Source organism: Podarcis pityusensis (assembly GCF_964106645.2).
Source record: "Podarcis pityusensis genome assembly, chromosome: 7".
Taxonomy (NCBI): Eukaryota; Metazoa; Chordata; class Lepidosauria; order Squamata; family Lacertidae; genus Podarcis; species Podarcis pityusensis.
Genome location: NC_138031.1, coordinates 44,732,732 through 44,876,910, shown reverse-complemented (window position 1 = coordinate 44,876,910; position 144,179 = coordinate 44,732,732). Strand labels below are relative to the sequence as shown.

The following is a 144,179-nucleotide window of genomic DNA, read 5'->3' as shown; positions in this document are numbered from 1 at the left end:
CAAAAATGAGATGGCAAGAATAAATATTGACATCCTGGGCATCAGTGAACTAAAATGGACGGGAATGGGCGAATTCAGTTCGGATGACCATCATATCTACTATGGTGGGCAAGAATCCCGTAAAAGAAATGGAGTGGCCCTCATAGTCAACAAAAGAGTGTCGAAAGCTGTACTGGGATGCAATCTCAAAAATGATAGAATGATCTCGATACGAATCCAAGGCAGACCTTTTAACATCACAGTAATCCAAGTTTATGCACCAACCACTGGTGCTGAAGAAACTGAAATTGACCAGTTCTATGAAGACTTACAATATCTTATAGAAACAACACCAAAGAAGGATGTTCTTCTCATTATAGGGGATTGGAATGCTAAAGTAGGGAGTCAAGAGATAAAAGGAACAACTGGCAAGTTTGGCCTTGGAGTTCAAAACGAAGCAGGGCAAAGGTTAATAGAGTTCTGCCAAGAGAACAAGCTGGTCATCACAAACACTCTTTTCCAAGAACACAAGAGACGACTCTACACATGGACATCACCAGATGGGCAGCATCGAAATCAGATTGATTATATTCTCTGCAGCCAAAGATGGAGAAGCTCTATACAGTCAGCAAAAACAAGACCTGGAGCTGACTGTGGCTCAGATCATCAGCTTCTTATAGCAAAATTCAAGCTTAAACTGAAGAAAGTAGGAAAAACCACTGGGCTGGTAAGATACAATCTAAGTCAAATCCCTTATGAATACACAGTGGAAGTGAGGGACAGGTTTAAGGATTTAGATTTGGTGGACAGAGTGCCTGAAGAACTATGGATGGAGGCTCGTAACATTATACAGGAGGCAGCAACTAAAACCATCCCAATGAAAAGGAAATGCAAGAAAGCAAAGTGGCTGTCCAACGAGGCATTACAAATAGTGGGGGAGAGAAGGCAAGCAAAATGCGAGGGAGATAGTGAAAGATACAGGAAATTGAATGCAGATTTCCAAAAAATAGCAAGGAGAGACAAGAAGGCCTTCTTAAACGAGCAATGCAAAGAAATAGAGGAAAACAATAGAATGCGGAAAACCAGAGATCTGTTCAAGAAAATTGGAGATATGAAAGGAACATTTTGTACAAAGATTTCCATAATAAAAGACAAAAGTGGAAAGGACCTAACAGAAGCAGAAGACATCAAAAAGAGGTGGCAAGAATACACAGAGGAACTATACCAGAAAGAAATGGATGTCTCGTATACCCCAGGTAGTGTGGTTGTTGACCTTGAGCCAGACATCCTGGAGAGTGAAGTCAAATGGGCCTTAGAAAGCACTGCTAATAACAAGGCCAGTGGAAGTGATGATATTCCAGCTGAACTATTTAAAATTTTAAAAGATGATGCTGTTAAGGTGCTACACTCAATATGCCAGCAAATTTGGAAAACTCAGCAGTGGCCAGAGGATTGGAGAAGATCAGTCTACATCCCAATCCCAAAGAAGGGCAGTGCCAAAGAATGCTCCAACTACCGCACAATTGCACTCATTTCACACGCTAGCAAGGTTATGCTTAAAATTCTACAAGGCAGGCTTAAGCAGTATGTGGACCGAGAACTCCCAGAAGCGCAAGCTGGATTTAGAAGAGGCAGAGGAACCAGAGACCAAATTGCAAACATGCGCTGGATTATGGAGAAAGCTAGAGAGTTCCAGAAAGACATCTACTTCTGCTTCATTGACTATGCAAAAGCCTTTGACTGTGTCGACCACAGCAAACTATGGCAAGTTCTTAAAGAAATGCGAGTGCCTGATCACCTCATCTGTCTCCTGAGAAACCTCTATGTGGGACAAGAAGCTACAGTTAGAAGTGGATATGGAACAACTGACTGGTTCAAAATTGGGAAAGGAGTACGGTAAGGCTGTATATTGTCTCCCTGCTTATTTAACTTATATGCAGAATTCATCATGCGAAAGGCTGGGTTGGATGAATCCCAAGCCGGAATTAAGATCGCTGGAAGAAATATCAACAACCTCAGATATGCAGATGATACAACCTTGATGGCAGAAAGTGAGGAGGAATTAAAGAACCTTTTAATGAGGGTGAAAGAGGAGAGCACAAAATATGGTCTGAAGCTCAACATCAAAAAAACGAAGATCATGGCCACTAGTCCCATCACCTCCTGGCAAATAGAAGGGGAAGAAATGGAGGCAGTGAGAGATTTTACTTTCTTGGGCTCCATGATCACTGCAGATGGCGACAGCAGTCACGAAATTAAAAGACGCCTGCTCCTTGGGAGAAAGGCGATGGCAAACCTAGACAGCATCTTAAAAAGCAGAGACATCACCTTGCCAACAAAGGTCCGTATTGTTAAAGCTATGGTTTTCCCAGTAGTGATGTATGGAAGTGAGAGCTGGACCATAAAGAAGGCTGATCGCCGAAGAATTGATGCTTTTGAACTATGGTGCTGGAGGAGACTCTTGAGAGTCCCATGGACTGCAAGAAGATCAAACGTATCCATTCTGAAGGAAATCAGCCCTGAGTGCTCACTGGAAGGACAGATCCTGAAGCTGAGGCTCCAGTACTTTGGCCACCTCATGAGAAGAGAAGACTCCCTGGAAAAGACCCTGATGTTGGGAAAGATTGAGGGCACAAGAAGAAGGGGACGACAGAGGACGAGATGGTTGGACAGTGTTCTCGAAGCTACAAACATGAGTCTGACCAAACTGCGGGAGGCAGTGGAAGACAGGAGTGCCTGGCGTGCTCTGGTCCATGGGGTCACGAAGAGTCGGACGCGACTAAACGACTAAGCAACAACAGCCACCAAAAGCCATGGGACGTGAGTGGCGCTGTGGGTTAAACCACAGAGCCTAGGACTTGCTGATCAGAAGGTCAGCGGTTCGAATCCCCGCGACGGGGTGAGCTCCCGTTGCTCGGTCCCAGCTCCTGCCCACCTAGCAGTTTGAAAGCACGTCAAAGTGCAAGTAGATAAATAGGTATTGCTCTGGCGGGAAGGTAAACGGTGTTTCCGTGCGCTGCTCTGGTTCTCCAGAAGTGGTTTAGTCATGCTGGCCACATGACCTGGTAGCTGTACGCCGGCTCCCTCAGCCAGTAAAGCGAGATGAGCGCTGCAACCCCAGAGTTGGCCACGACTGGACCTAACGGTCAGGGGTCCCTTTACTTTTACCTAGCCACCAAAAACCCAGCAAATGTAAAGCTCCTTCCTCACCCTCAAACAAGGCTTGTCTTTATTTATATTTGCTTAGGATTTCCTCAATACTGGATGAGAAAAGAAATATGAATCAAAATGTATTACAGGTCCAGTCCATTGTTCCACTGCAGTGTTTATGATTCTGAAATACCGAAGAATAAGCATATGACAATAGAATGAGTGGTGTGTGTTTGTGTGTGTGTGTGTGTGTGTGTGAGAGAGAGAGAGAGAGAGACAGACAGACAGACAGACAGACAGAGAGAGACCTACTTTTCACTTTAGGGCTTACAAAGGTTCTCTCCTTTCCTTTATATTTATGACTTTTAAAGGTTCCCTCTATATTATCCCCATGCCTCCAAAATGGCTAAAAACAAGCCAAAATAGTAATTCTTATTAACTGCAGTGACACCTGCACTGATATAGTCAAATCTGGCCAACAGCAGGTCCCCCTGCTGTTTTACTCAGCTGGCAGCCTGCTCCATCTGTGGCAGATGCTTCTGTTTTGTAATTCTTCCAGCAGACAGACACTTTATGGACTTTTTGAAATTCTCTTCAAGAACAGCACCCTTCTGTCTAACAAGGGCCATTACACCAGATGAAGCAATGAAACAATCATGCAAGGTAACCAGATGACAAAAAGCAATTTTGTGATGAATGCATTTTTAAAGATAAAATTTTGTTATTTCCACTCTCTGCTCCCACTACAAGACTGACTACGATTCAGCCCTGGTTCTAAAGATCAGGAGTTGTTGCTAGAGCAACTGCTATTAGCAAAGTTAGCTCACTTCCAGTACAACCCAATGAATGTCTACTCAGATTATTCCCAGGTACGGTAAGTGCGAAGAGGATTGCAGCCTGATGCTGCAATTCCGAAATCTCATGCTTCCAGAGAAATCTAAATTACGGTAAGTAAGTGAGATTATTAGCGAAAGTCAGAGAGAGGGCTTGCCTGATCTCAGCTGAGGGCCCTCAGAAACCTTCAGCCAGCCCTGTGGTCTGCACCATCCCAACCCTTCCTCAATGCACTGATTCTGTACACTAGTATGAACAGGTCGTTTGACCCCCATTTGTATTTAGGAAAGGAATGTGTTCTTTGCCATCACACTCCTGTTCACAGAGAAGTAAACTGCTTAGCTGTGAGTGTTATTAGGTGTAGACACAGCAAGGTACGCTAGAATTCACAATGGCAGAACTGGATGGTGTGGACCTGCCTTTAGGATCCATCATTGACAGGTTTCTGACCTGCAGCCAAGATATACCAAACCCATCCCAATGAATCCATGTAAAGATTAAGACACTATTTAACATGAGTTAGGAGTCTAGAATCCGGCTGTAAATTAGAGGAAAGAGCATGTCTCCTTGGCTGCTGCCAAGCACATTAGTGCTTCATTTCAAATAATTAGAAGTAATTTAGTAAAGGACATGAAAGTTGCCATTAAAGAAAAGCGAGGGGAGCGATGGCTCATCACGAGCTATTCACCACATTGTAAAAGCTATGAGAGAGTTGATGGAGTGGTGCGGTTGGGAATGCTTCCGTACCGTGTTACAGGCTTTTTGCCTTCCTACCTGCACCTTTTGAAAGACAATCACATTGTTGCGGGGGCAGGGGAGGGAGAATACTGGAGTCTAATCCAGATTCAGCAGAGGACACACTATGTTGGTAAATTGAAAGCACGTGGGGAAATTATTGGCCATGCAATTAAAAGCATTTCTAGAATTGTTAATTGCATGGTAATTGAAAGTCAAACAGTGTCTATTAAAAACAAATAAATGAAGATGTCAATTAGGAGTCCGCAGAACCAACTACGTATCAGCAAATATTCAAAAGGAAAGTCACATCTTCATTGTAAGTGGGATACATACTCTCATCCTTTTAATTTATTGCCGTTATTACCTTCACTGTAAGGTCCTAGGGCACGTTACAGAATTTTAAAATACAACATTAATTAAAACAGTTGAAAGCAAATTACAGTGACAAAAGTAGTGGTACAAAAAGAGCCCATCTTTGGTGTCAAAGTGTCTTCAGCATCCACCAAAAACTGCACAGTGAAGGTGTCAGATATGCCTCTGTGGGGAGGGAATTCCACAACCTAGGGGCTGACCTTATTTCCAAGTAAATTGAAGTCTGGGTAAGTTCATCTCAAATAACTTGAGCCTACGATGGAGGGGTTCACAGCAGTAACACCCCTAAAGGGTCTTGTTTCTCCCATAGCTGCAGCCTTGGATTCAAACCGAAATCAAACATGGCTCTGACTCTCTACAGCTTACTGTTTCCTCTGGCTCACATCACTGCCAAACTCTTCTTAGCTCTTCTTTTTTTCTGTTGAGGGAGGGTGCCCCACCCATTTGCTGTCTTGCACCAAGCCCCTTAACCTCCCATCACCTCACCACGAAGCTAGTTTACCTATTTCCTGGAATTAGAAGGCTTCATTAGATTTTAACACTTTCTGGATCCCGGGATTAGATGGGTCTGGCAGCCCTCCCCCCTCCAGAAAGACCCTCACAACAGTACTTTTAATATTTACAGCAGTTTGCTGGAGCGACCAAATGATACTGAATGAGATATTTAGATGATTGTGGGATCTCATTGTAAGCCTTCAAAAAATTGCTGAAATCAATGAAAGTAGACAGATGTTTGGGAAAGTGACACTTAAGCACAGTGTCTGCAAAATTTCAGAACCAACAAGGTAGGGCAGCCACCTTCCTAATGGATAAAACCGATTCTGTGTTCGTTGGCTATTGATTGGAACCCAGATATTTAGAGGAACCCATGAGTAGCAATGGGTTAATGCCTGCAGGCAGGTGTGCCCAAAATATGGGCACCAGTCACTTTTGGGGGAGGAATGGGAGCCTAATCTAAGCTGCCTAACAGGGAAGGGAAAAGGTGTGAGATGGCCACACATTTGTTCAGGGCTGACAAAGATGACCATTTAGCCCTGTATCTGTTGAATATGTACCTGTCACACAGCCGTTAGTGGGTGTATATAATGCTTTAAAACACTCTATAGCTTGTTTTCTACTTTTGAGGGTAAATGTCATGGATGCTGAGAAGGCTCTGTGTCAAAAAGGAGCCTGTCAATGTATGCTATTTCGAGTTCAGTAATAAAAAGAATAGTGTCCAAGTCAGAGCTAGGAAATATGCACGAAACCCCATTTGCTATTGGGGCTGCATGCCTATCATGCATTTAAAGCACATGACTTCCCCCAAATAATCCTGGGAACTATAGTTTACATCTCACAGAGTTATAATTCCCAGCATCCTTTGCAAACTACTGTTCCCAGGATTCTTTGGGGGAGAGAGGTTCTTCAAGATGGGTGTTTGTTGTGGGGTGGGTGCTTCTCATTCATGCAGTGTGTGTGTGTGTGTGTGTGTGTGTGTGTGTGTGTGTTTGCTTGCAACATCTACATGTCACTGGCATCAAAATGACAGGCCATATTTCTTTTCCATTTGATCTAGATAACCCTTCCCAGGGAAAATCTAGTAAGTGAAAAAGAAAAGAAAATGGGTTGTCAACAACCCATTTGCAATATCTCTTCAACCTCCGTACAAATTAAGCTCTCAAATGAAAACGCCCAATACATGCAGCAAATGTTTTCCTCAGGTCCCAGCCTATTATAGAAAATATACAGGATTGTAGCCATTGTTCTTAAAACATGACTTTCAAAAGTATAGACTGGGAGGAATCATTTTAGTGTGTGTGTGTGTGTGTGTGTGTGTGTGTGTGTGTCTTTTCAGAGTTTTCTTTCTGTGTGAAGCTATTTCACCGCCTCCAGACTTATCTAAAGAAGCATTCCCTCCCCCGACCCTGCCCAATGCATTGGGAAACCTGACACGTTGAACTAATCTTTAATTTATTGATGTACCACTTCACTATGAGATGCTGTTTATCAATAAATGGCTTCAGTTAAGAAGCTAAGGTCTAAGAAGTGGTAGAAGGAGCTTCCAAGAATATATCAAGCCTTGCGGAAAATGAAAATAAAAAGCTTGTGAAAGAAAAAATTGACGTTTAGGAAAGGAAAGAGTAAACAAACAGGACAAACTGACAATCTACAATAATGGTTTTCTACAGAAAAGCAACGTTAGGGATTTTAAATGCTTATCCCTTTTTTTTGCATTGTTGTGGATAATTGCGGGCACAATCCTGTACTGAAGATCCACCCGTCAGATGCTTTGCAGCATAGCAGACCACAAAATATGCTGCCACCATAAGACAGATGTGTCAGCAGAAATCCACCAGTATGCTGGTGAATCACTCTGTGTCTGAAATGGGGCAGAGTTGTGACCAAGGCATGACAGCACAGGGGAGGAACTCTACTTCTCATCCAGACAAGGGATGAGAAATCTGTGGCCCCACAAATGCTGCTTTACTTCAATGCCCATAATATCCAGCCATTGGCCCTTCTGGCAGGGGCTGATTGGCACTGGAGTCCAACAACATCTGGAAGACCACAAGTTCTCCATCCTCTTTTTGCTATCAGCAGATCTTAATATCCTGACAAGAAAAGCTACTTGTGGTATTGTGGGTTCTACATATTTCAGAATTTGGGATAAAGAGTTTTTGCTGTATTGGCTCCAGATAAAGAGAGAGACATTAGCTCCTAATCATTAGCTTTTTAAAAATAAATAAAAATAAATTCCTACTGGTGAAAGAATGTTCAAATGTTCATTCCAAAGAAAACTAACATGGGAGATAATAAATATTTCTCAAATAATGAATGGAAATGGAAAAGTGGAGAGAGAAAGAAAAAAAAATTCCCCATTCTTGCTCATAACACTAAATACTTGGGGTCACCCACTAAAATGGATTGGCACCATAATAGGTCTTTACATAATAATTATGGAATTCACTGTTTATAACTGCCAAAGTAAGGAGCATCAACTAGACCAAGGACTAGGAATCTCAGGTCCAGGGGCCAAATTCAGCCCCCACCCAGGCATCTTGATCTGGCCCATGGACTCTTCTAAAGCCACACCCATTCCCCAGCCACCACAACCCAGCCCATGCTCCCTGGAAAGTTACCCAGAAGGGAATGCATAGCTCAGACTGAAATATATTCTCCAACCTGAAATAGACAATTTCATGGAGATTACATGGCTATTAGCAATGATAACTGAGTACAAGCTCCATATGAATAGAACGATAGAGCTGGACAGGCCATCTTCTGCCACCTGGTCTAGCTTCCTCCCAAACCAGAGCTAAAACATCCTCAGCTGATGGCTCCCTTGCCTTTGCCTAGCTCTCCAGCCACTGACAGCAGCCCCTTCCTCTCCCTGGAGCTGGTTCCATTATCATATTGACCATACCATTAACAGCTTTTCCTAACTAGACAGGAGTTGCTGAAAGTCAAATCTTGAAGGTGGCCTGTTGCATACATACCTTGCTTGTGGGCTTCTGGAAACATCTGATTGGCTACTATTGATGCTACTGGACCATTTTAACCTCACCCAGCAGGCCTCTTTCTATGTTTTCCAACAGACATACTGCTGCCATTTTGCATGCCCCTACTTCTCCCAACCCAAGCTGACACAATAAGAGGCACCAGCATTCCTATTTTGACAGTAGCATATCAAACTACTGTGCTAGCTATTTGGAAAGCGTTTGCACCATCAGCGCCACAGCCATATTCGAAGAATGCAACAGTATTCTAAACAATCGAAATATTTCTCTCTTAAGATCATTTTAGAAACCTCTGCATTGTTCACTTCTCTCCACAAAAATCCTAACACGTTTGTTTCCCTGCCTCATCTGAACGAATGTCAGACATAAAGGGGATTTCATATTACACAGAACGTATTGCAACTGTTCAAATATTATGGGCGTCTGTGTGAAAAGTCCCTAATTGAAGAGTTCCTCAGCTACACCAGTGTTGTTCTGATTTGTGCCTGTCCCATTTTTGTCTCCCTGCCTTCACCAACAAAGTCCGTCTCCTTCCAACAGGCAGATTGCCTCTTCAGCCCATGCTTCTTGCGCTGTCAGTTTCTGTCCGATTGCACTCACAGCTAGCACTTGTTGGTCTTTGAAAATCTGACAGATTTCTTGGGGCAGCCTCAAAGATAGCAGAAGCTTTGGAACAGCGAGCAAAGGTGGCAACACGGGTGACTGGAGGAGAAGAAACACTCTGTGTGCTCCCAACATAACATGCATTTTTACTGAACTGCTAACAACAAGCAAGCCTTCTGTGCATTTGAGAGAATATAGGTGTGCCCCTTTTATTTATTTATTTACTAGCATCTTTGACATGTGCATTAATCATGAAATGTTTCGCTGTTCAGTTTGGGGGAGCTGCGAGTTTTAATGCTAGAAATTAGAGTTGTTTTACTTCTTTAAAAGACATTGTGGAAAACTTTCCTTTTTTAAAAATGCAATTATCATAAATAGCACAGGGATATTGGAGCAATTTAAGAGATGGGAAATGCTTTAGTGCTTTGATTTCTCATTTACTCTTCACCACGACTCAAGCTCCTGACAAGAGCCTGGCAAACAAAAGGCCTTTTCCTCCACTTCCAACTCTAGATTCCCACTGCTTCCTTCCAGCACTTACAGAACGAGATACGTCTACTGGTTCTCCCAAAAAACTAAATACCCAGTCTACAATGCAAAAATTCATGTATTAGTATTGTAGGTATTATTTGATTTTTTTGCCCACCCTCCACCAGACACACCTTTGTGGGAAGGGAATTCCACAACTTGGGGGCTGCCACAGAAAATTCCCTCTCCCAGGCTGGCACCCACTGAACTTCTGAGGGTTGTAGAACTACAAAGAGGATCCCCTCTGTTGATCCAAGGAACACCCAAGGAAGTGGTCTTACAGATATTTGGGGCCTAAGTTGCTTAGGGCTTTAAGCAGTAACATGAGCACCTCTAATTGAAATTTATATGAGTACTGCCCTGCAGTTATTTGTAGATCTCCACTGTACATTTTTTGGAATAAATGGTTTGCATGTTGGAGTTTTGTTATCTTAGCGGGTTGGATTCAGACTCAGGCTGGAATCCTAGCCTGACTGGAGGCAGTGTTGCACAGGCAGACAGTGTTGCATAGCCCAAGGGAACAGCCAGCAGTAGCAGTCAGGCCAGTTCCAATGGGAGGCAAGGAGGGAAAAGGGAATAGGGAGAAAATTTCTGTACATGTTTATGGCGCTGTGGGTTAAACCACAGAGCCTAGGACTTGCTGATCGAAAGGTCGGCGGTTCGAATCCCCGCGGTGGGGTGAGCTCCCGTCGTTCATTCCCAGCTCCTCCCCACCTAGCAGTTTGAAAGCACCCCTAAGTGCAAGTAGATAAATAGGGACCGCTTTCTAGCGGGAAGGAAAACGGCGTTTCCGTGTGCGGCGCTGGTGCTGGCTCACCAGATGCAGCTTCGTCACGCTGGCCACGTGACCCGGAAGTGCCTTCAGACGGCGCCGGCTCCTGGCCTCTTGCGCAAGATGAGCGCGCAACCCTAGAGTCGGTCACGACTGGCCCTGACGGGCAGGGGTACCTTTACCTTTATGTTTATTGTATGCATGTACATGAGGGAGAGTGAGCTAGTGAGCGACCAGAGGTTTGTGTCTCAACTTCTTATGTGTAAGTGTAAAATCTGTAAAATGGCTTCGCTCTAAAATCTAAGCCCCCCACAATTCCACATTATATAGCACAATTCAAAGTGTCGGTGTTCAGCTTTAAAGCCCTAAACAGCCTCAGCCCTGTACCTGAAGGAGTGTCTCCACCCCCATCTTTCAGCCTGCACACTGAGGTCCAGCTCTGAGGGCCTTTTGGTGATTCCCTCACTGCAAGAAGAGAAGGCAGAGGCCTTCTCGGCAGTGGTGCCCACCCTGTGGAACGTCCTCCCATCAGATGTCAAATAGATAAACAATTATTTGACTTTTAGAAGACATCCCTGTTCAGGGACGTTTTTAATGGTTGGTGTTTTATTGGGTTTTTAATATTTTGTTGGGAGCCGCCCAGAGTGGCTGGCATATCAATAATAAAATTAGTAGTAGTAGTAGTAAACTTTGCCCCATAGTTGTGTTTTGCCCCAGTTTCTTGAGTGACCTGCCCTGTCAAAGTTCCCTCTCCCTGCTCTATTGGCTGCCACTAGGGGAAGAGAAAAGAGACAAGCTTTCCCACCTATCTGCTTATTCTACAGCAGAAAGCAACCCCCGCCCCCCATAATTAGTTAAAAGAAAATAAGCTCCGTAGCAGGTTGCTGTGTGTTTAAGTGCAGAGCCTTGTTTGGCCTTAAGTGTGAATTGACCCTCATCTGGGAAATAAGAGGGTTCTTTGGCTTCATGTTTAATATGTATCCGCTGATCTCTCCTGAGTCCAGCTGCACTTACACTCTAAGGCTTATGTAGTTGGCAAAGCTGTCCATCCACTTAGGACCCGAGGAAAACTAAGCATAGACAAGCTCTTCCTGGGAGAAATTTATATGTCAACAGGTTTTAACGTATTGCACACTTCTTGCTGAAAGGGAAATGGAAGGGAAGCCAAGTTGGGTGAGAGTCTCCAGTGGCTTTTGTTTCCACCATCAGCATATTAGGGATTATTTGCTAAACTGTAACAACAGCAACAAAAAGGAAAGGGCGGGGAGACTCCCTTGGCTGCGTTTTTTAAAACCACTTGGCTCCAGAGAGCTCCATGAACAGTCTCAGAAGACTACTCTTGAGTAAGTAATTTGTAGATTTTCAGCTCATATTGTTAAAACAACAACAGCAAGGCCATTAAGCCATGCGCAAAGCACAGTGTTCATCCAACCATCACAGTTGCATGTTAGGCTCAGTTCCAGAACAGGGTAAGGGCTTGGCCTAGGAACATGGGAAATAATTTAAAAAATAAATAAATCCCTCTTCAGGTGCAATGGAAACACAGGAGAAGGGGCAGTGGGGAGGAGCTAGCTGGCCTCACCCCCTGGCACCATTCCCATCACCCTCCACCTCATGGATGGTGAACTTCTGAAGAAGACAGACTTCTGTACTCCTTGCATGTTTTAGAAGAACCCTGGAGAACAGGCCTCCCCTAACCAGAGCAGACATCCACACATTTCGGGCTGGGGTCAGGGATGACTAAACCAAATGGTACCTCAGGCAAAGAGCATCTTCAGCATCTCTCTTCCATTCGTGTAACTTTTTAAAAATACCTTATTAATACCTTGTTTCCTAACGTCGATGCACAATTTGCATGTGTAATTTATTCTGTTACGTAAAATAACACATCTTCACTCATGGATATATATTGCACTCACAATCACACACTTTCTCTCTTACACATACACACTGTTTAATGGGCACAGCTGCACGTTTCTAAGAAATAACACCAGCAACAACCATTTATTTTATTATTTTTTATTATTTATTTAACATACAGTGGCACCTCTGGTTAAGAACTTAATTCGTTCTGGAGGTCCGTTCTTAACCTGAAACTGTTCTTAACCTGAAGCACCACTTTAGCTAATGGGGCCTCCTGCTGCTGCCGTGCCGCCAGAGCCCGATTTCTGTTCTTATCCTGAAGCAAAGTTCTTAACCTGAAGCACTATTTCTGGGTTAGCGGAGTGTGTAACCTGAAGCGTATGTAACCTGAAGCGTATGTAACCCAAGGTACCACTGTATTTACATCTTGCCTTTCTCCCAAGTTGGGATTCAAAACATCTTAAAAGCATTGTTATAAAATACCAGGTACTGAAAACCAATTCATTAAAATACAATAAAACACAGTTAGAACTGGCATTAACATACCAATTGCCCTGATAGCAGCCCACTGGTCAACATCAGCTGCAACTAGTTTCCAAAGGACTGTCTGAATAGGAAGGTCTTAACCTTATATAATTAATAATTATAGAAGTAGTTTAATGTAATGCTGACTATGCAAATCTGCATTTCTATCTTTCAAGTTAAGATGAACTGCTTGTACTATTTGCTTCACCAGCTAGGTGGATAGTTGAGTAAAGGTAAATGACCCCTGGATGGTTAAGTACAGTCAAAGGTGACTATGGGGTTGCAGTGCTCATCTTGCTTCAGGCCTAGGGAGCCAGCGTTTGTCCACAGACAGCTTTCTGGGTCATGTGGCCAGCATGACTAAATTGCTTCAGGCACAATGGAACACTGTGACGGAAACCAGAGCGCATGGAAACATAGTTTACCTTCCTGCCACAGCGGTACCTATTCATCTACTTGCACTGGCATGTTTTCGAACTGCTAGGTTGGCAGGAGCTGGGACAGAGCAACGGGAGCTCACACCATTGCAGGTATTCAAACCACAGACCTGATCGGCAAGCCCAAGAGGCTAAGCGGTTTAGACCACAGCGCCACTGCCCATGACATGGCCCCCCCCCCAACTCTGGGGCATTTGTCTACCCTTAAATATGGCCCTGAGAAGGGAATATGTTTCCCAGAAAGCTTGAGCCTCAGTTTGCCCTATTTTAAAAATTTAGGCACTACTCCTGCTTAACATTTTTATCATGCTTTCAAGGATTCAAAGCACTTCAAATCAGTTAGGAACACAGGAAGCTTCCTTCAGACACATCCATTCATCTAACTTACTATCCATATTGACTGGCAGCAGCTCTCCAGGGTTTCAGATTTTACCAATCCTATTCAGAGATGCCAGGGATGACCTTTTGCATGCAAAGAACATGCTTTACCAATGAGCTACAGCCCTTCCCTTTAACTTTAGCTATTTCAGTAGGCTGTGTACACATGACAGTTTAAGATGGATTTGGTGCAGCCCATATCCACATGCATCCTCTACATGACATTTTCCTCATCCAAATGGCATCCCCCCCATCCCCATTTAATTCAGATTTTCTCAATCCCAATCTGCAAATGATGCAGTCAGGGGTGGGGGAATCCAACGTAAAATTGTATATTATCCAACTGTGGACATCCTGTGATGGATTTTGTGGGAAGGTGTGTGTGGTATTTTTATTTGTGTAGTGACAGGGGTGTGGGCTGCCGGTGGGCTTGGTGAAAGACACGTATTTGTGTTTTTGGGTGTTTTTTAACCCACTGTTCTGTGCAAATCTGGAACATCAAAAAACTTGGATCGCCAAAATAAATTTTAAAAATGTAAACAAAGACCTCTGACCACAACGGGCCACAGTTTTCTGAAACTCAGAGAAGATGACAAGCTACCAATTGAGGGGAGGGGGCAGCAGCAAACAGAGTGAATTCATTCACACTGTTGCCCACTGTTGTGGAGGGGGAAAATTGAGACAGAATTCAGTTGAAACTGCTCAAGTGTGCATGAACGTGCACAACATGGAAAAATCAGATCTGTGCCACTCATGTGTCCGTTAACACTCTTGTGAGTCCAAAAACCTGAAAGCTACATCAGTATAACTCCCCAACGGTATATGTGGGGCTGAGGATACAAAAATAGAAGGTTGCCTAAAGCCACTCAGTGAGTTCATTGCCGACATGAGATCTTACTTGGGGACTGCACAGTTCATTCACCTAGTCAATGCACTATACTCCCCAAAAGTCTTTCTAAATTTGGAACTGTATCTTCAAGTCAATTTGTTCCTTTTGCAGCTGGAGAGCAATATTCCATATATTTTGAAAACAGCCACATTTGAGAGTCTGAAGTTATTTTCACATTGTTACTCCCCCCCCATTTGCTCCAGATGAACACACATACAAACTTATGACTCCTGCTTTCGATAGCCAACAAAAAAAGATTATCAACGGGCTGAACTCACCAATGCCCAGGGAACAGTTTCTATAGCAACACTACTTAAAAATGCAACAAGTTTTCTCAGAATCATTAAAAAAAACACCTACGTATAAAGATAAATAAAACTTTATTTGTAGTTGTTTACTAACATTTATAGAAACCTAATGCTGTTGGATGCCAAATTGTTGCCCTTAAGACTGACAGTCTTAGGACACTGTTTTGCTTGTTACTAATTAACAGGCTGATTGAATACAATATCCTGCAACAAGTGGTGTTTTGAAGTCAAAGACTTTCATCCAAAGACCCTTGAGCAGGAGGGGAAAGCACAAGGTGGCCCTGTGATTCCCACTGAATCCATCTCTCTGCCCCCCCCATCCCTGTGTAGACCCTACATCACATTTCATACTGCTCTAGAGGGTCCCACAATCTTTTAGTCAAGTGTAAGTGACTTGGAGGAGGAGGCAGCCCCTGTGGGAAGCCATGGGAAGAAGAAAAGCCCAGAGCAAAACAGAGTTTTATTCACATTTCTATGGAATCAAACCAGTGTCTTTGGATTTACGATATGATACGATACGATAATCTTTATTGTCATTGTCCCATACAGAACGACGAAATTGAAAAAACCTACATCAGACATTCAAAAACCAACAAGCCTGCTATCCCAGCTATCCCAGCCTGGTTAGCCCCCTAAAAACTCCGATACCCCATAATTAAATACAATTTACTTCCATAGAGACTACCTTACACTGCGTTTAAAACCAAAATCGCATTTGGATAGAAACTGTTTCTCAGGCAGCTAGTTCTAGTCTTTATAACCCTGTACCTTCTTCCAGAAGGCAAAAGCTGAAAAAGATCATTTCCAGGGTGCGCACTATCCTGCACTATCTCTGCAGCTTTCTTATGACACCTGGAAGCGTAGATTTGATCCAAGGTGGGAAGAGTGCACCCAATTATTCTCTCCGCTGTCTTTACAACCCTCACCGTGCAGGTCCCAAACCACACACAGAGACCATAAGTTAATACACTCTCAACAGTACAATGGTACAATGCTATCAACAGGTCCTTTGAGTATACACATTTAAGTATACACATTGATTTCAACAAACCATTGAGGATCAGGAAAAATAATCTCAAATGCCCTGACTGAATCAGGAGACATTGCAAACAGATGGTTTACAGCAGTGCCGACATTCCTCAACACAAAGCATAAATAGTGACCCTGCCCACCCCAATGGCAAAAATATAGCAACACAGAAATTAATTGACTACTTCTGACCTGCTCTGTGGTGTAGAAAGGCTCTACCAGGGTGTCGGACACGACGGGGTTCAGGCTGGATGCAACAGGTGCTCTGGGAAGTACAGAGCTCTGAAGTTACTCCTGCAAAGGAACAAGGAATAGTAATAATAGGAGCAGCCTGATTGTTGGCACCACCTCTGCTGCAACAGGCTGCTCTACGTAAAGGGGCCCAGTCTTCTTTATCACTCTCCTATCATGATGGAGCTGGGACAGGGCTGGTTCGATGATGAATCAGAGCAAGGCATCTGCCTCAGGCAGCAGATGCTGAGCTGTGGAGAGTGAATACCATGTGGTCTGCCCTGTACCTGCTACACTAGCCGGAGGCCCTCAGGTACAGTGAAGATACTGGCTTTATACCAATATTGAAGTAAGATTCCTCTACCAGTCCAATACTTTGGGGGAGGGCACATGAGTTGTTGAAGCTCAGGCTTCTGATGACCTTGGAGTCAAAGGATGGTGATACCATATCCTTGGGCCAAGAAGTGGGGTGACACACTAGCCCCAGAAGTTCATCTGGTGCGTCTGGGGCTATTCCTGCATTCCCTTCCCTTCAGGTCTGGAGTCTTTGCTTCCACCACCTGATGAAGAGGAATCTGACTCCTGGTCCCTGACAATTTCTGCCATTTTATAATACTTTCCAATCTCCCTTCTGAGGTAGGCCATCTCACAGAATAACTTAATGGCTGGGCCACATTCAAATGTAATGAATAAATGAGACCAGCAGCTTTGGGACTTCAGGCCTAAAAAGTTTTTTTTTAATCCACAATATTATTCAGGTCTTAAGCAGCATACATTGGCCAACTGGAAGCTGTTGTTCCTTACCCACAACGGCAGTGGTTGTGGGAAGGATTTGGCCAGACATGTTCTCTCCCAGAAGCCAGAACCTTGTAGACTGAAAGGCAAGAATGGGCACTTGCCTCATATAATACTTTTAACCCTTGACAATATCATATATATATATATATATATATATATATATATATCCTTGCTGCATTGCTTCATCAACCTGCTAGCTCTAGTTTACACATGAGTAAAAAGAAAATAATACAGAAATTGGGATCTTATTATGCAGCATCCCTCTTCTGCCTCAATCTTGCAGATGTTTGGGTCCCAGTGTTACATCTTAGCGGATGGAGTTAGCAACTGCTATAATTAAGCAATACAGTACCATTAAGTCACTTGAGAGGGAATTAAGAACTAAACTATCGCTCTGTGCCAAGGAAACCAAGACACTGAGTTGATATCTTTATTCAGCATATGAAAAAAAGTTTGCTTTCAAGTTTAATTTTTTTTAAAAAACCACACACAACACTGTGGAATTTTATTTTGAAATAAAGTTATAATATAGGCTAAAGCCCAGAAGTAGGGGAACAGAGGTAGTTCAGGAAGACTGGAGGCTGAATGGAAAAATGGAAAGGCACAAGAAGTACCGGCCTGCTCCCTAGGCAGCTGATTCCTTTGAGCCAGCAGGAAGTCTTTGTGTGAGCATTAGGCTGCTCAGCAAAGCTATGGATGCTATAAAGGCAGGAAAAAGTTGATGCCACCATAGGGGGCGGCCAGGGTGACCCTGATCAAATACAGGACCTTCTTGGTGGTGGTTCCCCATTTGTGTGATGCCATCCCTGGTGAGGTGTGTCCGTCTCTCTCATTAACAACATTCAGGAACAATTTTTAATATATTCCTGTTGACCCAGACATTTGATGGCTGAAAGAGACTGTTCTGGACAACCTCAAAATTATTAGCTGTGAGGGTTTGTGGCTGTCCTTAAATGTTTTTAGATGTTCTTAATGGTTTAGATAGATGGATAGAAAAGGCCAATGAAGAACATGTTCTCTGGCTCCCTGTGATCAGGGAGGTAACTGGGGGGCTAAAGGTAGCAATTGTAGCAGGGCTGATTTTATGTGATAGTGAAGAGCAGGGGTCTGCAACCCGCGGCTCCAGAGCCGCATGTGGCTCTTTTACACCTTTGCCGCGGCTCCGGGGCAGATACTAGCGAGGGGAGGAGGCGCATTGTGCGCCCCGACACTCCCCACTGTGGCGGGCGCTGTACTGGCTGTGACGTCGCATGGGGGCGGTGCGTGCGTTAGTCACGCACCGTCCCGACATCACCTTCCCGCCTGCTGTCAGATCGGAGGGCAGCGGCGCGCATGCTTTAAATGTCGCAATGTTTTTTTTTTCTTCGGAAACGGGTCCAAGTGGCTCTTTTTGTCTTAAAGGTTGCAGACCCCTGGTGAAGAGCATAAGGAGGCTTAACTCTTTCCTACCTCACAGCAATCCTGATAAAAGTCACACACGCAGACTGCAATGGGGAAGAAAAGGTTAGCCCTGCATACAGACGTCCTGAAGACAATTGGGCCTTCCCATGCCTGCTATTGATTTTTTCTTTAAAAAACTGAAGTCATAGCTAGTTTGGCCCAAGAGCTACAGCAGAGAAAGAATGTAGAAACAACACCCTTTCACTTAACCAAGGCCAACCTCATGAGGGCAGGGAGCGTTTTTTAAAAGTTTATTTTCTGAACCACTATTTTAATGTGACTGTGAGTTTTAACGGGAGCAGAAAATATCTTGGAATGTGGCTGCACTCCTCTAAATCAGCCCATAATAAAGAAAAGACACCTCTACCCTCTCCCTTTAGAATAAGAATGGTACTAAAGTAATGCCACACGGCTGTATTTGTCTCTTTAAAAGATACACAGTTAGACTATTTGCAGTGACAGATGTGGAAAGGACACAATATGAACTCCCGGCAGTAAGCACGCCGCTTTTATTGTGAGCGTTGACATCAGTCAGTTTCTTCAGCAGGGCTCAAGTATACAACATTCACAAAGGTGGCAACTGATGGATCCAAAAATTGCTAACGCTAAATGATGCCCTGCGACAGGAATACGGATGAATTGTGCTGAAATTTACAAAGCGCAAAAGGCTGTTCAGGTTGCTTTTGCTACTCCATCCATAATAACTGAAGTGGGAGTATATAAGGATCTACCTTGCACTGAGATGGAACACGACTCCCCCGGCCACAATAGGACATGCTCTGGGGGCACTCACAGGCAGCAAGTGCTTGTTGTAGGATGGATGTTCCTTACGCATGTCCCTTCCCTTTCTTTGCAGCATCCACATAACCTTGTTGACATGAAAATGCCAATCCGAGCACAATTCAAAGTATTGGTCCTGACCTTTAAGCCCCTAAACAGCTTCACCCCTGTATACCTGAAGGAGCATCTCCAACCCCATCCTTCAGCCTGGACACTGAGGTCCAGCTCCGAGGGCCTTCTGGTGGTTCTCTCACTGCCAGAAGTGAGTTACAGGGAACAAGGCAGCACGGGCAGAAGAAGGGGGGTGCAGTGGGTGCGGGCCAGCCCAGGTGTCACCACTGAGGGGGTGACAAAATGCCAGGCAGCACTCACCACGGGGCCTGCAGCGCACCCGAGCCATGCGTCTCTCCTGGGAGAGATGCGGTGACTTGGGCGCATGCAGGCTCCACGTTGCCCAAACGGTCCGCCCGCTGCTTCCCTCTTTTCAGCCCACGTTTTGGTTTGTTTATAATTATCTCCAGAAGCTGGATCCATCCAGGTCCCCCTGCAAGAGTTTTGCAGACCTAACGCTGCCTTGCCCTTTGCAGCAAAGCCATTTCAGTTAAAAGGAACAAACATTCTGCCTGCACAGATATTCTCTTTGCAGCTTCCTGGATTCATGAGTAACCTGCATTTAACTTCACACAGACCTTTGTATATGCTCCCCTCTGATTTCCATCAACAGTTCAGCATCCCTTCTTGATGGCCATCCACCATGCTCTTAGCTGCCTGCATCTGCTTCACCATTTTTGCCGGTGGTGTGGTGTGATAATTTTTGACTGTTTGTCACTCACCTGCCAACTGAAATGTCGTAGAATCAAGTCTGCCCAGCAAATATCTTGCAGTATTTGGGCTTGCTGTAAGTCTCATCACAGCCCTTGCTAACTTAACATTATACTAATTAATGTTTGTTTTACCTGAGCCACCTTTGCCCTGATCCAAAATGCTAGCGAAACACTTGTTGCATTGTCCCAAAGTTTCCAATTGACTAATTACAATAGATTTGTGATGGCATTCAATGTATCTGGGTTGCTGTTTTCTTAAAGCAGCCACTGGATGGGATGTGTGTGACAAAGGCTGGGTGTGGAGGCAGAGAGGCGGGGAGGGAGTATAGGGAGGTATACAAATTTAATAAATAACAACAACAACCAAAATGGCACCAATTGTAGCTTTCTTCCCATGGTAAATAGCAGATTCAGGGAGGCAACTGTGAGAATGCTTACTGCCTCCTTCCCTTTAGTTTAAGACTTTTGGCTAGGCTTACTGACACTCCCCTCCCAGGGATTCTGGTGTGCCCTTTATTCTTCCTGGAGAAAGTACTGTACAGGACTCTTCTCACTACAGGGCACTTATATTTACTGTATTGTATATGCCTGCCCCTTTTTAGTTACAGAACGCTCACAGTTATGTCCTTTGTTCATGGGGTTAACTTCTCTCTGCTTATCAGTAAGTATCTCACTTGCCTGCGATCAGTTCCTCTTCAAGGTTGGTTCACGGCACTAATGTACCAACAGCATTCCCCTATTTATCTCCTTCGAGGGAAACTTGCTCTCAGTTGTGTGTTGAACCTTTATCTGCCTCCCTGCAGCTGCACCTACCCCTAGATATCAGGTCAAGGGGACAGAGCAAGTGCACACCTCAGCCCGTGCCACCTCAAAGCAGTTTTCTTTAGAACTATAGAATAAGGAAAGAGCTTAAAACCCTTACCATGTGCCACAGTTCCAATCCTCACTGGGCTCTCCAGCGATATATATATTTTAAATCAGTCCAGATACATTAAATTCTGCCGCACATTTAACATGTCATGGCTTTGGCCTTTAAATTGATCTTTCCACACCTGAAGCGATCTTTCTGCACCTGCACCTGAGCTAGATTGACTAACGGTCTGAGTCAGTATAAGGCAGCTTCTTATGTTCCTACACAGGTGGAGTGGATGGTCTTAAAAACAGGGCTGGCTGCTCTGCTTACCAGAAGGCATATTATGAAAACAGAAGAAGAAGAAAGCAGAGAGGACAAAGAGCTTACTTGATTCTAGGCAGAGTTACAGAGCTAAGGAGCCATAAATTAGCCTTGTTGAAACATAGACTGGGCTTCCACCTCTTGTCACAACATTGTGATGGCAAAAGTGGCTGTTCTGCCTCTGAACTCATTCATAGCCTTCTTTCAAGGCTCAGGTGAGTCTCTGACTGCTTTCAGTGTCTGGATTTGGATGCTTAAGAACCACCTGGTGTTGAGCTTAGAGCAGGGGTTGCTAACCTATGGACCTCCCAGTCTTGCTGGGATTGATCTCTCAGCATTGTCCCTGCTGGCTGGGGTTGATGGGAATTGTAGTACAGCTCCCCCCCCCCATAAATTTGACCAAGAAGGCCCAGATTCAAATCCTCCCTCAGTCATGAAGCTGACTGGGGGAACTTAGTGACTTGCCTGTCTTTCAGTCTAGCCTAACTCATGGGGACGTTGTAAGGCTAACATGGTTAGAATCATGTTTGATACCTTGAGCTCATTGGAAGAAAAGGTGAGATATGAATGTAATAAATTGAATGAATTAAGGAGGGGGGAGAGAGAAGAGAGATTAAATAAAATCTTGTACAGATTAGCTGCTTCTTTGGAGCAGAAGGGGGCAATGTATAACATTCTCCTCTGTTCTTGGGGATGCTAATATGAGTCGGCACTCACTGCATTAAAGGATATTTCTTTTGGTGCCCAAAGTGAAAGTGGTAGCTAATTGCTACAAATTTTGCCAGCGTGAACAGAAACCAAGGGAATCATCATTACAGTCTATTGCTGCTCTGAGGGAACTAATTGTTACATGTGAATTTGGAAATACGGCAGATGAGATGATTAGAGATCAGCGTATTGAGAAAACACAATGCCTCACATAAGGCTCGCCTTTAGAAGCAAACTGGAAAAAGCCAAAGCCAAACTGGGGTGGCTAGAGAAGAAGTAAAAAGAAAGAAAGTGGGGAGTAGTAAGGCTGGATAGAGGAGGTACAGTGCAAGTACTGGAATCTCTGCAGAAGTTTTGATGGCAACCCAGGCAAATACTTACAAAGGGAACCCCCGAGAAAGAAAGATTGCATGTCTATCTAGAAAAAACAACACATGCTTTTGTTGTGGACCTACGTTGCATATTGCAAGCTACATAAGGTATCTTGTAATGACGGTTCAGTGCAATCACTGTAATAAGGCTGAATATTCTCATAGTTAATAAAAGGGAAGGAAGTGGTCTTTCACATATTGGGGAACCAAGCTGTCTGGGGCTTTAAGCAGTAGTGCGAGTGTCTTGAATTGGGCCCAGAAACAAACAGCGAACATTGGAAGCTATGCTGTAGCAGCCAGTCCAGCTAGCGAGTGCATGTAGTTGTGGTGCCAGATGCTACTGCTTTAAGTTGGGAGAAAATTAGCTCCACAAATATAGCAGGAGCAACAAATTGTGTGCGCTGTTCATGTGTTTTGCCAAGCTTCAGGAAAAAGTTACAGCCTGTTAAACAAATGTTGGACACCGGCTCAGCTGTTTCTGAACTACTCTATCTCGTCTCCTTGCCGTATTTTAGAAACGTGTCACTGACTGAAGCAAAGCTACATGTCATGCTATTTGGAAATAACAGCTTACAACTAAATTTGTGTATGTGGCTGTAAATGTGACTTTTAGTGCATGGGATGTGCTTGCAAAGTTCCCCACTGTCCATTAGTTTCCAAAGGGGCAGGTGTTAAAATAGTAGTAACAAAGAGCATTGTACCATCTTAAAATACTATCTGATGGCATAAGCTCACCAGATAACATGGAGCTTTTCTCAATCTCAGCTCATCAAGGTGTCTGTTGCATTTAACAGACACTGCACCTTTTTTTGAGCCAAATGCTACTGCAGTACAAACATCAGTCTTAGCTGAAATGGAGGGTCATTTTGAGTAGAAACTTGGTTGAGCAACTATGATGTGGCATCTGTAAGACAGATGTTAAGGCATATACCATTTTTAGATGAGGGTGCTATATCAGAAGAATTTAAGAATCTACTAGATACAAACATTCCTGAATGTTTTGATTGATTTGGCTGAATGGGTTTCCTCTATAATGGTGTTGGTGGTCATTATATGAAGAGGAGGCTATGGAACTTTGTGTGGGTTTCAGTGAGCTCAATAAACCTGACAGCCATCCACAGACATATTTACAATATTCTATGAAGCAAACATGTTCTCTGTGCTTAATTTGTAGTATGCTCACCACCAGGTTATATTGCATGAGCCCAACAGAAGCCTCATAGCATTTATTACACTTGATGAACTATTTCATTTTAAAGATGTTCCATGTGGACTTGTATCAGCACCCAGTGCCTTTCAAAGAATGATGTTGCTAATTCTTAAGAACCAGCATGGAGTCCAGTGTGTTATTTGGATGATATTACTGTGTTTGAAAACACTCTGGAAGTGTGTGAAAATAATCTGTAGGCTCTACTAAACTGCATCAGTGTGCAGCAGGTCTGATGCTTATCTGGGTTAAGTGGTGAAAACAGCTATTTTTTCCTTCCTGGGACATACAATTTTACCAGCTGGACTAAAACCTCATCTCGGTGGGTGTAATAACAATCTGAGATGCACCTCTTCCAAGAGAAATAGAACCCCGATGGTCCTTCGTGGGCCTTACCTCATAGAGCTGGAACCAAATGGCCACCACACACAAGCCATTTCTCCAAATTTGAAAGGGGGGGGGTAGTAGAAATTACAACAGGGTTGTGGAAGGAAGAAGAAGAAGAGGAGTTTGGATTTGATATCCCGCTTTATCACTACCTGAAGGAGTCTCAAAGCGGCTAACATTCTCCTTTCCCTTCCTCCCCCACAACAAACACTCTGTTAGGTGAGTTGGGCTGAGAGACTTCAAAGAAGTGTGACTTGGCCCAAGGTCACCCAGCAGCTGCATGTGGAGGAGCGGAGACGCGAACCCGGTTCACCAGATTACGAATGTACCACTCTTAACCACTACACCACACTGGGGAGGGACTGGTTTAAGGTTTCCTTCTCCCTACAATGCCCCCTGTGGTGCTCAGCTGACTAGGAAGCAGCTGAGAGTGGAGAAAAGAAGGCAGGACAGCAGAAAAATATTAATCTTTTTCTTGAGCTCCACCTCTCTCTCCTGCTGCTCAGCTGATGAGTGGGAGGGCTTGCTGTGAGCCATGTAAGATTACACAGTGGGCCAAAAGCAGTTCATGGGGTGCAGTTCATTTGCATACTTCCAAAATAGAGATAGAAAAAAGGCATGTATCTTGGAGGCTGTGCCTACTGACTTAAGAATGTACCGGTATATATTGCCCAGAAAATACACAGAATTCAGCTGAGATACGCACATTTCCATAGACCTGTTGTAGATTTTGTATCTGTACTGTGTTAAGCTGGCAGGGGCAGGGCAGTTGCTGTGGAACTGCCCTGCCCTGTCCTCCCCAATCGTCTGTGGCTTGTCTGGGCTGCCTGTTCACCGTCCTGCACTGGCTATCCTCACCTGCTGTTTTGTTGTCACACTGCAGTTCACATGGCTGCTTATTGGCAGCCACGTGTACTGCAACATGATGACATTCTTACAATTTTATTACACAGTTAGATACGGCAACAAAAAGGCAATTGAATAGACAGACAGAATGGAATATGTACTTCTTGAAACTGTTAGGAGTTGACTTATGTTGGGAAATCAATAATAAATATAAAACAACAATGTGCTGAGGCATGCATGATAGGGGAGTTAGCACCAACCTCCCCCCATTTCTCTGAAAGAAAGTAAGGGGGAAATTAAGAGAATTTCTTCATTTAGAGCTGGTGTTGCGAACTGCTCTCATGCATCTAATAACTGAGTTGCTCATTGTGGCTTCACTGAAATTTTCTTTAAGGGCCTGCAAGACGGAGCTGTTACGCCAGGCCTTTGGGCAGTTTGACTTACTTTCCTATGTATAAAACAAGCCCGAAGGAGGCCCCCAACCTGCTCACAGGTCCTTGTATGATCAGTGGAAACAGTTGGTCCTGGCAAGTATTAACCACTCTCAATTCCAACCTGATAATTGCCACCTGCCCAGATTTTAACTTGTCTGAATTAATTTTAAGATGTATTTTAATTAATTGATGTCTGTTTTTATGCATATTGTGTTGTTTTTATGATGTTAGCCGTTCTGAGCCCGGCCGAGGCCGGGATACAATTTATTTATTTATTTATTTATTTATTTATTTATTTATTTATGGCTGTGAGAAAATGCCCCAATAGGATCACCTCTTTTGCATACAGTAAGTCTTCTGTTGCATGAGATTCTGTAGCTAAACCCAAACAGAACTGCACACAAGTTCTCTTTGAGAGACAAAAATGTAAACAGAATTATTACACAAAGACCTGCTGTAGCCTGGAACTTGAGGTGGGGGAGGATTTACATTTGGTGAAGGACTGTTGGTTGCTGTGTTTTTCTGTAGTTTTCTACCTCTGTTTATCTAAATTCTTTTTGACCTTACTCACCTGCCTCTTCCAGCATCCTGTTCTCCAGAAAAAAGCAGTAGTTAAAAGCAAATGGCATATTGATCAGCCTGGATAAAATCACAAGCGACACTTGCAGAGCATCCCCAGTAAAAAAAAAAGTAATAATTATTTGGCTCAAAACTCTTTTGCATAGACCTGGAGAATAAGAAACATGGAGTCAAACAACTTCTCTTGCAGAAAGTGAATATACACCTTTTGAACTCAACTTTTGGCATAGTAAGAAACAGCCATGCATTTTTTAAATCATCAGAATTTTAACATAGCAAGGTAGACAAACACTGCTAATATAAATAGTTTAGCAGGAGGAACACCAGGGGGTCTGGCAGTCAAAATGAACAGCCATCATAGCAAAACTCCAGGCCAGAGGTCTCCCAACCACCACAAGCCAACTTTGACAGGTGGACCTACCTGTCAGTTACCTGCCCTCTTAAAGACACCTGTAATTGACCCTGAAGTTCATTGACACAGTAGTAGATACAGCAACCTCCTTTGAAGACATACTTTTAGCACCAACCACCTGGTTACTGTAACATAAAAATAGTTATAGGGAGCCTCTATGAAATCCATTTACAGGTCCACTTTGAATTTGTCCTTCAAACAAAATATATTTTCCTCTACAGAGGAGTAGCCAATGGCCAGGGATGATGAGCGTTGTAATTTAGCAACATCCGGAAGGCCAAAAGTTCACCAAACCTGCTCTAAATGAAGAAATTCTCTAACCACATTATCTGAATGGAGTTCCACCCCAGCCCTGCAAACACGTGTGGTTAGAATCCAAACAGCTTCCCACAAATGAAGAAAGCAAGCCCCTGGTGTAGTTGATCCCAGCAGGGCTCTCTGTCAGTGCCAATCACCTGAATGACACTAGCAGGGAGCCCCACTTGCAAGTTCACTGTAGGCTGCCAAATGTTCCTTCCTAGCTATACCTGCCCTGCACCTGATGTCACGTATGATATCAGGTGCAGGCCAGGTGGGTGTGGTTTGTGCAGAATGACCTTGCAAGCCAAATTGGCACCCATGCTGGGCCTGAAGAGGGTGGAGTTTCCCTAACACAGTTGCAGGGCACAGTGCAACTTCTTCGAAGGTAGTTCTTCTCCCCAGTGAGATTGTAGCATAGAATCGCCCATTGGGGTGAACTGCCATTCTAGACTCTGCCAAACGGCTTACAGAGTGAAGGTGAATTCACATGAGCAAGTCCATTGCTTGATGACTTCAATATCTTCAATGGGAGGTGATGTTCAGTCTGTTTTGGATGGCATTGCACTTCCACTGAAGGATCAGATTCACAACAGGGATGTTCTGTTAGATCCAGCCTTGACTTCACAGGTGCCCAAATGGCTTCAGTTGCACAAAACTAATGCTGGTGTACCAGTTGCAGCCCCACTTGGGAAAAGAGAGCTTAGTCACAAATATTCACACTCTGGCAACACTAACATTTGAACTACTTCAGCAACAGGTGATGCAATGTGTCAGTGCATCTGGATGTTAGCCAAAAGGTTGGTGGTTCAAGTCCACCCAGGGATGGCTGTGGGGGTGGCTGGCAGCTTCCCTCACTCTTGTTAGCCAGCTGGAATTGGATGGGATGTGCTTGAAGAACTGCTCTAGACCTATGAGCTACTTCAGTCCCTCAATGGTCTGTACCTCTCAATCCATCCACCGAGAGATTTGTCCAAATGTGAACCTAATTGTGAATAAGTTTTCCCTGGTTTGGTTTTGTTTTGTTTTTGTAAATAAAACTTTTCTTGTTTGACCTCGTCTGAGACTTCCTGAATTGAAGTTTCCCTCACACAAGAGCCCCACAAGATAGCTTGTGGTAAAGGTAAAGGTAAAGGGACCCCTGACCATTAGGTCCAGTCGTGACCGACTCTGGGGTTGCAGCACTCATCTCACTTTATTGGCTGAGGGAGCCAGCGTACAGCTTCCGGGTCATGTGGCCAGCATGACTAAACCGCTTCTGGCAAACCAGAGCAGTGCACGGAAACGCTGTTTACCTTCCCGTCGGAGCAGTACCTATTTACAGTATCTACTTGCACTTGACATGCTTTCAAACTGCTAGGTTGGCAGGAGCTGGGACTGAGCAACAGGAGTTCACCCCGTCGCGGGGATTCGAACCACCGACCTTCTGATCGGCAAGTCCTAGGCTCTGTGGTTAAACCCACAGCGCCACCCGCGTCCCTTTAGCTTGTGGTATATTGTAGAAATTTGTTTAATTGGTGTACTGTGTGGTGGGTCCACTATATTTAATTGGGGGCACTTAGCGGGGTGAGTCTGCTACACCTCCACTCAACCTGAGGGCAGTAGACTAGCTTAGGGGACAAATGACAAGCCACATGGCACACATAGCCTTGTCTTCCCAATGCATTGCCACCACTCACCCCCGCCTCCCCAGCATCTGCCAACTGAGGCATTGCCCACCTTGTGCCTAATGTTATGTCCGGTCCAGTCCTACTTACTGGCTGCCAAGTCCAATTTCTTTTCAGCATGCAGTGTGGAGTGTTTTACCCTTTCAGGACTATTAGTGTAAAGTTCTGTTTTAATGCTAGAATGCTTCTTGCTGCATTGAGGAATGTATTATATTGTTTTATTGATTTTTGGTTTTTTCCTTGTTTTACATTTTCTCCGCAAGCTGTTCTGGGAGTCCTGCTGGACCTAAGATAGAAAATTTTTAGGTAAGCATATAAAATAAATATGTCTGTTTTGATTCTAAATGTGTAACCTCAGCCTATCAAGCTACATTTCAATCAAATATAACATGATATTCCGAATATTTTATTTTATTTTATAAATACTGGGACATTATAGGCACCATACAAATGAAGGAGTGCCACGATAAAGTATGACTCACATAAGTTGATAAAGAATACAGATCCCATGGAGGATGGGGCTATCGATAGCCTCTAGACAAGGAGGCTATGTCTTTCTTCCACAGTTGGAGACAATATGCCTCTATGATGCCTCTTGATGGTGTTTCCTGCTTGGCAGGGGGTTGGACTCGATGGCCCTTGTGGTCTCTTCCAACTCTATGATTCTATGACTGGTTGCTGGGAATCACAAGTACAGAGACCACCCTTGCATTTATGACTAGCTTGTGGGCTTCCCATAGTCATCTGGTTGGCCACTATGAGAACAGGATGCTGGGCTAGTTGGTCTTTGGTTTAATTCAGCAGGGATCTTCTGATGCCCTTATAAGAACCACAGGCAGAGCTTGGCCATGTCACCCTTCCCATATACAGTGGTACGTCGGGCTACATACACTTCAGGTTACAGACTCCACTAACCCAGAAATAGTGCTTCAGGTTAAGAAATTTGCTTCAGGATGAGAACAGAAATCATGCTCCGGCGGTGCGGCAGCAGCAGGAGGCCCCATTAGCTAAAGTAGTGCTTCAGGTTAAGAACAGTTTCAGGTTAAGCATGGACCTCCAGAACGAATTAAGTACTTAACCTGAGGTACCACTGTACAGACGTCTATAAATGAGCATGTGGACTACGCATAGGTTCCATGTGACTGTCACATCTGGTTTATTAAATTAATAGTCCTGCGATCTGGAAAAAATACACCCAAATGGAAGTGAACTTAGTCTTGACCCAGTGCTCAACGTTACCTATCAAGGTGTGCTTTTCTTTTTTGCCCCCATTAAAAATGCAATCCTGCTGCACTTGGCTGGGTCTCGAGTTTCTATAGTAGTTGGTCATCAAAGGGTAAAATGGTGAAGTAGTTTATAGTTCAAAGACAGAGAGGTTGGCACTGCCAGGTTTGGGGTTTTTTTTACTACCAAGTACTATTATTTTATTGCTATTTACTGTTTTAATATGGAGCCTTTTGATCCTCACAAAGTATACATTCAGAGAATGCTGTAGAATCTATACAGCAGATGGTGGGTGATAATCTGGTAATGGGAATACCATTTTTTTCTATAAGGGGGAAAAACTGTCTTAAGAGCTGGCAGATTGAATTGTTGCAAACTGGGCCAATATATGCTATTACTGCATGGTCTATGTTGAGGGAGAATAAACATATTTTGTTTTAAATCCTTAGTGGAAGTTTTCTTATTACTTGGCTATCTGTTGCCTGTGGAGGATACCTTAGTGTAATAAGAAATAAGAACCATTTCATACTCTTTTTCTACAAGAGGCCAAGAAAAATACTTATTTAATCTTAACATACTATATCATATTTATCCTTTGATGAGTTTCCAGACTTTTCACTTTTAGTCCTGTACCACAAAAGTGATTCTTCATAGCAGTCAGTCAGGTAGCTAGAGTGTGGTCTGAGGGCACTTGATTGAAACTCCAAACCAGCTGCACTCCACTTTTCTGGACCAGAGAACCACCCACTAACAGTGTCTGTGTCTTGTTTTGAAAAGTGAAAGTAAATTTATAAATGGGTACTGGAAGGTTGAGTAAATTTTCAGGTGGGCTCCGCTTCAAAATGTTTGAGAAGCATGGGCTTAAGATGAGATGCCAATAGGATCAACTCCGTCTTCCTCAACTCAGTCCATCAACTGCACCATGTCCAGACTGAATTTATTAGCCTTCATTCTGTCCATAAATGATTCCAGGTATAGGAACATAGGAAGGTACCTTATACTGAGTCAGACCACTGGTCCAGCTAGTCAAGGACAGGCAGTTGCTCTCCAGAGTTTCTGGCAGGGGACTTCCCAGTCCGACCTGGAGATGCCAAGGATTGAACCAGAGACCTTCTGCATGCAGTACAGAAGCTCTACCACCGAGCTATGACTTTCACTGTTCAGGATTTTCACTGCCTCGCCATAATCAGTTTAAAAAAGAGAACCTAGAGCTGGGAGTCTCTCACATACCAATTACACCTCACCCCCAATCCACTGATGATTTCTCCAAGCCATTTCATGTAGACAACATGAGGGACAAGATACTGCTGTGCTAGATCCTGCAACCAAAATGTCTCAGGGCTGAGCCAAGCTTGGTCGCACCACAACCTTCTGGAGCCCAATCTGCCCTATTTATTCAGCTTTTTCTAGTCCTGGTAGACAAATGATGCAGTACTTAAAATATGAGCCCGTAACCACTTATAATTCTTCTCTCCCACTCTCTTTCGAATGCATAGCTGAATAAAAGGGAATGTATCTGAACACGGAATATAGATGCCAACTACTATAATCATCCAGCTGTTGCTATCTGCTGTGGGTGGCAGAAGCCATTTGCAGTGTTGTGGTCATTTCAAGGCAGGCAGATCCCTTTGAACCAGCTGTGCCGCTTATCCCCTGTGCAAACATACACCCAGCCACAGTTCTGTTAGAGCAGATTGGCTGCCCCTTGTGTTCCATCTCTTCTGGACGGACCTTTCTCCAGCGAGCATCTAATATTGAAAGAGCCATTGTTTCACCTTCTGTGATATTCCAGGAGTCCTCTACAGGGTCCTGGTCACTGGAGGCCACTTGGTCAGCAATTTAGGGGCCCTATGAAATACAGAATTGTCTTAAAACTGTCCCAAATGACCTGCTACCACCACATACTGAGTTACAGAGAACAGCAGGACTCAGGTATAGGTTGGTCTATGTAAAAGAAAGCCAGCTCAGGGGGTGCAATATGCTCTCCCAGAATCCTCCAGACCAGAGCACCTTCAGATATTTAAAAGCATTGAACGTATTTATAATAGAAAATAGCACCTAAAAGATATAGCAATTTGATAAAATAAGAAAGAATGGTTCTGAAATGCCTTAGCTTGACAACTAGCCCTCCTCTTCAACAGCTATCTAGAACACTGGCCTTTTAATCAATCCTTCCTCTCTCTCAGATCCTGCTCACTAACCCTGAAGACAGTCTCCTCTCAATGTCCAGCTGTTTCCTAACTGTCCTCCTCCTCCTCAATGCTTTCCAGCTATCATTCACTCCGATGCCACCCACGATTCCTGCTGCCAATCATTCTTCCACTCACTCTCCCTTTAAGCTCTCCATCGAGAGTTCAGGCAGCCTTCTATTCTTATTCTGAAGGCTTGGTAGGAAAGATCTCTCTATTCTCGTGGCCCTCCTGCCTGAAAGTGCTGCCATTGCAGGCGCATCTCGGTGTGCGCGCCGCTTGCCTCACGAGCAAAACATTGCCCGCACCCACCTCGCTTCGAGAAAGAAGCAGTATCTGGAACTGTAGAACTCAGCTTAAATATTATTTTCATACAAAAACTATGGGGGAAATTGGCAGAGCCCAAGGTTTTAACTGCTTCGTTCTGCTCTTCCGAGCATGAAGATGGTGCTTTAATAGGCATTTCTATGACACTCGGCACAGTCGTATCTGAGCACCTACTGATTTTCAGAGCAGTTCCGGCTTTGCTTTCCATTTCTAATCTGAGCTTTGGCACCATCGGCTCCCTCTCCTGCGTATGATCGGACTAAAAATAACACAAAAAAACACAACTCAAATGGGAAAGGAATACACACACACACACACACACACACACACACACACTTTAAGACAGTTATTCACCTGTGCAGATAGACGCTGTTTCTGGCTGAACCCAACTCTGGCCCTGCACACTGTTTCTGCTGCCCAAATGAGAAGGAGGAAAAAGGAACTCATTTAAACACTTTCCTTAAATATCATGTCTGCATTTTAAAAACCCATTAAAAATAAATCATTACAGCCTAGAAGTGTAGTTTTATGGGAGCAAGTCATCTATGTTGCTGGTGAGCTTGTCAAAGGGCAAAAGAATAGTGGAAATCTGTATTAAACTGCAATATTTGTGCTATCACTGAGTGTCAAAATACCTTGGAAGTCTCTGGAAGCTTTCTGTATGGCTGCAGTCTTTTGCATGATTATAGATGGATCTATACGGTCACAGAGCATTGATTATAAAGAGTTGAGTAGGCCTGTAAACCAGGGCTTTAGAAATTCGCAAGTAATAAAATTAATAATCATAATACATTGCAGAATCTCAGTCTGTCATTTGATCTTGACGAGTAAATTACTTGTATGCATCTTTCTATGTGTACTGTTTAAAAGTTCATATTATTTAAAAAATTGCATTAAGTTGTTGAACATTACAAAAATGCTATGACGCACCCCAGTTGACTGTAAAAATAAATTTGGAAGTTTAATCCCATGACAGGACACATTCATATGGCGACTTGGAGTGGGCAGATGTGTCTCGTTCCAACCCCTACAGTCTCAACTTGAAGCCTTTTCTTCCTACAGTCCATTTTATCTAAGATGAACATAAGAACAGCACTGCAGGATCAGATCAAAGGTCCATACTTAGTCTAGCATCCTGTTCTCACAGTGGCCAACCAGATGACCTTTGGAAGACTTCAAAACTTGAGCACCACCTTCTTTAATAGAAGCCAAATACAATTTTCTCTCTAGATATTGAATTGTTTTTAAAACTTTGTTTTTAAAAGATCAAAGGTGTTGGTTGTCAGAAGTTTTGTTTGAGAAACTAGACTTTTGGAGCAGATAATAGTATAGATCTCCCCCCCCCCCTTTAGAGAGAGCGAGGAGGGGGGAAGTAATCACTGTTTATTTAAGAGAATCTAAATCTAAACTCTTGGAGACAGCATTTGCACTAATGCATTTTACATTAGTGGGCTACATCAGGAAATCCTGACTTTTAGTGCCAAGGGGGTAATTAATATTAGAACATGTTTGCAAAATGATTGTGTTTATGTGGGAGTGAAGACTAAGTACTAACTTGTATGGATTAAAACAGGCATACCTGCTGTGGAGGTGGTGAAGAGGGAAATACAGAAATAAAGAGTAATGCAAATCAGGATTTTCCCTTCTTTTTAAAGACAGAGAGCCATGATCTTCTTTTGAATTTCGTCTCACTCTTCAGTGCTTTGCTATGTAGCAGCTTAAATGTTTTCTTGGGGAACTATATTCCTAGGGGTTCAAAAATTGGACATTTTTCTTTACTTATGGGCCTCAGAAATCCCATTAAGAAACACTAAATCTGTGCATTATAACTGTTTTTGTAGAACATTTTTCTCCAACCCAAGAAGCCCCACAAAGCACAGCATCAGGTTAACATATGGGTCTTAGAGCTTACCCGTGTTTCTGCTGAGGGCAAACTCTACAGTTAAAGTCTGTGTCACATTTGGGACTGGTTCCCCATGCAGCTTGAGACTGGACAAATATGTGAGATTGGCTAAGTAGCCACCACTCTTTTATGGGTTTTATGTTCATTGTTGAAGCACGTGAGATTCCAGTGTGGGTCCCATGCCTCTGGTTGGATCCAGAGCAAGTATGGTCAGCTTGGGTCACTGAAAACACTTTCTCAGAATCCAGTCCATTAAATCAGTCAATCTATTATTTTCTGACTGCTACTTCATGAGAGAGTAAGCTGTTACCTGTAAAATCTTATGTCAAAATATATCAAGAAGTCTTGAAGGCACCACAACATTTTGGGTTTCTTTCTCTCCTACACTGTAACTTTGCTTCAGGTGCTTCAAGAATTTTGACCACTTTGAATAGCAGTTGTCTGTGCTGTGTTTCATTTCATTCATTATACACACAACTACTGGTATATGGCTGCAGCTGAAGCTAAGACTTCATGTATCTGATGAACTAGATTGTACTCCATGAAAGGTCATGCCATAATAATTTTGTTGGCCTTTAAAGGTACCACACATCTGCTGCTTTTGCTGAGGCAGACCAGCACTGGAAACCGTTACAATGGGAAGCATCTATTTCGAAGTCATCTCAGTGATTTTGATCTGCAGAGCTGTAATCCTATTATCATCACCATCATCATATCACTAAACTAGAAGACAGCGTATGTGAAAAGTCAATCACGAATAGCTCCAAAACCACAGGTTTGTAGTGATAGACACTTTGATCACACGGTGGTTCCTACACCCATTCAATGACTTAATAAGGTCCATCTACTGGTGAAAGGGGGAGATGAAATGACTTCCACAATTTGTATAGCATAAGAAATTTGTTTTGTTTAACATTGAGAGAGCACTCTACCTGCCTGACCATTTTATTTATTTGGAATAGTTTTCTTTTCTTTTTTTAATAATATTTATTAATAATTTCAAAATTACAAAAAAAAGACAAAATACAGAACAACACTACAATATAAAAAAAGAGAAAAACACAGAACATAAAAACCAATACAACAATACAGCAAAATAAAAATAAAAAGAAGGGGGGGGGAGACACAAATCCCAAATTGCATATCTATAATTTCCATTTGCTTGTTTCATTGACCTCCTCACACCTCCCTTTTTGTATTCTAGTTTAATTAATTATTTCAGCAAATTCTTTCCATCTTTCTCAATTTTTGTTAAAAAATATATCTTAACAATTTAACCTAATAATTAACTCAACAAATCCTTTCCATCTTTCCCCATATTCTGTTATTCAAATTACCTTAATTTATTTAACCTTATCTTACCCCAAAATACCTTAAAGCTTGAATCTTAGTTTTCAAATATACATAGCTCCTGATATCATTTCTGCTAGAGTCATATAGTTTCATTCCAACATTTCCCCTAATATTCATTAAGCTAATTCTAAATAAAAAGTTTCCTTTATAAGTTTCTTTCAATCGTCATCCAGCGTCTCTTCTTCCTGGTCTCGGATCGTGTCAGTCCTTACTATCCATTCCATCTAGTCCATCAACCTGGAAGCCTTATGTCCGAGGGCCTTAAGTCTCTTCCATGTCCCTTCTGCATTTCTTCTTCTTCTTGTTTATATTTGCCCTTTTCCTTGTCTTTTGTTGGTCTCTTTCTTAATTTCTTTCCTTTCTCATTGAGGAGTAGGTCTCTGGGGGATTCCAACCCAAAATTGTCTCCATTTCCCTTCATCCAGCCCACCCATTCCCTACAGTCCTCGATATAATCCAAAAAGTATTTAATGCCATATTTCAAGGTCTCTCCAAAGTTAGGAACCTCCTCATCTCCAAACTCCCCCTGGCCCACTTCAACTTCAATCTTCAATGACAGCGGCTTATGCTCCTGTAGGGCCTCGGGTCTCTCCATTTGAATTATTTGAGGTGCAACCGCATCTTCCTTCATCGTCATCTGCACTTGCCCAGTCAGTAGAGAATCATAGGTTGGTCCCTGGATGATTTCTGTATCAATGTTCCCTGTTTGTCCACAGTTATTAACCACAACAGTCAAATCCATTTTCTCATTCATCAAGTCCATCTTCTCGTGCATCTGTTCCAGCAAGGCATTTGTTTTGCATAAAGCAAGCACCCAATCTTCCTCCCAGCTCATCTTTGGTCAAGGTCAGAAAAGACTGTTCCCACGATCTTAATCTCACAGATGTTGGATCCTCAAGTATACTGCAGCAACAATTTAACAAGCTCCCTCTAGAGGAGACAATTTCTCTTTGCATCCATTTTTTTTAAAAAAGGCAAAGGAAAGTTACTTCCAGATATTTCAGATGTTTTTCAGATATTTTGTTTCTTTAAAATGCAAAAGGCAACATTAGAATCAACTTGTCTCTCTTCATTAGCTATCTGTCAAAGTATTCCATTCACAGTCAATGAGCCACTCCACTCCAACAGTTTCTGTCTCTGACACCCCGTTCCCAGGTTAGAGACGGTGGAAATTTATCCTTCTTCACTCCCTCTCCTGCTAGGGTTAAACAGAGTCCCCCCCCCCTTTTCTCCTGCTTCCAAGGGGGGTTTCAGGGCTTTTGAATGAAGGAAATTTAGGCTTTTTTGACAGCTTTCCCGGCTTTAGCTTACAAATTTTTTTGCTTTAGTCTATATACAAAAAGCAGAAGGCAGACTTCCTGTTTGCACCTTCCTGTTTCGATACCAAATTAAGCAATTTCTTGATCCAATTTTCCGTTTCTACTCACGGGTACTTGTTTTAAGTCCAATTGTCCACAGGAAAAAGTCAGCGCTCTCTGGCAATGGCTGTGCGGCTTCACTCCGTGAAAGTAGCAGTCAGTTCGCAGCACTGCGCTTCTCACCCCACTTCGCTCTGGAGCCCCAAATGGGATTCCCCACGAGTAGGGGGGCGCTTCTGGTGCCCTGCCGAACCCCACGTTCCCAGGCTTCCTCTGCCTGGGATTTCTAGCGGGTCCCCACCTTTGCCGCGGCGGGAAGACCCAGTTTCCACGGAGCCCGTTCCTCCGGCCGGAGGAACTCCGCCATTCACCAATGGCGCTGACCTGGAAGTCTATTTATTTGGAATAGTTTTCAAAGGTTTGCAGAGTAAAACTGGGAAATAATTTTACTCTGTTTTGGTAGAGTTTCTCTTCTGTCCTCTTTATGGAATAGGATGTTCCTTGCGTCTTGTAGGCTTCACTGGGCAGATGGTAGCAACAGCTGCTAGCTCTTGGAACTCTCAGAGACAGCAGCTGTTGCAGATGCTGGGGGAACGGAGATATATATAAAAAACACCACCCCTCCATGTACATTAATTTATTTGTGGAGGTTACTAGCAACACAATTCCAAAGCATGTTTACCCATGTTGCTTTGAACAGGAAAGACTGCTCTCCTGCCCAAACCATGGTAGGTCCTTTTTTGGCAAAAGTATGCAGTATCTCATGATCAGTCTCAGGCTGACCTCATAATTACCACTTACCTCCAGAAGACCTTTTTAATGTGCCTATTTCCTGTAGGGTTTTGTTTCTGGCAGGACTTTCAAGGGCCTTGGAGAGATGAACTCCTTACGAGTTCCAAGTGGAATGAGTCTGGCTGCTCAATAGCAGTGGGAGACCTGAACCTGAAAGTGGAAGCCCATTATCTAAACGTACTATGAAGCAAGAGTACCAAGGAAAAGGTAGGTAGGAAGCACTCCTTTGCCTTAGTACTTGTGCAAAAGGAATCTTTCATTTGGATTTGTAGAATATCTTGCATGGAAGGAAGCACCTAGGCGAGAGCCTTAGGACAATATGGGCACCCCAAAAAGTGCGGTGCAATGGGGCAGATTTTAGCTATGAACAGCACTGGCACTGAAACTACCCGTTGTCATGTAGTGAAGAGGGAGAAGTGCATCAACTGTGCCTGCCAGGTCTGAGAACAAGTGCAAGACACCATGCAAAGAATTCATACTAATGCTCTGGACCTTAGTACCTGAGCTCCCCAAAGCAGAGTGGCTAGCACAAAAATTGATAGAAAAGTTAGCTGTACAAAAGTCCAGAATCTTATCAAGTGGGATACCTCTACAGAACGATTACAGACACACAAAGTGCTCAAACAAGGAGTCATGCCCCTTCAAAGACAATCATGCACAGCTGCTGGACTTAAGGAAGGACGATGAGATGCAGCAGGAGGGGGAACTTGTTGCCCTCAAATGTTGCTAGCCAATGGTCAGAGGTGATGGAAGTTACAGGCTATTTCAGCAAGGGCTGATGGGAGCTGCAACAACTGCAGGGCTACAAATTCCCCAATTCTGAGCTAGACTGATGAGTATATTGGCTTTTGTAGCACTTGCTAGTGAGCAGGCACCTTGACTACAGAAAAAAAGGAGGTGCAAGAAGGGCATTTGCAGCCTTTGGGGCAAGTTTCTTTTAAGTTCCTAGAGAATCTAGGAAACCAATATGGCTTCATGATCAGAAGCGGACACTATTAGCCCTGTTGGCTATACTGTAGATCACAGCCAAGCATTCATAACCAGCACAATCTTCTAGCATCTCTTCCCAGTGATGAAAGCCACCACTAGCATCTCTTCCCAGTGATGAAAGCCACCAATCAGGTCAGATATGATTACTATATCCAGTCCCTCTTATGATTTTATCTGTATCAAGTTCCTAATTATCTTTGCATCCCGTTACTTAATTACAACTGTTTCAGTAAAGTTTTCTTCCCTATCCTTGCTCCACTGTGAGCACTGTTAAGTTTATGTGTTCAGGAAATCACCAAAGGTTTGGTGACAACATGGCTATCTTTTTCCAGGGAAAAGAACGTTCCAACAGGGAAGGCTGGAAATAACTTACTATAGACCTACAACCCAAGCTGTAGATAAAATTTCAACAAATGACACTAGAAACCAGTAATTAAGACTAGTAAAAAAGACTAGTAGACTAGTAGTACATTTCAATTATCTTTTTCCCCATTAATTCCTCTGTTTTATGCAAAATCCTAATCTTCCTTCATTGCTTTTATTCCAATTTTATATTTTTTTTGGCAAGGGACTTTGACAAAGGCCTTTTGAAAATCTATATTGATAAATATAAAAATCACCAGTATAGCACACTAGAATTCACTTCACTACAACAGAATGGTGAAATCCTACTCTTAACATAGGATATCATGTTACATCAACTTCATTCTGTGTGTGCATGTGTGTATACATGATTGTATAAAACTAAGGTAGTCAACCTGGTGCCCTCCAGATATTCTTGGACTCCCAAGTTGCATCAGTCCTAGTTGCTGTATATATATAATATATATCCCTAAAAATTCAGGTGTAAATAATATACTTCTGTTGACCCCCCCCCCCAATTATATGCTACTATTGATTTCCTCTGCCCATAATTATGTAATTTATATTTTTCTGCCAATCGTGGCAGAAAATTTTGGGTTGGATTTTCATTTGCTAAAGAATAGCCACCTGCATCAACCGTTTATCACACTTGTCATTTTGCAGTATTCTTCTCTCCTGGTATTTTACTTCGTTTAGATTTCAAAATACATTAAACAAAATGCCAATAATCAAAGGGAAGCCATCTCCTAAGTTGTTGTTTTAACACAATATCATAGGAATAAGGTAATGTTTGTCACCACCAATTAAAAACTTTTACAAAATAGGACCGTTATAAAACAATTAAACCTTGAAAATGCATTATTCCCTTGGAGAGAAACCCTGGAGGAAATTCTGCTTATTAAAACTGCAATTTTAGTTTCCATTAAAAATGAGAGTAAGACAACAGAAGATCGGCTGGAAAGACAAATTATTTCTTAATGTCAGTTGAGCTTATTTTAAATGAGATAACATATCTATAGCAGGTTGGGTTCAGCATGTTTTTTTTGTCTCAACTCATTTATCTAATTCAGTCATCTTGATTATAGTCTCATGGACCATCATTTTCAGAGAGAATTTTGTAACAAACAGCCTACGCACAACAACATACTGATTACTGAACAGTTAATTCTAATTAACTTGGCTATGGGAAGAGAATTTTGATAAAGTTCTAGAATACAAATACTATTTGGTTATCCTGCACCAACAACTACAAAATAAAAAACTGCAGCAATGCTTGCAAATGAAATATCAGAGTGAAACAGATCTAATCTAAAGGAGCAAATGAAAAAATTAAAATCACAAATAATTTATTCTTCTGTTAAGAGTTGATGGAGGAGAGTTTTAAATAGCAATGAAGTACACAGTGGTGGGAAATTGGCATAGAACCTAGAAGCATTTAGTTCATACCTATGTTCCTCACATTTTCAGTTCAAAACTTGATTTTAATTTGCAACCAATATAAAAAAGAAATTTGTTCTGAATTTAAAATTATGGAGGAATGCATCTTTTTATGTCTTATGCATTCAGGTACAGCTTATCATGTAAAAATATAGCAACACATAATAAACATATCTAACTCCTGGGCCAATTTTAGTTATATTTTTAAAAATATTTACTAAGACAGCCTAAATGCATGTATTTCTGTGCAACACACTCTATGGTGATGCACCTGAGAAAACAATTGCAGGTTGATCTCAAACAGTTTTGTGTTCTCTATGGCTCTGCTGTTAATCCAAGTGATGGCTAACTCACACACAACACTAAAAATTAATGCAGTTCACAATGGAGTTTGGCATTTTAAAAAACCTCAGTAGAACTTGGTCTTGGTCTCATATCAACCAGTATGAAAATGGACATAAAACAACAAATGCCTTCTTTCTTAACTCTCATATGATAAAGTTTAGACAAGAGTTTTACAAAAGTGCCTATACTATTTTTGTTACATAGAAATGATCCTACTAAAAGTTAAATACACTTATGAAATAAAATACATGTCGACCTATCTATAATTTGTTTTTAAATACTTTGTATATTCAAGCCAGGTTAAATGAACACTTTTTAAAATTCCTTGTTACTGCAATCAGAAAAAGATCACAGCTTGATTTATGTGAAACCATTACAAGACACTTACAAATCCAATCTGAACATTTTCTTGTTACCAAAATAATAATATTACAGAAAATTGCCACTGCTAGAAACCATTTTTACAAAAGAGCTTTGCACAAAATATTTAAAAATTAATTCTTTATACTAGACTGTGTTATTGTCCATGATCATCCTGTCATTAAATAGATGGGGTATTAATTCTGCATACCAGTCTGTCAAGAATGTATGTTGAGCATCTCTCTTTCATACAACAATGAGACTAACACAATAAAGAATGCATCATGTGCCAATCTATATGGGTTTCTGACCTTGCCCAGTGCGTAGTGTACTGCCTTGCATATTCCATATGAAAAACATAATATATAAAATATTGCTGCTGTAAAAATTTTCCCCTTCCCCTTACAAAAGAATCTGTGGAAAAATATCAAATTCCCTTAACCTTCATAAACATACAATGCTGTTCACACATTTCAGCTTGTAACAGTTTGTTTGATGTACAGTTCTAAGCTCCTTGCAAAATTGAGTATTCTCTGTCCAATATTGCCATCTAGAGTACAGATGCAAAATTATTTTAGAAGGACTATCACTTTTGTTTATAAACTAGTCCAGACAGGCAATATACTGAAAAGCAGCCATTTATCAACAATGCAAGGTTGTTTTTTCTTCTGTTTCTCTTGTTTCCCAAACTAGATAGACTAGAATATTCTCTTCAAAAGGAGATGTCCACAATACTGAAGAGGCAATACAGCTGCTAAAATTTACTGGTTATTTCCTGATTTTTGTTTTTCTTTCATTGTTGGTAGTTTCCATACTGCCCCTAAGAAGAGAGAGGGAGAGAATGAATGTAAATATACTGTTGGTTTCCTTATTTTCCTAGAACAAAACAACACACCTGGAATATGTCCCAAAGTCATAAGACTTGCACATACCCCTGAACTTTCACTTCTTCTAAAGCTAAAGTAATGGCAAATGGGATTTGTTTTAAAATATCAATTGTAAACACTATTGATTTTCTTAGAAACTGGAACTGGCAATAAAGACCTTCAGAGTTTAACTTATTGTTCTGACATTCCAACAAAACCGGCAGATTTGTTCACCATATTTAAACCCTGCACCTTCAAAACTACAGTGTTCCTACAGTGGCTTACAATTAAAATAAAAATACAATATATAAATATATAAAAATATAAATAATTAATCTCGCTGTAAACAAGTGGTACAGTGACAATAAAGTATTTCTATTAGTAGACCCTGTGGGATGCATTCAACTAAGTTTCACTCAGAGCAGACCTAGTGAAATTAATGGGCATAACTTAGTGTCCATTAATTACAATGGGTTTATTCTGAGTAATTTAAGTTGAAATTAATGAACATGACTAACTTGATTAATTGATTACTTTCAATGTGTATACACTGAGTAAAATGCAAGTTGTATACAACCTGTATCTAAGAACAACACCAAAGCCCAGTAGCTAAATTAAATTTATTGTTTTATGTATTCTTAATTTTACTCAGGCCACTTTGAGTGTTTTGTAAAAGCTGACAAGAAATGATTTTTAAATAAATAAAACAGCAGAGTTGCACCTCTTGATTCTATGTGGCCTGGAAATATTATAAAAGTCAGAAGACAGATAAAGCTAGAAGGGAAGTTTTTATGGTGTTGCATTAAACCAACCTGCATCCACTGCAGGACAGAGGGTTACATGGCACACTGCACAGCTGAGCATTTGTTAGAGAACAATAATGCACACTAACTTTGAATTTTGTTTTAGAATTTGACTTTCAGTAAATTCACTAAACATTAATTTTGTCAGATTAGCTGTAACCAATTTGTTCCTTCAAAGAGGGCTAAAGAGGATACACGATAAGCCTGCAAAGACTGAAAACTGAAATGTGTAATAATTTGTACCTGAAATGACAAATTGAAAGCTAAAATATTAAAATGGGAATACAAAAACTGCACCTGGTCATATCCATAAGGCCTCTGTTGTGGTGGTTGTGGGGGCCCAGGCTGCGTAGGCCGATATCCTCCGTACTGCTGCCCTTGCCCTTGGGGATAACCGGAATACTGAGGTCCTGGAGCATTTTGAGAAGGACCTGAAACATTTTATAGAGCAACATTAAACAAGGATCAACTCAAACATTAAAACTACGAAGTCAGAAACAAATCATAATCATCAAACCATTTCTTTCAAAAAGTCAGAACAGGGAAGATGGATGGGGGTGGGGTCGGGTGGTGGTGTTTCTATTATGTTTAATGTATGTAGAGTTTGGTGTCAGCGTTGCTTGTGTTGTTCACTTGTGTTCCTTTGGTGGTGAGAGAGGTTGGGGTTGGCCTAGGGTGTGATTGTTTGCTTGTGATTGGCTGTGGTGATCTTTGTTTTCGTGTGTGAGTGAGGTGGGTGGGTGTTTTGGATCAGGTTAGCCATATTGATTTGTATGCTGTTGGTGGATTATTGTCATTGTCCTGTTGGGCTGTGTATGTGATAAAGGGGAGCCATACCGGGTTTGTAAAAATGTTACATGAAAAAAAAAATACGAGGCACTACACTTCTGTAAAACAAGAAAATCCTTAATAAAATATATATATATATATATATATATATATATATATATATATATATATATATATATGTCAGAACAGGCTGTTGATCACACCAACTGGGCCCTCTAATCCAGCATCCCATTCTCACATTTCCAACTAGATGCCATGGGGAAACCAGTAGGCAGGACTGGGTGCAACAGCACTTTCCCTGCATGGGATTCCCAAAAATGGGCATTCAGAGGCTTACTGCCTCCATCAGTGGAGGTAAAAAAACAGACATTGTGGTTAGTAGCCATTGCTAGCCTTGACCTCCATGAACTTGTATAATCGTCTTTACAAGCTATTCAAGTTAGTGGTCATCACTACCTTTTAAGTGAGATAATTCTGTAGCTTAAATACAACATGAAATACTTTTGTCTGTCCTGAATCTTCCAACAATCAGCTTCATTGGATACTCTTGAATTCTACTATTATGTGAAATGAAGACAAACTTTTCTCTATCCACTTTATCCACACCGCACATAATTTTACACCTCTATCATGTCCCTTCTTATTCACCTTTTCTCTAAACAAGGAAGGCCTAAATGATGCAACCTTTCCGCATGAATCATAGAAAGTTTGTGACTCTTCCTTGCTTAATATTATAACTCCAGGTTTGCAAGAATAATTTCTGCTATCCAGATTTGAAAGATACGAGTCATTTTATATGGTTATCTTTCTTCTTTTACAAACATGACAATTTTGTTAAGCTGAGCTCATAGCAGTGACTTATCAAGGCCAAATTATAATTACCATGTCCCTCTGTTTAAACTCTGGAAAAAAGTACAAAGAATAAAACCCTTTCCCCCCTTAATAAATACACCCTGTTGTTTTTGCTTTCTGGCAGGCAGTAAGAGTGTGGGTATGAGCCTACCAGATAGATGCCCACCAAAGACAAGTGAAGAAACTCTTTTCAAAGCTTTACTTGTCACTTTCCAATCTATCCGCCTTTTCAATAGCTTTTGGTGGCGGAATCTCTTTGTTCTACAATTGGGGAAAAACATTAGAACAAAGCTGTTGGGATCTAGTGTCCAAATTCTTTGATGCCTCCTATAAAGACTCTGCAGGATCCAATTAAACTAAAAGAGCTATGAATATCTAAAAATCAGTAGGGGAACTCTAGTATATAGCCAAGTCTATTTACGCAGTTATTAACTTAACTTGATCCAACACTAGGAAGCATATTTGTTACATATCATATAGTGAGTATGTATCTACAAGCTGACACATTTGTCATTTTGCACTGGTGAAAGACACCGATACCTTCCAATATCCTCTTTGCTCTACCAAGGGAAAAAAATACATACTGCTTAAAGAAGTCTGTTCAACAAAAGCTGCAAACGTGTGGTTTACATCCACAGTACTTAGCCTCCATACTGGGTCAGATCACTGATTTATCTAGTCTCTCTCAAATACAGTAATATTAACATTTCAAATAAAACTATGTTATTTGCTTGTTTAAAAGAGAATGCTGTTTAGGAGGGAATCCAGCAGCTAGGAATTAAGTTAAAATTCAAGTCTCACAATGAATGTAAGTACACTACTGAACACTGCTTGCCAATGCAACAACAAGGGCTGTAGAGGGAAGGCTTTCCAGAGATGACAGATTTGCTCACTTTGTCCTGCTTGCCTTATAGAGGATATCACTTCAATGGTGTACTTTAAGACACCTAAATGGATGCTCAGCGTGATGTCTGACAACTTTCCTCTGAACAGCAAACTCTCCTGCCATATCACAAACTACGCTTGGAAGTCCCATCTGTTTCAAAACTAGACATGGTGCCAGCAATGTGGAAGGAAAGACTGGTGTTCAAGGAACACCTGCTAAAAGCCTTCTTGGGCACTAAGTACTAGTACTGCAGTAGTCGGGATGCTGACCAATGTTTATTACACAGCAGTCACGCTATAAAAGCTATCTAAAGTTGAGTTTAAGAAGGTACTGGTCTTCCGCAGCAGCATCTCCTCCAGCTGGCATTCAGGGATGATGGGAATCTGTTTTTCCAAATGTTTCTGGACTACAACTCCCATCATCCTTGACCTACAACTTTATACTGTAAACCACCCTGTGATCTTTGGATGTAGGGTGGTATAAAAATTTACTAACAACACCCCCCTTACTTGTAGATCTGGTATGATCGAGGCAGCCTCATGTTTGTTTAATAGGCAACACTGACTGTTACCAGTCGGGTCCATTCAATGCTGTAAGAACAAAAGGATGCTTACACACATTAAATTCCCCACTCTCTCCTTTCTACTGCAGCCCCCTGAAAAGCATTTCCTGAGGCCTAGCAAATGGAGCAAGAGGGCTGCAGTGGGAGGCTGGATACTGGAAAGAGGAGACGACAACAGCAGGGTGAGTATTGCTGCCACTTACCTAGATGCTGCAGGGGCAGGGCTGTGCAGGCACACTGGCAGTGTCAGCCCAATGGTCCCAAGCCTGCCCTAGCATTGTTCAGGTAAGAAGGCAGTGACAGGTGTGTTAGGAGGGCAGCTCCACCACACCAAACCAGCCACTCTTGGGAGAGTGCAAGTTACCTCTACCCAATTCTCTGCCAGCGCCCCCAATGGCATCTGATGCCTTAGTCTTGGGGAAAGTTTTTCAAGGGTGAAAGGGGCTGCAGTGGGAAGGGGGGGTTTCAGAATTCCCTCTATATAAGCATCCTTGTACGAATATTGCATTGGATACAACCCAATGAATTCCTTAACCAGGCAGAAATTTGTTCACAGAAGCTTCACTTCAGTGACCTTCAGTTTGCGTGCACAGATTGCAGTCTGCATCTTAGGCAGTTATTCAATGAGGATGAAAATATCTATATTATGTTTACTTCATATTGCAAAATGGTTCAGAGCAAGGTTAGACACTGATCTTTCCATCTATGTACGAAACAGATTAAAGCTGTAGAGAACATTAAGAGATGCTGAAATTAGAAAAACTAGCACATCAAACAACACTGATTTTGAGAGTTGCTCAATTTGAATAAAAGCAAAAGATAAAACACACAAATGCACTCTATCACAGTCTGTTTCAATTTCAGAACTTATAGGAGACCAAAAATATTGTTTTAAATTAACACCGTGAAGGCTGTGATCTTGAGTTTATTTCACTTGGAAGTTATACAGAAATAAACAAGACTAACTTTCAAATAATGGCAATTCAAATGTGTGTATTAGGCATATTCTACCTACGTCCTTCCCAATTACTGTGTAGGAAGGGAACTGAGCCAAAGGATGTCAAAAATGATTTTGAAACTGCTGCTTTCAAATGTTACTTTTAACAGAGTGGAGAAGTGTTATCTGAAAACAAATTTTTCAAGGCATATGGTTTACTGGTTAGTTTAATAACAGAAGTGAAAACTCCCCATCCTCTCCCCATAGCCACATGGGGAGTGTGTGTATAATCCTGCTTTATAAACTGCCTGTGGATTTGAACCTTCTGTGACTGTTGGTGCATAAATGCTCTATTGCTGCTGGTAAATTGACATTTTGGTTCCACAGACAGCTACAAAAGGATAAAGGAGTAAACTAAAAGCAGAAAGCCCAGTGATAGGGAAACTGTAACCTTCCAAAAATGGCTGGATTTCACCTCCCATCCTCTCTGACCATTGGCCATGATGGACAAGGCTCATGGGAGTTGAAGTTCAACTATATAGTGCCATAGGTTGTATACCCCTGACTATATATTTACTCACCATAACCTTGCTGCTGCCCAGGGTAACCTTGCTGACCTGGATACTGCTGCTGTTGATAGCCTTGCTGCTGAGGTGGTGCTTGGTAGGCTTCTTGCTGCTGAGCATATTGCGCGTTTCCTGAAACATGAGGTTAAGCAAGGACAGTTAAAGGCACTTTTTCTAGTTCTTTCCCCACTTGTTTTAATATGCACAGTGAACACCACAAAAACAAAATGAAAATCCAGTCTTGATCTCAAAAACTGAACAAAACCAAGAAAACAAACAAACCAAAACAGAAGGAATTAGGCCAAACAAACTGCAGTTAAAGCCAGATTTTGCAAGGCTAAACTGCAGCATTTTTCAGCATCTCTGCCAAATGAGCATTAAGTTTACTGGAACGTGATGTCATGACTTGATAATGCCATGACTATGCTAAATAAATAAATAAAAGGACAAAATTAAAGACAGCTACAGAGCACAAACTAGCTACACAAATCAGCAAGCTGTTTCCTAATGGCACTATATTTGTATGTACACATACACACAAAATATACAACTGGACCAATGGATTTATGTTTAAATAAAAAGGTACGATTTGAATAGATGCTAACGGTGTTTTAGTCATTTTACTGCTGTTAGAAATGACAAATTAAGGTTTAGATGTTGCAAGAAACTATTTTGAATGCTTCAAGTTCCCTGCAGTTCTCAACAGCCAGCGACTAGTAGTCTACAAGAGCTTTGCATGGGCAGGAAATAGGTTATATTGTGCAAGATTTCGTTCCTTTGTGGAAGGGAAGAGGAAAAGGAATGTATGTGCGCATGTGTGTGTGAAGGTATATAGATACCTCCTTCGTAGTAATGTTGGGAGGAATCCTCATAAGGCCTATCGTAGCCTTGTTCAGGATACGACGGTTGCTGATAACCGTAATCACTATGACCTACATCAATTCGACAAGAGACAGGAAGAAACGTTAATGGCCTCTGAGTGAAAATCCTAAGAAGTTTTCATCTTACTGAAAAATCAGTGTCAGCTGGAAATACATTAAAAAGAACCTTCAAATTGATTTAGAAGGATTTACCAATAGGATTTCCTTTTATACGGAATTAACACGTGATATGAAAAAGTCAGCTAATGAAGTAGTTCTAGCAACATCACAGTGAGGGATAGTCTTAAGCTTCTGATCATCTTTGTTGTGAGGGGGGGGAGTACTTTTGTCTTTTTTTATAAAAATAAAAGCATTTAGTCCTTTCACATGTAAATAACCTGAATTTAATTAGAATGAACAAAGAAACCAATTATCATACACCTGTTCTACTGATTTCCAATTCAAAACCATATGCTGCTAAAAGCAGCATACACTACAATGAACTTCCAAAAAACTTTATTGCTTTTTTTTTGTACGGCATATCTAAAAAATAATACTTATCTTCCCCTGCCCCAATGTAACTATTATCCACAGCAATCCTTTGGGGGGGGGGGACACAAGAGAAAGGACAGCTTTCCTTCCAAATTCTCCTTTATCGTATAAGCGCAATGAGTAAATGCTATGGACACCTGCCATTAGGATCCAGTTGGTAAAAGAAACATCCTACCTGATGCTTGCTTTAAGTTCTCACATATTTCTCCTGCTTGTAATTAGAAATCTACTTCATTAAGTAATATTGACCATGGTCAGTAATAATATGCTTCTTTTAGTTAAAAAGTAGTACTACATTTTTCAAAATGCTTTCAACTTTTGTGGCTACTATCTGTATATAAAATCATTCCTGACTATAGGTATCCCAAATTTTAATCAACTGCATATTCCATATCCTGCTACTTTTTGTCAGTTAAAAATACCTTTTCATAATTAAAGACATGATTTGCAGATCATGTTATACAAGACAACTCTGGCATTTGCCAAACAGAAAAGAACAGAGCAGAACATAGTGGCTCTAATTCATCTAGCTGCAAATGGACTTTAGAAAATGTTCACAAAAGTTACTTATGCCACAGCTGAAAACATAATTTTATGTATTTTATACCATTTATAAGCCACTCTATAGTTCACGTTCTCTTGGCAGCTTACACTTTTGGTTTGGTCTTGTGCATAACATCTAGCAGCCAGATAAGACACAGTATGACTTCCAAGGGGGAAGTTGTAGCAGTGATTGATAGAATTTGAAAGAGTGCTTTTGTGTGACTCTGCCTTACCATACTTTTACATGTTACAAAACTGGCTCTAACTTGAACCATAATTAGGGGTGTGGAAATCTGATTTCCTGACATGTGGATTAAGTAAACCATGAATATGATGGTGATGAATGATAAAAATGTGGTAAAATATCAGCAAATTCTATCTGAACACGTTAAGAAAAACACACCACACAATTCATTTGCAACAAATAGTTGCTCTGAAAAAGGTATTATATTGTGTGCCACAAATTAATGTACAAAGTGTCATGTTAGCTCTTACAGCAGCAATGAATCCATCAATATATTTTTAATTTGCCTTTACTACCATACATTAAAATTGAATTTAAAAATTTCATTTCCTGAGGAACATCCTTGCATTTCCCTATAATATACAATAAGAATTTCTAATTTACGAGAAAATTTTACAATGCTAAGAGCCAGAATTTGTACTTCCCAAAATTATGTGATTTCGAAAATCAGAAAAATGTTAAAAGGAAAAGTGGAGTTATCTAGAATTCTGCAATGCAAGCATAGAATGCAGCCACGAACTGGGTCAAAGTAATTGCAACCGCAGCTTGCTCTTTAAAACACACAGAAAGAAAAGACTTTAAAAGCATGTTGGTTGTTTTGTTAACAGCTCTTAAGTAAGTATTGAGCTTTAAAATTTCTTTTTATAAGCAAAATGATATTGAAAAGCAGACATAATACATGACTGCATCAAGTGTCCTACAAACAGTGAAGAATTTAATATATCTTGAGCCAAAAGAGGGAATTCTGATAAAATCTGTATCAGGGTACTAGAACTGAAGTTACAAAGTTTATACTTTGAGTGAGCTGTAAAATAAAGTTATCCGTAGGGTTTCAGATTACTGAACTTACAAGATTTAGTAAATATAAGAAGTGTTCTAGTGATCAGCTGCTAAAAGTTGTTCATCAAATAGCTTTATATATAACTGGTAATGGGCAGGTATGTAAAATGGGAAAATTAATATTATGAGAAATTACCATCAGGGTAATATTGCTGGTTCATGCCTTCTGGAGGACCTTGTCCACCATGACTGTATTGGTCCCCATAATAGTCTTCCTGGCCTGAGTACTGCTGTGGTGGGCCTGAAAAACCACAACCAGTCAATATGTAAATAACTTATTTTCTCTGTTAGCACGCTCACTAATTTCTCAGTTTACTATGAGAAACAGTCCTCATCTAAGACTTCCCCCACCCGTGTCACTGTGTTTCAGAAAGCATACTTAATGCTTTGTGACTAAACAGGTATGTATTATATATATACAGCAACTTGACTGAATTATATACCCAAGATGATGCGAATATAAATTTCTAAAAACAGAAAGACAATATCTATATATGTGTGTATATATATACATACTTGTTGCTCTTTAAAAAAGAAAAGAAAAAGCAGATAGTTTTTGAAAACCATCTCATCTTGTCTAGTGTGCAACTTGTCAATTCCACTCTACATTAGTACAGATTGTACAGTATTCCATATACTGAACATAGATTTAAGCGAAGTTTTATCTTTTTATATAATTTTTGATTCAAAAATGAAAATTAGAACAGAAAAATACAGGTTTCAACATTTAATTCCAAAATAGTGACCTTTTGGCTTCAAGTACTATTTTGAGGAAAACATAATAGTACAGGATTGGAAATAGCCACTTGTTTGGGGATTTGCCTTTATGTTCTGAGGCAGAAAAGCTTTGCAAAAGCTAACTCTTTTAGGCCTGAAATGATAAACAGAGCAGGCAGGTGCACACGTAAAATTGTGTACTATAAACTTTTGTGGCCTTCTCTGAAAAATTTAGATAAATACAGAATGTATGTCAAGAATATAGAGAACAGGATATAGGTAAGAAAATCAGCTGAAAGTTTTTCTTATGTGTTAATTAATCAAGTGGTAAAATTGGCAACTTTGAATCTTACCTTGCTGTGGAGGTCTGTATGGAGGAATCTGCCTCTGTCCTATCATATGGTTTCCTTGGTTAACTTGACCCATCATTGCCATTGGTGGCTGCTGTCCCTGATAATGTTGTCCACCTCCCTGGGGCATGTTATACTGTTGAGAAGGCGGCTGCTGGTGCATCATTGGGCCTACAGTGAGAAAAGCCATAGCAACATTTTATGCATTCATTCTAACTATAACCTACATTCAAGACAAACAAAAAGAAACATTAACTTTTCTAATTATCAGCTTTGACAAATAACAATTTTGGGGCACCAGAAACCCAAAATGTCTTGCAAAACTTTTTCTACAAGATAAACAAAAAGTAATTTAAGGCTAATATGCAAAATATAGTAGTTAATATACAAAAACATATAGGGATAGGGAGAACCTGCTCAAAAAGAAAGATGGCCAAACCTTATACTGTAAAGTGTTGAATATGCTAGAAAAGTTTCATTGGCTTCAGCTGACCTAGCATAGTACAGGATCTTGAAGACTATAATCTAAGATTTCCTGCAACACAACCTTGTGTTTGCTTTAACAATTTGCTAAAACCCTGCTTCAGGTCCTCTGTGTGAAAGATTTGGAAAACCTGTCAACATATAATTTTAGGTACCTTTTCTCTTTATTATAATCACAGTGGTGTGCCAACTTTACTTCTTCCTACCTACAGACTAAAACCTGCTATGATTTAAACAGTTGTTCACAAAAACCTTGTTTTCACTGTGTGGCAAACTGTAGAAAATCCAAGTTGCTTGGATTCACAGCTGCTCTGTCTGGCTCACTTTGCTTTTCTGAACTCTTAACCGATAAAAAAACCTATTTTTCAGACATTTTCAACAAGTAAAGATCAGAAACCAACTCTACTTTTTAATAGCGTAACTCAGTTCCAAATAAACACCTTGAAATCATTTTATCTTATTTGATGAAAAGGAGGAATTTTATGCTGTGAACCACCCTGAGATCTTTGGATGAAGGGTGGTATACAAATTAATTAAAGAGAAATAATAAAATAATAATAAAGAGTAGAAATTTATTCTTTTACCTTGATTTGGTTGCATGGTTATATTTGGTCTAGGACCATAGTTTGCCATAGGCTGTCCTTGGCTCATTGTCATCTGATTCTGTCCAGGCATGCTTTGAGAGGATGGCACTGAATGATTATAACCTCCCATGGACCCATGACTATTTGAAGGCATGTTCATGGAACTGTTTGTCATGTTGAGCTGGTTGGGTCCAGGCCCCTGCATAGGCATATGATTAGGTCCTTTGAAGAAAAATAATTTCTATATTAATGTCTTGAAACACACAATCACAGAGCTATGATGCTCATTTAAAAATCATCTAGGCTGCTCAATAAGGTTTGTCACTTAAACACAACACACTTAGAAGATTGAAATTTCCTGCATATTTAGTCATACTGCCCTTCCAAAAGAAGTAACATTTTGCATCACTGTTAGCATTTCCTACATTGACTAAAGCTTTGTACATGCTGAATGTAGCACTCTATTGATGACCCCAAGTCACGTTTATACAGATTTGAAACATTTTAATTAATACCCGAAATGGTTAAAACAGTGGTATGGTTAAACAATGGAATTTGTTGACACAAGATGTAGCGATAGCCACCAACTTGGATGGCTTTAAAAGAGCATTAGACAAATTCATGGTGTATAGGACCATCAATGGCTGCATTCTCCTCCATCCTTGGAGGCAATATGCCTCCATATACCAGCTACAAGTGGAGGGAATGCTGTTGTTTGCACATCCTGCTTGCAAGCTTCGCACAGTAATCTGGTTGGCCACTGTGAGAACAAGATGCTTAACTAGATGGGCCTTTGGTCTGATCCAGCATGGCTTTTCTTGTGTTGTTATGGTATTCAAACAGTAGGGTGGGATTCCTTCTTCAATGACATTTTGTGTGCCAATCTTTCCCCAGAAAAATACAGCCTAATAAAACTGATAAAAACATGAAACACTGTTTTGCTTTTATCCTGCAAGCGCTGACATGTCACACACTTTTATTCTGTAATAAAAACTTGACTTCAAGTTTAGAACGGAAAAAATCATGTTGAGGTATTGTAGACAACTTGCTTGATATACAGCCCTCCCCCCGCCATTGTACCATAGAGAAGATTAGTAGAAATTAGATTTTCTGTCTAAGTGACTTTTCCATCAGCTTCACCTCTTACATATCACACTAAGTTAGATGTGATAGCATGAGATAATCTTTCAGTGAGAATTTATTCAACCACAGGCCAGTACCTTTCTTCAGAAAGCCTTCTAAACACAGCTGTAACTGTATGGTTTCAGACAGACTAAATTTAGCCAGTTCTGTTCAGAGGAATGCTGTGTGTCAGCTACATCAAAGCCCAAGGGCAGCCTGATAAACACAGAATACAGGTCACATAGCTCTGTAGCTAACAAACTTAGAGAGCTTGTACTCAGGGGGCATTCAAAGCAGTTTTGTCGTCAACAATCTTCTATCCCTTGAGCCCACATGTTGTTTCAGTTGCTGAGCAACCCTGGTGTTAATGTCTTCTTGGAGAAAAAACTTACCAGGCATCTGGCCGTTCATCTGGTTCTGCATGTGCGGTGCAGGAGGGCCCCCACCTACCATACCATCTGAACCCATATTGTGAGAACGTGGAGGTGGGGGAGGGCCGCTCTGACTCATTCCTCCTGGACCCATTGGCATATTCTGTGTGGGTGGCTGAAAGACAATTTAATGAAACAGAAGAAGTTAGTACAATAAATACCCATCATATACATGTGGTACATTAACCAAGTTCTTCAGCATGTGCCTTGCTTCTCCTGATATATTAAACTTCCCTCAATGACTGGTAAGACTTTGCAGCACAGCACTATCTTCCAGTATGACCATTCCAGCACAGACTTTCTCCTCACAATTCAGGCTGTTTATAGGCTGTTTATTTAGAATGTCAACCTTTTTATCTGTACCTGCTACAAAATAAATTCAGGATTTTACTTTAATGTTGAATATGAAAACAGGCTCCCTAGGAAGGCGCTGGTTTCTAAGCAGTTTGAATGGCCATCTGTCATGGATGCTTTAGTTGAGATTTCGGCGTGGCAGGGGGTTGAACTAGCTGACTTCAGGGTGCCTGTGGGGAGCATGAGACTCTTAATTGTAAGGTTGTGGGTTTGAGTCCCAAGTTGGGCAAAAAGATTCCTGCACTGCAGGGAGTTGGACTTGATGACTTATGTCATCCCTTCCAACTCTACAATTCTATGATTCTATGATTAAGCGAGTCATCCCATAAATTCCCGCAGGGACACTGGGATAGAGCAAAAAAATTCTGCTCAGGGAAGAGCATTCTATTGCACTCAAAGAAGAGGAAGCAGGCAAGTTTTGCTGATTCCCCCTCTACTTCCAACCACCTGAAAATCTGCTCCAGAGGGTTGAAGAGGTGTTTGAGGTGGTATGCAGAATTTCAGAGAAAATCTTCAAAAATCAACTCCCCTATTACATCAGCAAAAGGATTATGCAAGAGTTTAGAGGGAAAGCAAAATAAAGGTATATAAATGCATGACAATCTCCTCTAGGAAAGTCAAAGAAGGGAACTTCAAAGGACAGACTACCCATCATACTTCCCATGAGAATCTCCCACGAACAGGGAAGGCTCTTATCATACAGCTGTGTAAACAGACCTGTGAAGTAATCATGAGACACTATTCCCAGGGGAAACTTACCATCTGGTGTAAACCCTGTACATACAGGGGGCATGATGGTGCAATGGAAGTGATAAGTGGTGGTGGGAGTCACCATGCTAAAAAAAAGGTAAGCCTAGAGAGGAAGACTTTCTGCCCTGCCCTTTGCAGCAGAATGACAGTAGTTGCAATTTTAATACTTTTTAGTTTCTGGTTTTGGCCCAGCAGCTTTAAGTGCCTCTGAACCCAGGGGTTGTTGGAGGACCACATCCCCTCAGTAAACTATTCAAAACCCACGCACTCTTACCTTTTTAAAAAACCTACTGGGTAATGGGAAATGTGATGTGGATGGCCAATGTGAGGAATGCATAGACAGCTGGACTGCCCTATACACTTGAGACAATAGCAAACTGTTTTGGCCCCTATTAAATTTTGTTTCTTGGACCTTCTATTATACCTAATCCACCAAAACGTGGCCTTTTTCACCACATCTACCTGAAGCATCTTGAACCCAAAGACATATGTTGTCAATGTGGCACACCAGGGGTGGCAGTGAAACATGTAATCTAGTCATGCCCTATAGTGGCACAGTTCTGGAAAGAAGTCATTGTGTTAACTCCATCCTGGGAAAATCCTGAAAGGTCTCCTGCCTGAAACCCTGATGAACTTCTGCCAGTCAGAGCAGACAGTGCTGAGCTAAATAGATCAATGCTCTGACTCAGTAAAAGGCAGATTCCTATGTTCCTAAGTTTCATTTCTAAAATGCATATTAGACCTGAAGAAACTATATAGCTATTCTTGTGGAACAGCTAAGTTCAGGACTGAGGTTTCAAACTTACACATCTTTCACAAACAAGATTATTAAGTGTACTCCTTTACCTAAAGAGTTGAAGTTTCCTTGGTACCCACTATCAGATCATGAAAGTCAGGGAGTGGGTTACTGAGTTACCAGAAGCAGACATAACAGGAAAGAAACTATGAGTTTCACTTTTAACTAAGACACTGGAACTAAATGTGTGTAGATAAATACAAGAACAAGAGAAACAAGATTCTGAAACTTGCATCAATTCAGTACATGTCAATTCTTTTAAATAGAGAACTCCAGTATAGGATAAAGATTTTTGAAACATTTTTAAAATCGTACTTGGTTTACATGTGTATAACCATGCAATAAATACAGTTATTTGTGCTTAAGGAAAAACATGTTTGGATCCAATTTTCAAAAAGCTAAGGCATCTAAAAACACTAAATAAGCAAGCTATGACTTTCATGGATGTTAAAGATGTTATATTAAGATAAACATCTGCATAAAAGTGTCAAGACAACTATTCTTTCAGACATTAGCAGAATGTTTAAGTTTGAAGAATATTAGTAAGGTTTTCCCAGAGGACAGGGCTGAACAAATAATTTGTTTGCTTCAAGAAGTCTATAAAGAAAAACAGGTAAGTATAAATGAATCTGTTTTCAGATTTCTTCTTTAGGTGTTCAGCTATTTTTTAAAAGCCCTAGTCTGTACATTTCTTCCACTCTTTCATCCATTGTCTATTTATCGCCTAACTTCTAATTCTTTTGCAATAAGCGTATTTTTTAACTCTAGGTACAAGAAAGATTTCAGGTAGTTGCAAGCAGAGATGGGCAAATTCCCCATGCCAAGCTTGGAATTTGTCTTAAAAAACTGTTCTCCTCAAATGCAGAAAGAACTTGGATCGCCCAACAACCCATCGCCCTTCCCACTCATCTATCCATCTCTCCCCACCCACCGCACAAAAAGAATTGTGGCAACAGCAAGGGGAGGTAGAGACATCTAGTATTTTGCTATGGCTCCATACCAGATGCAAGAAGCACTGTGTAGTGCAACTTTCTCAACACTGGCATAACTTGCAGCTGGCATGCAGCCACAATAGCATCCTTTCTTCCCTGCCAGAGCAGCATATTTAAGAGGGTGGGAGGAAGGGACAGTCCAAGTTCCTCTCCCGCTCAGTGGAGAATAGAAGTCAACCTAATTAGTCTTCCAAGCTGTATTTGGATAAAGTTCAAATTTATTATGAATAACAAAAGTAGCCAACCTGGTACTCTTCAGAAGCTTTGGGCTACAATTCCCATCAACTGCCCAAGCCAGCATGACCAATGCTCTAGTCTAATGCGAGTGGCACTCCAACAGCATCTAGAGGGCACCATTTCCGCCACCTCCCAATTACAACAGGTCTGGCACCAACTGTTGCCCAAGTCAGGCACTGGCTAAAAATGTGCCCCTCACCAGCCCAGCCTGCTACCTACGAACTCAATGGCTCCAGCTGGTGGTGTGTAGAGGCATCACTTCGTGTGGAAGTCGAGTTTGGTTCTCATCCATGGCAGCTGACTAGCCACCATCTCTACTTCCCTATCTGGCCTGGGAGTTTCTTGAGAATGGAAAAAGGGCTCCTTCACAGAGCCAGGCATTTGGGCAAGGTGGTTAGGTGTTTGGTTGACCACAGCAGCTAGATAGACTTTAACAATTCTAAAGCTTACTTTTACTTTTTTTTAAAAGTCCTTTTAAGCCACTCTGGCAAACTGCAGTACCACCACAGGCATTCTTACGCAGAAAGGCTGGATCTCGTTAATGGCTTTTGGTCTTCTCTAAGAACCAAGGTGCCAGAGAAGTTTTCTGCAGTGGTGCTGCTGCCACCACAGAAAATATTTTTTGAAAAAGAGGGGGCAGTGGGGAGACGATGTTGATGGTGCCGCACTGTGCTGTAAAGAAAAGGGTGTGTTGGGGACATCAGCAACAAAAACTAGCATGGAGGTAACAGAAAACAGTGATGTGTTTTTGGTTAACAACTCTTGTAAGGCTTGTAAGGTTTGTGATGAGGTACTATGAAACCATAGGGCACAACCGTAGTGTGTTAAGTGGCATTTTCAACCAATCGAATATTAGGGTAAGTTGCATTAAATGGGTTGGCTCCAAATAACTGTGGGTGGAAGAAAAATAGCTGCAAGTGCTTGGAGAAGAAGTTGTATTACAGCTCATGCAATGCTATGCTAAGTAGATTCTATAGCAATTATCATGCTTCCACTTGTGCAAGTAGTTATGCAACCTCTTACGCAAGCAAAAAAAGGACACCTTTGAATTTAGCTTTACTTTCCCCATGGAAAACCCTAACATGAGATCCCAAACTGCATCAAAAAAGGGAAACCAAAATAATCAAGCTGATGGAGCAACTTGTCTGAGGAAAGATTATAACCTTTGCACCTATTAGTTTAGAGAAGATAGAGCTGTATAAAATTAAGTATAGTATAGAGAAAGTGGATAGAGAAAAGTTTTTCTCTCTCTTTCTTGTAACACTAGAACTCAGGGAAGATACAGGGCAAAAGAAAGTACTTCTTCATAACGCTAAGCTATGGAATTCACTCCCACAAGAGTCAGTGATGGCCACCAAACTAGGATAGCTTCAAAAGAGAATCAGACCTTTGGCCTGATCCAGCAGACTCTTCTTATGTCCTTATGCCCTTCAGCAACTGGAAGAATTAGTTGCATGGAGTTAGTATTTTAAAAACAAAATGTATCACTGTACCATATCAATACAGAGACTTGGTAATCTGTGCTAAAGGTACAATCTAATCATTTATTTTATTTATTAGATTTATATACTGCTCTTTATCATAAGATCTCAGGGCAGTTCACAGAATAAAATACAGAATAAAAACAAGTAAATAAGTAAAACAAATCAGCAAAACAGGAATCCCCCTTCCCACATACACATTTAAAAGGCTGTGGAATAGTAATCAGCCAAAGGAACGTTTTTGCCTGTCACCTAAAAACATATAGTGAAGGTGCTAATCAAATCTCCCTGGGGGCAGCATTCTACAAATGGGGAGCCACTACAGAGAAGGCCCGTTCTCATGTTGCCACCCTTCAGATCTCACATGGAGGAAGCACACAAAAAAGGGCCCCCAATGAACTTAGAATCTGGGACATTTATATGGGGAGAGGCGGTCCTTCAGGTATTGCGGTCCTGAGCCATTTAAGACTTTATAAGTCAAAACCAGCAATCTGAATTGGGCTGGTTTTAATTATGACTGATCCTGTATTAAGAATTACAGCCTTTTCAATGAAATCAAGTTCTATTTTAGTAATATACTGCAAATCGAGATATATGGGGCAGAGATGTTTGTTACAAGGTAGAAGATGCCATGCAGAAAAATTAGTACAGATATTTGTGATTAAACTTTTCTTTAGGTACATTTTTTACATGAGAAAGAACACACACAATTGTCTTTACAAGGTACTTACTGGTGGCAGTATAGATTGCATATTTTGATTGGAGTCTGCTATTGTGGCTAGGTAGACCAAGTTTGTATGCAACAATTGCTGATAACTATAAAAAAGCAGAGTATGTTTACAGTTTAAGGTTAAAGATTCTCATGTCACTACTGTCAAAAACTGCCATGTAGCTATTCTAACGGCAGCCTCTTATGAAGACTTTGTACTGGACTACACTTAAAAACAACTCAGAAACAGGAATTGGTGTAGAATACTCAAATTTTGGTCTCCACACAATGGCTATTAATTAGTTTTAGGCACCACTTCTAGGTGCTGCTTCTGACATCTTAAAGCTCTTAAAAGCCTTATTCCCACATATCCAAAGTACATTCCTGTGTAGATGGTTGATAGACGAATTAGGTATTTTGGGTAATGCTGGTTGTAGGGACCACACCATTGTCTTAACTTGCCTATTCAAAATTTTACACCATGATGGCCCACACATATGTATGTGTATGTCACGAAACAGATATACCAGGCACATCCAACTTTCAAGAGACTGCGATCCACTCCCAGTATAAAAACCCGATTCCTCCTTCCCCCTCCTCCCTCCGTCAAAGTGAGCCACACAGCTGATGTGGATTCCGATCACACTTGCCCTCCCTCCTTCCCCCTCCCACCTTCCCCCTCATTGTCAAAGGGACCCAGTGCTGGGGCTGCCACAGCAGCCAGGCCAGGGGGCAGGCAAGCAGACAAGGAATGTCCCCCCCCCCCCGCCGCTGGGTCTTGTAGCTGCCGCTGCCACGGCCAGGCCGGGCAACATCTCTTGCGCTTCCCGTCCAGCCTGGCATTTCCTGCTGTGGCGGTGGCGGGACCCAGTGCCAGGGGGCGACAACATTCCCGCGATTGACCAGGATCACTCCCCCAATCTACTGGTTGATCACAATTGAACAGTTGGATATGTCTGAGATATACTAACCAGCTAACTGAACAGAAAAAATATTACTTGTACCAACCAATACTGTACAATAATGCTATATAAGCAGAAGTTAGAGATTATGCCCTTGCTTGCATAACGTGTTTTGTGCACCTGAAAAACCTGTTCTGTATGCACAGCACATTACTTTAGAGCATGGTTAAAGTGAACATGGCAAGAGTGAACATGAATTACATTCAGGTAATTAACTTACTGAGAGCACTCTGAAGTTTTGCCTTTGTTCTGGTAGTCCATTATACACTGAATGAGATGGTTGTTTTCATCCAACATCTGTAATAATAAAACAGATTCTCAATAAGGTCAATCCATTCAAGCACCCACTGAACTCTATTCTTCCGAATCTCTTTTCTTTTTGAAAGTTTAGCAAAAGACCTTTTCCTTCTTTCAGAGTCGCTGCCTATCATAGCAACAGGATTACTGATCTCAACTGGAGCTAGATTTTGTCACAATCTGTCTTTTCAACCCAGATCATAAACTTTCTTGGTCCCTCTTGTGGAATCCCGAGTTCAGCTTCATTACCACTGCTATTTGTCTGTTGTACTTTTTCCTCAATAAGGGGGAGGGTACAGCAACTATGTAACTCATTTTCCCAGTTTCCCTTTTAGCTATCAATAACTTCAAGTTCTACCACAATCTTAAGCATACTTAAACTTTAATAGTGGTATTAAGAATGACAGAATTAGAAAAGTCAGACAACCTAAAATCAAAGAAGCTTCATTTGAATAAGTGCGGGCAATTACCGTAGGTATTTTGAAGCAGTAAAACTGTTGGAACACTTTAGTTTCCTAGTCATACATAGATTATTCCTTTCCCTCCCCACCCCCACAATAATTATTAACTCATAATTTTTAGAAGGAAAAAAATAGAAATTTCTGCGTTCAAGAAATGTCAATTGGAGCTATGACACTTCATTTTTCTTGTCTTATGCAGTCACTGTAAAAGACAAAAAAATCTACTATAACTACTTCTATTACTTCAGTTAGTTAAAAGCATCAAATTCTTGATTCTACACTTATGAAGTTAGCTACCAGAGATAATATAGAACTTAAAACTGTGTAGTTTACTTAAACAGAATCAATACTCAAGCACCAGTTTGAGCAAATGAAAGTACTTCACATATATTATCTTATTGTAATTGTGAGACCACCACTGATAGATCAGTCTTATTAGTTCCATATTGCAGATGGGGAGGAGGTGACTTAAGATGAAACTGTATGGTTTAAAAAATCCACCATGCCCAAAAAGAAATGTAACTCCTAGTTCAGCCATTTAGAAACAGTTCTGGGACTTCAATGAATTGGTGTTAAAACTGTAGCCTCAATGTCTTCAGAAGAATGCAGACCATCAAATTCTTAGTTAACTACCACTGCCATGAATTAAGCAACACCAGAAACCATAATATCTATATGCTTTCCACAGTGATCTTTCCAGTTCTGCAAGTGTTTCCACCATCAGGTTTCTCAAGTTTTCAACAGTACTTTTGCATCACAAATATATCTTTAGCATCTTAACAGTCCCATACCCTATTACTAACCTCTCCATTACCAGCCCACCCTCCTTTTCCATCATTTTCCCTGAAGCATAACGATTTAACTTACAGCAGCTCTTTAAAATCTTCACTCTTCTAAACTACTTAACTTACTGTAAAAGTACTTCAGCTGAAACATACACCTCCAGATACACCTTTTAATATCAACTGCTCCCCAATTTTCATACTGAAACAGTAGGTAAGAGCTATGATTTCTCGTATACTCTGCCTTCACCACTGCGTTAATCCTGAATGCCTGCTCTTATATTACTCAGTAAATAATGATTTGTGCCCCCCCCCCCACCTCAGTAGATCATGAGTTAGCAACATGCTGGATGCTGTGGGCCTTCGGGGTGGGGAGGAGAGGTAGGAGAGAGAATCACTTATAATTAGTGGGACATCTCTGACATTTTCACATGCATGTAACAAGATTTTCTGCAATTTCTTGAGCAATTCCAGCTAATGCACTCCTCCTTCCCCTCCCCTATAATCCATTTAGCTCTACGCTTCTCTTCCACTCCATGATTATGTTGTGTGGGGCCACTGCTTGAGCTTTCCTGATTTCCAACATTTATTATCATTTATTTCATTTCTATCCCACGTTCAGGGCCTTCAAGTGGCATGCCATGGCTCTCCCCTTCCTCATTTAACCCCCACCCACCCTCAAATAACCCTATTGAGTTCGGCTGAGCTGAGAAGAAGTGACTGGCCCAAGGCCACCCAGAGGCCATCAAGGCGGAGTGGGCATTTGAACCCTGGTCTCCCAGGTCCTAATCCCACACTTTTAAACCTACTACTAAAACCGCACTGCCGATCTTGACGAATGCAAGTCACAATACTACTACTACTGACTTTTAGAAGACATCTGAAGGCAGCCCTGCTTAGGGAAACTTTTAATATTTCATGAATGATTGTACTTAAATATTTTGCTGGAAGCTGCCCAGAGTGGCTGGGGAAGCCCAGCCAGATGGGCGGGGTATAAATTATTATTATTATTACTACCATTACTACTATTTAAAGTGGAAAGCCGGTGTTGGATATTCAAGCCACCTCTACCCCACCCCTCCCGTCAACCCCTTCATAGGGGAAGTCACAATAGCGGCCTACCTCGCAGGGCTGCCACAACTGCAACCCCTCCATTAAGCGGGGAGGTGTTGGGACAGGGAAAGAGAAAGGAAAAGCGCCACATTAAAACGGCTAAGGACTACTTTTTGGGGCTCCCAACGTCCCGAGCAGCCCCAGGCGCGAGCCGGGGCGCCGACCTCCCTCACCCGCCCCCCTGTAATGAGCCCCAGCCCCGGCTTCGGCTGCCTGGCCCGGCCTAGGCCCCTCAGCCCACCTTCTGGATGGCAGCCGGCGTGATCTCGCCCTTCCCCCGCTGCCTGGGGGCTGCGAACGCCACCGACATCTTGGGCCCCCGCGCGAAGACGGGCCTCGGCGCGCACCGCGGCGGCTCCCCGCTCCTCCTCCTTCCTGCCCCCTCCCGCCTCTGAGGCCACAGCGGCGACAGCGGCGGCAAAGCCCTGGGAAGAACAGCAGCGAGCTGTGGAGGAGGAAGCGGTTACCCGTTGGGCCGAGCCACCGCCACTCTCAAAACAGGGGAGGGGACGGAGCAACGTCCTGGCCAACGGCGACATCGGGCGCCACCGTGCCCCGGCGGCGCGGCGCTGCTTTCGACACAGCTCCCTGTAGCTCCGTTTCCAAACGGAACGGTCCCGGTTGCCGTCCGGAAAATGCGCCCGTGAGGACTGTTAGCGAGCGCACCCCTTCGCTGCGATAATGGTACGTTCCTACCCGACCTCCTTCGAGCGATGACAAATGTTACAGCCCCAGAGGAGGGGGCGGTCGGGAGAGAAGTTCTCTGTTGATCTATTCCCGCCCCCTCCCCCCGAGTTCCTCGCATCATTGGTCCAGCCCACTCTTTTCTGAGCCTGGCGTTTCCCTTTCAAGTCGCGAGAAGCAAAGCGAGCTTCCAGCTCGTGCGGCAAAGCACGTCTAAGCGAAACCCTCAGTCCCGTTTCAAGTGGGATCTTTGCTATCTCCTTCAATGCACTGTTTGCTTCTTGGCTTTAAAGGGCGCGGGATTAATGTAAAACACACATGCCATATTTTTGTATTTTTTTTAAAGTATAGTTGTGAATTTTATTTTTGTAAACCGCCTTGAGGTTGTTATTGTTGTTTTACAATCATTTTACATTTTACAATGTTGTTTTACATTTTAAGAAATTGAATTAATGTTTTTGAGGTTTTATAATTTTTTATATTTTGTTGGAAGCCACCCAGATGGGCAGGGTACAAATAATATTATTATTAATAATTATTCAAATACGTTGGTGCGAGTCAGGGTTGCCAACCCTCCCCCCCCAAACTTTTTTTTTTTTTTTGCACAGCCTGCCAAGTCAGCAACTGAAGCTGAACTTCTTGTTGTGCGCCTAGGGTTGCCAGATATTTTCTGGCGGGGCTCCTGTGCCAGGTAGATTAGGAGTTGAAGCCTTTTCTGCCTTGGGATCACAATTATAGGGGAAACTTCTGTATATTTCTACCAGCCAGGGTGCTGTTAAAAGAAATAGCTCCACCACAATAATATACACACACAAATTACTTAAATTCCACCTGTTCTTTCAGCAGCTTACAAGGATTTCTTGTTTAGTCTTTATAAGATGTCCAAAGCAAATAGTGGATGATGCTTCACATATAACAGAAGGACGGATATTCCAAAGTTTAAGGGCAACAACGGAAAATGCCCAGGTCCATGTCCCATTATGTTCTGATGCCACAAGTAAAAATTTCCCAGCTACAGGAACTGATTTATAAGTTGGTAAGCTGAAAACTGTTACTTGTGGTAAGGTGCCTCACCCAGCAAACAACTTGCTTCCAGCCCTTATTTTGGGAGGTTTTCCTCTGCTTCTACCTGATTACTTTCCATTGGTACTTCATTATATTCATTTTAGAATCAAAAAAGGAATGGGGAGGGGAAAATCTTGTGTCTCTACATGCCTCGGACAGCAAAAACAATATAGAACAGAAAAAAATAATTAAGTCATGAGTTTTGGCAAATGTCAGGGTAAAAAGCAGGAGACAGAACAATTATCCTGTTTAAGCTACAGCCTTCAAAACAGTTTCACTTGCTTTAATTTAAGGCAATAAATTCACATTGAGTAGTCAGTTATCAGTTCTGCAAGTATATTCCTGTTTTTAATGTACTTATTAATAGTGTTACAGCTGGCCATGCAAAGAGTGCATTGCAGCAGTCTAACTTCAAGACTAGAAAGACTGTAAAGACATTACCAATACTGTGCCTCCAGTTTGCAGAATGTTGCCAACAGCCTCATATATAGATGTTGAATGGTAAACATTCTGAAATTGAACCATGTAGCACCCAGCAAAGAAGGCGCAGTTATCATTGTTACATTCTGTGATGTCCCGGTTAGGAACCCAGAAGAACAATTTGATTCTGATCATCTGAATGTCTGTTAGTTTCTGTAGCTGAGTCACCAAGTCTTTGTGGCCAGTGGTATTATAGGTTGCAGAAAGGTGGATGGGCATCCAGAGACTACAGTTTGCCTTAATTTGCAGAGCAAAAAGGAGGATGCTATGATGGTCATTCAAAGCAACTAAAGAAGAAGAAGAAGAAGAAGAAGAAGAGGAGGAGGGGGAGGAGTTTGGATTTGATATCCCGCTTTATCAGTACCCGAAGGAGTCTCAAAGCGGCTAACATTCTCATTTCCCTTCCTCCCCCACAACAAACACTCTGTGAGGTGAGTGAGGCTGAGAGACTTCAAAGAAGTGTGACTAGCCCAAGGTCACCCAGCAGCTGCATGTGGAGGAGCAGAGACACGAACCCGGTGCACCAGATTACGAGTCTACCGCTCTTAACCACTACACCACACTGGCTCTAAATGCGATTTGTCCCAAATTTTACCCCTGAAAAAGAGGACGCGTCCTGGAAAAAGAGGACACATGGCATCCCCAGGGAAACAGAAATCGCTGAGGAAAGCCGTACAGAAACACAACCTGACAGGTGTATCTAAAGCAATTGAGCTACCACTTGCTCAGCCAGAATCTGGAGGAGGAGAGGACAAACGGTGAGGAAAGAGCTGTCAGTGGAGGGGGGCCCTTTCTCCATCCTCTGGACCCCCTGGACCGCTCAACTAACCTGCTGTACCTGAACTGGGTGTGGAGAGTGCAGCTGAATGGGACACAGCTGTGGGCAGCCTGAGGATGTACCATCCAACTTGGACCTGCCCATAAAAAGCAAATCTAGAGTGAGAGACTAGGGTGATGTCTGCTGTTTACATGAACTCTTTATTGTGAGACTTTTGTGGGTGAGCTGAAAGTTTGTTTGGACCCTGGGCAAGAACCCAGAGCCTGAGAGGGAGGGTGTGTCAGAAGGTAAATGAATTGATTGACAAAAATGTAGAGTTACATATAAAAATGTTGCAGTAATACAAAGTTACTTATATATACACTACATCAATATTAGTAAATTTGTATTATTGTAACATTTTTATATGTAACCCTGTATTTTTGTAATATTTTGTTTAAGTTGTTTGTTGTTGCTTCAGTTGTTTGCTACAGTTCTTAGATATATTTTAAATATATAAAGTGGTATAGAAATCATCACTAATCAGCTTCCCCATTACAAATAATTTGATTGACATCCAAATCCATTTTTGGATTTTGTGACAAGCGGATGAATGACCATGACAGCCTGGGTCATTATTGTTCTACTGGTGTTTGCTGTAGCAACATGTAAACCATGAAACAGAAAAACATAAAACGCACCATGGCCAAATCGTTTTCTTGTGTGTGTCAGTTATATGCCTGAAGTTCCTGTAATGTTTCCTGCTTTACACAAATGGCACATCAAGCTTCCTTTTACTGCTGCACAAAATGAAAAGTGGCTTTAAAGCTCTTATGATCAGAGTCTAATCCTATGCACACATATTTGGAAGTAAGTGCGACTGAAGACACCAAAACTTTTGAGGAACTGTAGATCAGGTTGCGTGTCCTATTTATTTCAAAGGGGCTTCCTTTTGAATAAGAACCACCAACACCACTCACCATGTTGATAGCTGTGTCCTATTCTCTCTTCTGCTAGGGAGGAGTATCCCTAGTAAAGGTCTTCTCAAACCTAGTGAAGACTGAAAATTACGGAGGCCCACCTGTCACAAAACGGTGGCAAATAGCAGCAGAGAGTTTGACACAATCAGCTGGAAATCACTGGCATTTTCTGATAAGTGATCCATCTTTGAAAATTACTCAATTCTTTCCCACAGCATTTACCTTGTGGTGAGCAGTTCCATAGCACATCTTCTCTCAAGCTAAGTACATGCATTTACTCAGGAGATACTCTGCCGTTGTCGGCAGAATATACCGAGAGTAGTGCTGATAACACCAAGGTTGCACGTTTTATCCCTGTACGGGATGGTGTCATATTCCTACACTGCAGGGCGTTGGGCTAGGGTACCTTCTAATACTATGATTCTATTATCTAAAGGCTGTAAGTGGAGAAGGCCTTTGCTTTTATATTTTACCTTCCCACATGCACTTGCGTCTCAGCATATTTTTATCCATCTCCTGCATTTTCTTGTCCTATTCTTTTTACACACACAGTGTACCTCTTCCTCCCCACCCCACAACACCTGCAAGTTTCTTTCATCCCTTCTTCCTGGCTGTTTTACATTCACTTCGTTCTTCTGTAACAGTTCTTCTGTTATCTCCTTCCTTTCTATTCCCAGATGCTGATGATGGTGGTGATGAAGATAACAACCACCTTATATGTGAATTTCTAACCTCCTCTCTCTGGCCCTTTCCCCATAGGAGAGGGAAACCTAGCTTCCTCCCCACCCCACATTTCTCCTAGCAACATTTACTTAGCATGTAAGGAGTTGCTGGAGCCCATTGATCCAGCCCCAAGTCACAGCTGGGTGATGGAACAGGCAACTGAGGAAGCCCTGGATAGGTTGTGGCACTGAGAACCTCCTGAAAGTGACCCAAGGCACAGTGTCTGAGAAACATTGTGCTAAAGAGAAGGTTCCTGCCAGCAGCAGGAAGCAGAATGGCCCAGAACAGGATGCTGTAGGGCAACGGAACCAGCGACTTCAGATCTGGGGGGGGGGGGGGGGGCTGATCCTTGGATCCCTCAGCTACACTAGCTTGCTGGCTGTGGTGTTCCCTGGGTGGGGGTTTGGGTGGCTGTGCATGATTTTATTTTTTATTTTTAAACTAAGGTCTCTGTTTCAAACTGAGTGCAATAGAAAGTCAGATAAACTTATCACCCTGTTGAAAATAAGTCCTACCATGTTTATGCAGTTCGGCCGGTTTCAGTACAGCTTACTTCCAAATAACCTTAGGGTTGCAGCCTTTGGCAATTAGTCTTTGCTCAAGACTACTTGATCTCCTTACGATTTAGCATTCCTGACTTTCTCTGGGTTGTGCCCATAGTCACTGGCTTAACAGATAATGAGGTGCCATAGCTTGGCTCACGAGAGCAACTTTGTAGGGTGAGATGATGTACTTTCCTTATGATGCTGTTTTACTGCATTGGAGGGATTTTCTGAACAGGGAAATATGCCCTGAGTTTATTCCATTTATTGGTTTCTTTTGTCTTGCCCAGCTTTTTCAGCGCTGACATTTATGATTTGCATTTGTTATTGGGTGGAATATTCAGAGAGTAACACTTGAAATATGAGCCCCTGTGTCTCGATATAAAAACGAACTTACCAAGCAACACAGCACATTTGCAAGGGCATCAGTGTCTGAGATCTCTTCCAGAGAGATAATAATGAAACAAGAGACAGTCACGGCGATGCTAAATTTTGATTCTGTCCTGTGACATGTTAGTTTGCAAATATAAATATTTTAGAATAAAAAATACATGCCACGTTCACCAGTCAGCACTAATGGGAACAAGTGGCACAGTCCTAGTGACAAAATCTTCCAAAGGCCTGACTTTATTTTTTGAAAGGGAGTCTCCTACTCATAAGAATGCATACATAAATAAAATAAAAAATACAGCAGTGTTGTGCCTAACTTCCCCTAAGTCTTAAAATCTACCTAGGTTTTCTTTCTTTTCTCTTCTTTTCTACAATTCATGTATCAATCAATTCTATGTATCAATCAAGGGTAGAGTGCTCTTGTGCTTGAATGCTGCTTGCAGGTTTTCCACAGGCATCTGGCTGGCCAATGTCAGGGTGGGATGCTGTGACATCGCTTGATCCAGCAGGCTCTACGTTCTTAATCACATTTGTATGCCTTCTTTTCTCCAAAGGGCTTGTGGTGGTGTATGTGGTGTCCACAGCCAGCCCAACACATTTTGGCACCCGAGGCAAACCACAGACTCACAGGCCCCCCAGGTTAGTGAGATGGAGGTGGTGGTGTCAGTAAGACACTGTGGCTTACCATGGTGTTCAAACCAGGTCATTGAGTTTTATGGTTGAAAAGGTACGTGAATCCATTTTCCAGACTGCTACGCTACACTTGCTTGCTTTCATGAGAGGGAAACTTCACACCTTGTCAGTGCCTCTCCTCTGCCTCCATTAGCAACCCAGAACAAAATCTCGCTCGAGTTCATCCCAGCAGAAGGCACCAACTCTGAAGTGAACCTATGTTATCCCCACATGCTCCAATGACACATCTTTTTAGACTGCCTCCATTCAAGACATCATCCCTAGCTAGCAGGACCAGTGGTCAGAGATTATGGGAGTTGTAGTCCAACAACATTTGGGGACCCAAGGTTGTTCCAACATATATTAACATGTTATGTGTGATTCAGGGTTGGGAACTGGGCCAGCATGGTGTAGTGGTTAAGAGCGGTGGACTCATAATCTGGTGAACCGGGTTCGATTCCCTGCTCCTCCACATGCAGCTGCTGGGTGACCTTGGGCTAGTCACACTTCTCTGAAGTCTCTCAGCCCCACTCACCTCACAGAGTGTTTGTTGTGGAGGAGGAAGGGAAAGGAGATTGTTAGCCGCTTTGAGACTCCTTAGGGTAGTGATAAAGCGGGATATCAAATCCAAACTCTTCTTCTTTCCATACTGCTTACATCACAAACCACCTACTGCTGCTGATTTCATAGGGTGACTTCTGAAGCATGTAATTTGTATTGTGCCCTTGTCATGTAATGAATACCATGGAGCAGTCTTCCCCAACATGGCGTCTTCCGGATGTTCTGAACTACAGCTCTCATCATCCCTGATCACTGGACATGTTCGCAGAGGCTGATGGGAGTTCGAGTCCAAAACAACCGGAGGGCAGCAGATTGGGAAAAGCCATGGGATTCTCTTTGCAAAAGAGAAGTGCTGAAGACTTGGTCCATGTAAATCAATAATCACTGCTCACAGATCCTAAATGGGGATTCCTTCATTCCTTAGGATTGTGTGACAGTGGTGTGCTTATGTTACGTGTCTATTAAATCATCATCATAATAGTGGCTGCTAAATATGTCACTATAGTGTGTAGTTTCGAATACAAATTTGTGTGTTTACTCTTCAGGCTTGACTGCATTACAATTTGTGTGTGTCGCTTTCCTTAGAAGGTTTTCTCAGACTCAGATTATTATGTGCACAGAATTTTCAGACTGATTAGGTTGCTTTGTAGATGCATGTACAAATGTTGTTTAATGTTTCCTCCTATCTCCAGTGACATTCTTGTTGATTGCTACCAACTATGTTAGGGGTAGGCAGACTTTTGGATCAACTTTACTTTTTACTGGAACCCCAAGATGTACCAACTAGGTGCAAAAGACATATAACAGATATGACAGATGACATTTGCCAGAAATTCCCTTCCACATTCTACATAGGACAAACAGGCAAATCTCTACATTAAAGAATAGACTCAAAACTGAGTTCTGAAATGGCAATATTAAAAATATATCAACCTCCCAGAAAAAAATATTTTCCTTGTTGAGGTCTTTTGTGCTGTCTTTTGTGTGAGTACACATTGGCTCCCAATCTTGGATTTCTGAGTTTATTTCTATGAGCAATCCTCACTTGCAACCCTGGGGACATTTTAAAATAGCGTCTTACTGTGTACAAGAAGCGACTTGTCCAGATAATGGCATTATTCTTTCTGTAGCCTTTTATTTTGGCATTTCTCTACATCTCTCCTCCCTTTCCAGCCATTCTTCTAGAGCATGGAGTCATCTGGATATGTCTGTTCAAATCTAGGAGACAGAAATCTCCGGGACTTAAGTTATTAATGTGCCCAGCTGATTTCAATGGTGACCAAGCACAATAAACTAAGGGCTTCTTCTCAGCCAGAACTCAGTTCTGACAACTCTCAGGTGGGTGCCATTGCCATTCTAAGAGAATGAGGGAGATGTTCATGGTGAGTTCCAGCACTTCTTTTTCTAGAAAAATAGCACTAGTTGTAGTCAATGCTGCTGTTCTACTTATTCAAGACTTCTGCTTGTGCAGTGGGACTTATTCCTCACCATTCCTCAAGGACCCACAAAACTGTTCTATAGGGTTTCTCAACTACGTGGAAAAACATTTCGAGAGTGAACGGGTGGGGGCTGCAGAAGAGAGGACAGGGAAGTTCCATCGTGCAAGCAAAAGCCTATTATGCAAGTGGAACAACAGTGTTGAATACAACCCCAAATCTGGATCCAACTCAGTGTGTTTTGGAATGGTCTGGCACAAAGAATCATGAGATATCATGGACTGGTTGGATAAAGAGGAATGGTGGGAGGAACCAGCTGGGGAACCCCCAAAAGGAAGAAGGTTCAGAGTCTGGGGATTGGTGCTGGGATGACAATCGGTGGTCAGAGAGAGAAGAGGAAGAAGCCTGGGAGGAGGAGGTGTCAGAAGCTGAAGGGGTAACAGGGCTTAGTGAGCTGGGGGAGCCCGTGGCAGAGAGGCGGCCAGAAGCAGAGGCAGAAGCTGAAGCAGGAGAGGAGGGAGGTCAAGAGGCAGAGTCCAACTGTTGAAGAGGCATGAGTGTCTTCCCCTCCTGCTGCAACAAGTTCCTCTTCCACCCGCCCGCCCCCATGTCTCCCAGAACCAGGAGAGTCATGAAAAGGGTGGAGGAGATGTTAGCTACACACAGTTGCTGTGTCAGATTGCTTGGGGAAAATCCTGGAGAGGAGGGGACTTAGGCAGCTGCGGGGAGGCGGGAACTTGCAGTCTCTGCAACTGCTTCATGGGGGCAAGTCCCGCCAGAAATGAGTTGCTATGCTCATTAGGTCTGACACTCCTGTGTAGATCCTGTTTTTGCTAATAAAGAGTTAACTCCAACTTTCTTGGTGTGATTTACTGCTAGCTTGCTCCTGTCTTGGGACCAGTTAGGAATCAGCCAATAACCCCTATAAAATTGACTTGCTTTCTCCACCTCAAATCATGTATCAGTTGTATATTAGGTTTCACAGTGTGGCAAAACAACAACAGGAAACCCAAGCATTTGCTTTGGTGCAACAAAACCAGCTATTATGGTTATGACTGATTGGCTAAATAGGAGCTAAACAAACTACACCTGTATAGAATTGATATAAATTATTCTAACTGGCAACTGTGCCTTTCAATTGAAAATTTATGAAGTGCACAAGGTGTCCCCTAGCATCTGGTGGTACAACGTTATGTGACTTCTGTTGTCTCTGTCTCTAGACTGACAATGCTGTGAGCTATAGTAATTGATGCTAATTTATAATATACTGTAAGAAGCCCCATATTGAGAACATTATGGGTATGAAAGGGTTCTGGGAAAGCATATGAAAACATAATTTTGTGTATTATTTAGGGGGAAATTACCATCCTAATTTCCACAGTGTGACAATCAGTTTTGTTAACATACAATTCTGAAGAATAGTTTTTACAATTAATATTTCAGGGAAAACATACTGCAGCTCTCATGATTGCTTCTGTGCATCTGCCACAGTGGGAAAGATATACTCAAGGCATAAGAAAATTAAATGGAAAAATATGGCACATACACAGAATTTTTAGGGGAGGGGAGCAGTTTCCTCACTTGAAGCATGTAAACTATTTTGTTAATACAAGCTGTGAGTAGCATCAGCTTCTGTGTCAATTCGCTTGTTTTTCTTCATGCAGTCAATAATTTTGGTTCTTCTGAACTGAGACAAGTCTGGCCATAGATCTACGTAATGTGCAGTCTGATCCTAATCACATTTACTTGGAAGTAACTCCCACTGAGCTCAAGGTAAAGTGCACTACAGTCCTACATGGATCTACTCAGAAGGAAGCCCTGCTGAGTTCAACAGGCCTTAATCCAAGATAAGTGTATATAGGATTGCACCCTGAGAGCTCTTAGGATCAAAAGATCCTAATAAAAGATACAATTGGCCATTTTATTATATATATTTCCTCAGAATGTATTACTATCCTCTGAACAAGCGTACTAACTTAACGGCGGTAAGGTGAGGAAAGATGATGAGAAGTTTCATTTAATAATTTTTGCTTGGTGCACAACAGCCTTCCTCAATCTGCTGCCCTCATGATGCTTACAGCTTACAGCTGCCATCAGCCTCAGCCAACATGGCTATAAAGGATGAGACTGATAAAAAAAATTCAAAAACTGCTGGAGGGCATGAGGTTGGCAAAGGCTGTTGCACACCGGCGTCCTTAGTCTTATAAACTTTGGACATGATCACATTCATTTTGTATGGGCCTGGTGATTTAGAGGAATCAAACAGAAATTTACCACAGCAATCCATGCTGTGTCCAGTACTGGAGAAGTGGGGGGGGGGGGGGACTGTTGCAAGGCAGTTGTCTTGGAGAACCTTAATACAGAGCAATAATATAATGGGGTAACTTGTTGCCAGTAATCTGCTCCCGTAAGCAGACTGGCTGCTGCATTCCGCTCTAGTTAAGGCTTCTGGTTGAAATACACGGGTAGGTAAAGGGACCCCGACTGTTAGGTCCAGTCGTGGCCGACTCTGGGGTTGCGGCGCTCATCTCGCTTTATTGGCCAAGGGAGCCGGCGTACAGCTTCTGGGTCAGCATGTGGCCAGCATGACTAAGCTGCTTCTGGCAAACCAGAGCAGCGCACAGAAACGCCGTTTACCTTCCCACCGGAGTGGTACCTATTTATCTACTTACACATTGACGTGCTTTCAAACTGCTAGGTTGGCAGGAGCTGTGACTGAGCAACGGGAGCTCACCCCGTCATGGGGATTCGAACCACCAACCTTCTGATCGGCAAGCCCTAGGTTCTGTGGTTTAACCCACAGCGCCACCCACGTCCCTCTGAAATACATGGGTAGCCCCACACAAAGGACATTATGGTAATCAAGCCTTGAGGTTATCAGTGCAGGCACCATTTAGCCCAAGAATGCGGAACCTGCGGCATTTCAGATGTTGTTGGACTCCAACTCTCATTGGCCCCAGACCTCATTGCCAATGGACCCGGATGACAAGAGCTGCAGTCCAGAAATATCTGGAGAGCCACAGGTTCCCCATGCCCAATTTGGCTCTTGCCAATCCCTGGGCTGTTGCATTCTGTACCAGCAAAAGCTTCTGAACTGTCTTTAAAGGCAGCCCCATGAAGTGTTGGGTGGAGGAGATGTAGATGGGGGGGGGGGGGGCTCGAAGACCAGATGAAGCCTGTGTATCTTCAAAAAAATAGTTGCATGAATATTCCCTAGGAATCACCATTAAATGGATGTCATAATTTTCCAAACTCTCTAAGGAGCATGGATAGGCTTATAAAAAATTCATACAGCAAAAGCAACTAAATTGGATTTGTCAATTCACTTACAGGTTGGCTTATTGCTTGCATTTTAAAAGAGTCCCTATTTCTTATAACCTTTATATTTCTGTTGGACAAAGCAACATGTAAAACCCAAGCTTCTTGCACAAACCTAAAAAAATGATCATGGTACGGTTTACTTACACTTCTCAATATTTGGTGCTTGATTCCAATTCCATCTTCAATAATTGAATAGTAACTGCGACATGTTCATGATGTCCCAAAGCTGCATAAAACTTGTATGTCTTGTTTTTTTCTCATTAAAAAGAATTTAGGTGCACTGCACAAGCGAAGAGGGGGGAAAAACACCTACAATTATATTGTAATTGCTTTTCCTGAGTAGCTCAGACCAAGGGACTCATATTGTTGAAAGGGAATTCACCAGTCTTGAGCACTTCAGACAGATGGAAAACAATATACTGAATTTCAATTCAGCAGGAGAATATAAGTTAAACAGCATATCATCTGAACACAATAACAGCAATTCTTTTGAAGAATTACTAAAGTTGTTTGATGAAGCAAACTTTTATTTACATGCCATTTCTACTTGTTCCCCCCCCCCCAGCATTCATTTGATTTATTTAGCATCACCACAAAGTTTACATTTAGCCACACATTTTAAAAGAAGAATTAAAAACAGGCCCAGCTGTTTCTTCCTGCTTCTTCACTTATATGTCTTCATATGCCAGAGACCATCATTTAAATAGTGGATATTCTCAATGCCAATTCCTTTGTTGACCTTCTCAATATCCTCTGCCGACATCTTCATGACTCCAACACACAGGGCATGTTGCTTTCCTTCGGCCATTATTGCCATGATTGTATCAGCAGCAGCAGGATAAAGTTTAGCTCCTGGAGACGTCAGACCAGGGCACATGATATTTGCTCCACTAAGTACAAATTTAATGGCTCCTTTATCAACTTGTTGATGTGGTAGAATGAATGGGTATTTATGAAGTAATCTGAGCGTGGGATAAAATGGTCCTTCCCTTTGCCTGAAGAACAACAATTCTCCATTTACTGTGAGGATTTCTATATGTTCATGACAACGTACTATCTTCACAGGGTCTTTCTTTGGCATAATTTGATTTAGCCATGGTTCGATCCCAGGAAACTGGTCTATCAGCTGGTTCTTAATGCCTTTAATAACTGACGTTTTTAGTTGGATGCAGTTGGACACATTCTCCTTTTCATCAAATTTTTTGAACATCTTGCCGGGGTTTCCGCGAGAGCCCTAAGAACCGAGGGCCTGGAAGGCTAGCGACTAGCAGCAGCAGCAGCAGCTCCCACGCAGGCCCTGTTCCCACTCTCAAGCCCACGCCACCATTTCTACTTGTTGATTAGGAATTGGCAGCTGCAGATAAGCAGAAAAATGCTAGATTGTGTTAACCAATTATAGTAGTAGGAAATATTTAAGGATTAAATTACTAACACACTGGGTCTGCATAAGATGATGAACAGCATGAACCACAGACACAGAATTGGCAATGTTCTAAAATGCTTAATGGGAGTTTCAACTGGTAATGTTGAAACTGCTTATTTTTCTTTGTAAAACCTGTCCTTTAAATCATGTTTCTCCATTGTTACCCTTATCTTTTAACTTGAGGAAGACTAAAAGGTCCGCTACTTTGGGGGTCATCACAACACTGAAACTTTGTTTATGATTTCCAGACTAGAAGAACATACCTTTATTGATGGGGGAGTGTGGAAGGAAAGTTATTGGTTGCTTTACTGTGGGCAAGAGCCCACAATAATGGTGAGCATAAGGCCCCTCTGGGTGAAAGCCAGGTGAGAGATGGGGTGGAGATTCTGGATGTTTAAAGATGAAGTCTCAGATCCACACTATTGGATACAAGTGCATTGTCTGCAACATGTGATCTACTTTCTTATTAGGGATTATTCTGAATTATTCTGAATTAGGGATTATTCTCTCTTCTGTTTAAGTTGAAGCTGTTAAACTAGCTTACCATATTTGTATAGTTTACTCGGTGACGAGTGATTGCCAAAGAAGCAGCAGCATTGTATGGATTTATTTTTTGTATTTATTTGCTAAATTAACATTATTTCTAAATGTTTCTAAGCTTTATTTTGAAATGTGAAATGCTGTAAGATACTTTGGGCATAATTTGTGGGGAAGTAAGTCCCACTGAGATAACTAAGACTCCCTCCTAGGTAAGTGTAAAAAGTTGCAGTTGAAAATATATTCAGTGGTTCAGCAGCAGTTTGTTGAGGAGCAACAAGAATGGCTATTGACCAAAATAAATAAGTAAAAATCCAGTAAAAATCACATGTCAGTGTGATTATTAACACAGGCATCACAAGAGAGTTCAGTAGTAGGTGGTCAAGCAGTCCCTGCAAATGCACAGTTCTGCCCCACTTGCAGTGATATAATGTGCCACTTTAGTTGTTGCAGCAGCTAGTAAACTGGCAGCATAAAATTGCACCGCCTGAGAGTCTTTTCGCTCTCTCAAAACCACATCCATGCTTATGTTTTTTAAAAAGCAAAATGAGCACAATTAAGGATCGTTTCATTAATCTATAAATGTCTGTAAGAAAGCAGAACAGCCTGCCTGTCCTCAAAAGGATGCACCCTGCTTATTTTGTAAGCCTCATGACAAAAATTGAAAACCACTAACTACTTTGTTAAGAGTAGCCCTAACACAGTAGACTTGTATTGAACCACTAGCCTGGAAGCCGTAAGTAACAAGGAAATGCATGCAGCTCAGTGCAGGAAATTTTATGCAGAAAAGTGAGCAGGTGGGTGGTGGAAGGTTAGAGCTCCATTTCCTTCCTCTGCACTCTTTACGGAAAAACAGCACGCTGCTGTGTTATTCACTCCTCCGTTACTAGTAAAAAGCTTCTTCCTCTTTGCATGCTAGTAACTTTTGGGGTGCTTATTTACAAGGCTGCAGGGGTGCCTGTGGATGTGCACTGCGCTGACTCCCCAAGTAATACCAATTTAAAGAAAACACCACCCCAAAGCAAACATTTTAAAAGTACAAATCCCTAAATTATAGGCATTCTGTTGGCATTACCAACTCCACTTACTTCTTCGATGCAACGTGCGCCTTCGGTGAGGGAGGGTGTTTGGGTGTAAGAGAGAGAAAACCACCAAGTGCATTCGATTTCCCCAATAACCTTCCGCCTCCGGCGTTCTTCAGCGGCGCGGGGGGCCGTGCTCTCTGCGTGACGCCGCGCGACACCGCCCAGCCGAGGTTGCCCGGTGTAGCCAATGAGCCGCCAGGAGAGCTAGGGCGCGTGCGCCGGGGAGCCCCGCGTGGCTATATAAACATGGCTAACGGAGAGCGGAGCGGCTTGGGGGCTGTTCCTCGGGGCGGGTCTTGGAGGCGGCGCGGGGCTCCGTAGGGCGTTGCCGGCTCGCGTGCGCCGCTGTCCTGGCTGGAGCCTTCTGCTCCAGGCGAGAAGTGCCTGGCGCTACACGTGCGCGCCTCTGAGGAGGAGAAGCCGGCAGCGGCTGCGTGACCATGTGTTTTCTGCAGCCGTGCCCCTAACTCTTGCTTGGTCCGCGAGCGGTGCAGCCTCTGAGGCAGCTTGTTTCGCTGGGGACTCTGCCGCCGCCGCCGCCGCCGCTGCCGCTGCTTTTGCCGCATCGTCAGCTGCGGAAGCTTCGCCGGCTCCTGGGCCCCCTCGGAGGCTGCTATGCTGTGGACTCGCTCGGAGTCTCCGCAAGGCTCCCGCACTTTCCGCCGCGCGCCCTCTCCTCCATGACGACCCCGGGAGCAGCCGCGCCGGGGAGGGTCCTGCCCTCCGGGTCTCCTGAGCTCGCTGCCTTGGCGGCCGGCCCCGCCACCACCGCCGCCGCCGCCTTGAATGGGACCGGGGGGCTCCGCGAGGCCCACAGCACGGCACCGCCCGCCGCGGCGGTCGCCTTGAACGCCGAAGTTCCCCTCAGCAGAGTCCCTCCTTCCGTCGCCCAGCAGCCCCAGGCGGCGTCCGCTGCCGCGGCGGGCAAAGGGGCGCCTCCGGCTCAGCAGCTCCCCAAGACGCCCGGCGCGGGGACCAGGCTGCCGGCCCCTCAGCCCGGAGCCCCCAAAGCCCCGCAGACGGTGACGATACAGCTACCTGCGAACTTCCAGATCCCGCCGGGTGAGTTGCCATCTCCCTTTCCTGGCAGCGCTCCTGTTGGATGAGGCCAAGTTTTGGATGAGTTTTGTTTTGTTTTCAGCTAACGGGTCAAGCCATCAGGGAACTAGTGGCGAGTTATGGGCATCATGGTGGGGTGAGCCTTCTAAACATGAGAGCAGGGCCGATTGCTTCGTGGCAAAGAACTGATTCTCACGCACACGGTCCCAGCTTCAATTTCTGCTATCGGGGTGGGGGGTGGGAGTGGGGACAACGACATGGGACTCCTGTTCAAACTCTGCAGAGTGCCGAGCAGGTTAAATGGTGTTTATTGTGGGGATGGAGTAGCCTTCATCACCCCTTCCGATCTTTCGCAGCACCTGCCCACTGAATGTTGTTGGCACCAAAATGCCAGCCTGTGTATCTCTGCCTCCCCCCCCCCCATTCAATGCAGATTCCTTGGGAAAATCAGATAGGACTTTTTAAAAAAATGTTTCCAGCAACCCATCTGCAGTATCTGTACTGTATGGTTCACAGCATTAAGTCTTTATATGGAAACACTCCGATTCAATATTAAGTGAACTTTTTTATGTTCTAGAAGTGTGACATAGACTATCATAGAAGTAAAGGGAGAAAGTTAGTATTGTAATCCCCTTAGTTTCACTTTCTAATCGCAGATCGGTGACTTAAAAGTTCCCACAACTGCATATTTGCGTGAAATGATTCCACTGAACTGTTGCTAAATTGCTCATCTAAGTTATGCTTGTGCCACATATAATAAACTGACATGAACTTTTTTGCCTGCCTGAGGTAGGCTTAGTTTCCTTCTCTTCTCCCTGCCCGCTTGCAAAGATATAATATACTTGCAAAAGTTTTTCAAAACGTTTTGACACCCAAGCTTTTAATGTTGAAGTTTTGATAACTTGTGCAATTAAAATGTGTTTTGAAGCTAGCTTCAGCTTTGAGTTGGTATCATATTTTTCTAATTAAAGTTCTATCTTTTTGAGAAATTGATATTGCTCTCATTTACCCAGACTTCATTACTTGACAGGTGCAGGTGGTAGGTGTTAAAAAGAGAAAATATTAGGAGTTGGAACAAACAGAAATATTAGCTGTTAGACTTTGGTATGGCAGAATTTCTGTGTAGCAAATGTGACAATACAAAAATAGTTATCTAATTAGCACCCCTGGCAGGAGTGCCACTGCAGGGGCCTGTTCAGACATTGCTCTTCTTGTCACCAACAACATATGTCATGAAATCAGGAGCAACTTGGTAAGTTTCAGTCTTATTCATTGCTCCCTTGGTATGCATGAAAGGGAGTGATCATCCTAGGAGATCCTGCAGTTCAAACTGAGTGTGGGTGACCTTGGAGTCGGTAGTTATCTATATCTCATGATGCTGCTTTTTTTTTTTTGAGGAAACATGGCAATGCACTGATTTTCCTGCCCTAATTTTGAATCTGTGCCAATGTATCTGTTGAAGGAAGGGCACAGGTTGGTCGACTCCAGAACAGCTGCAGCTTACTTCATCCTCATTTGTTTCATATACATTTTAACACTAGTGGCAGAAAAAACTCCTGCATAGTGGTGGCAGGGCTATTGTTGGTCACACACAAACTTTGCCACAACAAACATTACTTGCCATGAGTGCCATTGACTGATAGAGCGGCTGCAGGCCCAGAGCAAGTAACAAGTTGAAAAATGTACCTTACCATATTGTCCAAGTATTAATTGTTGCTGTTCGTCCCTGCTGCTAGCTGTGTTAAAGATGACTTGTTACATCAAGGCAATCTGTAGTGTGTCTTCCCTGACAACATCTGAGCATTACTGAAGGCATCAGTGATAGGGAGAATTTGCTGGAAAAAAGATCGCTACTATGTTTCTACATAATGTTTTCAGTTTTAGAAATTCATTGTTTCATGAGATTAGCTGCATGAAAAAAATACATCCTGAGCTAGGCAGCTAGAATGAATAATCTAGTAAAATGTACAACCAAATTCATAATTTCTTATGACTGTTCCCAAGAAAACACAATTACTTATGCATACAGGTATTCTAGCATGCTAAAATGAGTATTTAACAGTTTTCAACACCTTAATTTTTTTCCTCAGGTCTAAAGTGTGTGAATTGTAACATCTTAAAATATTTTGGAGCTGTATCAAAAGCTGCATATCTGCTCACTCAGACTTCTGTACATGCAGTTGAACTTCTTTCTCTGCAGTCCATGTACACCCTCAAAATCAGCTCTAGAGGGTTTGGGTGACCCTCCAGAGCAGATTTTTTTTTTTTTTTTTGCAGGGGTGCATTCGGGAAGGAGAAGAAACAAAATCCCATGTGTACAGAAATTCACAGCACCCCAAATAACGAGGGCTGCAAGAGCTGGTCCAAACAGAAAAAAAATTAACTGCCCTCCTAAAAAATCAAGCAATGTACCATATGGCTTTCCTATGGAAGGGAGTTCCAGGGATTAGAGGCTGCTATAGAATAGTGTTTACAAGCATTTAAATACAGTGGTGCCCCGCAAGACGAATGCCTCGCAAGACGGAAAACCCGCTAGACGAAAGGGTTTTCCGTTTTTGAGTTGCTTCGCAGGACGAATTTCCCTATGGGCTTGCTTCGCAAGACGAAAATGTCTTGCGAGTCTTGAGATTTTTTTTCCGCTTTCCCCCCCTTTTTCTAAGCGCTAAGCCGCTAATAGCCTTTTAGCAGCTAAGCCGCTAAGCCGCTAAGCCTTTAATAGCCGCTAAACCGCTAATAGCGCTAATCCGCTAAGCCGCTAATAGGGTTGCTTCGCAAGACGAAAAAACCGCTAGACGAAGACACTCGCGGAACGGATTAATTTCGTCTTGCGAGGCACCACTGTACAGTCAAAGCTCTCTTTCATTATTTTTATTGAAACATAACACGTTCTTAATCAAATATTTCTATTCATCTATTTTGAGCTGCTAGAAATAGTTGAGGTTTTTATACAGCATGTTAAATTAACACGGAGCTCCTTTTTTCTTCTTTTTTAATAATGTAGTTAAGCGTGATACATCAAACCATCAATTTAGGGTGATGAGACATCATCTGATTCAAAATTTTCCACATCGCTGTTGGACATAGCCATAATATTTTTTGTTTTTCTTACTAAGATTGCACTGCTTTGAAAAACAGTAGCTGATATTGCAACCCACGTGAGTGAGACATCCTTGAATGCTCAGCCTCAATGGATTGCCATACGTAGGCAAAGCTTGTTTGTCCTTGTCGCTACCTTTGCCTGTCTGCCACGGTGATTTCCTTTATTCTAGACAAAATGCAATTATGTAACCCAACTGTGCTGATGGTTTCCAGATTTTGTCATGCTTTCTACAACAGTTTACCGTAAATTGGCAGCATGAATTTATGCATCTGCAGTCTCCCTCTGTGTCTTAAAAAAAAAATATCCAAAGAGTGGCAGACAAGTAAGAACCTGTACATGCATCTCTAGGGATAGCATAGGATGAAATCTACTTACTGTGCTTTGGCATTAGAAGTGACTTATGTGAGGGCTAGGGCAATTACCTAATTAACACATGCACTCTCTATTTTTTGAAGCAATTCTTTTTAGATGCAAGCATGAGCTACAGTAGACATTATCGTGGAAGAATCATCCCCTTCTACTAGGGAATAATGCCTCTTCCATAATGCTGATAGTATTGGTACATTTAAGACAAATCATTCTGATTAATTGGGGGCATCGTTTTGGTCTTGCATTTTAAAATCAGCTAAACTTGTCAATTAATAAAAATGGGATTCTGCAATAGTGCCAAAATAGAGGGTAAAATATAATATTGGGTAGACACTCCACTGCACTGTAAAGTCCATGTGACCCAGAGTGAAGTCCGTAATGAGCAGCCTATGGTCCACCAGCAGGGTAGTGCTTAACTATAAGGCTGGCTGAATGCAAGTTGCTGAAACCAATTTAGAAATTGTATCAGCAAGATTATCTAGAAGTTACTGGTTTTGTTTTTTCTTTCTGTTTGCTACTGTTTGGTCGCTACTTTTTCTTGCTTTCTGTTTGCTACTGTTTCTGCAACTTGCTTCTTTTGACTCCTTTTGTAAACAGTTGGCTGAATAGCACATGTGCTTGACTGCTCTGGGGAGTTGGATGCAGTTTGCCCCTTCTCCTTAAAAAATACCGCAGATCAGGATTTCCCTGGGTCTAGGCTGGGGATATCTAAAATGCTGGTGGCAACTGTTAGTACAGGCTAGAGCTGCAATACTCTTAACTATCTTGCAGGGAGTGTCAAGAGTGTTGTGTCATCACAGAAAGAAATGAATGGGTGAAGAGGGGGGAGAAGACAGCAGCATACAAGACGAAAAGTTGCTGCAAGTGTATCCTGTGTCTCAAAAGGCTCAAGGCAACCTTCAAGAAGAGCCTTTGACCAAACAGACGTTTAGTGACACACATGAATAATAATTTCACAAAGCCAGTAGGTGTTTATTTAAAATACTTGTAGCCCATTATTCATTGTTCATACAGTTGCACGCACAAACACAATAAAGCAGTATTTCATTAAAATACAACTTACTATATCATCGAATACACTGGCACCACTTTAGCCAAGTGCTTGGGTGAAAAGCCACTTTTTACATGCTGTCAAAAGTCTGTTGTCATTGGTAGTGATTGCACCTTAAAGGCCAGGGTATTCCAGACTTTCTATTGAGGAAGTTGTATTCATTATACAGGATTAATAATGTACCGAAAGAACTTATTTGCATTCTGCACTGGGAATGGTTGTTCTTGCACACTATTATTGCCATTACTCACTAAGGTAACTATGCTTGAACTTGGCTGAAGAATTGGGAAGTAACACTTTCTGCTTTGTAGTCAGCAAAGGCTGGTGCTCTGAAACAGCAAAATTGTGGAAGCTTATGAGCCAGGCCCTAGAGAGCAACATTCCCCAACCTGGTGCCCTCCAGATACTTGAACTGGAACTCACCTCACATCAGCTGCAGCCAGTGAAGCTGTGGGGGTCATGGGCATCATAGTCTACACATGGAGGGCACCAGGTTGGGCAAAGTTTGCCCTTGAGCAGGGGCAGGGTAGCCAAGTTTGCGGGTGGCACTAAATTGTTCAGGGTGGGTAAAACAAATAGGTTGTGAAGAGCTCTAAATGATCTCTCCAAATGTAATGAATGGGTGGTAGAATGGCAAATGCAATTCTGTGTAAGCAAGTGTAAAGTGATGTAAGTTGTGGCAGAAAACCCTTAATTTCACATTTTAAGAATGTGGGGTCTGAACTTTCTGCTATGAGGAAAAGCTAAAACATTAGGGGCTTTCTCAAGGGTTTCAGAAAGTTTTCTGATGCATAGGAAATTTATCCAATTCAGAATTTCCCAATTTCTAAAAAAAACCCCTACCCCTCCTAATTTCCCAAATCTTACGATGGGAACCATTGAACTTTCGGCCTTTAGCATTCAAAGGGAATTTGTCATAAGTGCCTTTGTAGAGGTCTCAGCTGATTAAGTCACTCAGTAGCATTTTACTGGGTTGTGTTTTGAGGACCCGAGTGTTCTCCACAACTTACTTTCATAGTTATTCTTCCCCATGCCTGTCTAAAATACAGGAACAGGCATTTTAGTGGAGGCAACAGAGGGAAATATTAAATCGATCTTAAGTTCTCTGGCACAATAATAGCTTCTTTCTTTGAAAACCAAAGCAGAAGCATATACAAACTACTGCACATATAGTTCTGTTCAGATAATTCCTGGGTTGGGGTGGCTGAGAAGGCTTAGCAGTTATTAGAAAGATTTTCAAAGCTGATGAGCAAGATAGCAATAGCCAGGGCACCTGCGCAGTGACACTTTTGTTGCCGTTACCAAACACTGCCTCCTGTGGAGCGAAGTAGCAAATAGGTTTTCTTCTGGTTATGTGTTGCTTACCTGTTCTTGGGATTCTTCCAGATGTGCACTGTCCCCTTCCTTTCTATGCTCAGGGGCACCCAACCTCCTATGCAGCTGTTCTAAGGCAACAGTTATCAGGCCACCACACAGGGCGCTTGTTTCGGTTCAACCCTAGAACTGTTTCTCCTGGCAGGTGTTCAAATGTGGGCGAGTGTTGTAGAACAGCGCTAGATAATCCATGTTCTCAGGCACTTGTGACACATGCTTAGAATTTCATGAAGGGAAAACACACACTTAACTAGCTGCACCATTAGATGGCAGTGTTGTACAACTATGTTGCAGTTAGCGGACAGGATTATAACTATTGCAGAGCCATGTGCTTCATTCTTAAGGACATTTGGACACATGATGTGAAGTGCCTCTTGGCCTTTTATGCAGCCCATGTATACAAGTGAAAATAAATGTAGGGTAGAAAGTAGAACAAAGGCACCAAAGCTTTGTGGCACCCAGGCTACCCTATGTAGATTGTGCATTTTGTACTGAGATGTCAAAGCATTTTTTGGTGTGTGTGTGTGTGTGTTTTTTACAGCTAGGTCCTGTGCATGCATACTTATGAATAAGTGCACCGTAAGCTTATTTAGACATGTGTGTTTAGGATTGCAGTTTCAGGCTTGCAAACTGCAGATGAGCATGAGACCCCTAATTTGCAATTTTGTCTTCATTTATACTCCTGTACCCAGCACTTTTTTACTCACACCTTTGGGAGTTGCTGATGATTGGAAACACTTGGATGTTTCTTACTACCCTTCTTTACACACTGCTACTCTTTTTTTATTAATGAATTTTATATGTTTGCTATTTATCTTACAGTTTCTGTGAAGGGTGAACTATAAAGTCAACAATAAATTAAGTTTCAAGCATTTCCTCCTCTGAAGCCACAGTTGCTGTAGTTTTCCTGTATGTTTACCAGTCCCCCTCCTCTTTTCTTTCTTCTGCCTTCTCTTCTGTTACTTGTGCCCTAGTTTATCCTTCCAGGCTGTCCCGGATCCTTCTTCCTCCCCCAACTTGGAACTACACATACCAATTAAACCTTTTCTCTAGCAGTGATCTGTAGCTGAGAGAAGATGTCAAAGGCTGGCCTTTGTTAGGCTCTCTACTTGCTACCTGCAGAATAGCTGAGGGAAGCGTTGGTGGGGGTGTAAAGAGCTTTGAGAGAGTTGTTTCTCCCTAGAGTTAATGGGGGATTTGAAAGAAGGATCACTTGATGGTGTTGTAATAGACAGCCATACCACTCTTTAGAAACAAACAAGTTTCACAAGGTTTTATGTTGGTTTTGAAGCTGCCTTGGTTAGAGGTGACAACAGAGCAGCACTTTTAGCTCTCTAACTTATTGTTCTCTAACGGCACCTACCGTTTAGAGGATTTAACAAGTACCCAGCTATTACTCCTGAAATGATTGTAACTTTAAACGCTCACCGCCCTATGTGGAAAGGAGGAACATACCTTTCTGCATGGTTTCTTGGCCCTTTTAAGGATGAGTTGGAAGTCTTATTAAAAAGTATATTTAGCAGGGGTGGGAAACCTTTGGCCCATAGGACAATCCTGGCCTGCAAGGCCATTTCCCCCAAATGTAGGGTTTGTGATATGGGCACTAGGGCTGGGTTAAATCCTGTTGTTGGCAACATGCCCCTGTTCCAGCAGTGAATAGTTTGCGGAAGTAGGATTAAGAAGAGGAGTTTGGATTTGATATCCCGCCTTTCACTCCCCTTCAGGAGTCTCAAAGCGGCTAACATTCTCCTTTCCCTTCCTCCCCCACAACAAACACTCTGTGAGATGAGTGGGGCTGAGAGACTTCAAAGAAGTGTGACTAGCCCAAGGTCACCCAGCAGCTGCATGTGGAGGAGCGGAGATGCGAACCCGGTTCCCCAGATTACGAGACTACCGCTCTTAACCACTACACCACACTGGCTCTCTGGGGAGGGGTGTGTGCCTATGAGGCAGACTTCCCCTTACTACTTTAATATCATAAACATGGATAAGTGCCTTAAAATCAGTATTAAAATGTTAGATTCTAGAGTTGTATATCTAATTAAAAATTCCTGATTTGAGCAAAAGAAGGCCCTCACCTTTTTTTTTTTTAGAATGAACCTTGTCTGGTGAAGAATATCAAGCATGAGATTTCTTGCCTAAAAAGAAACACGTAGGTGGTCTCAGAAGCGTGCAGTCACACAGCATTGTCTATCAAGACTATGACAATTACTTTTTAAGTATGGTAGGACCTCCCCTTGGGTGCATCATGCTCCAACATTTTGGTCTTTTCAAAGGCAGGTGAAAACACACCTTTGTCCAGGCCTTTGTGGCTGGCTGTCAGGTGCATTTTGACTTGTTTCTCCTGGCTGCATTTTCATTTTGTTGTTGTTGCCATTTGATTTCGTTCATGATTGTTTTGTGTTGATTTTATATATTTGTGATTTTTAGGTGTTTGTACCCTGCCCTCGGACCCCTGAGTGAAAGGGGGAGAGTTATAAATATGTGTAATCTAAAAATATTTAATACAGAAGCCATTGCCAAAAGCAGGACTAACATTGTGGTGTGGCGTGTCTTAACATCTCTATATTGCAAGCTGTGAGAGCAGAGATGTGTGACTAAACTAAACCAATTCAGAATTTATTCTTAAATATGTTTGATGGATTTTTAAAAGGTCAAACAATAAGCTACGTCTGTCATAACACTAACTGGAGCACAGCAGGAATGTAGTAGTCTGCTGTTTAAACAGAGGAGCCTAGAAGGGAAGTGTGCAGTACTATAGAAGCACTGTAATATTGCATAATTCATGTACTCTTTATGCTGCCGATTTCTTGCTTAAAAGTTTGGATTAAACAAACTCAGATTTATGTACTTGCTCTTAAGAACGTGTAGTGGAAGGATCTGATAGTATTTTCTTTCCTGCAGGAACGGTTCTTGTCAGAAGCAGCACTGGACAGCTGATGCTGCTGTCCCAACAAGCACTTGCTCAGGTTCAAAGCCAGTCCCAAAAGAACCCAAATGTACGACAATCATTGCCTGCAAATGCACCTACAGTCAAAATACAGACTGTACAGGTCTGTACATCCTCTGTAATAGCAGTTTTGGTGTGTGTTTCTTCTGCTACTATAGCTTTCCACAGGACTTGGGCCAGTGTATGTCTTTCTCAGGGATGTGGGTGCAGCAGTGAAGTGAATCTAGTCTAGATGCAGGAATCATTTCCATCTTTTTCTGGCACCACTTGCCCATACGTAGGAGCTTAAACAACTTTAAAATGTTAAGCCTTAATTGCCTATATAGTACAGTGATTTTCTGTTCTTTCCTCTGCATTCAACTTGCTCATACCAGCTATCACTGTTACTACATGGATGGAAAATAATTATTTCAGTATGTAGAAATAAAAACACTTGAACAGTCATAGCCTGAAATGCTTCTTAAGTCATAGCATTTCTTCCTATCCATAGAAAGAAACCTTCTCTACTTGGCATGCTCCTGGATCCTCTTCTTTATCGTTTGCATCTTCCTGTTCAGAAAAGACTTTTGCCCAGCCTACTTGAAGTTAGGACAAATAACACTGATGTGTCCAGTTAGACGGAAATGGTGCTCGGCCGCTTACCTGAGATTTCCTTTTGAGGCTTTTACCTAACAATATATATTCTATTATCTTTCTGAAAGAATTCTGGAACTCAAGTACTGAAAGTATCAGCTGCTCCTCATACAACAGTGACTTGGACAACTCCTTCTGTCAATTCCAATGTTAAGAAGCCTGCTATAATCCAGGTATGACCTCCTTGTTATTTTCTGGCACTTAAACTTTTTAGCTCACTGAGTCACAAATCTAATAAATGGCAAGGTGGCTTTATAAATCATGCTGCATGTATCTTTTCTTTTTTTTACATGTGCCCAATGGTGCACTTGCCAATGTAACTCAAAACATGCTGAGGAACAGGAAAACTCCCCCTACCCCCAGTCATCTGCCTCATTCATGTTGCCATATGGGTTGGGTTAGTCATCCATATTCCCCAGCCTATGGTAGTGTCTAATGCCTGAATCTGACTGCAGTAAAGGAGTCTACCTCTAAACATAATGCTTTATGAGCTCTCTTCAGTGATGGTCATTCTCAGCTTCTGGTGGTTGATGGAAATGTGCACGGTTTTTAGGATTACTATCTGTCAGACAAAATCATTATAGCTAAATCTAAATGTAGGTTCACACGAGCTAATCTGCGTGCATAATATTATGTGTATCTGTTTGCTTTCTCCTAAAAGTGTGAATGGGAGACATTCTTGGAAAGTTGTGTTGGAGGGTAGTAGGCACCAACACCAGTAGAACAAAGGTGCCTTCCTGATACTAATATTAATGTAACAGCTTTAGTTTTGCTTTTTCCTGTCAGAATTGAATCTAGCTACTTAAATGTTTAATTTCTTCCAGTCAATAGCATCAACAAATAATAGCAGCACCACAGTTGTGGCTGCAAAGTCTTTGATTACGGGACCAGTGGCAAAGCCGCCTATTTCTGATTCTTCTGTGCTCTCTATTGCTACAAAGCCAGTCCCTGACACAGAAAGTAGGACAGTAGCACAGGCCAGCACCTCTAAAGTAAGTGCAAAGTAATCTAAGATTGCTTACCTTTCCCAGTATTTCAGAACTGAACAGAAGTTAATTTACTCTTTTGGCTTCCTATCAGGAAATGCTGGAAAATGTGGAAAAGTGCAAAAACTTCCTAGCAACACTAATAAAACTGGCGTCCAGTGGGCCTCAAGCACCTGAAATCGGACAGAATGTGAAGAACCTGGTACAAAGTCTGTTGGTAAAAGTTCATCTGCAAGTATTTGTGCCCTGATCCTAAATGTATTTACTCAGAAGTGATTTGTGTGCACACAGGAAATGAGGGTGTGAAGTACGGGATGGATTAATTACATGGGGGCATATTAGAGGCCACAACGTCATTGGCTGCAGTGCACAGTGGGGCATGGCATAAGGCAAGGATCCCAGTCATCAGGCAGCGTGGCTGCAGGCCAATGTTCCAGTCCTAACATGAGTACTGGGACAACATTCAGAGGGATGCAGAATTCTCAGGCACACCATAACGTGAGCCATTCTTGCAGACCTCTCAAACAATGAAAAGCTCCTCTCCCCCCCCCCCCAGTAAGTTTTTCTATAACATGTTTAGATATGCATGTGCCTTAAACAGGGAGGTCTAGGTTGCAAAATGAGTTTGCATATGCTAGGGTTGCCCTATTTCAAAAAGTGAAAAATCCGACATGAGTTGCCATACATCTGGGGTTTCTTGGACATTTTTAGTGATTTTTGGAAATTCCGCACGGACTCTATTTCCAATGGACGAACCCCAGATATGTCCAGGAAATGGCATATCTGGCATTTGCAAAGCTTTTAGACTTCTGCAGCATGCTCATTAATGTTGGAGTGTCATAATTGCCAGAAGCTGATCCCATTCTTTTTCACAGAGTGACTGGTGTAGAGTGTATGACATGGCAATACTTCTGTAGCTGTTTTTGCTTTTCCTGAGCATGTTCAGAATAGGCAAGTTGAATACTGCCTGTTATAGTAACACATGCTACAGATACAGGTGGGAAACAGGAAAGAGAAGCTAAACAAATAGGAAGGGTTTTGTTTTATTTTAGCTGCTTCTGGATACAAACTAGGAGAAATTTGACTCTCTGCAGTCTGTCTCTCTAGTCATGTGGCAGAAATATTGCACATTTTTTTTACCGCCTTGGTGCATTTCCAAGTTTCTAGTAACAACTTAGAAATCTAACTTATTGCCCACAGTTGCTGGTTCTTAACCAGTGAAGAATTTGTCTTAGATTCCTTTTGGGAGCCTGCTGATACTGTACACTTTCTTCAATTTAATTGTTGAATAGAATATTCAGTGTATGAAATTGTTAGTACTAGAAAGTGAGTGAATTGGTGGGTTCAGTTTAGGCACACCTGGAGAAACGACACGTTACATTTGTGCAACCATTTCCTTTCCTATCTAGGAAGCCAAAATGGAACCTGAAGAATTTACTAGAAAACTGTACATTGAGCTAAAGTCTTCCCCTCAGCCCTATCTTCTCCCTTTTCTCAAGGTATGTCTAAATGAATTTGCTCCACATTTTAAGTATCAAAGTGGTGATGGTCCTTGATGGCTGGGTGAAAGGTTGTTTTGAAATGTCAGGAGAATTAATTTGCAAAGCAAAACACACTGGGAGTCAGCATCACGTGGTTAGTGTGGGAAAGTGAGCCCTTCCAGTGAAATTCTGTCCATGCCTCCATGGTGTTGTGATGAGAAGTGGGACCCGCAAGTTTGTGAGGCTAGCTGGCACAAACCTGCATGTACCATTTCGATAAATTCTACCCATTCAGGGGAAACTTCCTGCCCATTCAGGTTATTGTGGCTCTCACACATGCAACAAGAGCAGGACTTCAGGACCAGCTTCATAAATGTGTCTGGGATGTTGTCCAGTGTGCTTAAGTCTCCTATCAAAGTGCAGATTTGTTAATGATTGCAAAGGCAAACAGCCTGAACTTTAGGAATCTTCCTTGAAGATCAGATGTGATAATTTGTATTGTTTAGCTGGTCTGCTAGTTATCTTTTTAATGTTTTAGTAGGACATTGATACTATTCAGTGAGACACAGTGCAGTGTCAATGGTGGAAGGAAAATGCAGGATCTTAATTTTTATCTATTGCTTTCTTCCTTGCGTAGAAAAGTATGTTTGCCTTACGGCAATTAATGCCTGATGCACAGGCCTTTATACGGCAGTGTCTTCAACAATCAGGACCACAAACAGCTCCTCCTATTTGTAGCACAGCATCATCCACTTCTTCGGTACCTGCTGCCAGCACTCCTGTGACTGCGACCGCTCTTAAAATTCCGACGGGGATACCCTCCCAACAGACTTCAGGCCCAGTCCTCTGTACATCAGGGGTGACAAGAGGATCTGGTTCTCTTCAGGTTGTTCAGACCACTCCTGTTTTGTCAGGGACACTCTCCCTTCAAGGTGCCAGTCCCGTTCCCTCCACTAAACCGACTACTGTGAGAGCTGTACATCCAGTCTCCTCCACTGCAATGGTGGCAACTGGTACCACTTCTCTCCAGGTTGTGAAACCAGTCCATACCCCTGCAATGTCGTCATCACCTGCATTTGCTGCTCCTAGTTCTATAAAGCCGCCATCTTCTGCTGCAGCAACATCTCTACAAGCTCTGAAGCCAACCTTGACTACTGCTGCACCAACTGCTACAACAGCAGTGACCACGTCTCTCCAATCCATAATGCCAGTTGCTGGGAAACCAATCACTATCAGAGTTGTCCATCCCAGTTCGGTCCTTTCCCATTCAGCTCAGACGTCACAGGCTGTAAAGGTAAAGCAGTTGATAAGTTTATCTTGCTCTTGATCTGTAAAGCTCTGAAGTTTGCTAACCTTAGCAGTTCAGCTGAGCCAGCAATTCAAAGGCAGTTTATCAGCAAATAATTAAAATGTGTATTTGCCCCTTACGTACCTTGCATAACTTGACACCTGAGATGTACATTTTAAAAGGTTAATAATATATGAGGAAAGGGGCAGTATGGACATATGTGAGTACTAAGCAACACTGAAGAATATATCTGTCTGATAGCAATCCACTCAAAGAATCAGGAACATTTAGCACCCATCTCCATGAATAAAACTCTGGCAGATACTAAACAGAGCAGCTTTCTATTTGACAATGTAAACTAAGCATTCCAATACCAGAACTTTACTGAGCATGAATACTTGAACTGGGTTTGTATTTGCACAGCTCACCCATTCTGTGTACTTGACCGTAGACAGACCATTATATCTTGGCCTCATTCCCATAATACAGATTGGGGGGATATGGTCTACTTTACTGGGTTATTGTACGGATTAAAGACTATGTTACATGCTTTGAATGTTCAAGGGCTGTACAAATGTTGAATGGTGACTCAGCTCCCCACTTCTAAGTCTGTCTCATTTGAAGTCACCATAGGTACTGTTGTTGGACATCCCTTTTCTCCCTGATCTACCAACTGAAAGAGATGTTAAAGTTACTGTGCAGTTATTTTCTGTTTGATAAGGAGAGCAGGAAACCTTTCACAGACAGATAAAAGAAAGCACTACTTCAAGCAGCACATAGCTAAGCTATGGAGGCAGTGATGGCTGCCATCTTGGATGTCTTTAAAAGAGGTTCAGGCAAATTCAGTGGCTACCAGTGGCTACTAACTGTGATGGCTGTGTTGTGCCTCCATGATTGGCAGCAGTTTGCTTCTGAATACCGGTTGCTAGAAACTGCAGGAGAGGAGAGTTCTCAGGTCCTCCTTGTGCATTTCCCATAGGCACCTGCTTGGCTACTGCAAGAACAGGATGCTTGGACAAGATGAGCCATTGGCCTGATCCAGCAGACTTTCCCTAGGTTAATAAATTTGCAGTGCTGCAAATTGTACATATACACTGTGTGAAGAGCTCCATGATTAGGTATCAGATAATGGCCTCTTAAGGACAGGGGTGTTTTTTCTGTCTGATCTATAACATTTTCTGGACTGTTCTGTCTCTAGAATTGGTGCTCTTCATCCTTGGGATCCTTAGACGCTGTGGAACTGCAACTTTAATAATTCCTGAGAGTTAGGGCTAAGTGACAGCAGATGATGTGATCTGTAGTCCAGTTGAAGAAAACGTCGATGTTTCGCTTGGCAGTTTTAAAATGCCCATCTAGTTCTTATTTGTAGAGGTTCACGTCACTGGGAAGATTCTAATTTCCTCCCATGGAAATGGAACAGTTTGACCCTGATTTTTTATTTTTTCACGTTTGGGGTGGGGGTGGGGTTAAGCATCTCCTGCTTTTGGCATAAAGTTCACACCATTCAAACTTCACCGCAGAACCCCTACATCAAACTTGTTAATATTCTGGAAAGCTGTTGAATATATGGGAGCAGGAGAGGTTAGAAGGCACTTTTAGTCTTTGTAAAACATTGGGGGTACATAATGTCTTTAACTGTGAGCCATGGCAAAATGGCTTCTGATATTTGCCCTTTTGAGTCGTAGCAGTAGGTAGCTTTGATCTCATTTTATGATCAAACAGATTTATTTAAGATAATTTCATCCTGCTTTTTGACATTATCCCCAAAGCAGTTTCATGTGTTTAAACCAACATCAAACAGCCAATAAAACAGGGGGAAAAAAATCGAAGAGGAGCACCAGCGGTTTGACACAAGTTCATAAATTCACCAGATCCACAAATCCCTTCTGAAGCAAATTCCAGCTATCCTAAACAGGAAAGACCAAGGGGAGAAAGTTTCATAATCTCATTGGTGCCACTGGGAAGGGCCTGTTCCATATTGCAAACTTTGGTGCCTCTGATAGAAGGGAGAACACTGAGCAGTGGTTCTATCGGTGTCTTTTAAGTGTGCAAATAAGTTTATATTGGAATTCTCACAAAGCATGTGTCCTGCCAATATGATTGTACCCATTGTTGCTGAAAGAGGGGGAGTGTAGTCAGACTTCTTAAAGCCATTTGACATGCTAATGTCGTTTACAAGCTTGATCTTGGATGACTTGGTCAGCCCTGATGCAAGTGTTGCACTTTCATGTGCATGACTAACTTGATCTAATATTGTGACTGTTTAGGTTTGCAATGTGTGCTGAGTACTTTTATGTGTAACTTTTCCAGATAGTCCAGCAGCCTTCAGGAAGTATCTTGAAAAAAGTGGTCACACTCGAACAGGCTTCACTCCATGCTGTGAACAAATCAGGTGAAAAAATGCCATTAAACACTTTGATCCAGTCTAGCCAGCTTCCTGCAGGTACAGTTATCTGGCTGATTTCAGACCTCATACACAAACCATAGCTTGCATAGCTTTCTGTGAACTGCCTTGAGACCTCCGGGTATAGGGCGGTATATAGATTCAATAAATAAAATAAAATAAAAATTGATTTGAACCACAAAGTGCACCATGCTGTTTCCACTTTAAAGAATGTATCTCTGTGCTTGGTGGGGTGTCCTGCATTTCAGTGGTACAGCTCAATGTTTTGTCTGATGTCAATAAGCAGGGAATTCCAAAGTGTCCAAAGATTGTTTTCTTACAGCTGTGGAACTAGTATTATGTGGCACCTGTAATGGCGCCGGTTCCACATATCAAAGTGGTTGAGTGGGCACATTTGGGTTAAGGTGATCACGCAACTGAACTGCTCCCTAGCCATTAAGTGGCTTTATATACTTGGCCAGGTAAGAAAATGACAACCACTGCGGATCTCTGAGCAGAGGTGTTGCATGCTGACAGATTCTCATTCCTGGCAGCAAGTGAACTGCAGCTGTATTCACTAACAGCAGTTTCTGGGTTAAGCACAAAGGAAGCCCCACATAGAGTTGCTTGGTTGCAGTAATTCAACTCTGAAGTCACCAGGTTCACAAAAATGTTTAAAACGGGGATAAGGTAGACTTGGGCATCTCTCTTAGTGTTGCACACTGTAGTTAATTGCAACATGTTACTCAGCTGCTAAGAAACCGGCACTTGTTGCCAATTTTCCAGGCTGAAAGTTGTAAACAACTTGGGCCAAAAATACATTAAGAGTTTGTCTGATTCTATGTTCCATCTGGATCACTGAGATCCTCTGATGAGGAACTTCTAGTGGTTCCACTTATCTCTGATATTTGATGGCCTTTACTATGAGCCAGACCTTGGGTGTGGCAGTTCCAGACCTGTAGAACTCACGTCCAGTAGAGATTCAGCAGGAACCATTTCTCGCTTTTTTCCCAATGTCTTTTGAAAACTGTTGTTCAGACAGGCCTTTTTAATATGAATTATCTCTTTTTAACCTTTCAGTATTTGTTGGTGGTTTTTAATGTTTTTATGAATGTGTGGATTGTATTCCTAAATGTTGTATACCAATTTGATGTTTTTATGAAAGTCTGAACTATGAATATGTAAATAATAGGTGCCATGATACATGGGAAAACAAATTCCAGCATTTGTTTATGATAGCTGAGCTTTGGCTATCATAATGGTTTTATGATGATAGGAATGAACCCGGATGAGCCTCGGGCTGCTGAAGTTCCTCTCCTCTCAACAAGGAGTTCAAAGCTCTACTTTCCATTACAAACCATCTATAAGATTAACCATTTTAGGGTTAAGATGTAACACTACACTGTGAATAAGCAAAAGCTTCTGTTCTGTCTTCTTGGCCACACTAGAAGGTGGCCAGGAGTTTTGAGGAGGAGCAGTTTGCCCAGGCTTGTACCATTTACCCTAAGCTTTCTCATGATATCCTGAATACCAGAAGTGCATTTTCCCAGTGATAGATGCTACCTCTTGAATATTGGCACAGTACTATCCATTGACCCATCCACAACCTTTAAGAAAGATGGCTGGACCTTGCACAGCAAATGTATTAACTGTGCTAAAAGCAGTTGTCTTGAAAATCACTTGGAAAGTTCTCTTAATTACAAGAGGGAGCAGCCTTTGTTAAAGGCAACAGTTACAGATACCTTTAATGTTGGAATATTCTTGGCTGTAGCACAGTTGTCCAGGTGTCCATGTCCTGATAAAATAACTTGAGCAGATAATGTGTATGGGAACTGCTTTTTGACCTTGAAGCAAATACGCAGCTTTCATTTAAAAAAACAGAAAAGAAAAATCCTGGACACAGTCTCTCCAGATATCTGTTCTTGGGTGCGCTGTGCGCTGAATGTCATTAAGGATTTTGCTTTCTGCTACAGATTGTTCATCTTTTTTTTTAGGTTCCATTGTGAAACAAATTACCCTGCCAGGAAACAAAATTCTGTCGCTTCAAGCATCTCCTGTTCAGAGAAATAAAATAAGGGAGAAGGGAACAAAATCCTTCAGGTAAAAAATAAACAAAGTCGGAAGTTTGTGTACTATGCAAAAGCCTGGCTGGGAGGCAGGGTGTGGGGGTGGATGGGAAGCAAACAGCCACAGAGAATCGAGTGATGCCTAAATAAATATTTAAGATTTCTGATGGGAGTTTTTGCTTCCTTGGTTCTGATGTTTTAGTGCTAATGAAAGGAAAAGCCTAAAATTTGCCCTGCCAGCTGTTTCAGATATTTACATTCCAGAGCTTGATTGGGTTATATGCTCCTGAAGTCAAGGCTTTTATTTATCTAGCTGCTAATCCTAGTTCTTTTATTTTGAACTCCTTATCCTGTCTTCTAACTGTCCAACTCATTAAATGAATTTGCACATTGCAAAATATCAGTATTGCTACCTCACTGAAGGACAATACAATTTAAGTCTGTGGGAACTAAATCTTCCCACATTTTAAAGAGTTTTCTTTGGATTTGAGATTGCTTTATCCTAAGTAATATGAATAAAATGCTTGAACAAATTATACATTGTAAAGTATATGTGAGCAGATTTTAATTGCACACTTAATATTCAAAAAAGAATATTAATGAAATTAGATAATTCAGTCAATTCTTGTTGGAACACTTAAAGAAAAAGTAATTGTAATATAACATTATTCCATAAATTATGAACAAAGATTGTATTTCACTGATCCTGTTAAGCTGCTTTCTAAAGTAACTTGATGAAAATAAGTCAGCTTCATTAATAACTCTACATACCATATTTTTCTTAGTTATTCTGTTGGGGTTTGAGGTAGTCAAATATACTATATTTGCCCACTCCTGATAGATTTAAGCTAATTCTAAGTCGGCAAACTCTATTCCTTTTAAATAGCCCAGCAGCTTTTTTGTAGGGTTCAGAAGGGTATCATACCTGTTAGCTGAATCTTCTTGTTGTTGTTGTTTAGACGCTTAGTCGTGTCCGACTCTTCGTGACCCCATGGACCAGAGGATGCCAGGCACTTCTGTCTTCCACTGCCTCCCGCAGTGGAAGCTGAATCTTACCTAGGGTTTAATACAGACTTGAGATTTATTAACAGATTTCAGTTGAAATCAGATGTGTCTAGTTGTCTGTGATTGTTGGAAAAGAAGCTGCATTTGCTTTCATCGCCCTGAAAAATCATTTGAATGTGGCCAGTAACTGGAAGGAAAACCCCTTTCAGATTTCTGTTGCATAGAGGGCTCAGAAGTTGACACATTAGTGTAGTCCACTCTTGGGGCAAAAAGTCACTCCAGAACATCTTGGCCCCTTCCTTTATTGGGCTCTAGCCTGTCCCCTTAAACTAGTGTTGTGCTACCTTTTGGTGTAATAGCACAAGGATTTAGTAGAAGTCTGTGCCATGCATAAAATGTTTTGGGTTTGGGGAGGGAGGCAAGGATGTCAGTGGCATCTTGTGCTGAAGGGGAACCTTTGGCTGTTCAGATGTTGTTGGAACTACAACTCCTTCCATCCCTGACCATTAGCCATGCTGGCTGGGGCCGTAGGGCATAAGTATGGCATTCAGCTAAGTTTTAGACACTTCAGTGTACATAAGGTAGGCCCAGTAACCCCAAGACTGGCAATATCTGGTGGAGGGCCGTAGGTATAAAATGTGAGAGCAACTCTACTAATTTAGTGCTAGTATACTATGGCAGGGACGCGGGTGGTGCTGTGGGTTAAACCACAGAGCCTAAGACTTGCCAATCAGAAGGTTGGCAGTTTGAATCCCCGCGGTGGGGTGAGCTCCCATTACTTGGTCCCTGCTCCTGCCAACCTAGCATTTCAAAAGCATGTCAAAGTGCAAGTAGATAGGTATCACTCTGGCAGGAAGGTAAACGGCATTTCCGTGCGCTGCTCTGGTTCACCAGAAGTGGCTTAGTCATGCTGGCCACATGACCAGGAAGCTGTATGCTGGCTCCCTTGGCCAATAAAGCGAGATGAGCGCCGCAACCCCAGAGTCGCCCATGACTGGACCTAATGGTCAGGGGTCCCTTTCCCTTTTATACTATGGCAAAAGACTGTAGCAAGGGAGCTTTTCCCCTCCAAATGTGGAAGGTTAGGGTAGCTGCTTTAGCTGTAGTTCAGGAAGTTTCTGTTCTCACTACTACTTCTAAGTTGTAGCATAAGGTCTGACATCCCAGCAGTTAGCAGCATCAAATGCTGTATTGAACTTCTACCATATAATTAAAACTGAAAGATAACTGTGTTAATTCATGGCTGTTAAGGAAGATTATTTCACTATCTGTGCCTGCAGAGTCTAGCTGGAAGTTACACTACCTACAAGAGACTATGTACTTGGGGGTTGGGGGACTTAGTGCTTTCCCCAAACTCTGGTCTGTGGACCACATAGAGCTTCATTCATATGGTACATGGGGTGTCTGTGGTTGAATGTGGAAGGTGGTGCATACATCACGTTAAATATTCATATTCATTTTAATTGTATTGCTATTTCTTGGTTTCATTTCTTACATTGTGTTACAATTTGAATTCTACGGAATTCAAATTGTAACACAATAACATACAACATATGGGAAATAAAAATATGATCAAAATCATGCAGCACCTAGCACAGCACATTAAAATCGCTACAACATGCAGAAAAAAACATTAATTTGGTCCACCAAGACCTGTTGCAATTTTCAAGTGGTCCATGGTGAACAGCATTTGGGAGCCATTGTTTCTGTAGCATCACACTTCGGTAAAAAGAATGGTAATCTGAAATCCTTCATCCTAAAGCTGGAACAATCATACTTTTGTCCAGATGTCTTAATTTAGCTTTTTACCTGTGTGAGAGCTTTCTTAAATTTAAAGAAAGACAATGAACACAGATGAGTATGTAGCTGCTGCTACCAACCTAATCCTAGATTAAATTTTAAATTGCTCCATGCAGATTTTGATTAGCAGCCTCTGGCTGGCATCTTACAGGCTTTAGCTCAAGCCTGTCCTTATTTTTAGAACAATTGTGTAATTAAAATAGTGAAAAGTGCAGGGCCAATATTTGAACAGCAGAGGGTGCTAAAGACTTGTTTGTCAAGATTTTGTGTGTGTTTCTTCATTGAAAAGTTTACTAAATGAGATACTAAATGAGAAAACCAGGAGGGGCTTGCTTCAATTGGAAACTTTGATTAGATCAGTGTACTCCACACTTAAAGACATAGTTATGAGCCAAACTAATAAAATGCTTAAGCAGAGAAGCAACTTCTGTAATTGATAAAATAAATGTCCCGGTATTAATGGTTCCTGTGGATAATCCATAACTACCACAGGAAGAAATATTATTGATGTTGGCAGACACTCTGATCCTGGGGATTCGGTCCCACGCATACCTGCTTGCTAGGTCCTAATGAAAAGATCAATTCATGCCACCCCCTAATCTTGAGCATGTTACTCAGCTGACCCTCAAGTGCATTTTTAATACCATGTTCACTAAAATATGAACAAATGGGTTCAAGACCAATCCCAACAAAATCCCACTTCTTTTCTTTCAATACTTGTAACTCTTTTTTTGCTTGCTGAAATGAGTATTTTTCCTTGTGTACCATATCAAATACTCTACTGGAATGAACTAGAATGGCCCCAGCTTGCTTATCAACTTCTCTTAAATATTAGGTTAATTGGACAATTGAACCCATGTTGCAATATACCCTTGTTACTCATTCTGTTGTTGTAGTAAAGTTCCTTCAACCATTACACAGACAAGTTCAAGTCCTTGTTTGTCCTTCATTTCTCTGATAACCTTAATTTTTAAACGAAAAGATCGAATACTTTTCTGACTTGACTGTGCTTATTTTTCTATGCGATCTTGCTCTTGGCAAGCTTAAAGTATTTGGCGTACCTTGAAGGAGCCGGTTCTGTGTCCACTGCTCTATATATAAAAAAGCTCGCCCTGGATTCCCTAGTCTGTGGTAGTCATTGGCTGGTTGTGGCAGAGCAGCTGCAGGCATTATTGGATACAACCGATAGTCTGGACCCATTTTAGTCTGGTTCCAGACCTGATGTTGGGATGAAATCAACCTTGGTCTCCCTGAAGGGAGTGCAACAAGCAGAGTGCAACCTTTGTGCTTTTGCTTGATTTCTCTGTGGCTTTTGATACCATCAACCATGGACCTGGACTGGCTGTGTGACATAGGTGCTGCCAGTTCATGCTACCTGCAGCATCAGTTCCAAAGAGTGCTATGGGGGGATGTTCATCAGGCCCTTGACATTTGTTATGAGGTGCTGCAGGGAACTCGCTTGTTCCCCAGTGCTATTTAACATCTATATGAACCCATTGGAAGCAGTCATCGGGGGATATGGAGCCATGTGTTATCAGTATGCTGGTGGCACACAGCTCTGTTTCTCCACAGTATCTGATCAAGAGCGGCTGTGTGTGGCTGTACTTGTGGGCTGTATGGTGGGCCCCCAACAAACTGAGATTAAGCCCTAACAAGAGAGAGTGGTTCTGTGGGCAAGTGGTTCTCGTGTCCAGGCAATCAGTCAGTTACCTGTTCTAAATGGGTTAAACTTCAGTGCTTCAAATTGCCACTTTCCCAACAGTTTTTCCTCTGCAGAATTTTGAATTCTTTACAAGGACGTTCCCACTTGCTTCTCTGATCCTAATCTCCCTACCCACAAAGTCTCTTCAGTTGTTGTTGTTTTTAATGTCTCACTCAACCCTCAGACTTCTAACCATGGTCAGTGATGACTTTCTCAGGAGCCTTCACTTTCCCGCTTATGTCATTTGTAGAAAACTATGCCAAAGTTGCCAAGTTTACCTAAACCTTGAACTTGCAGTGCTAAATTCTAGCTAGCGCAGATCAAAGAAATAAAGCAGCCTAGTTAGTGACAGGACCTACAGTCATGTTGGTAAGCACAGTACTTAATAGAACAGTTTGCCTTTATAACCCAATACAAAATATAATAGAAATTTTTGCTTGTAGAGATGAAGATGACATCAACGATGTGACTTCTATGGCTGGGGTCAACTTGAGTGAAGAGAGTTTATGCATATTCGGTTCGAAATCTCAAGCAATCGGCGCAATTATCCGGTCTTGTCCAGAAGAACTCTTCCTTTCTTCAGATGCACTACAGAAGAAGATCCTAGAAATGGGTGAGAGAATTGGGGGCGGGGGGCGGATACTTCAGAATGCAAAACAGGCTACATAAGTCTTAACTTTGACACCACATCTTTCCTGAATGTACTGGTGTTGCTCTGTACTGAGTTACAGAACTTGTATTTAAGCAGCCAATTTTTTAAATAGCAAATTAGCTTGGATCGCAGCAGCACTGAAAGTGAGATTATGAAGCAATATTTATCTTATAAATGGGAAACTAGAGATTTTGGCCAGTGCTTTGCAGTCTTTACTACTCAGTGCTAATGTATAGTTAACACACATCTGTTTGGTTAACACATGCAGTCAAAGACTTCAACCCCTGCCCAAGAAATCTTGAAGCAAGAAACATGGGAATTGGGTGGATGACCTGTTCTTGCAAGGGCTTCATTCACCCTGCAGGAACAGGTTTGCTGCCTGGGAGTACCTATAGATTCCAGCTTGTCACTGCATCCCCAAGTGCAGTCTGTGTGGCTAGGAGTGTTTATGCTCGTCTTTGGTTTGTTCACCAGCTATGGCTGTTTATGGACTGGGATAGCCTGGCTACAACTGTCCATGCTCTGTTGACCTCCCATCTTGACTACAGCAATGTGCTTTGTGTGGGACTGCCCTTGAAGACTGCCTGGAAGTTGCCACTGGTGCAGAATGCAGCTGCTAGTTTAGTGAGGCAACACAATGTGACTGCCATCAGTCCTGAAAGCACTGTGCAGGTTGCCAATGACCTACTGGACTCTGTTTAGTGTGTTAATACCAGCATACACAGCCCTATGTGGCTCGGGCCGCAAGCCATCTTGGACCTATAATCAACAGGGGAGACCTGATTTGTTGGTGGCACCCAGTTGATATTTATTGCTGACGGGGCTTTCTAGGTGGTGGTTTCCAATTTGTGAAATCCCTTTACTGATGAGATTTTTTTTACTGATGTTTGAGGGTTTTGTTCTATTTCTGAGCAGGCCAGCAATACATCTTTGAAGCAGTAGATCAGAGAGATGTTCCATGAGCCATTGTGCTGGTGCATAGGCTTCTGGGGCCATTTGACCAAGCAGCTATGAGAAGGATAGTGCCCAACTAATCAGCCAGACAGCAAAGAGGTCCAACAGCAGTGCTTAAGGCAAATCCCACTATTGGTACAATTAAATAGGAGGGGATGTTCTAGGGTTGTCTTCCCCTTAAACATATTTTTGGGTGTGTGCACCTTTCACCTATGGTTGGGGTGGGGGTAGAAGGTGCAGGTGTGTCTTGGCCACAGGTTGCTCCTGGAAAGGGGTTATGTCATGTGAAAGTCTGTTCCAAAACCACCTTGACTTGGATCCCCAGCTTTTCTCCCCTGCCCCAAAATGGCCTCAGCCAGAGGAAGGAGAATGGCAGAAGCATATGGCCACAAACTGAAGTTAGGTAGCTAGGTCCTACAAAGCCTAAATCATCTAGCTGGAAGTGTTTCAGATATAGAGCACAGACGCTGTTTAGTAACGGGGACTCTGCATGCAAAATCCAAAGAGTTAAACATTAGAAGTGTGAATTTAATACCGTACAAGTAGCATTTTTCATTGTCCTTCATGGATGAAACTGTGGGCACACACCTTGGTTTAAAATTTATCATGGCCACCAGGGGCCAAACAGAATTGCTTTGGAGGCTGCATTTGGCCCAAGGGTTGCAAATCTGCCATCTCTGCTCTAAACAAATCCTAGTTTTCTTTGTTTTCCCAAATCTCAACATCTTAATTTCAGCAAATGTTTGCAAGCTACCAACAGTGAAGCTGCTTTGCATAAGTGTAAAGTGCAGCCTAAACTAAATGTTGGAATATGCTTTCTGCCCATAAACAACTTAATGTAAAAGGTGACCATTTTAATATTAAAACAGTAGCTTGTCTTAGTCTCTGCTGAGGTTCATGATAGCAGCCAGCAACCCCTTGCACACCTATTTGGAGGGTACATTTTATTCTTGGCATGAAATAGTATGCCTTTTCTACATTAGTATACTTGTTGTTTTGAGTTCTCAAATCTCTGAAGGGGAGAGAGTGCAGGTTCAGGAAAATGCCTTTGGGTCTGCATTTAATAGTAAATTTGCTTCCATGGCACTGAATTGCCTGGGCAGCTGCTACACCTTACGAAGCCTGTGCTGAAAGCAGGGTCTGTTGTCAACCAGAGGAAGCCTTCATTAGTTACACGCGCTACTGCAGAGCACTGCAGAGAAGATGCTTAGCCTTAGTGTAGGGTTCAAGCAGCTTTCCTTAAAGCAGTCTGCCTCTGTGCCATTGCTCTGAAAATATTAGGGGGAGTGAAGGGATGTAGAACGAGAGAGAAGCAGAGCTCACCCAGGCAAGCTGCAGTTATGGGGGAAGAGGAAAGGGGGCCGCTTTAAGGCCCTGTTGGACTTAGCTGTTTTCCAAGCTGTTGCCTTGAGACACTGGGTCAAGCTGCCATATGCTGTTGGCTGGACTGGAGTATGAAAAAGGCCCAGTATGTTGCGAAAAGCTTCTCAGTTCATTAACATGTCAAGGTTTAACAAGCACTGTGTCAAAACAGGGCAAAACGTAACTGTGCGTGTGGTTTTGTGTTTTTTTTAATTACTGAAATTAACCGAATATGGCACTAATTTCCACAGCTACTACTCCTTCCCTTCTCCCAACCACAAGGCTTGATTTCTGTATTCTTATTAACTTTGTCCTATAAATGACCTTGCAAGGAAAGTGATTCTAGGGGCTAAGTGAAACAATGTCTATTTTCTGAAGCTGTAGGCTAGGTTTTATTAATGCAATGTCTAAGATCTTTGAAGTTGTGGCTTTACCAGGAAAATCACAATCTCCCAAACCTTTATTCATAATGGGTATGACTTCCAGGGGGAACAGAATGCCTGCTGTGCTAATTATTTCAATTATCAGCTAGTACTAAAACACGTAATGGATTTTCTCTGCCTCCACAGGTAAAAGCCATGACATTACGGAAGTTAATTCAGATGTTCTGAACTTGATCTCCCATGCTACACAAGAGAGATTAAGAGGGCTTCTGGAGAAACTAACTGTAATTGCTCAGCATCGTACGATGACCTGTAAGGTAAAGGAAATAATCATTAAGCTTCTTGGTCTCCTAACAGTCTTGTTCCAGTCAGTGGGTTTAAAAAAAATAAAAATTAAAAAAGTAATTGTATTGGCATCCTATATCTAAAATCTGCCTTAAAGTATGCTTCCTCATGGATGCAGGAGGTTCTTGGCTATTAGGTTGTAAGAATAAAATGCAGTCATGGAAATGGCAATAACCAAAAGGAAGCTACCACATACCAATTCCACCTACTGGTTCATTTAGTCCAGTATATGTCTGCTTTAACTGGTAGCAGTTCCAGGCTTCTCTCTTAACTAGAGTTTCCAGAGATTCCTCCTGGGACTGTCTACAATCCCAGGCATGCATGCCTGTCACTGAGGTACAGCATACTTCCGATTATATGCCTTCCCTGCCTTTAAGTGTCTTCAGTCATCAGTTTAGTTCAGTACTGGGCCTGTTTTCTGAGCTTGGAAGTTGAAACTGGACATAGGCAAAAATGGTTGTTGTTGTTGTTTTTCTTTTGTGGAGGGGAGGGTTGGAGGGAATGGCTGGTTTTAATAGCTAGTATAGATAAGCTAACTGAAAATCTGGAAACGCTTTGGAGGAAAGTAGCTCTTAATGGAATTTAAATTTAATAAATAATAAAATAAGCAGATGCAATCTTGGTAAGCAAATGTGCATTGAATTTATTTTAAACTTGTCTGTTATGTTAATGCAAGCTGACTTGCTTTTAACAACTAGGGTGGGGGCCAGTGGTCCATGTTGTATTTTAAAACAACCATAAATTCTCTCTCTCTCTCTCTCCCCCCCCCCCCCCGCTTTTTAGGGGAATGACAAGTACACAATAACTAGTGATACAAGGGCCCAGCTTCGGTTTCTTGAGCAGTTGGACCAGATCGAGAAGCAGAGGAAGGATGAAGAAGAGAGAGAGGTGTTGCTCCGGGCAGCCAAGGTGAGAGGATTGTTATTTGCAGAAGACTTACAGCAGCTAAATATTCCTAGACCTAGCTGCTGCCTGTATGCTGCAGCTGAAAGAACTATACAAGCACATCCATGTAGAAGATAGGTATTTTACAGTAATTGGGTACCTTGACAAGTTGGACCTCAGAGAAGGGATTCAGGGGGGCTCTCATGGACTCTGTGGATCCCAAGGTTTACCGAAAAGGTTAGAACTCTGGCAAAGTTTTTCCGCAACAGCGGAGTACAACTCTCCATCTTTCCAATATTTTCTATAATAATATTTTTTATGGTATGGTATAGTATTTATGCCTCGCCTATCTGGCTGGCATTGTGTGATGCACAATGTGTGATGCCAGTGTTGTGTAGTGGTTAAGAGCGGTAGTCTTGTAATCTGGGGAACCGGGTTCGCGTCTCCGCTCCTCCACATGCAGCTGCTGGGTGACCTTGGGCCAGCCACACTTCTTTGAAGTCTCTCAGCCCCACTCACCTCACAGAGTGTTTGTTGTGGGGGAGGAAGGGAAAGGAGAATGTTAGCCGCTTTGAGACTCCTTAAAGGGAGTGAAAGGCGGGATATCAAATCCAAACTCTTCTTGTTCTTCTGGGTTTCCCCAGCCACTCTGGGTGGCTCCCAACAGAATATTAAAAACACGATCAAACTTCAAACATTTAAAAATTCCCTAAACAGGGCTGCTGAGTCCAAACATGTTGTAATCTATGGACACTTCTTGCATTTGTGTGTTTTTGTGTGGTGCTAGTGCGCCCCCTTGACACTTGAAATGCGTAGGAAAGATATCCCATAGAAAAAAATAAGATTGATGTTAAAAGCAAATAGGAAAACGTCATACACTTTGGTTATATTACTATTTATCACTATTTCAAAGTTGTTGATAATAAGCCTATGTCTGGGCTGTATGACTCTAGACCATTTACTGAATGCTGCTCTTGCTAAAAACAGAAATAAGACAAAGCCAAACACTCAAAAATTAGAACTAGATGGTGGGGAGTTTATAGCCTATCCTTCTATTATTATTTTTTGTTGCTTCATGTTGAAGACAAAAATGGATGAGCAGCAGCTAGAGAACACTTCTGCTTCCAATTCTTAAACCACTTCAGTCATCTCCCACCAGATTTCTCAGTTTTTGGCAGCTGGTACCTCTTGCCAGAGACCTCCATATTGCATGTTCATAGGTCTGTGCAGAATGCAGTAGCCAAGCATAGAAGTGCAGGAAGTTATCTCTTTATATAGCGTTCAGTGTGTCTAACTTGGATCTGATGAAGATGTAACTCTAGCCCCCTGCAAACTACTGGGCAGGGGACTGTATCTTGGGACAGGTGGATTCTGGCTATGGTTTGCAAGGTAACCCAGCATTAACCTTTGCAAAGGTTGCTGGCAACCTTCCTGGAACCACAGGTCAATGGTGTAACAAATAGGAATTTTACCTTTGTACAGTAGGGCAGTACACACACACACACACACACACACACACACACACACCTTTCCCTATCCTCCGACGAAACAAGCAGAGTTCAAGGACAGATTCCAGCCAGGCAAAAACTCTCAAGAAGAAGGTATAAAGTAGGGCTGGTGAGCAGCATGGCCTGGGGAAATGGGTGTTTCCTGGACAGAGTTTTGAGGGCCAGATACAGGACTGGAGAGGCCACCTTTGCCCCCCCCCCAAGGCCTGAGGTTCCCCATACATGCCTTAGAATTAACTTAAAGGGTACATTCCTATTATCCCACATTAGATTGCAGGGGCTGACTGAGCTTTGTGTGGCCTTCAGCAAGTTGCTTATGCACTGAGCTAGGAGCTTCAAGGTTACACCAATTTGCTAATGGACCTAGAAGTCTTTCCTTCCCCTACCGGATGATCCACTGGTAGCTGCCTGGGACCTATTAAATGTAACCTATTATAACTCTTGCAAATGACCTATTTTAAAATGGCCCAATATAGGAACTGAAAAAATAGGCTCCTTAAGGAGGTCTTCTGCACGCCCATCAAATATGGTGCTGGATCTTTTTATCTCCCTCCTTGCTGCTTTTCTCATTTTCCCAAGTGTCTGTTGCTGACATGAACATCATCACGCCTAGGCTGGACCTGACTGACAATGTTAGCATCATTTTTAGTTCAAGCTTCCTCTGGGCTAGAATGGAGGCAGCAGTCCCTGATGAAGAGAGGGGTTTTGTGTGTGTGTGTGTGTGTGTGTGTGTGTGTGTGTGTGTGTAAGAGAGAGAGCCAATCTGGCTTGAGGCATTTATTCCCTGCAGCTAAGATTTCCAATCAGAAGAGAAAATGGTAACTTATTAAATATTTAAAGATAATGTTGTGTTTGGGTGCTAGTAATTTCTATTAAACGTCTTTCTTTTTCTTCCTCTCCCTCCCCCCCTTCTTTTTCTTTCCTTTCCTTTTTGATAGAGCCGTACCAATAAAGAAGATCCGGAGCAGCTGCGATTAAAGCAGAAAGCAAAAGAGGTATGACTTTTTCAAGTCCCCACGCTTTGCCTTTGTATTCTGAGGGAAGGTTGGCAGCCCTCCTCTCCTGGCAATTAGGTCAGGGTTTATTTTGCTGTTGCATACCATTTGCAGAGGCCTTGGGGAAGGACAGGAACTGCTACAGGCAAGGGCAGCACTTCAAATGAGGTCAATGAATTATGAGCTCTTAACATTTTATTTTCATAGTTTACAAAGAACTATTTCTAGACAGGCCTAAACTATACAGCAGTGTGTTTGGTAGGAATATAATGTGGGATTAGGGGGGGGAAAAGACACTTTGAGATTTAGCATCTGGGACTGTACAATAGGCTACATTTTTCCAGGGTAATTGTTCGTTTTGTAAATCTGATACTGCTTATAATTCTTTGGCTGGGAGGCGGTACTGGGATTTAGTTTTAAATGGAAAACGCCTCTGGCTTTTAATTTTCTGGGCCCAGCAGTTTTCTGTTCTGGAATGGAGCCCTTGTTTCACGCAGTTCATGTTTAGCTGCAGGGGTTTTAGTTTATAGCTTAGACTGGTTAAGCTTTTACTCCCAGAGGCCTCTGCATAGCAACTGCAGAAATCAACAAATAAGTTCATTTATGTCTGCTGCAGCCTCCTCTCAGTAGCTGACTTTTTACATTTCCCAATATCCATTTCCTGACTTTTCTAGCCGGAGAGAAAAAAGCTCCACTAATTGGAGCTTATTTTAATTGAGCCTTAATATTGGATCTCACTGGAGTTGCCCCCAGAGCTACTGGGAACAGAATTAAATGAAAATACCTAAGGTTGAAGACTGTGTGAGTGAGATTTTTTTTTTTTACTTGACCTACAGATTCTTTTCCCCGCTGAATAAATCAAGCCTGTTCACATTTCTGATTAAGGATCTGACAGCAGACAATAATAAAGACAATTGAGGTGTGAGATGTGTGATACAGAGCTGAAGAAATTGGTTTCTATAGTTACTTGACTGATTCCATGCCATTTTTAAGGATCTCTGTGGTAAATGAGTGGTTTTGTTTTTTTCTGAGCAATCTTTTTCTTAACTGTGCCTCTTGAACTATCAAATTTGTTGTTGCTTAACATTGCTATGGTTGGCTTCTAAGTGCCAATAGCAGCAGCAGCAGCAGCAGCAGGTTATTTATGAATGCTTTAAAGGGCCTTCGTTGTTTGGATTAATGTAGGAGGAGAGGCAGTACAAATGGCAATCCCGTGAAATGGTCTCGGCATCTATGCACCAGACTTCAACCAAAGTAAAGGAATGCCCACAGAATGCAAGGAGAGCATAAGTGAGGGAATTTGGACCCTCTGCATCAGAAGGTTTCCTTAGGCGCGTTGAGAGGGATTGACGTTATACATCAAAATATGCATATTACTTACAACTTACCACTGTTACTTGCCTAATGCTACTTCGTCTCTGCCCCTCTAAGTTGCTATCAAGACAGCAGTTCCCTATAAGATACTCTTAATGGATATTTACCTTTAGTTGTGCATTTTACTACCCTAAACCTTGTGGGGAGGAGTGACTTGAGAATGGTGCATCGCCCAGTTATGGAAACATTTTGACTTCCTTATACATAACTCCATTAGTGTTCAGTAGTGCTTTAGAGTGCAAAAGGTGAGCTGCCTGCCCCAAAGAGCTTACAATGCAAAATTCAGCACCGGGGGAGGGAATTGGAATAATAATTAAAGTAATATGCCATTTCAGTTACGTATACTCATGCCCACACCAGAAGCACATTCAACCGGAGGAGTCACTCTGGTTCTTTTCAGGGTTCTATCTATCAATATTGCATATGCACAACTCCATGGATAACAGTGCTTTGGTACTGTCATGCTGCCTTGCCATCATTTCCCCAGGTAGAAACGGAACTTGATAGGTAACTTTCAAAGTTGATTTTGGGATGGGAATAACTAAAAGGGATTGCTTTCCAAGTTGAAACCATTCCTGATGATTACAAGTTTGACCTGTTGGTCAAAACAGCTCATCTTCGACCTTCTGGTATTTGTTCTCCTTTCCAATATCACCCTTCCTCTGGCTTTATGGTAAGCTTAGATATTGCTTTCACTCTCAACTCTTACCTGTAGCCAGAGCAGAAGATGTGGTGGTGGTGGTTTCAACGATCCTCACATTGAGTAAGTAAAATGTGGTTTAAGATAATGCCAGACAAAATTTCAAGATGCTGCAAGTTGTTCTAAGTCATAATCATTCCTCATGGAGGCCACTGAACAAGAGGCAAGGTGTTAACCTAATATCAACAAATTCCTATACCCCACAAATAACCCAGAGATGCTTTTTAAATAAAATCACACATTCTACTCATGTAAAAACACGCTGATTCCCAGACCATCCACAGGCTGGATTTAGAAGGTGATTAGGCCGGATCCGGCCCCCAGGCCTTAGTTTGCCTACCGATGATATAGTGTTTAAGTGTTGCTGGACCACTTGGGAAAAGTGGCCACAATATGTAAGGGGAAAGTTGCTTGGAAATTTCAGCACTTGCACCTGCCTTCAAAAGATGAAACTTCTCAAATGAGGGGATTAGTTAAAAGGAAGTTGAAGGGGTGGGTCAGGTGGGTCAGACCTCTTCAGGCAGCTTTGAAGTTTCTTTTAAATCACTGCAGTAGTACTACAGACTAGAATGGTGATGAACAAGTGCCAAGAGGATTCAAGCAGGCATAAATGCCAAGGTCAAGGAAGCTATAAATGGGAAGAAGGGTTCCTTAAAAAATAGAAGTCTTATCCAAATGAGGGGGGAAATTCTCATAAATGAGCATAAACTGAAGCAAGCAAAGAAGTAATTTGAGAAGCTGATGGCTGAATACATTCTTTTTTTTAAATAAATCAGGAACAGGAAAAGCTGCTAAGCCAGTGTTTCCCAAACTTGGGTCTCCAGCTGTTTTCGGATTACAACTCCTGTCACCCCTACCTAGCAGGACCATTGGTCAGGGATGATGGGAACTGTAGTCCAAAAACAGCTGGAGACCCAAGTTTGGGAAACACTGTGCTAGACAGTAAGTTGAACTTTTTGACAACAAAGGTCTAAAAGAGAGCAGGAAGATTGCAGAGTCCATACGTGAATATTATAGGCTGTAAAATGGTGTTTGGTTTTATTGCATTTTTCATCTTGTGTATTTGTTTGGTTTTTTTGTGTGTGGTGGTGTTTTTTTTTTTTTAGAATGGTTGAGCTAGGAGGGTCTTTGGAGATCTAGTCCAACCCCCTGCCTAAAAGCAGGACCTACAGCATCCCTGATGGATGCCTGCCCACTTTTGCCTTAAGCACCTCCAGCAAAGGAGAGCCCACCAACTCCCAAGACAGTTTGTTCCACTGTTAGTGGGGCAGCTGTTGCTATTAGGAAGTTTCTCCTAACGCTTAGCCAAAATCACCTTCCCTGCAATTTCCACCTATTAGAAGAAGAAGAAGAAGAAGAGTTTGGATTTGATATCCCGCCTTTCACTCCCTTTAAGGAGTCTCAAAGCGGCTAACATTCTCCTTTCCCTTCCTCCCCCACAACAAACACTCTGTGAGGTGAGTGGGGCTGAGAGACTTCAGAGAAGCATGACTGGCCCAAGGTCACCCAGCAGCTGCAGGTGGAGGAGCGGAGACTCAAACCCGGTTCCCCAGATTATGAGACTACCGCTCTTAACCACTACACCACACTGGCTATTATTTCTAGCACTGCTCTTCTGGAGCATCAGAGAACAAGTCTGCTCAATCTTCTGTGTGACAGGTCTTCATATATTTCAACCATGTACAATACGTCAATTGCGAGACCTCGGTGGACCGCGAGGTTGTTTCTGGTCGATCGCAGGGCCTTTCTCTGAGCAGCGCATGTGGGGAGATGGAGGGAGGCACGAGGGAGGTGGGGGGAGGTCTGTGTGATGCTGCTGGAAGAGGGGAGGTGGGTTTAGCCTGGCTTTCTAGATGGGGAAGGGGGCGGCTGCCAGAGCCACAAGGAGGAGCTGCTTGGGAAGGCTCCCTTTGATGGGGGCGGGGAGAGAAGCAGCGAAGGAGAATCATGGAGCAAGGAAGGAAGCAACTCAGAAGGGAAAGAGTTAACAAAGAGAGAGAGAGAGAGAGAGAGAGAGAGAGAGAGAGAAGCTGGCTCCTCAGATCTGTGCAAACTAATAAAAAAATATAGTTTGACTTTTCTCACTTGTTTAGTTACTTGTCCATCTAGTAACTATTTGGATCTGTCATAATGATATCCAAACATAGCTACTATATCTGTGAAATAAAGATCCATTTATTTATTTATTTAACTTAAATGACTTTGGAGGGTGATAGATCACTGCCAGTTTTTGATACTTGTTGGTAGATCGCAACCAACTTTAGGTTGGACGTGCCTGATATATTTGAAGGCCACTATCTTGTTTCTCCATTGTACTCTCATCAAGCTAAACATACTCAGTTCTTTGAACAGTTCATTATGGACATGGTTTCCTGCCTTTTGTCCTGGTTGCCTATTGGACACACTACAGGTTTTTTCCAAAGGCCTCCTTAAAACGTGACACCCAGACTTAACACAGTTCTCAGTTTGGAGAATAAAGTAGGTATACATTTTCCAATAAAACCTTCCATCAGTCCATGAAAGCCGCATAGTAGCCTTTGTTTCTATAAACTCTCAACTGCAGTTGTTCTTTTTGTGGGCTCTTTGCTGTCCCACATAAGAATGCACCAAGTCAGATTTGCACACCATGTAAAACTGCACAGTTCAAAATCGAGATTGAAAGTTCAAGTAGATGAGACAAGAGGGAAGTGCATACAAGCCTGAAACTTTCCATGTCTCATTCATGCTATGAGAGATTAGTTTCCCATTGCATCTGACCTGAACTAATGTCACTCGTTTTACATATCAAATGGCATGACAGGTGGTAATAGGTGCAACAGTCATTGGATAGTTTAGTTGCATTTGCATCTCCTGTTGGAAGGGCAACATGGAGAGGAATTCTGCTGGCTAAATTTTGAGCCTATGAGGGCAAAAGATTTCAAACAAGCTTCCCTTGAATGTAAAATGGCACTTGAAGGCTGTTTGGGGCCTTCACTGCCCTCTGGAATATATTATTTCTGTACCTATCAGGTGGATAATGCTTGCTCTGTACCACAGTGAAGTAGATAATGCTTTCTGTTTATTAAAGCACATTAAGTATTCAGAATGCCCTGGTGCATGGGCAAAATAAAACAATAGTTCAAGTGACCATCAACTGTCTAGCATCTGGAGAGTTTAAGCGTACACCGTCAAAAGCAACAAGTCAATGTACTTCTTCCTAAACTAAAATACTTGCCCTTCCTACTTGTACTGAAATGTGGTGGTGGGGTGTGTGTGTGTCTGCAAGTTTTATGAAAGTGGAAAAATCCAATTTCTGTGAGATGGTAAGGAAATCTTTTCTTAAAACTGAACAGGAGAACAGAGCAGTTTCCCCTTCTTAAAAATTGCTTCATGTGATTACAGCTATGCTGCAAATGCCATTTCACCATTGGGAAGGGCTTAAAAAAATGTGCCTCCACTTTATTTGTGCTTCAGGTCAGATTAACTAAAATGGTTATTGTGTCACCTAGAAACTCCTGACTGCTTCAAGACCAGACTTTTAAAAAACCTATATATTATTATTAAAAAGGCCAGCAGCAACAAAGACCATTTTACAATTTCTGCAACGTTTTCATAGCAATTTGATCTTTACACAGGTTTTTTAAAAAATCTTTGTACTTGTAGCAGATGGAAAAATCGAAGAAGGGAAAATGGGTTTGAAATGCTTTCTGGCTGGCTTCTGATCTCAAGACTTGTCCCTTCTGAGCAAATATATAGTAGTGTTGAGAAGTCTATAGAGTACTAGTCTTGAGACTTGGTGGGACATTGCTTCATCTGGTTTAGGAATAAGTAACATATCTATCCTGTGGTTCTCCAGATGTTTTGGATTCCCAGCTCCCATACTCCCTGGCAATTGGCCATGTTGGCCAGGGCTGATGGCAGTTGCAACAACATCGGGAGTGCATGTAGCTATCCCTGCTGTAAGCTGCTGTAGCTGAATTCATCCCTCGAGGGATGAATTTGGGGTGTAAAGGTATATGGGGGCTGGTTCACATAGGACAAATGTCTGTCTGCAACATGCAGTAAACTTATTTTTGTGAACTGGCCATGGCAGATTTAACAGGTTGGAACTTGATACCTCCTGTGCAATACTTCTCAGTAGAAGTGATTCATATATTTGGATCTTGTCACAGTGCAGAGTTCTCAAGTATCTTGCATGTATGCATTTGTGATCTGGTGCTAAGAGATGTATGCGGTGGCTACAGAGTACCAACCTGCATTGCTCTAGCCATCTCAGCCTATTACAAATAGCAGCCAGAATGAGGTTTAGGTTAATATTCATAAATCAAAACTGCTTCCTGCAAGACGGAGGAAACATAAGCTAAAATAGTATTATAGATTCTTTCAGAATAAATTGTATTTTTAATAAAGGAAATGGAGAATGGGATGCTTAATGTTAAAGAGATTATTACATACTTTCTTAAATGGTAAATGTTCCAATGAAGTATGGATTTTTTAAAAAACAAATGTATACTGACCTATAGAATGATGTCCCTAAATATGCTTCTTGTTGAATCTTTTTATTGCTATACAAATGGGATAACAAGCAAACAAGAACACGCTCGGTTCATGAATTTCTAACTGTAGAAGACTGGCCAAGGCTAAGACTAACTGACTCAAGTTGAGCCGTGACTTTCAGGGTACTGCAGACCAACCTACTCATAACTTCCTCTTTTCTTCCTAAATTAGTTGCAGCAATTAGAACTTGCACAAATGCAGCAAATGGAGGCTAACCATGCAGCCCTGGCAGCCATTGGGCCAAGAAAAAAGAGGCCACTGGATTCATCTGGACTGGAGGTACGTGCAGTAACCCTTCTTGGTTTAATATCTTCCAGCTGAACTGTGTTTCTGTTTTGTATATTGTTGGAATTTCACGCGACTTGATATTTATCAGTTTTATCGGCAATGAAGCAGCCTCTTGGCATCCAGAGAAGTTCTGCATGATTATGAGTTGTGTTTTGTAAAGGAATGGTGTTTTACTACTCCTGTAGTAAAACGTAGCATGAGGACAAGGCTGGCTAGTGTCTTTTCCGTTTGCTGTGGAAATGTCATGGGCATCATTTGGATGGTGTCTAAGGCAAGCCTCAAGTCTTTTTGCACCTATCTTGGATGTCTCACAGCATTTCAGAACTCTCATCCTGAATTACTGTATTTTTTTGCTCTATAAGACTCACTTTTTCCCTCCTAAAAAGTAAGGGGAAATGTGTGTGCGTCTTATGGAGCAAATGCAGGCTGTACAGCTATCCCGGAAGCCAGAACAGCAAGAGGGGTTGCTGCTTTCACTGCGTAGCGATCCCTCTTGCTGTTCTGGCTTCTGAGATTCAGAATATTTTTTTTTCTCGTTTTCCTCCTCCAAAAACTAGGTGCGTCTTGTGGTCTGGTGCGTCTTATAGAGCGAAAAATACGGTAGTTCCCCCCTCTCTCTAAGTTCCCGCATAATGAAAGAAAATCCATTTACTCTTGTTATCCCACTCACTTCTGCATGATGGTGAATGGAAAGTTCCTGGGTTTCCATCAGTTGAGAACTCTTCTTCTGTCTAACTATTTTGGTTGCTGTTAAGTCTTGATATAAAACAAATATTTAAAAAAAGCAAGAATGTTCATCTGAATACATCCCCCCCCCACATTATAAAACTAGCCAGCTATTTCAAAGAAATTTAAAAGTTAAATTGAAATACCTATTTGCCTTTGCTAACATGGCGTACTCCCGATGAGGTTGGACTGGAGCACCCATCGCCTGCGAATGGAGGGCAGCCACGCGGGATGTTTAAAACCAATGGTTGTTCCCTAGCAATGTTGCCCAGAATTTTAAGGATGTTCAGGGGACAAGTGAGCTCTGGTATGATACTTTGCTTCTCAGGGCAAGAATGGTGGAATAAAATTTTGACTAGCCAACAAAAGTGAATCAGTCCACCAACAGGGATATTATCTTGCCTTTGAGCTTGGGTGTGTGCCTTGAAATTTTAATAAATTAGTGGCTATCTTCTTGCAGCCTGTAGAATGAGCTTTTATCTACCTTAATTACTGCTAAAAGATTTAAAATCATGAGCTTGGTATAACAACTTTCCCAGGTCCCTCCCTTAACCATTCGGCTTTCATTAGGTAAATCATGGTGTTTACTATTAAGTAGGTGAAGGCTACAGCAGAGCAAGGTAGTAATTATTCTTAGCTTTTACTTTTCTATAATTCTAGAGGATAATATAATGGCTGCCCCTTAGACATATTCTTGCTGTCACTGATGCTGTTCCTACCTTATGTAGGGTTACAGCACAAGTGTTTAATAACACTAGATGAAAATGCCAGTGGCAATAGAGTTATACATCAGAACAATAGCATCCAACATTTTGTGCAACATAAAGGGAAGCACTCATTAAGGCATGCTATGCCTACACTTTGCATCTTTATAAGGGTGTCTATAAAATATGCAGCAAGTCAGTTACTTCATTTGGTTTCTAAGCACCTACAAGTGATGCTCCAAACATAGCAGAGGTGGGGGACCTGTAGATGTTGATGGACTCCAACTCCCACCATCCTGGCCTTTGGTCACATTGGAAAGGACCTATGGGACCTGGAGTCCAACAACATCCGGAGGCATGCAGGACCCCTTTCCCTGCACTACAGAAATTAATCCAGGTTGGCCAGAGCGGACTTTCAACAGGGAGAGACAACCAACTGCAGCTCACCCGCAAGTGTAGCTGTGAAGTGGGAACACAATGTTGCATTAAGATTAACAGTTTTAGGTGTATGAAGAATATATTTTGGTATTCACCTACAGAAAAAGTAACATGAGCCAGGTTGAACATTTGAGTGTGATGGGGCCTGCTTTCTTGAATATAATTTTGCCAAGTAATTTGAGACGGGCCATATCTTTAATATCACTAGATATGGGAGTGGGAGAATTTTGCCACTAATATTTGCCAGCCCATGCTGCAGAGGCTTAGATTTCTAACCATGAGAGGAAGAGTGGCATGTGTTGTAACATTATTTTACAGTACACAAATCTCTGGGAGCTTTAATCTTTTACATAGATGCTGGGACTTCCTGTGCAAATTCCTTTTTAGTTTGTCGGATATTAGAGTGCTAAAGGGTCCAGCCACTAAGCAGTTTGTTCCAACCAGTGTTGAAGTGTCCTGGTTCTTTGCTGGGGTTTAGAAATGGTGAGGTGTATTGTAAATGGATCTGAAGAGTTATGACTATAAAGTAGTTTTTAAATCAAATAATCTCCGAGAAATCTTTTTTTTTTAATAGAAGCAGAATGCTTGCAGTATACGCATAACAAGGAAAGCAAAACATCCTGATGAGTAAACAGTGTTCTGTTCAGAGATGAAAGGATGGCCTTGAAATGGAAGAATATGGCTTGGGGGCCTGTACACACTAGGAATCACCAAAAGCATATTTTGAGAAAACATGTCTAATTTAAATATGTAGAACTATATCCATCGAGTGCAAAGATACTTATTTTCTAAAGCTGTTAAATGTCAAAGAGCTTAAGCAGTTTGACACACATCTGACCGTTTCCAGTTATTTATCTTTCTATAAGTGTTAAATAAAACTAGTGGTAATGCACCAGAAGCATGCATTTAATTCATATATATATACAGTTATATGGATAGCTAAAGCTGTTGAATCTTTTTTTGGGGGGGGGGGAGTGAACTAGTTTATGTTGCTCATGCCCCTCCCAACGTGCCAAGTGTTTTCGGTAGACATCTCCTGGGAAGGCTGCCATTATTACCTGAGGGCCAGGTCACTTTTTCTAGACTTCTCCTTGGCACTTTCCTGTGAAAGCAGTTAAACTCTGTCCAAGGAAGTCTTCCCATTCATTGCCACATATAGAACATTAGTTGGTGGTGACGTTCCAATCCCAGGGTTCCTATGAATACCCTCTTCTGTGTTGATGCTGCCATTTTAACCTCATAATCCTGGACACTCTTCTCCTGAAGATTAGAGGTTTGATGCAAGATTTACCTTTTGTTATGATTCTTCAAAAATCATTTGCAGCAGTGTGCCTATTTGTTCATATCTATGTGAAATAGGGTTGATAGCTATCTCTTCGGTATCATTGTGTGCACCATAAGGTAAAGGTAAAGGTACCCCTGCCCGTACGGGCCAGTCGTGTCCGACTCTGGGGTTGCGCGCCCATCTCGCTTAAGAGGCCGGGAGCCAGCGCTGTCCAAAGACACTTCCGGGTCACGTGGCCAGCGTGACAAGCTGCATCTGGCAAGCCAGAACAGCAAACGGAAACGCCGTTTCCCTTCCCGCTAGTAAGCGGTCCCTATTTATCTACTTGCACCCGGGGGTGCTTTTGAACTGCTAGGTTGGCAGGCGCTGGGACCGAGCAACAGGAGCACACCCCGCCGTGGGGATTTGAACCGCCAACCTGACGGCAAGTCCTAGGCGCTGAGGTTTTACCCACAGTGCCACCCGCGTCCTGTGTGCACCATACTTGACACTATTGGTGCCTTGGCAAAAACTATGGGGACAACCAGGTTGTTGCCATGATTGTGGAGCTAATGTTCTGTACTCCTTAACACAGGCACAGTGTAGCAAGAAAGAAACTTGTGTCTTCGTTACAGTTCAAGCCCCCTTAAGTGCTGACTCTCGTGGTTGTGGAATAATGCACAAATTGACTGACTTTTAGCTAATTGTGCAGACAAATGTATATTCTAGAGCCGGGCTGTTGAACCTACTCCTGCCCCATCATCCTTGACCGTAGGGCATGCTGGCTGGGCTGATAGGAATTGTAGTCCAACAGCTTCTGGAGGATTGCAGATTCCTGGTTCAGAAGCTTGTCAGCTTCCTTGACTTGCATGCTGACTGAGCCCCCTCAATTGTAAGTGCTTTGTGCATCTTGGGACTCTCTGTAACTGAGACACGGTCTCATTGGAAGAGACTAGGAAGCAACAAATGTGTTGTATGTCACATCTGTCAGTGGATGGTGGAGTTTCAGTTTTATCTCTGAATTTCGTAGAAGGTTGTCAGTTTGGGCCACACTCACAACGTCAGATGTTTGCCTGTAAATTGGCTAAACTATTCTAGGCTGCCATTTATAGGTTTAAGCAGTGCAGCTCACAGGCCCATAGAATGCCATTCCTGTACAGAGATGAACTTAATTATTTTCTTGTGTGAAAGATATCTGCAATTTAAATGACTAATTGTATTGTAGCTCTGGGCTAAACATATTGATAACACAAACGTTGATGACATGTGAAGGGTCAAGAGTTTTATAATTTAGTTGATGATATATTGCCTAAAATGATGTGGCAAAGAGCCAGAATATTTCAGTTTAATAATCGTCTATTAAGTTAACATGACACATTTTGTACAGTATTTGTTACCTCCAGGTACAGATTAAGGATCTGATGCAGCCACAGATAGTGACATGTAAGCATGAATCTTGGGCATAATCATGAGTAAACTGACACTACATTTCCAGTAATTTGTCTCAATATGTAAAACACTCTGTTGGTTACATTTGAAAGGACTTGTAGAAATGTCACAATGTAAGTTGGGGGAGGAAAGCTACACAACAGAATATTAATACCTAGTCTCTTGCAGATCTTTGACAGTTTAGTGAAGTTCCAGCATGAGTGAAGATAATTGGATCATAAACATACACATTTATTCCTGAATTGTTCAAGTGAAAACATGTCTGTCATGCCATGAGGTGTCCCAAGAGTTCTCCTTCTCCTTTTTAAAAATCAAAAGTGCTGCATAGTATTTTCATTTACTTATTTTACTCTCAGAGAGCTGTCTTGGAGACTTTTTCATCCCAGTAAGAAATAGAAGGTCAACTGAAGTTCTTTCTAAGTGTTGCTTTTCAATATGGCACATTGATGGAGCACCTCACAGTGGTGCTGGGAGCACTTGACCTGTACAAAAAAATAAAGTAGAATTCTCTGGTTTGAAGCATGTCTTCCACTTTACAATCTTTTGGCAACTGAAGTTTGTTTCGTTTTCGGAATTCTGGTTTCATTGTGAAATCCTAATCTTGCATTGGCTAATAAAAACCTTAAAGGAAGTTGTCTTACATGAGATTTCTACTGGTTTTATTTTATATTTTTAAAAAGCCAGTGTAGGTTTAAAACTTTTTCAAAAAACAAAATGCAGCACAGCATAAGGTTGCCATATTTCAAAAAGTTAAAAAATCCAGACACGAAAGCTTTTTGTATTGTTTCATTTGGCCAAAGCTTGCTGCGTAGATTTCTCATGAGAATATTCTGCAATTGACTTGATGGGGAGAGTGAAAGAAATTCCACTGTTTGGCTAACTCAAGCTTATCTGCCAACGGTAAATGAGAAACAAGGGTGGATCTCTTACCTGGCATGACTTCATTACATGTATGTATTGTACATGCATAAGAAAACATTATATAAATGCTTTTGGAACAAATTGCAGAACCTTTAAATTTAATGCTCATTCTTCTGATTGTCTCTTGAGAATTGATACTATATAATTGTATTTTAGCCCCTTGAGTATTGCTTGGACCAGTGATGATTAGCTTAGTCTATCAACCATGTAACATTATTGCTAATGTCTGTTAACTTTGTATTTGTCATGCTAACTATTAAAAGAATGCAGCAAATTGTAGGCTGGATTCAAGGGAGGATGGTGCCTGTGATACGACTCATCAGCTTTCATATACAGCAGCAGGAAAAACAAAAACCCTTGCTAAGGCTTCACATTCTCACAATGTGGAAAAGTACACTTTTATTTATTAAATTTGTATCCTGCCCTGCCGCCCAAAGGAGGCCAGAGCAACAAACATCAAAATGTTAAACAATACAATTTAAAGTGAAATGAAAACATACTTTAAACAATCTGAAAACATTTTAAAGCAATTAAAGTATCTAAAAAACATAACATGCATGCCAGCTTAAACCAGAGACCAATCTGGTTTTGTATATTATTTGTGGGGGGGGGGGGGGAGCCCTAGATAGGATTTTGCATGACAGTTCTTTTATTTTGGCACATAATGAAAAGCTTGGATAAGTCTCCCAGATTTTATGCCAATCTTCCATTTAGAGTTCAGTTTGCACATCTGTTTTCAAATTCTACATGTAAGCTAAAAGCTATATGGGCTATTGTGTGCATTTGATTAAGTTATCATATTTATCTATTTCATAAAAATATTTCTAGACTGCCCCTCATATAACAAATTGGGGGTGTATGCAACAACATTTAGAAGTACAATAAAACATAATATACAAGAAAGACAATATAAAATAATCATAAAAATGATGGGCTCATCCTGACAAAGTTTAAACAACTCCACACCCAGTGTGGGAGAAGCTCAAATCTGTTGCCTTGGGAAAGTTCCCTGAGAGAGACTCAAGTGTTGCTTGGTTAAATAGATATCGGAGGAAAGCTTCACTAAACCTTAACCAACACTCATGGTCAGTAAAAAAAGAGGCGATGGTACTCTGTTCCATCATGAAAAAGGCACTGCTTATATTTGTGCTTTGTGAGACAACACGTGAATGCTGCAAATTCAGTACCGTATTTTTCGCTTTATAGGACGCACTTTTTCCCCTCCAAAAATTAAGGGGAAATGTGCGTGCGTCCTATGCCTGCACTCCGGAGGCTTTGCGTTGCTTTCGCTGAAGCCAGGAGAGTCTGGTCTTTGAGGCTGGCGGTGGGGGAAAGCAGCGCTTCCCCCCACCGCCAGCCCCACAAGCTCGGTCAAAAAGCCCACAGAAGCCGTGTGCTCTTTAAAGGGGCTGCACGGCTTCTGCTGGCTTTTCTAGGAGGTGGGGAAATTCCCCCACCTCGTAGAAAAGCCCGCAGGAGCCGTGCACCCTTTAAAGAGCGCATCGCTCTTGGGGGCTTTTCCCCGAGGAGGGACAAGGGACTGACTGGCCACGTCAGTCCCTTCTCCCTCCTGGTCGAGAAGCCCGCGCGGCTCCTATGGGCTTTTGCGGAAGGTGGGGGAATTCCCCCACCTCCCGCAAAAGCAGGGAGAAGGTCTGGGAGGGAAATCATATTTTTTTCCTTGATTCCCCCTCTGAAAACTAGGTGCTCCCTATCGTCAGGTGTGCCCTATAGAGCGAAAAATACGATACTTTGAACAGAAGAGAATACATGGGGAAGATATGTAAATTACTGGGCAATCTTGTCTCCAGTGCTATGCAGTGCAGTACTTATTGGGCCTGTGAAAGAGAGGCTAAAATGAAGGCAACACAAAAAGCAGGACAAATATAATAACCAAGGGTTATATGGTCAGTAAAAACTTGAGATGACAGGGAGAGAGTCAAGTTAAATTATGCTGGGACTGGTTTATGGCATGTATGTACATGTTCAGACACTCTCCTCAGATTTACAACAGAGTGACTTATTTTAATCCCTAAGTAATTGCAGCCAGCACCTTCAAACATGGAAGCAGTGGAAGAGGTTTCAGAGCAAAGGGTGTAACATATGCTTCAGAAATTATGCAGTGTATTGAGTAACTGCGAAGAACTAGGGCAGGCAGTCTTTCTCCATTATCTTAATCTACAGAGAAAATCAAAAGAGTGTTATTTGCATGGTTTAGGGTTGGCACCGGGGGGAGAGCAGGGCTCTTGTGCTTTGAACAGCTGTGTGGCAGGCAGAAATTGAACAGGTGAAGTCCTTTCTAGTATAGAAATACAATTATTGTTTTGTCAGAAACATTGCTTGCTTGCTTGCACTTGGCTCCTAATTTGTTTGTCACCTTCACCCAAGGGAGGATGTAGATTTGCATATGATTAAAAGCATACACAAATATGTGTGCTCTTTTGTGAATATGGTAAAACCCATAATCCACATACATTGTACTGGTTTGAGAAAATCAAAAACAACCCCCACCCCAGGTAATGCTTGCCCTCAGGTTGAAAAGATTCTCCATCCTTGCAGTACACACAATCCCACAAGGAAGCCCCACTGAACTCAAACATCTGAGTAAACCTTACATGAGCTCAAGGTATGGTTGTTCTCAAGGGTGGAGAGATGGATCCAGATATGGCGATTGCTCATGGGGAATTTGAGGTTTTTGTCCTTTAATATTTGTTTTTCAAAGGGCTACATGAGAATGAACAGGTTTGTGTGTGAATGCTCAGTTTTAAGCCCTCTAAGCTGGTCTCTGTTTAGAAAGTAAATACTTTCCCCTCCCTAAAGTTATTTGACTTCTGAAGGACATGGCTATTGGATTGCTGAGGAATCCCCTGAGGCTTGTTTCATTTGTAATAATGCCTTGAGCTTTCTGCTGCATCCTGTTGGAGTGACCTTCTCTTCAACCCTGTAGTGGCAGCTGTGCTACAAAGCTAGCCCCCCCCTTGCTTCCCCTCCCCGTAAGGGGTTGTCTTACTTTGAACTGTGACCCTTTTGTGTCTTACCAAGACAAGAGGGACCTCTCTCTCTCCCTGTACATGGCCACAATATTTCTCCCATGCCTCTTTTGTTCCAAGCCATTGAACAAATGGAAAGCTTCAAAACGATGGCATTCTTATTTCAGTTTTCAGCTGGTGTTGTCTTGTATCATGTTAGCAGGAGAAAGTCCTTTTTTGGGGAAAGAAAGCGGGTATCAACTTAAGACATCAGCAACTTAAGTTTGCTGATGTCAAAGTAGTAGCAGTAGCACTTCTTATGGATTTACTTCATGCCAATCACCAAGCGTTTAAATGTGTTGGCTTGTATTGTTTCCCTACTTTCTAAACAAGTATAAAATTCTTTTGTTCTGTATTCTTAAGGTGGTTTGGATTAAATAAAAAAATATTTCTGTCCCACTTAAAGCAGCTAATGTTAATAATAACAATATTTTATATGCTGCCCATCTGACAGGGTTGCCCTAGCCACTCTGGGTGGCTTCCAGCAATAATGAAACCATATACTAAGGTTATATGGTCAGTTTTAAAAGCAGTGTGAGATAGCTTGACATGAAGCCTAAGAAGGCTTTTTGCTGTTCTCCTAAAAGTGAAAGAGGCTCTGGCTACCCCACGACCCCTAGGAAAGTTCCATATGCTACCATGGAGGAGCAGCGCATGGGCCATCACACCTTAAATATCTGGGTATTGATAATGGGACCTCTCCAATAGATCTTAAGGCTGGGGTGGAATTTTTTGAGGTCTCCTTTCGGATATTCAGGACGAGGCCATTTAAGAGCTTTATCCTATTTTTTCCTGAAGACTCTGAACACAATTATTTGAGAAACGGGTCTCAGCATACTGAACTGCATGTGTTTCCTGCAAAGACAGCTGTGCCCCGTCAAGCAATCACTTGCATGGGAGACCTCTAAAGTTAGGGCAAATAATGAGGGGTGAAGCTCATGCAGTATAAGATTGGAGTTGCACTTACGTTGTACAGTGAGTTTTATTTATTTTTAATGACTACTCACCTTTTCTCTCCTTTCTCCTGGTCTAGGGCTTAAACAGATCACCCAGCCTTGCGAAACCAAATCTTCATCCACGAATAACACGCATCTGCCTCAGGGACTTGATATTCTGTATGGAACAAGAAAAAGAGCTGAAGCACTCTCTAGCCTTGTACCGAGCTCTTCTGAAGTAACGGCTAGGCAGTTTGCGTTTTGGCTTGCCAGCATTTGTTGCCAAAGAACACCTGTTTGCACTATCTTGAAACCTTGGTTTACAGTGATCACCTGTTTCCTTTTCCTTTTTTCTTAAACGAAGGGAACCACCTAGAACAGTCTACTGGGTGGTTACTAGAAACATGTATGCTGCCTGAATGCACTGGAGACAGAAGGCTTCAGGAGTCTGCGAAATTCAGTATAAGCAACACTTGTGTCAGTATTTCAATCTGCAATATTATCCCATGAATATTGTGCCTTGTAATGCTGCAGTTGGGGAAGGGTGGTATGACGAATGTATTTAATCACAAACCAGCAGGCAAGCAGCTTGCTAGTGTGTTGCCTACAGGATTCAACCTCTCTAGCTGTCCTAGTTTTTAGAGTTCGCTATAGCTAGCTGGAAGAGAAACCACTTGGGAGCAAGCCAAAGAAGTGCCAAAGTGAGATCTGCAATCTATTGCCTCCAAAGAAAGGGGGACTTCCCAGTGGCATGGCTTGTGCTGCCAGTACTACTGGACGGATGAAGCAAGCTGGAACTGTAAGAGTTCGGGTGAGCAGCTTTTGGAAATGTAGTTGCTGAAATCTAAAAGGCAAATCCGGTGGAACACTTAACACAGGCCGATTGCCCTTTCCATTCCATTTCCAGCATAACAATGACTTTGGATGCGTTCGGTTTTGCATCTGTGCAGACTTTAAAGCAGGGAACTATCTTGGAGGCTCTTGCAGTGTGGAACACTGCTTTATGTAAAGTATAGAATATAATTATTTGATCTCCTGCTTCCTACATTATGGGAATCAAAGAGCAGACATATAATTATCAGGGATTTGATCTTAAACTGTAAGTTTGGATTCGATTCTGAAATCCGCTGAATGGGGAGAAAAATCCTGCTGTGGCATTTCGTGGGATAGCACAAAACTCTGCAAGGAGCTGAAGTTATAGTTCTGGCGGACTTTAAAGAGAGCCTGGTGGTTTGCCTGCAGTGAATCACTCCAGAAGAAGTTGGTTGTGGAGAGCCATATGAAGACACCTTTTGCACTTTTCTACAAATTCTGCACTACCCTGTGCACATAATGTATAACATTGGGTGTATACTGGGATGGGTAAGAGATAGCAGCTGAATGTCTTTACCATTAAAGTCTTTATTTTTAAAGGCTTTCAAAGCTTTTGGGTATGCCACCTTACAAATTGGGGAAACCGTCTAACTTAAGATACCAGGACTACTGCAGAATGTTGAGAGGCTCTACTCTAGTTAGTTTCTCGGTTAGAAAAACTGAACTAAGTTAGTTAAACCTACACAGTGAATTATTTGTGTGTGTGAAATGTCAGCAAGATACTGGTGGGATAAAGCAGACAGAAGAAGAAAGATAATTGTATAATAAAATGCATAGCTTTACTATTTATGTAAAGTACAGCATTTCCCCGGTTGTGTATTCAGTCTTACTGACAGATGTTTAAAATTATTTTAAATACTGCATTAAAATAACTATTTTATTAAAAATGTTAAAGAGTATTTACTCCATCAAACATCAGAGATGGCATTATTGCATCCAGCACTGTTGTCATGAAGAGCTAGCTGTCAGCACATCAAAGCAGAATGTCCGCAATAGCAGAGAATACTTCAAGAATATAGCTCAATATTTGCATATAGCTTGTGTTAAGCATTTTTGTCTGCACTGTTCACATGTAAGGTGGGAGTTGGGGTCTTTTTCCTCAAAAGTGCATGTGTGAGAAGTGAAACTGGGCTTTCTTCCCTCTCCCCCATCCCATTTAATTACATTTATATCCTGCCTCTCATCAAGGAACTCCCTCTCCCCCAGGCAGTCTCTCATCCAGGCCCTGACCAGACTCAGACCTGCTTACCTTCTGCAAGGTAACTGCACCATGTGCCCTCAAACTAGACCTGTAAGGGCTTTATGCAATTATCTCATTACCTAGCTCACCTTTGGCATTGGAACTGAGCTGCAGAAAAATGGCTTGAAAGCAGCAGAACACCGTAAGATAAGGGTAGATGAGTGTTGCTATTTGTGGACTTATATGACTGCCCCACACATCTGGTTTGATCTGTTGTTATTAATAAGAACCAGTGTATATCATAGCCTTCCTCCCATGGAAGCCCAGGAGAAAGGAGGAATTAAGCACGTCTTCTGTCACCTTATCACATCGTAAGCCAAGCCAGTAATCCCCAAACATTGCAATAGAGGTGGGCAAGTGTGCTGTGTGAAATTGTGCCCTGTGAGCCCTGAAGGTACCCACTGACAAAGGCTGCTTGCTGCAGCTCTGCACAATTGGCTCTTCTAACCTTCCAGTTCTTTGTGAGTAGGTAATCCTTTATGCCAGGGATGGGGAATCAGCGATCCTCCAAATTTTTCTTGACTCCCAACTCTGTACTCCTAGGGATGTCATTCCCCTGAACGTGAACATTCTGATCTAGTTGTTTAAACTCTTCTTGTGGGTGTTCTTAATGTTTTGATGGGACCGTATTTAAATTACATATGGATACAGTTCCATCAAAGCATTAAAAGCACCCACAATTAAAATATACAGTGAAACAAACCTGCTAAAAGTATAGGGGTTAAAAAAAGATCAGAATGTTCAAGTTCAGGGGAATGTTTATCGAAACAGGTATGTCGTCAAGATTTAGAAAAATGCCCCTACCAATAAGGCCGTCTGTATTTCTGCAAGGAGGACATTCCATAACACTGGTACCACCAGTGCAAAAAGCCTCTGTGCCTCTGATTTTAATGTAGCTTAACTACAAGATATTGGAGGAAACCAATCATGTTGGGTCAGAGGTGTATCTCACAACACCAGTTGTTTCCACTGGCGTGTTTGGGCTTGGTCCAAGTCCTTTCCTGGTGGTAACTTTGTTAATTATCAAACCTTTTAAATTGTGGACTGACAGGTTGTTCAGATAGGGATAACTAGTTTACTCCTTGATGCTGCAATTTAAGCAGATAAACTTACCTCCAATAACAACAGTAACTTTCATTTGGAGGTCCTGGGACTTGATTTGCTCGGGTCTGAATAGGATGACTACAAAGATTCCCAAAATCTCTTTATTAGCTGACATTGTTATGGGTTCCTTGCTATAGCCAGAGGGTTGGTCCTGCGGTCAGCTAGCGTTTCTTAATGTTAGGAGCTCCTACAAATCCATTAGGTGTAGATATAAAACAAGTTTTGAAAAGGGAACTGTTACATGAGAAAATGAGCTTGCTTGCTTCTAGGATTGGATAGTCCAGCAGCTGAGATTTGTTTCTTTAATGGGAGAGCAGCTGCATGAACTTGGAAGATCCTACACTTGGCCCTTTGAATCAACCATTTTGTGGTGTCAGCTTAATTTGTTCATGCCCAAGTTTATCAGTTGCAGCAGAATCCTATGCCTGTTTACTCAGAAAATCCCAGTGCTCAATAGGATGTGCTCCCTAGTATGTTTCTGTTTCTCTCACCTGCTTTTGTATTTTTTTTTTTAAAAATAGGTTGCTCATTAAATCTATGCTTTCTGTGAACCACTTTGAGCCCTTCTTTACAGGTGGGAAAGGCAAAGTATGAATGAATGAGCAAATTATACGTGTAGGCTTGCAACCTTTGTCCTAAATATGGTACTAGGTTTGTGCAGGAATAGCTCTGAATGCATAAAATCCTATTTAAAGGGACTTGTTTTCTGATTCCTGTGACCTTTCTTCTTCTGCAAAACATCTTGGTGTTTTCATTGCCTGAGGATACCCAATGATGGATATCCGAAAACAACTATTGCTGCAGATTTTTTTTTGATTTTTTTTTTATGTGAAGCCCTTGGGGACTCTATAAACCTATCCCTTAGGAAGAAGTGGCATATTGCTACCAAACTTGGAAGTGGCTGCTTCAAATTCCAAGTCAAATATTATTTTTTTCTCTCCTCCTCAGACTTGTGGAAAGCTCTTTGAGTGGAGCTGAGTGGAACATTTAAATACTTCTGATGCTACTGAAACTACAGTAAAAACCTGGTGTTCCTAGTTGAGGGCTGGTCCCCAACCCTGGTTAACTCAAGAAAGAGGTTTGAAAATCCCCTTACAAGCAAGGCAAGCCTACCCACTAGTAGGAGATGAAGACAGCCGAGGTAGTATCTTAGCTGGGAAAATGTAGAAAGGGGGTTAATCTGGGGAACTCGTGGGAAAACAGCTAAAGCTACTGAGATCTGTTGTAGACATTGAGGCGACCTTTGAAGAAGCAGCTTGGGATTGAGGAGTGCAGAATAAACTCAAAAATACAGATTGCAATGTGGGGTGTATTATGTACTGAAGTTCTCACCCTGGGCCAGCAGGGGGATACTGTAGATAGTTATGCAAATGAAGGATCGAAAGTGACGTTCAGTGATTGGATAGTTTGTATGCAAATGAAGGATCGAAAGTGACGTTCAGTGATTGGATAGTTTTAGAAAGTTGTTACAGTAACAAGGTACTGGAGCTCTATATAAGCAGGCTGACTGAGCCCTTCAGTTCAGTTCTGTTCTGGCCTCTGAATAAAGAAGAGCTGTTTGAAGAATTGCTGTGTCGTCTGATATGTTCACGCACAACTAAACAGGGTGCACCATGCCTCTCCAAAATGGAAGTGTCTTCCAATGCACAAGCATTACTAGGCCCTAGTCTTTATGCAAAGTATTCCTTACTTGCCATTGCCTCGGAAATCACCAGCAGCTGGGCTTTGACAGTGGCGAGGCTAATAGTGTAGTAGCCAGGCCCGTCTTACCCGTTGAGGCTAGTGGCGCGGGGTGCCAGGGCGCCAAGTTCTGGAGGGTGCCAGGCGAGAGTCCGGGGAACACCGAATGAGCTCGCTGAGCAAGCGTCGGCTCGGTTTTTTCCCTTTTAGCCTGCAGGTGCCGAATTCTGCAGGGCGCCAGAAGGCTAAAAGGGAAAAAACTGAGCCAACGCTTGGCGGGAGCGGCACATGTGCCCTCGCTCACTCACTCAGCGCAGGCCACTTGCTCGGTGTGCTGCCTACTGCTGCTGGCTGAGCCAGGAGGTGCTGTGTCCCGCCTCTGCCTCTTCTCTGCCAGAGGAGCTGCCCTCCAGCCGCTGCCTGCCTCCTCCAGCCCTAAAAAAAGGTCAACTCTGGGAAAGGGGGGGGGTGCCGGAGAGATCTTTGCATGACGGCACTGGATATGCTTAAGACGGCCCTGGTAGTAGCTCATTCCCAGCCAGGTTTCTTGTAGCAGCCTATGACCCAAGACTTCAGCATCTGCTTCCTCCAAGATTCTGGATGCTGTAAAGGAAGGAGACCAGCAGAAGCTTCACTCGTGTGCCAACCACTCTTTTCCTCTGTCACAGGTAAGGTACAGCTGAGGTGCTGATGTCTTGGCCTGGAAGGGGACAAGCATTTGTATAAAGACTGCTTATTACCCAAATGAGAAGCACAAAGGCAAAGAGCACCTAGAGGCAGCTTGCAGAATGTAAGCATGCCAAGCTAGTCCTCGTTCTGGGAGCTTTATTTTTCTTAACTAGTAATTCTGCCCGCCCTCCAAGAGCTCTGAGCTGCCTCTTAGTTTCTCAGCCACTCTCTGTCTTGTAAAGTAGCTTAGCTTAGGTTCTATGTGGTCTGAACGGAACCTGGGTTTCCCACATCCAAACTCATCATCCTCGCTGTTGTCCCACATGCAGTTGCATGTATTTATATTTTTACCATTTTGTGCATGGTATGTCATGAGGAAATGCTAAGTGTTTTGAGTCTTATTACATTTCTGTAATAAGATAAGGAATGCATTTGGCTGAAAGCTGCCTTAGGATTTCTGTTTCTTTCTTTCTTTTTTAAGGATGAAGGTATTTAAACAATAAAACAAAAATCAAGTTTGGCCCTCAAAAGTCGCACGTAGAATAAAGCTAGTAATACACACTATTGGCATATTAAAATTTATATAACCAATTTAATAATAATAATAATAATAATAATAATAATAATAATAATAATTAATAATTTATTATTTATACCCCGCCCATCTGGCTGGGTTTCCCCAGCCACTCTGGGCGGCTTCCAAAAGAATATTAAAATACAATGATACATCAAACATTAAAAGCTTCCCTAAACAGGGCTGCCTTCAGATGTCTTCTAAAAGTCTGGTAGTTGTTGTTCTCTTTGACATCTGGTGGGAGGGCGTTCCACAGGGTTCCACAGTTTGTTTTAACCAAACTCTTAGTCCTAAAATTGAGGCCACAGTAATATCAAAGTTAATGAAGCACAGAAGCATATTCCCAAAACCAATGGCTACTAGCCAAGATGGCTGTGTTCTGCATTCACAGTTGGAGGCAGTAAGGCATGGCCCTTTAAAACTGAATTCTGTAGCTGCCGGTGATTCTGTTTTGCTGGAACCTTCCAGCATTAATCCTGCAGCGTGTTTCTGCCTTCCATCTTCTTGTTTCTGCATTCCCCGCTGATGGTTCTTTAATGTAGCAGCATACTGACTCTAGAACAGAGAGCACTGCATCTCTGCCATTACAAAGGGTCATTGGGAAAGAAATGCCTGACTTGCTAGTCTGCAAGGCAGCAGCCGAGTCTGCAACGTGTGACTATTTGAAGGACAAATCAGGTGTGTTGCTCTCCTCCCCTTTGGCAAAGAAGTGCTTTAGGGGGGAGAGGAGCTTCAGCATTCCTGTGCTATCTGACCCTCTGCTCCAGCTATCAGCACACCTGATACAGCCACTTATCACTTGCTTCCTCTTCCTTTCACTTCCTTGGCAAAATGCTTTTGTTCCATTTTTTTTTTTTTTGTCCTGTTAGTATGGCTTGCCTCTCAACTACAACGAAATGTCCTTTGCATATAATACAAAGATGTGATCAAAATTTAAAACCCGGTGTGAACCACCTTGGCTGTGTGCAGCTTGTGTGTGAATGTGCCTAGGCCTGAGGCCTCCTAGATAAATCTAATACTTGGAGATCCTCTGATAAAAGGTACTATATATGCAAAGTACTTTATAAACATTCATTAGCTAACGCTGGAAACTTTGCCACCAGCGAAAATCTTTTCCTATCTCCCTCAGGTCCCTAACGACACAAAGTTAATGATTCTTCTGTGGGAGCACATTTTAATTTGCACACTCTGGGTTGTGCGAGAGCACTGCTCTGCTAGAGCTTTGAGGGCTGAGCCTCACTAAGCAAATTCAGCTGTGAGAACACAGCGCAGCTATTGTAGTTAATGTTCACATGGCTCTGCCATGGTCTTGGGCAAATCACGGTCCAGCTCCCTCTTCTAGTCTGTAAAATGGGGCTGATCATGACCTCTTATGGCCAGGGGTGGGGAGCCAATTATTGTTGACTACAAGTCCTAGCATCCCCGGGCCATTGGCCAAGCTTGCTGGGGATGATGGATGATGGGAGTTGGAGTTCAGCAACTCCATAGCTGTAAGGAATTTGTGAAGCAAGGATGCTACAGTGGTATCTCTGGATACGTACACCTCTGGTTGCGTATCCTTCAGGATGCGAATGCGGCAGACCTGGAAGTATTTTTTTTTTTTGTTTCACCACGCATGTATGCACAGAAGCAGCACCTCCAGTTGCGAACTCCTCAGGATCCAACTGGAGCTCTGGAATGGATCCCGTGCACAACTGGAGGTACCACTGGGAATGGGGACTGATGGCTTTCCCAGCCGTTTTAATTGCAGAGATGCTGACTTACTGTATTTGTGTACCTGGCTGTTCTTGTTATGGTCCCCTCTATAAACATGCAGTGTTCACGATCGCTCTTACTTAAGTCAAGGGTAGAGTGGTGTAGAAACTAGAATGTTCCTGCTGCTTCTCTGATCAATGGAAGGATATTTTGTGGGTCAGAAGCAGTCTGGGGAGTGCAAATGCACATTTCTGAACAAGAAGTGTGTGGGGTGGGGCGTGTTTCTTGGAGACTGCATACTGATTGGAGAATGTGCAGATTGCTTGGGGAATATACAAAATGCAGCCAATATATGCGCATTCCCAACAACCTGTTAGGGATTATGTGCAATGGCTAGCAAATTATATATTAATTAAATTCATATACCGCCCTTCATCTGAAGATCTCAGGGAAGTTCACAAGATAAAAATTCAGAATATAAGCAGAGATAGTATAAAAATAAAACAAAAATGCCCACTCCTCCAAATACATTTAAAAGGCTGCAGAGTATTAATCAGCCAAAGGCCTGGTTGAAGAGAAATGTTTTTGCCTGGTGCCTGGTATGAGCATTCCACAAATCGGGAGCCACTGCAGTAAAGGCCTATTCTTGCATTGCCACCCTCTAGAACTCTTGTGGAGGAGGCACACAAAGAAGGGCCTCAGATGATGATCGCAGATCGCAAATGTGCATGTCCATGAGGTCTGGCGAATGTGCACAATGGCTGGTTGTTATGTACATTAACTGCTCAGCTTGCGTTCCTTTTAACATATACATTAACAATGTTATCATCCAACATTCCGAACTGCATGTCTAATATTTTTGTATGGCTCAGTTCAAATCCCCCCCCCCCCAAGAAAACCAGCTGCCAACATTTTAGGGAAACTATGCCACATTGAGTGCTGCTTTAGGTTAATAATAATAATAATAATAATAATAATAATTTATTATTTATACCCCGCCCATCTGGCTGGGTTTCCCCAGCCACTCTGGGCGGCTTCCAAAAGAATATTAAAATACTATGATACATCAAACATTAAAAGCTTCCCTAAACAGGGCTGCCTTCAGATGTCTTCTAAAAGTCTGGTAGTTGTTGTTCTCTTTGACATCTGGTGGGAGGGCGTTCCACAGGGAGGGCGCCACTACCGAGAAGGCCCTCTGCCTGGTTCCCTGTAACTTGGCTTCTCGCAGTGAGGGAACCGCCAGAAGGCCCTCGGTGCTGGACCTCAGTGTCCGGGTAGAACGATGGAGGTGGAGACGCTCCTTCAGGTATACTGGTTTACTTTTAATAAGTCGATTAGACATACTCTCCCTTGATTTTTGGCAGGAGAAGTGCCACCATTAAAGGAAAGTGTGGAAAAATGAGAGATGGAGGAAAGGAAAAGAGAGAAGCTCAGATGATGCCAAGCACTCCAATAGATCTTTCTTGGGAGCACTTTTAGCTAGAGTCTGTGAAGGCTAGGGCCAAATCCAGCCACTACCCGCACTTATGTATTGTGAGAGGGGTGGGGAAGCTGTGGTCCTCCAGATGTTGTTGAACTCCATATCCAATCAGAGGCAGCCAGCATGGCCACTGGCAGGTTTAATCCCATGATATCCAGAGGGTGGGAGGTTCCATGTCCCTGTACTAATCCTGTCTTTGTGGGCAGTGGCTATAGGTCCCTCTTCATAGCAGACATAATACTTAATAGGTGTTCAGAGGTGGGCACCAGTGCTAATGCCCACAAGCCCAACAGACCCATGAATTGTCTGCAAGGCCCTAAAATATTGAATCATTTCAGCTCTGCCTTCAGCTAATTTAAATGGCTGTGCATGATGTGCAACTTCAAAGTGGGGCGTGGGGTGGGAGAGAGAAGAGCTGTAAGGTAGAAAGCTATCATTAAAGTGGTAGGAGCTGTTTCCCCTAAGAAGGAAAGCCTGAGGCAAGCCCCTGGGCCCGCTGTCTTTGCAACCCATCAGACAGAAAAGGACAGCAAGCAGGAACACAGGGTAGCCCTAAGCCTTGCTGGGAACCAGTCGCGGGGAAGAGCCAGCACAATCCAGTTGGGGACGCAGGGTGTGAGAACTCGGAAGAGGAAAGAGTGATCCTGGCTCTGTTACCATAAAAAAAGAGTTTGCAGGTTGCCTACCTAACATGCCAGTTGCCCTCTTAAGCAAGAGGTAAGGTTCAATCCAGGGTTTTGCAGAAGTACCAAAAACTAACTAACTGACTGACTAAAACACCACCTTTGGGAAGGGGGTTAGAATTAAACAGGCCAATGAGTACGCAGAGCCAGCCAGAGAGGTGAAAACAAATAACAGGAATTGTAATGGAGCAGACCGGGAGTGAGCATGGCTGGCTGGCATTCTAAACCAAGACAACACCACAAAGCAACATTTTGTTGTAGGTAGGCCCCACTCCTTATAATAGAACCCAGAGGCTATTACCCTTGTTAGGTCTTTTAAACCTTCCTCTTCAAAAGCTCCATGCTCTTTTCCATCAAATCTATTTTCTTACCCACCTCCCTGAAAACCTTTGTGATAAGTGTTAATTTGTCGCCTGGCACGGGCAAATGTCCATTTTGCTTTCTCATTTTTTCAAATGTAATTTCAGGTCTTCATATTTTCATATCAGGCTTTTTTTTTTAAACCTGAGTCCTCATGAAAATTCACCAGAATTTTACTGCAAATTCCTCCTAATATACACACATTTGTATGCAATTTTGCCCAGTGCAATGCATTTTTATTTTATTGTCATGCATTTGGGGCTGGAGAATTGCATTTGGAGAAGTGTGAATTTTGAAAGAAGGCTGTTACTGTTTGTTTTTTTTACCAGAAAAATCAAATTAGGTATGTTCATGTCAGGACTGGTATCATCAGGTCAGGAAGAACTCACAAGGTGTTTATTCAAAGAAAGAAAACCACTCAGGCCTAGTGAGTACAGTAACTCTTCCCATCTGGCAGTTGCGAGGACTGAAAGTCTGCCTTCCCACAGCTCTCTAAGGCTTCTCCTCCCTCAGGTCCTTCCCAAGCAACCTGAGGCTCCTTCATCTTATGTCTCCAACTAGCTTTGGGAAGGCGGAATGAGGGTATGTCACATGTTGCTGAGGGGTGCCCAAAAGACCTTGAAAGCTACATGGGAGCCCTTCGGCTACGAGTTGGCCCACTGTGTTCTAGTGTAACCACTTAGTAACAAGAGCTGTGGTGAGCCTAGCAGTGGGAATAACTGACCTGTGCTTAACAGGAGAAACTCGAGGAATATACTTGTGTGCATTGTTATTAGCAAACCATTTTCTCTTTCCTAAATGATACTAAAGTGAGGAAATTAACAGGCCTCCCTATGTCCCTCCTCACCTTTTACACTGTGAATGCAGATGCCATGGCGTGAAGCAGAAGAGAGAGAAAAAAGATATCCAGTGGTACCTTGGGTTAAGAACTTAATTCGTTCCAGAGGTCTGTTCTTAACCTGAAACTGTTCTTAACCTGAGGTACCACTTTAGCTAATGGGGCCTCCCGCTGCTGCCATGCTGCCACCATGCGATTTCTGTTCTCATCCTGAAGCAAAGTTCTTAACCTGAGGTACTATTTCTGGGTTAGCGGAGTGTGTAACCTGAAGCATCTGTAACCCGAGGTGCCACTGTAGACAACACACACACACACACACACACACACACGTGTGTGTGTGCGTCTCTGTGTGTGTAAAAAACTCTTGACGCCTGGCTTACTGAGCTGGACATACCACAAATGTATGGTTTAATGAACAGAACCAAAATACTGACAACCTTTTTAAGCAACTTTTTTTTAAAAGCATGATTTTTTTTTGCCTCCCTGCTTCTCCCTCTCTCCTTTAGCAAAATAGAGATGCACCAGAGATTATTTTTGCATTCCTCCTTCAAACAAAAGCAGGCATGTTGGCCTGACAGCTTTATGAAATAGCCTAAAAACATTTGCCTCGGGCAGCTGTAGCCCAAAATATGTAAAATGACGGCAGCGTAGAGCTTCCTCTGTTAGGCACGGTTAATGAGATATGATTTTTGAGGGCAGGTTGGAAGAGGCCCCCACACCCCACACCTACACTTTAGTTCACAGCTTCAGCGTGATTCCCACAGACATGCCTCAGCTATTAGAGCAAACTCCTCGGGAAAGAGCTGGTGCTGTTGAGAAAAACACTGCAAATTAACCACACTTCCCGCCCTTTGCAGTGCCTCTCCAAGCCAACACATCAAATACCTTTACTTCTCTGTAAGGAGAAACAGAGAGGGGGGTAAATAGCCTGAAAGAACGAGGGAAAACAGGGGTCCCCCGCCTTTCTCTCCCTCTCTCTGCCATGCTGCAGGCAAATGCTAACTTTTGCTCTTGTAAAAAGCAATCTGAGGAGTTATGGAAAGAAAGCAAATTCCACCCTGTCCTCTGGCAAGCAAGCAGAACAAGACTGAGGCATTTTTAATTGATGCTTGTAGAACACAGGGATCTGAAGCTGGCATTAAAGAGCACAGCTCTATCTTCCCTTCATGCCAAACCCCCTTTTTTGAGGGTTTTTTAAAAAAGTCTGGTTTACCCAGGCATACCACCAAAGGGCATCAGAGAGTCAGCAGCCCTGTGGCGTTTGTCCTTGGGCAACTGCCAGTGAAACCGGTTTCAGCTGGCAGATGCATGTGCAAGCTGCAGTAATTGGTGTGTGTCCTTTTCTGCCCCAGATTTCTTATCTCAGGCTGATATATTCTCCCCCTCCTCTCTCCAAACCTCTCCTTCTCCAGCCGTTTGTTTGTTTGTTTGTTTTCCCCCCACTGTAAATGTTTTATTAGCAAGATGCAAATTCTCAGCTCTGCAGCAAATTGGTGTTCCTGGATTATTTCAGATGTACTGTTAGATGTTTCAAAACGATCCGGGAACGGGAGCGCTGCTTTGTTTGTGCAACGAGGGCCTTTTAAAGAGATGAAGCTTCATGAAACAAGCCTAGCCTAAAGGAGCTGCTACAATAATTGGCGTGGAGACCAAACCCTGGCCAGGAAGCATGTCAGGCTGCAAGTTTTCCACACGGGGGTCAACTCAGTCTGCTCTGCTCTGTGGAAAGCCAGATGGAGGAAACGCAGATGCTGCTGCTAACTCATTTAATATTACTTTTTTCAGCATAACGGATAAAGTGCTCTGCAAGAACCATCAGCCGTGCTGCTTCCCAGTAGGCCTTGGTGCAAGCTGATACCTGCAGAGCATGTAAAAGGGCCTTATTTGAATGTCTGCTGCCTCCACCCACATTCTATCTTGAGACTATTACGAGATCCAGATTTGGACACCAGGTTTTCTGTCCCTGTTGCCCACAAGCAAACCCCCTCCTTTGTTTCTCATCTGGTCGAGGAAGAGTCCTGGAGCATGCCAAAGCTGGCACACGCTTGTGAATGGCCTGAACAAGGTATGTTGCCATCATAGCAACTTTGTGGATTGTTTTCTGAGAACCCAACACACCTGCCTTTACTTATGAAAAGACACAGTATACCGGGTATACCCAGGGGCCGGAACTCACTATGAATGCTTCCCTTGGTCTCTTATCAAGGCAATGGCACACACCTGAGAGGTGCCAGACCCGAGTTCCAGCAAATTATGGCTTTAAAAAAGCCCTGAGTATATTAAAATATTCAGAAGACCATGAACCACAGACAACAATCTGTATTTCTTACAGTGAAAGAAAAAGCATCTGATTTCTTTTTTATTATGTAGTGTGTTAGACATGGAGCCAAAGTCCTCTTTGAGGTGGCAGGGTTGTAGCTCAGGAATAGAGAATCTCTTTTGCATGCTGAGGTCCCAAGATCAATCTCTGGTGGGGCTGAGGAAGGCTGGCTGCAACCCTAGAGAGCCATAGCCAGCCCATGAGGACAATGCTTGGATGCCAACACTTTATGAATGAAATCTAGAATCATGACTTGTTTTTCCTCTGCAAACCTTTGTTTGCCATTTGATTTTTTAAAATAATCTTTATATGCCGCTTAATTGTAGAGATTTTTGCTGTTTTCTTACATTATTATTATTTTTTAATTCCCCTTACACGTGGAAAAAGTCTTGACCCTTAAGGAACGACAACTCCCAGAATTCTCTCGGTTAAAGCGGCATAAAAGTACTTTAAGTAGAAGCTGCAGATGTGGCTCAGGTTGCCACTGACATCTAGAAGCCAACACTACTCAGCCCTGCATTATTTGATGGGAGAATTTGTACCCTTGCAATGGCTTACAATATATTTCAAATACAACTACCCAGACCATGAAGTCTGGGTTACAGCTGCAATCTGTCAACAAAGAAATGTAAATGAAACCCATGTTAGATAATCCTGGGCCTTCATTGATGTAGCAAGCAAAACATGGTTCTCATTAAAAGAAAATCTTTGGGGTTTCCCCCCCTTTTCTTTTTTTAAGGAAGAGGTTGAGCAGCCATGATTATATAGAAGCAGATGGGGGCAAAGAAGGCTGGGAGAGATGCCTGAGGAGTGATTGAGGAAGGGAAGCTTTGTGGAGCAAGACGGGCAGGTCATTCCATGCAGAGGGAGTGGTGTGGAAAAAGAGCCCAAAGGCAAGAGTGGGAAGAGAGAGATGGAGTGATGCAGGAAAAAGGAGTGGTGGGGAGAGAGCTGCAATGACTGGGAGATGGCAGAGATGCATGCAGGGTGGAGATGAAGGTGAGAGCAGGAGTCACATACACTTTTTTAAAAAAAGAAAGAGTTTGGAGGTGTGGCATCAGATTCAAGAGCCTTTCCCCCTGCATTGCTTCTTGCACTCAGCCCATACTTCAGACTTTAAAGTCAAGCTCTGGTAAGGTAAAGGTAAAGGGACCCCTGACCATTAGGTCCAGTCGTGGCCGACTCTGGGTTTGTGGGCGCTCACCTCACTTTACTGGCCAAGGGAGCCGGCGTACAGCTTCCGGGTCATGTGGCCAGCATGACTAAGCCGCTTCTGGCGAACCAGAGCAGTGCATGGAAACGCCGTTTACCTTCCCACCGGAGCGGTACCTATTTATCTACTTGCACTTTGACGTGTTTTCAAACTGCTAGGTGGGCAGGAGCAGGGACCGAGCAATGGGCGCTCACCCCGTCACAGGGATTCGAACCGCTGACCTTCTGATCGGCGAGTCCTAGGCTCTGTGGTTTAGACCACAGTGCCAGGCAGCAAAACAAATATCCCTTTTGTGACAAAACCAAGCGCAATATTTTCTTTGGGAGAAAAGCATGGTATTTGTCATATAACACATTAATTCATCTCTTTGTGTGTGCTGTAATTAAAGGTAACTTATTTTTTGACCCGGCATGGTTTGAAGAGCATCTGTCCTGGTTTCAGGTCCTGGCATCTCCCCTGAAAAGGATCAGATGATACTGATACAATTTCCAGATTGCAGAGTAGAGTGAAGAAGGAATACGTACAATTTATGCGTTGCCATAATTTATCCTGAGGTGACATATTTCACCTTTTGACATTTCCTACTGCCATTTTCTTTTGATGCATTTTTGGTCCAAGTGGGATGGAAAAGTCCTTTTGAGGACATACCAAATTACTATCACTCTCTCTCTCTCCCCCCCCCCGCCCGGTACAGAGCTTAATTTGATCCAGAACCTGTTTGAACACCTGGATGTACCTGAAAGCCATTTTATTTATTAAACAGTAACAGGAAAAGTATTTCAAAGAATGGCTGAATGGGGCATTTCCCCCAATAAATGAGAAATCACAGGCCCTCATGGATGGAGATCCCAGTCTTCCTCCAAGGATCACAGGACATCTCCCCCCCCCCCCCGTCTCCTTTTTCTTCACAATAGCATTGATACATAGTGGCTGTCCCAACATCACCCCAAATGCAGTAATTAGGGAAGACCTGTTACATCACGCTGGTCCTGGAATTAGAGGAGTCTCCATAGCGGAGCCTATGAGTTAGGTAGGTAGGAATGAAAGAAAAATTTGTTCAGTCTGCATTTTTAAGCAAATAAACTAATCCACATCTTTCAGACTATTGTTACATCGAATGGAACACAACTATCCTTCAGTTTCCAAATTTTCCAGTACAGTACTAAACTAAGGCGGGTGGGAAGCATATGTAAAAATGCATATTCTGAAATAAAATACATTTAGAAATAACATATGTTATCTAAATACTTTTTAAAAAATGGATCTGAAAACTAATGCAGAAACAGGACAGAAGAGAATCATAAAAGCACCTGAGAAAAATTGACACTGAGTAGGAATAAACGTGTGGTGTCATCCACCTCAAGGTGCAGGCACCCAATCCTCACTTAACAGAGGAGTTAGGGAGGGCTCTCAAGAACAGGTGGAGTAGCTTGCAGGAATTTGAGGCACAGCTGCATCCAGGGTACGCTGGTGTTTCAGCAAAGCCTCCACCTACTGACTAGCCTTAAGCGTGGTGACATTTGGAAAAGCAAACAAACTTTTGACAAAGCAGCATGATTAGGGAAACAGCTCATCATTGAATTAAAGCAGAAGTGTAAATAAGGCCACAGGTTTAGACCATAGTTTAGAGACATGTCACATACCTCCAGCTGTAGATGCATCCGTCTTGTTCCTTCCTGGGCTTGCAAAGAATAAGCATATACTCGGGGTGAAAGCACTAATTGTCTTGTGTGATTAATGAATTAATTACTCACCGATTTAGTGTGCGTTTTAACTGGATTTTCATCAGGCCTCTCCCCAGGAAGGGATGTTCGGTGCTGGTAGCATTCTTGTAAAACAATTTGTGTCAAATTGCCAGATTGAGGCAATTCATTTTTAAGATTAAGAAACAGTTCTCCTTGCAAAGCTACAAGATACCCTTGCATAGGCTGAGATAGTATTTAAACCAAATATTAAAGTCTATCAAAAAGCACCCAGAGTGAAGCTAACTGGAATACTACAAATGGAAGAAGTTCTTTGCCCCCTTTTAAATCCATAGACCCACATTCCCAGGGTATGTTTTAATACATTGGAATGTAATGTTACTCATTCAGTTATATGGCTTCACATGAGGCTAGCAAAGTTTTGCGCTCTACATTTAAGAAGATGCAGTAAGAAAATATGTGCTGGATAATCTTATTTTTCAAAGAGTAAACACAATTTGAGCCATGGTGTGCAACCCCCCCCAATGGCTGATGTTCATTAAGAGCTATGTGCATCTACTCTCAAAAGTGATCTTATAAATAAAGATGAAGCAATATATGGATTATAGCAGCATTCTATGTAATATGGCAGTGCTGGATTAAGGACAGGGAAGGTGGTTTCCCCACATGATGTGAGCCAAGGGGGCATAAAATAAGTTTTTAAACCCTATTTACAGGTACCTACTCAAAGTTAGGCCCCAGACAGATGGGCAATTGAGTTGCTGCAAGTGAGGGGGGGCATGAAAATAAGAAATATTAGGGGGGAGTGTCGGACTAAAAGACAGTTTCGGACTTCTGGTTTAGCTGCGTCTTGAAACAGGTCATGCATTCAAGCTCCTCAGAGACTGAAGCCTTCCTACTAGGCATAATTAATAATGAAATCCCAAAAAGATTAAGGAGAATATGTATGTGGTAGTAGCAGCTAGGATCGTTATTGCTGAAATATGGAAAGGGGGCTCCACGCCCACAAAGCTAGATTGGCAAAGTAAAATGTCAGAATATGCTGAACTAGCAAGTTTAACAGCAAGATTCCAAGACTATACAGCTCAAATATTCAAGAGAGCAGAATATTTATAGAAACTACTTAAATGAACATTGTAATATCACCAGTTGGACCATAAAGAAGGCTGATCACCGAAGAATTGAGGCTTTTGAATTATGGTGTTGGAGGAGACTCTTGAGAGTCCCATGGACTGCAAGAAGATCAAACCTATCCATTCTGAAGGAAATCAGCCCTGAGTGCTCACTGGAAGGACAGATCCTGAAGCTGAGACTCCAATACTTTGGCCACCTCATGAGAAGAGAAGACTCCCTGGGAAAGACCCTGATGTTGGGAAAGATGGAGGGCACAAGGAGAAGGGGACGACAGAGGACGAGATGGTTGGACAGTGTTCTCGAAGCTACCAGCATGAGTTTGACCAAACTGCGGGAGGCAGTGGAAGACAGAAGTGCCTGGCGTGCTCTGGTTCATGGGGTCACGAAGAGTTGGACACGACTAAACGACTAAACAACAACAATATCATGAATTCATTGGCAGGCTTGGATTGAGTTTCTGCTTGGAAACAAGAGATTGTTACAGAACAAAAATGAAAGAGAATCTAGGAGAGATAAAATTAAGTGTGGAGTGAAAGGGAACTTAGGAACCACAGTGGGGGGACGGGACCAGAAGTCACTTTTGTCCTCCCTCAGGATGCTATATTGCCCAAGTTCACCCCTGAAAATTGACATGGCCAAGATTCTGCCCTCACCCTAGGACTCTTTCTGTACTTCAGCAAAGGTGCTGAGCTACTGCAAGTCTTTTCTAGGTCCCCATGTCTTTCTGCGACCTGTTTATTGTACATTCATCCATCTTGTGCAACATTTTGAAATGTAAACATGACTTGAGGGAACATTTGTGGCATTATGAAGATCAATCGGAAACTAACCCCCCAATGCACAAGATATGTTGGACACAGACACACAAACATTACATGGAATAGATTTCTGCTAAATATTTTTCTACATACTCGCAAAATGTTCAGAGTCCACTGATCAAGCAGTAAGTGGCTTCAGGCAAACACATGGCAGTTTGCCTGAACAGGGGTGGAGGGGTGGGGGAAAGGCGCTTGAAGACTCAAGTCACATGAGGCCTCAACATCCTAAGGAAAATGCTTTGTTTTTCTAGCTGAAAGTATGTCAGCAATGCATCCAGAATGATATGCTCACCTAACACCCCCACCCCAATCCCTTTCATATTTACCTTAGGACAAAATTATACACTTCCAATTACAGGGGCAGTTAAAATCGATACAAAGGTGGGAGAAAACAGATCATTTTTCTCATGGAACTAACTGTTTTCATTAATTTTTCATTAGTCCTGCTTCTGTTTCGCTATCCATCACTAGCGGAGCTGCTTTGCAGTAGATTACATTTCAGTTATCTTCCATGCTTCCAGGATTTAGTAGATATTGCTTGATAACGCTGCAAGCTTTGTGGCTTTAACTTTTAATGATCAATAATGCACCAGGAAGAGGGTATTTTTGTGTTTGTGTGTGTGGCAGTAGTCTTGTCTCTAAGACAAAAATGGTTTGCTTCTTGAATAGTCTTTTAATGTGGGTCATGTAAACTACATCTATGTATTAAATTTTTTTTTACTACCAAGTAAAATGTTTACTGGTTGGCCTTGAAATGAGAATTCTCCCAGCACAGGAGTAATAGATACTTTCTTAAGAGTGCAACTTGAATACGGATTTGCAGAATCAAATGTCTAAAGAACAAAACATATTGCACTCAACACATCCCCTCACGCACCAAGATTAAACCATACACCCATGAAATTACAATCCTTTTCTAAATTTCTGTTGTGCAAAAATGCACTTGTATTAATGCTAATTATGAAGCAACTTCCTTTGTGTTACCATTTCTTGATCTTTTGACTTGGATCTGCAAATGCTACCTGTTTTAAAATATACCATGCTGAAAAGGGAGTAAAACAGGAGCAAATGTGCTAATACATGCTTCCCAAAAGCAATCCAAGCAGCCAAGTAGCTTGCCAGGCTCTAATCCAGACACTGCTATGACCATCTTAGCAGCTTTAGGAGAGGCACTTGGATTTCAGTCTTTGGTTCACATCCTATATGGTATTGCTTACCAGCCTCACTAGGGAGCTGTAATACTTCAGTTAAAGTCAGTTTCCGCAGCCCTTTCATAATGCAAAGCAATGGTCTGTAGGCCAGCGTATTTATTAAGACATAATCAGGAAGCTGCGTAACACAACCAGTGATAACGTGGGCATGCATACGCAGAGTCACTCCAGTTTCTTCTATTTTGTGCAATAACGTCAAATAAATGATTATTAGGAAGGACTGCAGCAGATGCAGATCTTGGGGAAAGAAGGAACCCCACCAGACAGCTATTCTTGCATCATGTTCAATTCTGCTCTATCAACCACACTAAAGAAAACATATTGCTCAAATCAAAAACAACCAAAAATGAGAGTGTTGCACAGAACCAGTGACGGATTTATGTATAAGCTAAACAAGCTATAGCTTAGGGCCCCACTCTCTTGGGGGCCCCAAAAAATTTAAAGGGAAAGAAAGATGTACATTTCCAAAATATAAGATAAAAAAACAAATAAAAACCTACATTCAGCAACAGTGTTTTGTGTTGTGTAGGCTCCTATGATGTAAGTAATGGGCTTCGCCTGCTAGCCTGCTCCCTAAAATATCACTGGTTAGCTCATTTCTGTATATAGAGTGC

At 42.3% G+C, this 144,179-nt stretch overlaps 2 protein-coding genes and 1 pseudogene across 6 annotated transcripts; 1 reads left to right on the top strand and 2 right to left on the bottom strand.

Moving 5' to 3' along the window:
• Window positions 1-39,885: 39,885 nt before the first annotated feature.
• On the bottom strand, window positions 39,886-63,058 carry SS18 (SS18 subunit of BAF chromatin remodeling complex). 3 transcript variants are annotated; one of them, XM_081014457.1, is made up of 11 exons: window positions 62,861-63,058; window positions 60,187-60,263; window positions 59,027-59,111; window positions 53,647-53,800; window positions 52,133-52,354; window positions 51,069-51,236; window positions 50,135-50,239; window positions 47,799-47,891; window positions 46,975-47,091; window positions 42,665-42,798; window positions 39,886-41,518 (listed from the first exon to the last, which is right to left on the bottom strand). In XM_081014457.1, the coding sequence occupies exons 1-11, from the start codon at window positions 62,927-62,929 to the stop codon at window positions 41,492-41,494; spliced, it is 1,251 nt and encodes a 416-aa protein (XP_080870583.1). In that variant the 5' UTR covers window positions 62,930-63,058; the 3' UTR covers window positions 39,886-41,491. The 3 variants fall into 3 exon arrangements, with proteins under 3 accessions (XP_080870583.1, XP_080870584.1, XP_080870585.1); XM_081014458.1 differs by lacking the exon at window positions 47,799-47,891 and having other exon boundaries at window positions 62,861-63,057; XM_081014459.1 differs by lacking the exons at window positions 47,799-47,891; window positions 50,135-50,239 and having other exon boundaries at window positions 62,861-63,057.
• Window positions 63,059-63,166: 108 nt separating this feature from the next.
• On the top strand, window positions 63,167-125,103 carry TAF4B (TATA-box binding protein associated factor 4b). 2 transcript variants are annotated; one of them, XM_081014432.1, is made up of 16 exons: window positions 63,167-63,303; window positions 70,647-70,811; window positions 87,133-87,281; window positions 87,880-87,984; window positions 88,636-88,803; window positions 88,892-89,014; window positions 90,207-90,296; window positions 90,916-91,572; window positions 93,877-94,009; window positions 95,944-96,049; window positions 100,966-101,135; window positions 104,060-104,190; window positions 105,002-105,127; window positions 107,550-107,606; window positions 114,388-114,495; window positions 124,069-125,103. In XM_081014432.1, the coding sequence occupies exons 3-16, from the start codon at window positions 87,168-87,170 to the stop codon at window positions 124,210-124,212; spliced, it is 2,232 nt and encodes a 743-aa protein (XP_080870558.1). In that variant the 5' UTR covers window positions 63,167-63,303; window positions 70,647-70,811; window positions 87,133-87,167; the 3' UTR covers window positions 124,213-125,103. The 2 variants fall into 2 exon arrangements, with proteins under 2 accessions (XP_080870558.1, XP_080870557.1); XM_081014431.1 differs by lacking the exons at window positions 63,167-63,303; window positions 70,647-70,811 and adding an exon at window positions 77,525-78,337.
• On the bottom strand, window positions 74,737-77,394 carry LOC308481767 (malignant T-cell-amplified sequence 1 pseudogene; annotated as a pseudogene). The gene is made up of 2 exons (XR_013991430.1): window positions 77,279-77,394; window positions 74,737-75,584 (listed from the first exon to the last, which is right to left on the bottom strand). The product of XR_013991430.1 is annotated as a malignant T-cell-amplified sequence 1 pseudogene (transcript).
• Window positions 125,104-144,179: the final 19,076 nt, after the last annotated feature.

What these genes read in the sequence shown, in the direction of transcription:
- TAF4B (XM_081014431.1), top strand. Translation starts at nt 77,956, where the DNA reads ATGACGACCCCGGGAGCAGCCGCGCCGGGGAGGGTCCTGCCCTCCGGG. An exon ending in GAAGAAGATCCTAGAAATGG is followed by an intron (nt 101,136 to 104,059) that starts GTGAGAGAATTG and finishes CTGCCTCCACAG; the next exon opens with GTAAAAGCCATGACATTACG. An exon ending in TGGATTCATCTGGACTGGAG is followed by an intron (nt 114,496 to 124,068) that starts GTACGTGCAGTA and finishes CTCCTGGTCTAG; the next exon opens with GGCTTAAACAGATCACCCAG.
- SS18 (XM_081014457.1), bottom strand. Translation starts at nt 62,929, where the DNA reads ATGTCGGTGGCGTTCGCAGCCCCCAGGCAGCGGGGGAAGGGCGAGATC. An exon ending in TGCAATCTATACTGCCACCA is followed by an intron (nt 53,801 to 59,026) that starts GTAAGTACCTTG and finishes ATTGTCTTTCAG; the next exon opens with CCACCCACACAGAATATGCC. An exon ending in CCAGCAATATTACCCTGATG is followed by an intron (nt 47,892 to 50,134) that starts GTAATTTCTCAT and finishes GAATTGATGTAG; the next exon opens with GTCATAGTGATTACGGTTAT.